This window comes from Anomaloglossus baeobatrachus, chromosome 8 (assembly GCF_048569485.1).
Source record: "Anomaloglossus baeobatrachus isolate aAnoBae1 chromosome 8, aAnoBae1.hap1, whole genome shotgun sequence".
Lineage (NCBI taxonomy): Eukaryota > Metazoa > Chordata > Amphibia > Anura > Aromobatidae > Anomaloglossus > Anomaloglossus baeobatrachus.
The window spans coordinates 125,856,577-126,000,755 of NC_134360.1; the positions used below are offsets into that span (position 1 = coordinate 125,856,577).

At 45.7% G+C, this 144,179-nt stretch overlaps 1 protein-coding gene across 1 annotated transcript; it reads right to left on the minus strand.

The window, feature by feature from the left end:
- Positions 1-7,100: 7,100 nt before the first annotated feature.
- On the minus strand, positions 7,101-103,448 carry DUSP12 (dual specificity phosphatase 12). The gene is made up of 7 exons (XM_075320925.1): positions 103,315-103,448; positions 96,573-96,862; positions 69,806-69,919; positions 65,623-65,741; positions 46,712-46,802; positions 23,408-23,585; positions 7,101-7,661 (listed from the first exon to the last, which is right to left on the minus strand). The coding sequence occupies exons 2-7, from the start codon at positions 96,827-96,829 to the stop codon at positions 7,521-7,523; spliced, it is 900 nt and encodes a 299-aa protein (XP_075177040.1). The 5' UTR covers positions 96,830-96,862; positions 103,315-103,448; the 3' UTR covers positions 7,101-7,520.
- Between the last annotated feature and the right edge of the window lie 40,731 nt (positions 103,449-144,179).

A 144,179-nucleotide genomic window follows, 5' to 3' on the forward strand; every position in this document is an offset into this window, starting at 1 on the left:
ATTACCCTTAGACATAGCCGCACTGAGATAGGGTGCACAGCAGTCGCACTAAAAAATAGGGAATTCAGGCAGTCCACAGTATCCACGATGACATAAGGACATTCAAAGGGCAGCATATACAGATTTTCTTTATATGACAGTTATTATGATCGGGATCCCACAATTACATTAATGCACATACCCGGCCATAATGATAAAAGTATTCACCAATTGTGCATATACAGTCAGTGGTCCCCAGTACATACTGACTACATGCATATTACATACATGCAATCAGTGGGTCCACAACTGACAGAATCGCTATAATCCAAACCCAGATACCACAATGATCAAAGGTTGAGGATCCCCCCATCAATTCATTGAATCAGGATATCAGAACCTATCCAACAAATGAAATATAATATCTCAGATAATTCCAATAATATAGATAATCCCCAAAAGGGGATATATTCTCCCTAGACATGAAACCTAACTTCTAAACCAAAAGGACCTATCGACAATTACGTGGGGAGGAAGCAATTAAAGGAGAGCTGCTCATTGAGCCCCCCCGGACTTAGTGATCCCAATCTAAATATCCAAGCCGATTCCCTCTGTAGCAAAACCCTGTCAAAATCACCACCCCTCGGACTACGTTTGACAAGCTCCAATGCTGAGAAACACACGAGTTTAGTGTCACCTTGGTGCACATCATTCATGTGACGAGCAATAGGGGTGTCACGTTTGTTTCGTATATCCGACAAGTGCTCTCCCACGCGTCTTCGAAGCTCACGCAGGGTTTTCCCCACGTAGTCAAGAGGACACGTGCAGGTAGCCCTATATACAACCCCCGTTGTCTTACAATTAAAGAAATCCCGCAAATAGAATTTTTTTCCGTTTGCAGAACTTCTCACCATCTTACAGTGTTCCATCGAATCGCAAAAACTACAGTTACCGCATCGATACATACCTACCACTCGTCTATCTAACCACGTGCCTTCTGGGCGTGGTCCCTGGTACATACTATGTACAAGCTTATCCCCTATAGACCGACCCCTCCTGTATGTAATACAAGGGGCCTTTGATACAAATTTGGTCAAACCGGGGTCCGCCCTTAGCACATTCCAATGTTTTTTAATTACGCTAAAGACACGTTCAGCTTGAAGATCATAAGTACCGATAATGCGCAAGATATTATCATCTTCTTTCCTACTTCTTGGCGTCATCAGAGAGTGTCTATTGGTATTCCTAGCAAAGGCATATGATTGCTGTAGGACACGTTTAGGATACCCTCTATCCAGGAACCTCCCAAACATATCCGACGCCTGCATCCTAAAATCTGATTCCCTGGAGCAGTTCCTGCGAATTCGCAGAAACTGCCCTTTAGGAATCCCTCTCCTAAGGGGAAGGGGATGATGACTCTCCCATTTTAGCAAGGAGTTAGTAGCCGTTGGCTTTCTGTAAGTAGCAGTCTGTATTTTGCCACTCTCATCCTTCGATATAGTCAGATCAAGGAAGGTTATACAATTCTGATCACAGAGCAAAGAGAAGAAAAAAAACCAGCTCACCCTTTCAGGAGATTAGAGTATCAGCCAAGAACGGTGCACGGACTTTTGGTAGTTAGACCTTACTACCACGAATTGCAGGGAGGAGGAGATAATCCAGCATCCAGTTCCAGAAATTTAAAACATTAGATTTTATTCAAAATTTCATTAAAATTCCATGTTCCATGGTTGCATTAAAAACGCATCATAGCAGGTGTAAAAAGGGAGGACGCGTTTCGGACATATATGTCCTTAGTCTAGATAACACTAAGCAAGAATGACATGTTACTATAAAGGTTTAGAACAGGAAGTAGGAAAACAATCAAGTCGAGTGAAATACACATGTTTCACAGGTTTCACACAGAGAGGCAAGGGGAGAGTGAAAAAAAAAAAAAATTAAAGTTAGAGGACATTGGCAATCTCATTTTTCACATTCATGCCATGCGGCATTCTTGTTTTTAGTAAATACATCCATTTAGCCTCTCTACGCAATAAAGTTTCCCCCATATCGCCACCTCTCTTTACTAAAAACAAGAATGCCGCATGGCATGAATGTGAAAAATGAAATTGCCAATGTCCTCTAACTTTAATTTTTTTTTTTTTTTTTTTTTTTAAGACTAAGGACATATACGTCCGAAACGCGTCCTCCCTTTTTACACCTGCTATGATGCGTTTTTAATGCAACCATGGAACATGGAATTTTAATGAAATTTTGAATAAAATCTGATGTTTTAAATTTCTGGAACTGGATGCTGGATTATCTCCTCCTCCCTGCAATTCTGATCACAGGTATAGGTGAATCTCAACCCTAAGGTATTGTTGTTGAGAGACCCTACAAAAAGTTCAAAATCATAAACAGACCCAGTCCAAAGGATGAGGATATCATCAATGTACCGGACCCACAGTCCGATACATTGATGAAAATCCTCATCCTCCCCCCCCAAAAACCACCGTTTCCTCCCACCAGCCCAGGAATAAATTAGCATAACTGGGGGCACATGGGCTCCCCATTGCTGTACCCCTGAGCTGGTGGAAGTACTTGGTGTTAAACAAAAAATAATTATGGTGGAGGGTAAAGGACAGAAGCTCTATAATAAGAGCATTGTGCCTCATACACTCAATGGATCTCGTTTTTAGAAAAAAATTGACTGCCTGGATCCCTAGATCGTGGGGGATAGAACTGTATAAGGCCTCAACATCAATGGAGGCCAGAATAGTATCCGGGCCCACACTGATGTCCTCCAAGATCTGGAGAAGGTGTGGAGTATCCCGTACGTAAGAGGGTAAAGATGTTACAAAGGGCCTAAGTACCCTATCAATGTAAATACCGACATTCTGAGACAATGAATTGATTCCTGCTACAATTAGCCTGCCTTTTAGAGGGTCCAAGCCCTTATGCACCTTCGGCAAGGCATAAAACACAGCTGTAACAGGGAAGTGAGGAGTCAAAAATTCCAATTCATTGGATGATATTAGATTATTTTGCTTAGCACAATCCAGAATAGATAGTAGAATATCAGTAAATATTTTGGTTGGATCAGAGGGTATTTGTTCATAGGTGTTCCGATCACCGAGAAGGGTCTGGCACATATTTAAATATCTGGAGTGGTTCAGGATAACGAGGTTCCCCCCTTATCGGATTTCTTGATCACCAAATTAGTATTTTTTGATAAAGAATCCAAAGCCTTCAATTCTTCTCTAGTTAGATTATGATCATAATCATTGTGGCCCCGGGGACCCTTGTGGAATCTTCATTAGATCTTCCTGTACTAATTTCAAAAAGATATCCACACTTGTACAGTTCTGCACTGGGGGGGATCTTTTACTCGGCCTTTTCAAAGTGGTAAAGGGTCCCTCCCCACTCTTTTTAGAGCCATCTTTCAGTAAATCCGTAAGGATCTGGAAACACTCGTAATCCTCTTCTGCAATACCCAAGGCCTTACGTTGTTCCTGGCAATTGTGTTCAAAGAACAGCTTCCATCTTAACCTTCTTCCAAACAATTCTAAATCTCTGATCCAACCAAAACAATCAAAATAATTCGAGGGTATAAAATTCAGCCCCTTAGACAGAACCGCATAGTCAAAGCTATTGAGTGAATAGTCGGATAAATTTAATATCCGCCCCTGGCCTGGTGTGCTCTTGTATGTGGATACAATCCCCCTGTTTGTCTCTGATCCTTTTTGTAGGGTCTCTTAACAACAATACCTTAGGGTTGAGATTCACCTATACCTGTGATCAGAATTGTATAACCTTCCTTGATCTGACTATATCGAAGGATGAGAGTGGCAAAATACAGACTGCTACTTACAGAAAGCCAACGGCTACTAACTCCTTGCTAAAATGGGAGAGTCATCATCCCCTTCCCCTTAGGAGAGGGATTCCTAAAGGGCAGTTTCTGCGAATTCGCAGGAACTGCTCCAGGGAATCAGATTTTAGGATGCAGGCGTCGGATATGTTTGGGAGGTTCCTGGATAGAGGGTATCCTAAACGTGTCCTACAGCAATCATATGCCTTTGCTAGGAATACCAATAGACACTCTCTGATGACGCCAAGAAGTAGGAAAGAAGATGATAATATCTTGCGCATTATCGGTACTTATGATCTTCAAGCTGAACGTGTCTTTAGCGTAATTAAAAAACATTGGAATGTGCTAAGGGCGGACCCCGGTTTGACCAAATTTGTATCAAAGGCCCCTTGTATTACATACAGGAGGGGTCGGTCTATAGGGGATAAGCTTGTACATAGTATGTACCAGGGACCACGCCCAGAAGGCACGTGGTTAGATAGACGAGTGGTAGGTATGTATCGATGCGGTAACTGTAGTTTTTGCGATTCGATGGAACACTAAGATGGTGAGAAGTTCTGCAAACGGAAAAAAATTCTATTTGCGGGATTTCTTTAATTGTAAGACAACGGGGGTTGTATATAGGGCTACCTGCACGTGTCCTCTTGACTACGTGGGGAAAACCCTGCGTGAGCTTCGAAGACGCGTGGGAGAGCACTTGTCGGATATACGAAACAAACGTGACACCCCTATTGCTCGTCACATGAATGATGTGCACCAAGGTGACACTAAACTCGTGTGTTTCTCAGCATTGGAGCTTGTCAAACGTAGTCCGAGGGGTGGTGATTTTGGCAGGGTTTTGCTACAGAGGGAATCGGCTTGGATATTTAGATTGGGATCACTAAGTCCGGGGGGGCTCAATAAGCAGCTCTCCTTTAATTGCTTCCTCCCCACGTAATTGTCGATAGGTCCTTTTGGTTTAGAAGTTAGGTTTCATGTCTAGGGAGAATATATCCCCTTTTGGGGATTATCCATATTATTGGAATTATCTGAGATATTATATTTCATTTGTTGGATAGGTTCTGATATCCTGATTCAATGAATTGATGGGGGGATCCTCAACCTTTGATCATTGTGGTATCTGGGTTTGGATTATAGCGATTCTGTCAGTTGTGGACCCACTGATTGCATGTATGTAATATGCATGTAGTCAGTATGTACTGGGGACCACTGACTGTATATGCACAATTGGTGAATACTTTTATCATTATGGCCGGGTATGTGCATTAATGTAAGTGTGGGATCCCGATCATAATAACTGTCATATAAAGAAAATCTGTATATGCTGCCCTTTGAATGTCCTTATGTCATCGTGGATACTGTGGACTGCCTGAATTCCCTATTTTCCCAGCCTCCTGATGAACCACATGCCTGTGTGGGGAAACGTGTCGAGGTGGAGACGTCTTAAACTAATGTGAAACGGTTGGCGGTTCACCATATTGATTAAAGGACTGATTTGCCAAACATCTTGTGTGGATACTCCTGGATGAATATAATGGACTGTGACCACAGAATCAGCACTATTGTGCCAGCATAGTCACAGTGGGAGCTACCAAGTTAAGTTTGGTTTATACATTTAATGTCCTGTTGTGAACCAGCTCTTGGTTATGTATATGTAAATTGTATCAATTTGTCTTCTATTTTCATTGTAAACCCTGTTCTTGATATTCAAGATCAGGGGTTGCCATAGACAATTAATTAAGGCTTAAGACAATTGATCAGTGTATTGTTAATGTGCACATAATGGTGTGGTGTTAATTTTTTACCTGAATAAAAATAAATATTTCATACGATTGGGGATCAGTATGTGTAAAATAGACTACTATTATCCCCGGGGCCCTAGAAGTATTTAAATTTGTTACGCTGTACATGTTCTGGGTGTTGTCTGGGTGTGGCGGGGGGTGAGAGCGGTGTTGTATGTGTGTTGCGTTGTTTGTGGAGCGCTGTGTGTCTGTCGCGTTGTGTGTGTGTGTGTGTTGCGCGGTTTGTGTGGGTGTGGTGTGTTTTGGGGGGAGGTATGTTTTGTGCAATGTGTGTGTTGTGCGGTATGTGCGTATATTTATGTATGCCGCGGTGTTTGTGTGTTGGGTGTTGTGTGTGTGGGTGTCTGTGTATGGCAGTGTTTGTGGTTCCCTGTGTGTGTGTGTGTGTTGGGGGGAGGTGTGCACCTCCCATCGTGCTCCATCCCCCATGCTGCGCACCCCCCATCGTGCCCCATCCCCTATGCTGCGCATTCCCCATCGTGCTCCATCCCCCATGCTATAATAGTTCTCCTATTATACTCAGAGAGGAGTATAATAGGAGGACTGTAATAGGAGGAGTAGTCCTGGGGTGAGAGGAGTATAATGCCGGCTCCCTGCACATGTGTACCGGGAGCCGGTGTACGCTGGTAACTATGATACACATCGGGTAACTAAGGGACCTTAGTTACCCGATGTGCATAATGGTTACCAGCGTTCACGGGCTCCGTCAAGATCCCAGCATCGCAAGGTTATGTCTGGCGCTGCTGGGATCGTGACGGAGCCGGTGTACACTGGTAACTATGATACACATCGGGTAACCAAGGGACCTTAGTTACCCGATGTGTATAATGGTTACCAGCGTTCACGGCCTCCGTCAAGATCCCAGCATCGCAAGGTTATGTCTGGCGCTGCTGGGATCGTGACGGAGCCGGTGTACACTGGTAACTATGATACACATCGGGTAACCAAGGGACCTTAGTTACCCGATGTGTATAATGGTTACCAGCGTTCACGGGCTCCGTCAAGATCCCAGCATCGCAAGGGTATGTCTGGCGCTGCTGGGATCGTGACGGAGCCGGTGTAGAAGCAAGCGATATCCTAGGATGTTGTGAGTGTGTGGATGTGATGTGTGAGGTGTGTGTGAGAGTGAGTGTGATCTGATGTGTGTGTGTGTACTCACCTGGGAGTCGGAGCTCCGTGTCAGTTGGGCCAGAGCGAGCGTGCATTGCGTGAGGGGGGCGGGGCCTGCAGAGAGCTGGGGCGAGAGGCCAATCCGTGGGGGGGGCGGGGCCATGGCGAGCCCAGCGGCCAATCAGCTTTGTGTTACCGTAAGGACACAATTTTGGAGCATGACTGACAGACAGACAGACAGACAGAATAAGGCAATTATATATATAGATGAGGTAACGTGTGTCTGAGGTAAGAACCATACAGGGTATAGAGGCTTTCAGTTTAATGGCATCTGCAAAATATAAAGCACCTCGAACTCCACATTTCTCAAGGTTTTTACTTTAATGTTTTTTTTTGTTGCAGATTTTCTCTCCCAAAATTTCAATGTGCAGACGTTGTGGGTTTGCTGCAGTTATTTTTTATTTATTTTTTTAATAAAGGTAGCATAGTTCTGTCACATTTCTTTATAGTCTTCTCTGAAGAACTTCACCCATGTATAAGGTCACACAAAAAAAAAAATAAAAAAAAAACAACAACAAAAAAACTACTGGTGTCTTGATTAATGGTGGTCATAGTCTTCAGGCTTCTTGTGGCTCTCCAATTTGGTTTGTTGACAGTACACAGTCATATGTGTAACTACCAGCAGAATGTGCTGCATTTTACAATAAAAAGTTATAAATAACATGATATAAACAAGTGATTTATTCCGTCATATACATCAGCGTTGATCTGTGTCGGCATTCTCATCTTCCATGGACTGGCTTGACTTCATCCACCCTGTTCTTATGCACCTGGAATGCCGGCGTGACCCATCGACCGCATGAACACTGTTCTCCGTACCAGTTGAAGGAACCCAGTTTGGCATTACACTTGGGACAGAGAAGCTGCAAGTATTACAAAGACGTGTGAATCAGATACATGTGGACTTTGTATGAGCACAGTGATATTTACTTCTTAAAGAGGACATTTAAAAAAAAAAAAAAAACACAAAACGCCATTTTGTGTCAATATTTTCTGAGACCTAAAGCTTTTTTTCCCCTTCTGTTGACGGAGCTGGTGCATGATGTGCTAACATTTTGTTGTATATCTTTCGATCATTCTATACCGCATATTTTGAGGCATCGCAAACAAACATCAGTTCTGTATAACAATCACCATCAAAGTTAATTACTTTTTTATTTTGTTAGACAAGACTTTTTTTTTACATTTCTTTATTTCTAAACTGGGAAATGCTGAGTAATTTATTTTTATTTAAAAGCACTTTTTTATTTTTTTACTGTACTTATTAGTCCCCTTAGGAGAAGTAAAGGACCACTCCAGCATTTGTTTGTTTTTTGTTTTTTTAGCACTGGCTTGTGCTTTAATTTAAGTCCCCTGTCTTATACTCTTTCTCCGGCATCATCACCTTTTCCCAACAATGCTCTGATCCTGCAGCACCATCTTGTGACAGCAACTTCTGACTTGCAGTAAGTGAGAAGTTACATCACAAGCTCCCCATGCAACTCTGCGACAGCCAGAGCAAGGCCAAAATGAAGCTCTCGTAGACTTGTATTGAATTGTGACCTCCAGCGCGCTCCATGAAACACTGGAGTAGCCTGCAGGTAAAAAAAAATCACCAGAGACCGGCGCTGATAAAAGAGGAAGATGGCGGCAGGTGAGTGTAAGACAAGGGGCAGGGGACTTGCATTTAAAGAACCACTCTCGTGGGGAAATAAAAAAAAAACAAAAAAACGCTGGAGTAGTGCTTTAAACCTCTCCTCCTTTGATCACATGTACTATATACTGCAATATACCAATATTGTACAATATAATTAAAATGGGCTTCAGAGGAGGAGCAAGGTGCCAGTGTCGAGGGTCTTATACATGCCCCCAGAAAATTGTCAATTTAAATGTTAGCCTTCATAGATTAACAGCGGCATTTCAATTGCTAAGCTCAACCTGATTGCTGCAGTTATAGGCAGATGCTGGCTGTACAACACAGCCAGGTACAATGTGGACTCAGTTCCTGAGCCGGCTTCTAACACCCACACCTGACATAGGATGTACCATTACATCCTACATGGGGAAGGGGTTAATGTTTTATTTTTTTACTGTACATGTATGTGTGACAAGAGAGACATCAAGAACACTCTTATGTATACAACTATGTGTAAAGGACACCGGCATAGAACAAACCTGCAGTCTATACATCCAGGATCCATATACTGAGAGGTGAGGAGCTTCTATTTAATGGGGAATACCCACTCAGAATATGGCACTTAACATTTTTTTTGTAGTGTGCATACTGGAGAAAGCTTAGTAAAACACAAACTGTACTCCTGCCTTCTGATCCTACACTACACCCAGAAAGCCATCTGAGAGCGTCACCCATACAGGCCTCCACCACTATACAGTAATACGATGTAAGCGTCGCTCACACAGCTATAATTTCACCCGCTTCTCCAGGATCTCTAATGGCTATGGCACATCTAATAGAATCGGGCTGACAGATTCATGGTGTTTTTTTCTGAATGTAAGGGTTGTGGCTCACTGATTTTGTCCACGTTTTTCATTTTGGCTCACTGTGTATTTGAGTATGACATATCTGGTTTGAGGCTATAAAATTCTAACATATAGCAGCAAAAGAGAATTATTAAAATGTAACTTTTAATCCTTATGTATAAACTCACATACAACCAATAAGTGAACAAAGTGCAAATAGTTTATTAAAAATCACCGACAATACATATGGCTCTAGGTGAAAGCATCATGGGTCTGAGCATGGGTCTAAACTAGAGTTGAGCGAGTACCTAACTATTTGTACTCACTATACTCATAAAGAGTACCGTCTAATATACTCTTATTCATTCTGCATAGCGTGTGCAATGCAAATCAATGAAGAATACGCGCAATTTAACGAGTAACCCAAAGTCCGCACTAGTTTTCCCCATTACTTGCATTGCACACACTATTCGGAATGAATACGTGAATATTAGGCTATGTGTGCACTGGGAAATGGAATTTTCTTGAGAAAATTCCGCATGCTCTCAAAGATTACCGCACCCGCGGTAAAAAACCGCGGCAAACCGCACCCAAAAACCGCATGCGGTTTGCCGCGGTTTGACCGCGGTATTGTTCGCGGTTTTGCCGCGTGCGGGTTGGGATGTGCTTTATTGCATTCAATGCAATAAAGCACATTGAAGAAAAAAAAAAAAGTCATTTAATTCTGAGATAGTAGATAGATAGACAGAAGAATAGATAGAGGGATAGATAGACAGACAGACAGACAGACAGACAGACAGACAGATAGATAGATAGATAGATAGAGGACAGATCGCTACATTTCCCACGGTCGGCAGTGAGTTCACATTACCGGCCGTGGGAAATGACCGGTAATTACCTCTGCTGTCTGCTGCATTCATTCAGCGCTGTGTCTGTGACAGTCGCGGCTGGATGTAAGCAGCGCAGGACGTCAGAGCTGTGGATTACGCCGGAGCTTTGGTGCGGGAGGGGTTAATAAAATGGTGAACGAGGCTTGTTTGTTTTATTTAAAATAAAGGATTTTTCGGTGTCTGTGTTTTATTCACTTTACTTACGGGTTGATCATGTCAGCTGTCACATAGACGCTGCCATGATCAAGCCTGGAGTTAATGGCGGTGATCCACCACCATTAACCCCTTGTATTACCCTGACCGCCACTGCTACACGGCGGCAGGAAGAGCCGGGGACACGCCGATGCTGCCGCATAATGCATGCGACAGTACCGGGGCAGCTGCGGCTGATATTCTCGGCTGCGGGAGGAGGGAGGGAGGCGGGGAACATTAACCCTGCCCCTCTCCCTCCCCAGCCTGAGAATACCGGGCCGCCACTGTGTGTTTACCTCGGCTGGACGGTAAATATACAGCGGAGCCCACGTTCTTTGTTTTCTATATTTCCGTTTTCTTTCTATGTGTGTTCCATGTGTCTGTGTCCTGTGTCTGTGATGTCTGTGAGTGTGTGTGTGTGTGTGTGTGTGTGTGTGTGTTTACTCTCTGCACGGCTTCCTCTTCCTGTAATGACATCACTTCCCTGCAAAACCGCAGACAGGCGATGTACATTACCGGAGGTAAACCGCGAAATACCGCAGGGAATAACGCAGGAAAACGCAGTGAACCGCACAGAATTTGCTTCCTGCGTTATTCCCTGCGGGATTTCACGATTAACATTGGAGTCAATGTAGTGAAATCCCGCAGCGACGTGCGGAAAAGAATTGACATGCAATTGTTTTTGCTGCGGGAATCCCGCAGCAAAACATGCAGCTGTCAAATTCCGCCTAGTGCGCACAGGATTTTTTTTGCCCATAGGTTTTGCTGGTGATTCACTGCAGAGATGTTATGAACATTTTCTGCAGCGAAACATGCAGCAAAACCGCAAAAAATCCGCGGTAAAATCCGGTAAGTGCGCACATAGCCTTAGACAGTATTCGTTATGAGTATAGTGAGTACAAATAGTTAAGTACTCACTCAACTCTAGCCTAAACATCCTATGGATGTCTTTGAGCCTATGAAGCAATTCTCCTAATGAATCGTGGTGGAGGAAACGCGTTAGAAAGTGAACAGGGCTCAATATGGCCATAGGTGTTGTAGTATCAGATGTGTACTGCCCTTGGGAGGCTAGAGTCTTGGGAATTTTAAGACCAGATGATTAGCGATCATAGGGAGTGTTCAGCATACAGATGAAGTGTGACCCTGCTGCCCTCCTTCATGACTCCATCACCTCTGAATCCTTTGACTGGGTGAGACCACCCCAAATGTTATATTGATCTATACATAATCAGCATAAGGATTACATATTGATCTATTGTCCGATTCTGATCAGTAAGAGTACGATATTGATTGTCTTTTTAAAAATTACATGGACAACAATCAATGTTGACTGAAGAGATTAGATGATGCTACTAGAGTAGAGCGATGTTCAAGGTTCGCCAATTTCATGTTCGAGTGATTTTGGAGGGTGCTCGAGATCGAACGCGAACGCGAGCTTTATGCTAAAAGCTCGATAGCTCGAGTTACGTTCGAGAACAGTTCGATCAGCAAAAAGCCAGGCTATTTACTAGCTGGCTTTTCACTTTAATAGTGTGAGTCACTGTGTGCTTCACACTATTATCTAATTTCAGCGTATAGTGTGCAGGGGCTGCGCGTTTAGATCAGTGCTGCTGGGATAATGGCGATCGCCATTTTTTTTTTCACTAAGCGCGCGTGCAGTGGGGCGGGCCAGCATGTCAGCCAATCCCAGACACACACACAGCTAAGTGGTCTTTTTTGCCAGACAAGCAAGGGCATGTGTCATAGGCTGTCCATGTCACATGTCCTTGCATTATAAATACGGACATTTTCTCTCACGGCGCCATTATCTGCTTTCTGCGTGTAGGTGTCAGTCACCGCTCACGCAGCTCCTGGCGCCGCTCCGGATGTGTACGCTACACACACAGCGCTCTACAGATTAGGGACAGAAGTTTATTTCAGTCCTTTTCAGGGCTCATTTTCCCGGGCTCAGAGCCATAGGTGACAGTCAGGTCCGTGGAAACGCTGTATACAGCTTCAGATAACAGCGTCTGTGTACCTAAGCTTAGGGAATTCCTTGCTGCATTTCACCATTAGGAGGGATAGAAAGTGAGGCTTCCTTTCCTGTCCACTGACCCAGAGAACACGGCCACTGTACCCACCTGCCCACTTTTGCCACGCTATTTTTATAGCAAACAGTGCTGGACATAAGTGTCATCCAAAAAAATGGCTGCTCTACTAATTTTGTGTCCCACTGGTGACAAGCATTTACCAGCCCCTCTGCATTAAACCCTGATGCACATTTTGCTACGCTATTTTTTATAGCAAACAGTGCTGAATATAAATGGCATCCAAACAGTGGCTGCTCTACTAATTTTGTGTCCTACTGGTGACAAGCATTTACCAGCCCCTCTGCATTAAACCCTCATGCACATTTTGCTACGCTATTTTTATAGCAAACAGTGCTGCCAGTATTAGGGCCATAGTTGCATTGTCAGGGATAGTCAGTGTTGGTTGTTAAGCTGCCAATAAAGCTAGATGACCTCTGCAATCTACACCACCTCTCAATTTTTGCTACCACATTTTAAGGGACTAATCTTGTCGCTAACAAAATGTGTGGCAAAAGGACAGATGCTGGTGGAAAGGGGAACAGGCGTGTTGGAAAAGGAAAAAAGTTTGTGTCCGTGGGGAAGGTGGCAAAGCTACAATAACATCTGCTGAAGATAGGCCATCTTACAGCAAAAGTAAGATGTCTACTACTTTCTGTGGACAATCCGATGTGCTCCCATTTTGAAGGATCCGAACAACTGTAAGAAAGGTAGATGATGCACAAAAAAAAGAACATGCTTGAATGGATCTCAAGTGCTCCAACAAGTGCCCTCTCCTCCACCTCAACTACCACATAAAAAAAAAAAACCTGTCCTCTGAGTTGTCATCCCAATCACAATTGCTTTCTCCCAGCTATCAAGTCTCCACCCGCCCTGCACAGTATGGTGGAACAGAGATGGCTGAGTCTGCAGAGCTGTTCAGTCACACTATAGCCTGGGAATCAGAGGTCTGCTCCCAAGCTACAGTGAATACAGACCAGGAAATGGTCTGCAGTGATGCCCAGAACCTTTGTGACTATGATTCAGGCCGTGAGGACCAAGTTTGTGAGCATAATGTAGACCCTCATTCCCAAACTGTAACTCCTGTTGGTGGAGACAATGAGGAACATACTGATGACGATGAGACGCAGATACCAGATTGGGATGACAACTTAAATATTCGGTCAGGGCAGGAAGAGGCTAGGTCTGAGGGCGAGGGAAGTGCAAACACAACGCTTGATAATGAAGTTCCAGATCCCACTTACTGTCAACCCACAGTCAGGCACTTGAGGAGGTCAACAGAGGCGGTGGAGGAGGATGCAACTGACGACGAAGTTACCTTGCGCCTTCCTGGACAGAGTCGGAGTACTGGTAGCACGTCTACAACTGCATCCTCAGCCACCACTCTGCCTCTGAGCACAAGTCGGGGTGGCTCAGCAGGTCGCATAATCTCTAAGCCTTGCCTTGCCTGGTCCTTTTTTGACCTTGCAAAGGATCTCCCAAATCATGTGATCTGTAAAATTTGTCGGGAATCTATAAGTAGAGGCAAAAAGCTCACCAGTTTGACAACTTCTTCCATGAATCGTCACATGAATACCAAGCATAATTCCCAGTGGGAAGCTCACTGTGCTGCAATGCGGCCTAGCGTAGCGGGCCAACCACCGCCTGCCCCTTCCAGTGCATCCGCGTGCTCTTCATCTTCTATTACTGGGGGGACAGCTGTCACACATGGTTTTCCAGCACAACTTCCACCACTGTAACCGCAACAGGCAGTCTGCTTGTTAGATCGTCAGTTGGTTTGGAAGGGGAAACAAGTGCGTGTGTACAGCTCTCTCAGACATCAATAGCACCAACATTGGTTGAAGGCAACATCATGTCTACGCCTGCACTTTCCTCACAAACCTGCATTTTTCCAGGGACACCCTACTCACCACCATCTACACACAGCAGCCAGATCTCTGTCCCTCAGATGTGGACAAATAAAAGGCCATTTCCTCCGACCCTTGACAAAGCTAAGAGGTTGACTTTATCCCTCTGTAAGCTCTTGACTACGGAAATGCTGCCTTTCCGCCTGGTGGACGCAGAGGATTTTCGAGACCTTATGTCCGTTGCTGTGCCCCAGTACCAGATGCCCAGTCGCCACTACTTCTCCAAGAAAGGTGTGCCTGGGCTACACCAGCATGTCGCACACAACATCACCGCTTCCTTGAGAAACTCTGTGTGTGAACGGGTGCATTTCACCACCGATACTTGGATCAGTAAGCATAGAGAGGGGCGTTACATGTCGCTGACTGGGCACTGGTAACTATGGTGATAGATGGAGAAGGGTCTGCTGAACAAGTCTTGCCGTACCCACGACTTCTGCGTCAATCCTCTGTATGTATAAGTTCCTCCAACGCTTCTGCCTCCTCAACCTCCTCTGGGTCCTCCACCTCCGCCCCAAGCCTGCCTGGTCAGGCCACCAGCGTTGTAACTGCGCACAAGGAATCACGCACACCTCCTTACTATGCTGGCAGCAGAGCGCAACGGCATCAGACGGTCTTTAGCTTGAAATGTTGTGGAAATAAGAGTCACACAGTTGACAGCTGTCCGAGTTTCATAAATGGTTGTCTCCACTCAACCTGCAGCCAGGTAAGGCCGTGTGCGACAATGCTGCAAACCTGGGTGCGGCCCTTCGCCTGGGCAAGGTGACACACGTGCCTTGTATGGCTCACGTGTTGAACCTTGTTGTCCAGCAATTTTTAACACATTATCCCGGCCTAGATGGCCTTCTGCACAGGGCACGAAAACTGTATGCTCACTTCCGCCGTTCAACCGCCGCAGCTGAGCAACTTGCATCGCTCCAGAAGTCTTTCGGCCTGCCGTTTCATCGCCTGAAATGCGATGTGCCAACACGCTGGAATTCGACTCTCCACATGTTACAGCGACTGTGGCAGCATCGCCGAGCACTGGTGCAATACGTCATGACGTATAGCCTGGGCCAACGAGATGCAGAGGTGGGGCAGATCACCCTGATGGAGTGGTCTCAGATCAAGGAGCTATGCACCCTTCTGCACAGTTTCGACATGGCGACGAATATGTTTAGCGCTGACAATGCCATTATCAGCATGACAATTCCAGTCATTTTCATGCTGGAGCACACGCTAAACACTATTCGGAGTCAGGGGGTGGTTCAACAGGAAGGGGAGGAAGTACATGAGGATTCATATCCGCAAGGGATAACAACATCACCAAGGTCCAGACGTTCATCATCACCAAGGCGGCAGGCATGGGACGGTGGGGGAGAGGGATTAACAAGGGCACATGGTAGCAGGCGAAATGTTGAGGAAGGTGCAGGAGAACATGAAGAAATGGAGGACGAACTGTCCATGGACATGGAAGACTCAGCAGATGAGGGAGACCTTGGTCAAATTTCAGTTGAAAGAGGTTGGGGGGAGATGTCAGAGGAAGAAAGAACGGTTAGCACCTCAATGCCACAAACACAGCAAGGACTTGGTCCGCATGGATGCGCAAGACACGTGAGCGCCTTCTTGCTGCACTACCTCCAACATGACCCTCGTATTGTCAAAATTAGAAGTGATGATGACTACTGGGTTGCCACACTATTAGATCTCCGGTACAAGTCCACATTTTGTGAAATAATTCCAGCCATAGAAAGGTACGCACGTATGCAGGAGTATCAGCAACAGCTGTTACTCAATCTTAGCTCGGCTTTTCCACCAAACCCCAGTGGTGCACGGAGTGAATCTCCCAGTTGTAACTTGACAAACATGGGATTGTCTCGTCATCAACAGTCTACCCATACCAGCAGCACCGTATCTGGTGCTCGTAACAGCAATTTTATTGAATCCTTTCATAATTTTTTTAGACCATCCTTTGAAAGGCCAACAGAGACTAGAAGTCTGACACATAGTCAACGGCTTCAGAGGATGATACAGGAGTATCTCCAAATGAACATCGATGCCATGACTTTGCAACTGGAGCCTTGCTCATTTTGGGCATCAAATCTTGAAAAATGGCCTGAGCTCGCCACTTACGCCTTGGAGATCTTGTCGTGTCCAGCTGCCAGCGTTGTCTCTGAACGTGTCTTCAGTGCTGCTGGGTGTGTGCTGACAGATAAGCACACGCGTCTGTCCAGTGACTGTCCAGTGACAAAATGAACAAGTCATGGATCCGCAAGGACTTTACTACCCCTGTGTCATCCTGGGGAGAGTAAATGCTTGTGTATTTGGAATGTGCTTGATGCAAATGTACTTGTCAAGTTTGCAACTGGGGCACAAGTGCTGCCACTGAAGTGGTGTCTATGGCCCAATTTTTGGAAAAAGAGAGACTCCGCTTGGAGTAACCCTTGCTGTGTTTTTAAAAATGAGCCAAGATGAACAAGTCATGGTTCAGCAAAGACTTTGCTACCTATCCCGGTGTCATCCTGGGGACGGTTAAGGCTGGCGTATTTTTACATGTGCTTGATGCAAATCTACCTGTGAAGTGTACAACTAGGGCACAAGTGCTGCCACTGAAGTGGTGTCTGTGGGGCCCAATTTTTGGAAAAAAGTGAGAGTCTGCTTGGAGCTCCTTGCTGTGTTTTACATGACTTTAGAAGGGCAAGCCATGCCTATATCTGTCTCTCCTCTTTTTCCTCGTCCAGCTGTTTAGTGTTCGCATGAGTATTTGTCCTTATCCCTTTCCCATGTGTTTGTGTTGTCTTGGGAGTTGTTTGCACCTTTTGGACAACTTTGAGGGTGTTTTCTAGGTGTTTTTATGTGTTTGTGATTGCCTCCCATTGTTTCCTATGGGGTTCGAGAGTTCGACGAATGGCTCGTTGAACGGGGCACCATTCGATGAACCGAACTCTAGGGGGGGTGGCTCATCTCTAGATGCTCCATTTGAATTTGAATTTATGTGATACGTACTATTCTGGACATCCTGAAAAGAGGTTGCCATGTTATATGATTTTTAATAAGAATGAAAAGAAGAGTAGAAAACGCCAGCTTACCGCTAGTAGTAATTGCTCCAGACCAAGATGGGAGTCCACCGCACAGACCAGCATAAAAAAAAAAGGAGGGGGGGGGGGGGGAGGTCCAGCAAGACAGGCAAAAGTATGTAATAAACTTTTTACTGAAAAATATTTAGTAGTCTGACAGTGTCAAAAATGTTATTTAAAGGAGTTATCCGACATACACTCCAAAAAAAATTGTAAGCTAATCTGTGCTGTATTGTCATATAAATCACCCCTACATTGTTATTTTTTGTTTTTTAACTTTTGTTCCTCTTGAATTCACCCTTTATTCTCTGCAGCACCTTGTTTACATTCAGCTCCAACAAACATGACAATTTCCTGTATTCTTGGTTGCCAAACCTCAGTCAGAGCTGGCACCACCCAGCCTCAGTGTCCAGAAACGCCCCCTGCCCTCCCTCTGCACATTCAATGGCTGTCAGTATTCTGCCCAGCACCTGACCTCTCAGCATGTGACAGAGCAGAGATCCAGCTTCTCTCATCTGTGACACAGCAATTAGCTCACATCCCATCCACAATGGTAACAGAAAGAGTTGTTACATGTTCCTCACCCCTTATAGATAAATGAATACTGTGTAAGGCTATGTGCGCACGTTGTGTACTAGCCCTGCAGAAATTTCTGCAGCGATCTGAAGAGCACACGTGCGCTTCAAATCGCTGCAGAAAATGTCCGTAGAGAAAAAAAAAAAGCCGATTCCATGCGCTCTGCCTGCAGCTCCTGCCATAGACAGAGCAGGAGCTGCCGGCAGAGCGCACGGAAGAAGTGACATGTCACTTCTTAGAACACGCGCTTTGGGCAGCAGCCGAAGCGCTGCGCTCTAATATGCCACGTGCGCACGGCCCCTGCACAATCTCCATAGACTGTGCAGGGGACGCAGGACGCATGCAGTTACGCTGCGCTACAAAGCGCAGCGTAACTGCATGTATTTACGCAACGTGCGCACATAGCCTAAGGCAGACTATATATAGCACCCAATGTGAGTCTATAGTAGATATATACGCCATGTATGTATGGTACATGTGTGCGTGCATGGTTTGTGTCATATAGTTATGTGTATACATATACATATATATATATATACATACACATACATACATATACATACATATATATATATATATATATATATATATATATATATATATATATATATATATATATATATATATATGCACATAGATTCTCCAGGCTTATCCCTCTATGTGTCACTATATGAATTGACACATTGGGCTCCGAATGTGGAGTGTGCAGATTGCATACGACTGGTCACATGACCATTCATTCTGACTGTCGACAACTGTGTCTGCTGCATGTGATGTGAGGATTCACATATCTACACTGTGTAGCAGCAAGCAAGAAATAGTGCGATAATAATAATAATCATCATCTACAATAAAATATAGTTACTGCAGATTTTTGTGAAAAATCTTGACCACTATTTTTTCCTTGGTCTCCATGATATTTTGGTCATGCTGTCATACATCACAGCATGGCTATGTCACTACTAGCATGATGCAGGTCTGTAAGGTGGCTTTCATTTCCGCACTGTCTCGTTCACCGTCTGTCTCTGTCTGTCTCTAGCTTTCCGTCTCTTTTCTTTCCCTGTCTGTCTCTCTCCATCCATCTCCCCACTGACATCTTATTACCTCTTATACTAACACTGTCCTTTGTTACTATAGTAACCAATCACAGCTGAGATTAATAAACTGTAGTTCCAGGCTCCATTCACTCATTCCTCCGTCCTGTATTGCACGTTCAACTGAACGATAAATGCCAATATAATTGAAAGCAATGATCTGACGGCTCACTCCTCCATTATTCTCCCTGTGCTTATGAGCTTTGATGTCTCAGTGCAGAGGGCACAATGATGTCACTTCAACGCACCCTCTGCAGACCAGTGCCAAACATTCAGGACACCTGCTGCGAAGATTGGAGCAGCGGGAGAATGGGGAGAGATGAGTAATTTTTTTAATCATTAGGTGGAGCAGCCATTATACTGTTTTGATCTGTGTAGGGGCCAAAATATAGTTTGCTGGGCTGTATGAGGGGGACATTATAGTATTTGGATGTCTATGTGAAGCGCATTATACTGTGTGTGAGCCATTATAAAATGTGGTGGGTTGTGTCGGGGCTATCATACTGTGTTGATGAAACTGTACTTTGTGGGTTGTTGAAAATGGAGGTTCACGAAACTTTGCGTCATCTTTTCAGAGTAGCTACTGAAAAAACTCGTTCAGAGTATCAGAGGCTATTGTTGGGCAGAACCAGGCCCTGGATTCCGGATGTGTGATCAGGATCAGGCACTTGTGAAATTAAAAATTAATAGTAAAGTAAAAAAAAAAAAAAAGAAGAAAGCGCTTCATACTGACCGAGGCTCCGTTGCAGCTGTACACTACTCCTGTGGCTTCTCCTTCACTTGCTGGGCCGCTAATTACTGCTCATTCATATGCACTCCTTTCCCCGTCCTCCGGCTGTCCTGTCTCCTGTGATTGGTTGCAGTCAGACGCACCCTTAGCGTATGTGACAGCATCTGCCTACAACCAATCACGGGCGCCAAGACGGTTGATGAGCGGGAAAGCAATTCAACTCTGCGGATCAATATTGTGGTATAAAACGCATACAATTTTTCACTGTGTTTTTCTCCCCTATTATGACACCAAGAACAGAAAAAGCATATGGCTACAGTATGCAGCCCCAAGCCGTGCGCTTATCTTGGCTGTGTATCCAAATAAGCGGAACTGCATGCGGCTTTTTTCTTGATTTACAAAAATAATTTAAAAATAAACGAAATTCAGTCCCCCCGAATTTTGGTACCCAGGCATGATAAACTACAAAAGCTGGGGGCTGGTATTGTCAGGCTGGGGAGACCCCTATTTATTGAGCCGCCCCGTGCCTAAAAATAGCAGCCTGCAGCCACTCAGGATTGTCACATCCATTAGATGTGACAATCCCAGCAATTTACCTGGCTCTTCCTGGTTGCTCTGGGGCAGTGGCAATCAGGCTAATATGAAGTTAATCACAGCCCACAGCTGCCTCTAAGCCAGATATTAATCGTCAGGGTCTATGAGACACCCCCCCCCCCTTAGTAATCTGTGACAGTAAATAAACACATACACCAAGAAAAAACAGTTTTTTGTAATTAAATACATCACCCACATAAGCCTCTTGATTAGGCTACATTCACAGGACTACCCAGTTTTTGCGGTCCGCAAAAAAATGGTCATGTTTTTTCACGGATGCAACTGTGTAGCATCCGTTCCGTATATGGTCCGTGTGTCATCTGCATACCTTCCTATTTTTTTCATACTGCAAAAAAACGGAAGCAGCTAGATAGATAGAGGGATAGATAGAGACAGATAGCTAGAGGGATAAATAGAGGGATGGATGAATGAATCAAGGGATAGATAGAGGGATAGATAATAGATGAGAAAGACCAATATAATGTTCTATCCCCCCGCATATTCTAAGCTGGCACCCTGTAGTGCCTTTCATGTGGCACTAAAGGGTGCTTAGCCTTGTATTTAGTCAATAAATAAATAATTAAAAAAAAAACGACGTGAGGTCCCCCTATCTTTTGTAGCCAGCTAGGGTAAAGCAGACGGCTGCAGCCTGCAGACCACAGCTGGCAGCTTCACCTTGGCTGGTAATCCAAAACAGAGGGCACCCCACGCTGTTATTTAAAATTAAATAAATAATTTAAAACAAAAAACGTGGGGTCCCCCCCCAAATTGCATCACCAGCCAAGGTAAAGCGGACAGCTGTGGTCTGGTATTCTCAGACTAGGGAGGTCCACCGTTATTGGACACTCCCCAGCCTAAAAATAGCAGGCTACAGCTGCCCCAGAAGTGGCGCATCCATTGGATGTGCCAATCCTGGCGCTTTGCCCCAACTCATCCCGTTGCCCTGGTGCGTTGGCAAACGGGGTAATATATGGGGTTGATGCCAGATGTGTAATGTCACCTGGCATCAAGCCCTGGGGTTGGTGAGGTCAGACGTCTATCAGATACCCGACATCACCAACCCAGTCAGTAAGAAATAAAAAATAGACAACAAAAAAAGTTTTATTTGAAAAAACACTCCCCACATTCCCTCTTTCAACAATTTATTGACAAGAACAATCAAATCCGGGTCCGGCGTAATCCAATAAGGGGGGGTCCCACGGCGATCCATACCATAGTCAATGAGACTCCCAGTCAATGAAGAACAAAATGTTCCCCATTGGCTGGGAGAGCCGTGCAGTGACCTGAGCTAACATCAATAGGTCAGCCCAGGTTACTGCAGGGGATGCCGAGCGCTGCCGTCAGGAGGTTAGATGAGATCATTACCTGCAGTAACGATCTCCTGCTCTGCTGACGTCAGCGCTGTCACTGACTTCTATGCCCGCCGCGTTCTACGCAGTATCGCGAGAGCCCGTGACGTCACTGCTAGTGACAGTCTCGGGCCGCCCGCGAGACAGGCAGAGAAGGCAGTGACCGTGGTGACGTCAGGAGGCAGGAGATCGTCACAGCAGGTAATTATCTCATCTAATCTAACCTGCAGCTACATGTGCAGAGAGCAGGGAGCCGCGCACACTGGGCGCTGGCTCCCTGCTCTCCTAGCTACAGTACACATCGGGTTAATTACACGATGTGTACTGCAGCTACATGTGCACAGAGCAGGGAGCCGCGCACACTGCTTAGCGCTGGCTCCTTGCTCTCCTAGCTACAGTACACATTGGGTTAATTAACCCGATGTGTACTGCAGCTACATGTGCAGAGAGCAGGAGCCGGCGCTGGCAGCGAGAGAGCTGCGGAGGCTGGTAACGAAGGTAAATATCGGGTAACCACCTTGGTTACCCGATGTTTACCTTGGTTACAGCTTACCGCAGCTGCCAGATGCCGGCTCCTGCTCCCTGCTCGCTTTATTTCGCACTGCAGGGTGAGAAGCAGCACTGCAGAGGGGGGCAAACACTGACACGCTGCAGTGCGGGCATCCGCGGGGCTGGCGCGGGACACAGACTGATGCACATACACAGATGACCCATGATGACAGACAGCGCGCACGGGGGAGGGGGGCAGGGGGGGGTGAAACAGTTCCCAGGGCGTCAGGCAGTAAACATGATAAAGCGCTGGGGACACAGCGCTGACAGTGTATCTGACAGCAAGTGTTCCTTGCCTTATTGAACTGGACACTGAATCGGCTGGAATTCAGGGCGCACGTAGCTGGACACAGGAGGCGGGGGAGGGAGACTACGGAGTGTGTGGGAGGTTGTGGACAGAGTACGGGGTACTGGGCAATGTGTGGGAGGGTACAGGGAACAGGGGCGGTTACTCCACGCACTGTACAGCCCAGCAGGGCGGTAACATGCTGTTCCAGATTTGCATGTCAACATGGCCCTGCCCATGTAGACATGAAATGACCGGAAGCAGCAAAATCGCGGCAGGAGCGGTCACATGACCACTCTGAGCCGGGGGAGAGGGGCTGACAGCAGGGCAGGTAACTGGTCTCTATCTACTTACCTGCCCAATGTAGCCCAATAGTGTAATGATGAAAAAAAGTCAAAAGAAGCCGGATAACCCCTTTAAAGGTCTACACATTTCGGCTGTAAAGTACTTTGTAAGACCCAAAAGCAGGCTTCACAGCTGAAATGCATAGTCCTTTAAAAAAACATTTTTAACACTGTCAGATTACTGCTCACTATAGCTTCACTTCTATTTTTAAATAAAAACTTTTTTTTCTTACATACTTCTGCCTGTCTCACTGGACCTTTTTTTCCTCCTTTTTTGATTTATAATAAGGATCACAACATCCCCGGCTGTATTTGATAAAAGGGATGCAACATAGTTACTTGCACTTTGTTCACTTATTTGTTGTATGTGATTGTAACGTAAAGATTTAAAGTTATGTTTTAGTCATTCCCTTTTTTGCAGCTATAGATTGGATACTAATTTATGAGAAACTGAGACATAATTTGATGACAATCATTTATTAATTTGCTATATTTGATTGTATAAAATTCTAACTTTACCTGTCCATCCAGTACTCCCAAAAGTGAATCCCCCATCCACTGCACTGGCTCTACAAAAAATGAGGTGCACTTTGTAGGGTCTGAAACGGTTAATGGTGCCAGTCTTTTATGAGCAAACGCTGCAGGTCCATCACCTAAGGCATGATTCAGGATACTTCCTGCTCTGAACAAGGAACGCCTGAAAGAACAGAAAAAAATGTGTTACAGAAAGACACAGATAATGTTGTAACTACTTCTAAATAGAGAAAACAAGGATTTTCAGCTCACCCCTCTTCACTCCCAGATCTCACCCCCGACGCACGGAAACACCCTGGCCCGGGTGTGTAATCACAAAGGCAAATAGAAAAAAATTCCAGCGTCTTCCAGAAGATAAAATGACAATTCTTTATTCATATAAAAGAAGGGAATTTTGTTTACTTACCGTAAATTCCTTTTCTTCTAGCTCCAATTGGGAGACCCAGACAATTGGGTGTATAGCTACTGCCTCCGGAGGCCGCACAAAGTACTACACTTAAAAGTGTAAGGCCCCTCCCCTTCTGGCTATACACCCCCCCGTGGGAGCACGGGTCCCTCAGTTTTAGTGCAAAAGCAAGAAGGAGGAAAGCCAATAACTGTTTCAAAAACAAATTCAATCCGATAAACAATATCGGAGAACGTAACTTATCAACATGAACCACATTGTGCACCCGAAAAACAAATACCCTAAGAAAAAACAGGGCGGGTGCTGGGTCTCCCAATTGGAGCTAGAAGAAAAGGAATTTACGGTAAGTAAACAAAATTCCCTTCTTCTTTTTCGCTCCTAATTGGGAGACCCAGACAATTGGGACGTCCAAAAGCAGTCCCTGGGTGGGTAAAAGAATACCTCGTGATCGGGCTGTCAGGCAGCCCTTTCTTACAGGTGGGCCACCGCCGCCTGCAGGACTTGTCTACCTAGGCTGGCATCCGCCGAAGCGTAGGTATGCACCTGATAATGCTTGGTAAAAGTGTGCAGACTCGACCAGGTAGCCGCCTGGCACACCTGCTGAGCCGTAGCCTGATGCCGTAATGCCCAGGACGCACCCGCGGCTCTGGTAGAATGGGCCTTCAGTCCAGAAGGAGTCGGAAGCCCAGCAGAACGGTAGGCGTGAAGAATTGGTTCCTTGATCCACCGCGCAAGGGTGGATTTGGAAGCTTGCGACCCTTTATGCTGACCAGCGACCAGGATAAAGAGTGCATCCGAACGGCGCAGAGGCGCCGTGCGGGAAATGTAGATCCTGAGTGCTCTCACCAGGTCCAACAGATGCAAACCCTTTTCAAATTGGTGAACTGGATGCGGACACAAAGATGGTAAAGTGATATCCTGATTGAGATGAAAGGAAGATACCACCTTGGGAAGAAACTCTGGAATTGGACGCAGTACTACCTTGTCTTGGTGAAACACCAGGAAGGGAGATTTGCAAGATAACGCCGCCAGCTCTGACACTCTCCGAAGAGACGTGACCGCCACCAGAAAAGCCACTTTCTGTGAAAGCCGAGAAAAGGAAATCTCCTTCATAGGCTCGAAAGGTGGCTTCTGGAGAGCAATTAGAACCTTGTTCAGATCCCAGGGTTCCAATGGCCGCTTGTAAGGGGGAACGATATGACAAACCCCTTGCAGGAACGTGCGTACCTTAGGAAGTCGCGCCAGGCACTTCTGAAAGAATACGGATAGCGCAGAGACTTGTCCTTTAAGGGAGCTAAGCGACAAACCTTTTTCCAACCCAGACTGCAGGAAGGAAAGAAAAATAGGCAATGCAAATGGCCAGGGAGAAACTCCCTGAGCAGAGCACCAAGATAAGAATATCTTCCACGTTCTGTGGTAGATCTTGGCGGAGGATGGTTTCCTAGCCTGTCTCATGGTGGCAACAACATCATGAGATAAACCTGAGGACCCTAGGATCCAGGACTCAATGGCCACACAGTCAGGTTCAGGGCCGCAGAATTCAGATGGAAAAACGGCCCTTGAGACAGCAAGTCTGGACGGCCTGGTAGCGCCCACGGTTGTCCTACCGTGAGATGCCACAGATCCGGGTACCACGACCTCCTTGGCCAGTCTGGAGCGACGAGAATGGCGCAACGGCAATCGGACCTGATTTTGCGGAGCACTCTGGGCAACAATGCCAGAGGTGGGAACACATAAGGTAGTCGGAACTGCGACCAATCCTGAACTAAGGCGTCTGCCGCCAGAGCTCGGTGATCGTGAGACCGTGCCATGAAAACCGGGACCTTGTTGTTGTGCCGTGACGCCATCAGGTCGACGTCCGGCATCCCCCAGCGGCGACAGATCTCCTGAAACACGTCCGGGTGAAGGGACCATTCCCCTGCGTCCATGCCCTGGCGACTGAGAAAGTCTGCTTCCCAGTTTTCCACGCCTGGGATGTGAACTGCGGATATGGTGGATGCTGTGTTTTCCACCCACGTCAGAATCCGCCGGACTTCTTGAAAGGCTTGTCGACTGCGTGTTCCCCCTTGGTGGTTGATGTACGCCACCGCTGTGGAATTGTCCGACTGAATCCGGATCTGCTTGCCCTCCAGCCACTGTTGGAAGGCTCGCAGAGCAAGATAGACTGCTCTGATTTCCAGAACATTGATCTGAAGGGTGGACTCTCTCTGAGTCCACGTACCCTGAGCCCTGTGGTGAAGAAACACTGCTCCCCACCCTGATAGGCTCGCATCTGTCGTGACCACCGCCCAGGATGGGGGTAGGAACGACTTTCCTTTTGACAATGAGGTGGGAAGAAGCCACCATCGGAGAGAGTCCTTGGCTGCCTGAGAGAGGGAGACATCCCTGTCGAGGGACGTCGACTTCCCGTCCCATTGGCGGAGAATGTCCCATTGTAGAGGGCGCAGATGAAACTGCGCGAAAGGGACTGCTTCCATTGCTGCCACCATCTTCCCTAGGAAATGCATGAGGCGCCTCAAGGAGTGGGACTGGTTCTGCAGGAGAGATTGCACCCCTGTCTGCAGAGAGCACTGCTTGTCCAGTGGAAGCTTCACTATCGCTGAGAGAGTATGAAACTCCATGCCAAGATATGTTAGTGATTGGGTCGGGGTTAGATTTGACTTTGAAAAGTTGATAATCCACCCGAAACTCTGGAGAGTCTTCAGTGCCACGTTCAGACTGTGTTGGCATGCCTCTTGAGAGGGTGCCTTTATAAGTAGATCGTCCAAATACGGGATCACGGAGTGACCCTGCGAGTGCAGGACAGCTACTACTGCTGCCATGACCTTGGTGAAGACCCGAGGGGCTGTTGCCAGCCCGAAAGGTAACGCTACGAACTGCAGGTGTTCGCTTTCTATAACGAAGCGTAGAAAACGCTGATGCTCTGGCGCAATCGGCACGAGAAGATAAGCATCTTTGATGTCTATTGATGCTAAGAAATCTCCTTGAGACATTGAGGCTATGACGGAGCGTAGAGATTCCATCCGGAACCTCCTGGTTTTTACGTGTTTGTTGAGCAACTTTAGATCCAGGACGGGCCGAAAGGACCCGTCCTTCTTTGGCACCACAAACAGATTGGAGTAAAAACCGTGACCTTGTTCCTGAAGAGGAACGGAAGTCACCACTCCTTCCGCCTTTAGAGCGGCCACCGCCTGCAGCAGAGCATCGGCTCGGTCGGGCGGTGGGGAAGTTCTGAAGAAACGAGTTGGAGGACGAGAGCTGAACTCTATCCTGTACCCGTGAGACAGAATGTCCCTCACCCAACGGTCTTTGACCTGTGACAGCCAAATGTCGCCAAAGCGGGAGAGCCTGCCACCGACCGAGGATGCGGAGAGAGGAGGCTGAAAGTCATGAGGAAGCCGTCTTGGTAACGGTTCTTCCTGCTGTCTTTTTTGGGCGTGACTGAGTCCGCCAAGAATCTGAGCCTCTCTGATCCTTTTGAGTCCTTTTGGACGAGGAGAATTGGGACCTGCCTGAGCCTCGAAAGGACCGAAAACCAGACTGACCCCTCCTTTGTTGGGGCTTGTTTTGTCTGTGTTGAGGTAAGGATGAGTCCTTACCCTTGGAGTGTTTAATGATTTCATCCAAACGCTCCCCAAACAATCGGTCACGAGAAAAAGGCAAACTGGTTAAGCACTTCTTGGAAGCAGAATCTGCCTTCCATTCTCTCAACCACAGGGCTCTGCGCAAAACCACGGAGTTGGCTGACGCCACCGCCGTACGGCTCGTAGAGTCCAGGACAGCATTAATCGCGTAAGACGCGAATGCAGACATTTGAGAGGTCAATGGTGCCACCTGCGGGGCAGATGTACGTGTGACCGAGTCGACTTGTATAAGCCCAGCTGAAATAGCTTGGAGTGCCCATACGGCTGCGAAAGCTGGCGCCAACGACGCTCCAATAGCTTCATAGATGGATTTCAGCCAGAGCTCCATCTGCCTGTCAGTGGCATCTTTAAGTGCCGCTCCATCTTCTACTGCAACTAAAGATCTAGCTGCAAGCCTGGAGATTGGAGGGTCCACCTTGGGACACTGGGTCCAACCCTTGACCACATCAGGGGGAAAAGGATAGCGTGTATCATTAAGCCGTTTAGAAAACCGCTTCTCAGGATAAGCGTGGTGTTTCTGGATTGCATCTCTAAAGTCAGAGTGGTCCAGAAAAGTGCTTAATTTACGCTTGGGATATCTGAAATGGAATTTCTCCTGCTGTGAAGCTGCCTCCTCCGCAGGAGGAGCTGGCGGAGAAATATCTAACATCCTATTGATGGACGCTATAAGATCATTCACTATGGCGTCACCATCCGGTGTATCCAGATTGAGAGCGGTCCCAGGATCAGAATCCTGGTCAGTTACATCCGCCTCATCACCCATAGATTCATCCCGCTGGGATCCTGACCAGTGAGACGAAGTTGAGGGCCCCTCATAACGAGCGCGCTTAGGTTGTCTGGGACTGTCGTCCGAGTAGAATCGTCACCCTAGGGTGCATGTGACACCCCCGGAGCTTGGAAGTGTTCCAGCTGAGGGGGACCAGGGAGCAATGATGCCACAGTGTCCATGGTCTGAGTTACTGGTCTAGACTGCAATGTTTCAAGAATCTTTGACATGGTCATAGACAATCTGTCAGCAAAAGCTGCAAACTCCGTTCCTGTCACCTGGACAGCATTCACAGGTGGTACACCCTGGGTCACGTCCAGCAGAGGCCCCGGCTGTGCAAGTTGCACAGGGGCCGAGCACTGCACACAATGGGGGTCAGTGGAACCTGCCGGTAGAGCAGCCCCACATGCGGTACAGGCAGCATATAATGTCTGTGCCTTGGCACCCTTGCGTTTTGCGGACGACATGCTGTTGCCTCCTTGTAATCTAGGAGGGTATATAGCCGAGAATCACCAGCGACCGTACAGTACAAAGTATTTGCAAACACAAAATACTCAGTATACAAACGGCACAAGTGGGGGTGAGCCCTTGAGGCTGCTTACCGCCCGCTGAACAGCGGGTATGAGGCCGTAGAATCCCGTGTCTGGGTCTCCCCGTCTCCCCTCTGCAGCTCAGCGTGCAGGCAGGAATGGCTGCCGGCGTTCTGTGAAGAGGGGCGGACCGTGGGCGTGCCACAGACAAAGTGCGGGAAACTGCGTCCTACTGTGCCTGGTGTGAGGGCTGGAGTATGTAAAAAAGACTCCAGCCCTCAGCGCTGATGCTCTGTACAGCGTCCCGCCCTCCTCCTGACTGGCAGGTGCGGAGGCGGGAACGAACGAACTAGGCCGCAAAAGCCGGGGACTGTAGTAATAAGCGCGGCCGTGATATATGCACGGTCAGCGCGGAAGTCCCCGGCGCACCACAAGTCCCAGCCGCGTCGCAGTCCCAGCGGCCGGCGCGACCGTTCTCCCTGAGTCTACCCACTCAGCTAAGCTGAAGTGAGGAAATGGCACAAGCGCAGCAGCGCTGTTGTCCCCGGCGCACTAACACACCCAGCAATGCTGCGGTGTGCGCGCGTATGCACGGGGACACAGAGTACCTTGACGGAGCAGGGCCATGTCCCTGACGATACTCAGCTCCATATCCAGCGGCTTCTCCAGGGGCTGCGGATGGAGCACGGTCTCAGTGCCTGGAGACCGGTAAAATCCCACTTCGCCCAGAGCCCTAATGGGGATGGGGAAGGAATCAGCATGTGGGCTCCAGCCTCCGTACCCGCAATGGGTACCTCAACCTTAACAAGCACCACCGACAGAAAGTGGGGTGAGAAGGGAGCATGCTGGGGGCCCTGTATGGGCCCTCTTTTCTTCCATCCGACATAGTCAGCAGCTGCTGCTGACTAAACAGTGGAGCTATGCGTGCGTGTCTGACCTCCTTCGCACAAAGCAAAAACTGAGGGACCCGTGCTCCCACGGGGGGGTGTATAGCCAGAAGGGGAGGGGCCTTACACTTTTAAGTGTAGTACTTTGTGCGGCCTCCGGAGGCAGTAGCTATACACCCAATTGTCTGGGTCTCCCAATTAGGAGCGAAAAAGAAATCTTCTTACCATCAAATAAAATAGTACATTGAGACATGAGGACAGAGGAGCTCTTTCCTACGCGTTTCACCCTGTAGAGAGCTTAATCATGGAATGCGTAAAAAGGTCTCTAAGCAAATATTTAAATGCAATGCACATCGAAAAACAGATGGTTCAATTACATAGAACGCACCCATCACATTTGGTATGAGCAGCATTAGATTTAAAACAATACAAGAAAACAAGGAAAAAAGGAAAAGATTTTTTTGAAAATACAGAGACCAATACACAAGAAGAGAAATAGTTCTCTCCCCCTGTGTGTAAGTACAAACAGATCAAAACAAATAATAAGAATAATAAGAAAAAACATGCAATACAGTTAAAAACAAACTCTTGGTGCTAAAGAAGGCAATAATATATTAGCGCAAGACATGAAAAAGTATTTTATGTTGTTATATTAATGTATATAAACAGTGAAAATCGCATCTACGATATAAAATTAACGCAGGGAAAAAAAAAAAGGTGGGACTCCACCTCTTTGCGTTCATACATTGATAAAAGTATGATACTTCGTGGACTGAGGCTATGTGTCCACGCTGCGGATTTTGCGCGGATTTTGCCGCGGATTTACCGCAGATTTTCCGAAAATCTGCAGCAGCGGCACTTCCAAGCCATTTCAATGGCATTTTGGAAATGCTGTGTCCATGCTGCGGATTTTTCCACGGCGGATTTGCCGTGGATTTTGATCCGGAAAAATCTGCAGCATGTCAATTATTGTTGCGGATTTTGGTGCGGATTTTGGGTATAGAATGGGGAAAAAAAAAAAAAATCCGCATCAAAATCTGCGGCAATTTCGCGGTAATCCGCGGTAAATCCGCGGCAAATCCGCGGCAAAAATAAGGCCGCGGATTTTCATGCAGAAAAATCCGCAGGTACATTCTACCGTGGACACATAGCCTAAGGATTATAAAAACTCCCACTTTTTCCTCCTTTCCTGAGACTTTTTTGAGTGATTGGAACACTGTACTTTCTAAGTGCTCGATACAGCTTATGGAGCTTATTGTAAAATATGAAGAACTAGAACTGGAAACCTGCAAGAAAGATATTGTCACAACGGAATCTGCTTTGGATAAATTTAAAGATTTTCCTGAATTGACTACACTTAAAGAAAATTTGGATAAGCATCTCACTACATTAGATGATAAAATTGCAGAAAGAAAAAAACGCAAATTTGATAGAGACATTAATGACTACCAAACAAATAAAGTCTATTCTTGGAGAAATCTTCCCCTTCAAAGCTCCATTTTGAGAAAACAGGACACCAACAAAAGATTTTTCCAAGGAAATTATAGACGCAGGGTCAGCTTTGGCGACACCAGTGCGTCTTCAGTTACAACTAGCTACTCAGTGGAAAATTCTTCGGACTCTTCATTTGAAGAAAGTAATACTTCTGTTTCTTCAAACAAAAAACATAAGCGAAAAAATGCTGCCTCAAAAAACGCACCAGGAGAGGAGGCAGGAAACATTGGAAACACAAGGTATCCAGACCGCAGGAAGCGGAGGGTATTAACTTGCCCTGTTTGGAATCTTTCTGCCCAAATCCTCTCTCAACACCATCTTTCTGTTCTCTCCAAAGGATTGAGTTTCTGCCCCACTAATAAATTTAATGTTTTCAGGACATTACTGGATGTCAATAAACTGGCCAGAAATTTAACCGTAAAATGTCGTTTCCACGATGATAATGATGTGCAAGAAAATGTGTGTTCCTCCCCTCTCTCCATGTATCATGATCCTAATTTAAATACCTGGATTTCAGGAATTAAAAAAACTTTCTGATCTGCGACAACTGGAGTCAGAAAGTAGATCTTATGATTTTCTTCCTGATAAATTTGTAACTACTAACCCATTTTTTTATCCTGTTCAATCCAGGCCATCTATCCTGGATATTTTCCAGGAAAAAGTGGAAGCAGATCTTGTGGCTCTGGATAGAACTACGAGTATAATTAATAACAATCTTGATCCACAAGAAACTCTAGCGTTACAGGATCTGCAGTCCAATACTGGGTTAATTATTAGAGAAGCTGATAAGGGGGGGGGGTTGTAATTTTGGATTCGTCACTTTACTTCAAAATAAATCATGCCATATTATCTGATAACACCTATTTACATCTCCAAGGGGATCCCACCAGTTTTTACAAAAAAAGATTGATAAAATACTTCAGGATGGTTTTGAGGGGGGCATTTTTTTCACAAAAAATATATGATCATCTTAAAGTGGACCATCCCATCATTCCTATTTACCATGCCCTCCCAAAACTACACAAAAATATTTTTCCACCGCCTTTCAGGCCCATTATATCGGGCATTGGCTCCCTAGGAGAAAAACTGGGTGCTTGGATAGACCATTTTTTGCAACCTCTTGTCAGGGATTTACCTGGTTTTCTGAGAGACACTAAATCTTTAATAAATAATCTTAATTCTATTTCATGGCGCAATGGCTACATGTGGTTAACCTGTGACATCGTTCGCTTGTATCCGTCTATACCACATCATGTGGCCATTGATTGCCTACAAGTGTTCCTCAGAAAACATAGCTCTTATCCCTTACACATTCAAAATTTCATTACTACGGCCATAAATTTTTTGTTGACTCACAATTATTTTTCTTTTGATGGGAATTTTTTTTTTTACAAAAGTGCGGCGTTAGCATGGGAGGGAAATTCTCTCCCTCCCTTGCTAACATTGTGGTTGCCATTTTTGAGGAGCTTTATATTTTTGATGATGATAATAATTTTTCTGAAAATATTATTTTTTATACACGTTAGATAGATGATTTATTGTTTATTTGGAAAGGAGATTTAAATACAGCACACTCCTTTATTAATCATCTCAATCAAAATTCCTTCAATCTTAAATTTACTTTTCATATACATCCGGTTTTTATTAATTATCTAGATGTAACGTTGATTGGCAATCATAATAAAATTGACATTCTCCCTTATCAAAAGGAAACTGATTCCAATTCAATACTATTAGCCAGTTCTTGCCATCCTCCACATACAGTAAAAAATATTCCTGTTGGGGAGTTGATAAGACTGAAGCGGAATTGCTCCAGATCTGATCTCCTCCCACATGAAACTAACAAAGCTTTAGCAAAGTTAAAAGATAGGGGATACCCTGACTGGAGTTTAACAGAGCCCAAAAAATAGTAAATCAAATTGACAGATCTGATCTTTTTAAAAATCACCACAAAAATAAATACAAAACCAACCATCAGGTGACCTTCACTACTAGTTTCTCCCCACAATTTCGTGATATTGTAAAAATAATACAAAAACATCTTCCCATTCTTTCACAAGATGATTTACTGAATCATATCCTTGAAAAAAATAAAATTAATTTTGTGGCCAAGAGAGCGCCCAGTTTAGCCAACATTTTGTCACCTAGTCTTGTAATTAGTAACAATGGTTCAGGTAATTCAAAAAATTGGTTAGCTTGTACCGGGTTTTATAGATGTGGACACAATTTCTGCATTTCCTGCAAACATGTCAGGAGGTGCAGATCTTTCACTTCCACACACACGGGTATATCTTACAGCATTAGGGATTATATTAATTGTAATACCCCTAATGTTGTATATTTAGTTGAATGTACCCTGTGTTTAATTCAATATGTGGGTTGCACGAGTTGTCCTTTAAAGCAACGGATACGCAGACATATGTCTGACACATTAAATCCTTCTGCAGTGAATGTTTCAGCAGTCTCCAGGCACTTTATTACGGCCCATAATAGGTGCCTGGATTCTCTCACATTCGCTGGCATTGAATAGGTCTATAAACCTGTCAGGGGAGGGGACCACCGCAGAAAGATTCTCAACAGAGAGTCTTTTTGGATATATAAATTAGGTACTAGAATACCGCATGGTATGAACAAGAGGAGAGATTTGATCATGCAGTATTCATAGCGATCTCTCTCCCCATTACCAATCTTGAGTTTTTCCTGTTTCCTATCAATGGAGGGTTTCTGAAGTTATCAACTCTTTAGTGGGAACCCTCCATTACTATGCACAGAGAAAGTCTGAATAATTTTTTTTTTTTTATATATAAATTAGGCACTAGAATACTGCATAGTATGAACAAGAGGAGATATTTGAACATGCAGCATTCACAGCGATCTCTCTCCCCATTACCATGCTAATCTTAAGAGCTCCCCCTGACTCCAGGTGTTTGGAAGAAAAGGAAAAGAAAAAAAAAAAAAAGGAAATTTTATATCGCAGATGCGATTTTCACTGTTTGTATACATTAATATAACAACATAAAATACTTTTTTATGTCTTGCGCTAATATATTATTGCCTTCTTTAGCACCAAGAGTTTGTTTTTAACTGTATTGCATGTTTTTTCTTATTATTCTTATTATTTGTTTTGATCTGTTTGTACTTACACACAGGGGGAGAGAACTATTTCTCTTCTTGTGTATTGGTCTCTGTATTTTAAAAAAAATCTTTTCCTTTTTTCCTTGTTTTCTTGTATTGTTTTAAATCTAATGCTGCTCATACCAAATGTGATGGGTGTGTTCTATGTAATTGAACCATCTGTTTTTCGATGTGCATTGCATTTAAATATTTGCTTAGAGACCTTTTTACGCATTCCATGATTAAGCCCTCTACAGGGTGAAACGCGTAGGAAGGAGCTCCTCTGTCCTCATGTCTCCATGTACTATTTTATTTGATGGTAAGAAGATTTTTATATGAATAAAGAATTGTCATTTTATCTTCTGGAAAATGCTGGAATTTTTTTCTATCTACTTCTAAAATAGGACCTAAGAAAAAAATGCCAATGATAACCAATGAATTGGAAACGCAAATTAAAGCTAAACATATCTGTTCATTATCGCGGCGCCAATGTCCATTCTGGTTCACTCCACTTCTGGGATCTCCCCCTCCCACTGTGCCGTTACGCTCGTCTCTGTCCGAGAGCTAAACCAGCCCCTTACCCATTTCTGAATTGGCAATCATGAAGAAGGAGGCTGAGAGATCTTCTGAAAGAGGTCACATTTTTGAGCAGTGCAGAAATTGCAGAATGTCAAATGATTAATCCATAGGTATGTGGCACAGCACCACTTATACACTGCTGCATCACTAATCACTTAGCACCTCTCCTGGGAATACAGCCCAGACCCAACATCCACCCCAATACTGAGCACTGCTGCTGTGTAAATGGCTGTACTTGGAAAGAAAACAAAAGCAGCCGCCGCACACAGACCCCACACACAACATCCTAGTCTTCGTACACACACTACTGAAAGATAAACACATGCAACGAGCTGCAAACTTAGCATTTTTTGCTAAAGGAGTTGTTCATTAAAACAAATCCCCTCCAATGAGATGGACCCCCAACAGAAACCCTGAATAAAGTGGCAGACTACACGTTTGTGCCGCTTAAAAAGATGGACACAGAACCGAATTCAAATTGCCCGTGTGTGCTCCATTTCAATCAATGTCATTGTTGGGGATTTTATCTTAATCATGTTTTTTTGGAGGATTTATAATGCCTTGAAAAATGTTCATACCCATGAACTTCATTTTTTTCTTATACCCACAATGTATTTTATTGGGAGTTTATGTGATAGACCTACACTAAGTAGCAAGTATTTGTGAAGTGTAAACTACCTATGGAATTACTGCTGAAATTTTTTGGGATATGTCTGTACCAGCTTTGCACACCTAGAGGCTGAAAATGTCACTCTGGCGGTGTGTTTAGGGTGTTTGTCCTGCTGGAAGGTGATCCTACGCCCCAGTACGAGGGTCAGTGGTAGGTTTGCGGTTGTGCCATACTCCATCTATTATTGGATGATGGATTCAACAGTGCTCTGTGAGAGGTTCAGAGCTTGGGCTTTTTAAAATTAAAAAAAGATATATCCCTGGATATATATCCATATATTATCCATGACCTGTCTGATGTGTTCCTTAGGAGGGATGGGATGCTGGACTGTGACAAGCAGCAAAGTATACATGTGAACCTTGGCTAAAGCCAGCTCAAGTGGCTGCAACATGAACGTGCAATCATCACTGGCACCTTGTCACTGCTGTTCATTGTGTTGATAATCAATTCATGCCCCTGCCTAAATATTCACTGCCCACCTACTTCACAGGAACTCATGCAATCACACCAGTATTTTCCCAGCAGCAGTAGGCATCTAATATGAGGCAGAATGGTAGGACTTTTTTCAGCATTCTATAACCTGTATGCCCATATTAACATATTACTTAACTAAAAAATGGTGAAGATTCATTTTAAAAACCAACAGGCAGGTTTTGCCAACCACCTGTCTGCTCTAACCGGTGCCATGTGAGAGAGGGCACAAACCGCTTCTGACGCGATTCTGCTGCTTCACGTCAAAAGAGCAGCTCTTCCTCTTCCGGGCTGCTCTGTCGGTGGAAAGACTACATTCCTCATAGTTAGGCAGCTGCTAGCCGGCTATAAAGCAGTATGACATCAGAAGTCACGCCCCTTCAATAGAGCAGAACGGAAGAGAAGCTGCTGCTCTGTCCACGTGACATCAGTTGAAGCCAAAAAATCAGCAACAGGACCAGTCTATGACCACTTTGTGTCAGCCTAGATTTGCCCCAGCCAGATCAGGCAGGTAAGTTATCAACTACCTGCCTGTTAGTTCTTAGGCCCCTAGCAAAAAAATGTACTAAATTGCAGACACCACCTTTAACTGATACATTGTTGAAAGTTAATGGCTAAAAAAAGTTCACATAGCCTACCTGCTTCAGTAATAAAAAAAATAAAAAATAAAAAAAATAAGCAACTATCATGACATTTGAGAAAATAAATTAGTCTCTCTTAGGCTACTTTCACACATGAGTTTTTTTGCAATTAGGCACAATCCGGTTTGTGCCTGATGCAACGGATCCGTGTCATAGTGTGTAAAAACTGATGCGACGGATCCGGTAAAAAACAGATCCGTTTTTTTTTGTTTTTTTTTTAAGCTGAGAGAGAGGGGGAGACCCTGTCATCAACGCACATGCAGGCTCTCCCGCACACATCATCACCACACACACCCCGGCACTCCTGAACGCACCATCCCCGCACACGCCCCGGCACTCCTGCACGCATCATCACCGCACACACCCCGGCACTCCCGCACGCATCATCCCCGCACGCACCATCCCCGCACACACCCCGGCACTCCCGCACGCATCATCACCGCACACACCCCGGCACTCCCGCACGCATCATCCCCGCACACACCCCGGCACTGCCGCACGCATCATCACTGCACACACACCGGCACTCCCGCACGCATCATCACTGCACACAACCCGGCACTCATCATCCCCACACACACCCTGGCACTCCCGCACGCATCATCATCACCGCACACCCCGACACTACCTCAGTGACGTCACCGCTGACAGCGCGACTCCCTCAGTTGCTGCGTGGAGCTGATAGAGAGGGCGGTGTTCCACAGCAGCTCCTGTCAGCTTCATGTAGCAGATAACAGAGAACAATAGAGATAGGTGATAATGCCGCGCCACAGATCACTTCAGGAACAGTAAGATTAACGTATCTTTATTGGCATAGGTCTACGCGTTTCAGGAGTCAAGCTCCCTTCCTCAGGACCGTAAGGAACCAAGAGACATCAAATCTGATTTGATGTCTCTTGGTTCCTTACGGTCCTGAGGAAGGGAGCTTGACTCCTGAAACGCGTAGACCTATGCCAATAAAGATACGTTAATCTTACTGTTCCTGAAGTGATCTGTGGCGCGGCATTATCACCTATCTCTATTGTTCTCTGTTATCTGCCGGCGGGTGGCTGCTGCCTGGATTAACGATTTACATGCTGTCAAAGGGGTTGTGACTTGCACAACTCCATCTGGTGAGTATTCACTCCCCTTCCCTCACCCCATTTTATTGGGGTAATACCCTATTTGCGCTTTTTGTCCACAGCTTTATACAGCTTCATGTAGCAGAGCTGAAAGCGTCGCAGGACCTCTGTGGATTACGTCGGACCAGGAGGGGTATTTGGGGATTTTAATAAAATAGTGAAAGAGGGTGTTTTTTTGTCCTTTATTCCAAATAAAGGATTTTTTTGGGTGTATGTGTTTATTTACTTTCACTTACAGGTTAATCATTGGGGGTGTCTCAGACGCCTCCCATGATTAACCCCTTATTACCCCGATTGCCACTGCACCAGGGCAAGTCGGGATGAGCCGGGTAGAGTCCCGGGACTGTCGCATCTAATGCATGCGGCAATTCCAGGCGGCTGCTGGCTGATATTGTTAGGCTGCCCATACCGGGGAGCTCCCCATCCTGAGAATACCAGCCTTCAGCCGTGTGGCTTTACCCTGGCTGGTATCAAAATTGGGGGGGACCGCACGCCGTTTTTTTTTTAATTATTTATTTTACTGCAAGATGTAGACCCGCCCACTGGCGGCTGTGATTGGTTGCAGTGAGACAGCTGTCACTCAGCGTTGGGGCGTGTGACTGCAACCAATCATAGTAGCCGGTGGGCGGGGAAAGCAGGGAATACGAGATTGTATAATGGGCGGCCGGCATTTTCAAATCAGGAGAAGCCGCCAGCAGTGTGACAGCCGTGCAGCACCGCGCCCGTGATCGGTGCATGGGTGAGAGTGAGTGAATGAGTCAGTGAGTGTGAGAGAGAGAGAGAGAGAGAGAGAGAGAAGCTGGGGCCACACAGGGCACTACTGTGATGCTCGCATGACACTCGGCTCGTGCTGGCAGCACAGCAGGAGCAGAGTGTCATGCTAGTGTCCCTACGTCTGCGGTCAGCCTGTGCGAGCGGACCACAGCTGCGGGGGGTGGGCCGGCACAGAGGAGGGGAAGGTGGTATTTATCTCCCTCTCTCCTCCGTAGCCGGCTATTGCGATTCTCGCTCTGCATGCATGGTACACCGGTGTACCACAAGTGCAGTGCGATTTTTCTCTCGCCCCATTCACTTGAATAGGTGCGAGAGAAAAGAGTCTCGCATTACAGTCGCAGCATTCTGCGATTGTTTTCTCGGTCCGATTAGGACTGAGAAAATAATCGCTCATGTGTGCTGACACACAGGCTAGAATTGGTCTGAGTGGAATGCGATGTTTTATCACACTCCACTCGCACCGATTTTCTTAGGCCAGAGAATCACTTCTGGGCTTGCTCAGAAGTAAAAACTGAATCCGGTACATGCTTCCGGCGTTTGATGCATGCCACTAGATTCGGCATTACTTTTATTATGCACCATGCCGCACAGCGCCGCACCCGGCGCTGTGCGGGTTTTTTTATGAGTCAAAAAACGTTGCATGAAACGTTCCATGTGGCCACCGCATTAATTAATTAATTAATTAATTAATTAATTAATTAAGCCGCATCCGGAAAAAGCCGGATGCAACACAAGGTCATCAGGCACAATCCGGCGACAATACAAATCAATGGGGATAAACCGGATGCGGTACCGGATCCGTTTTAACCGTTTTTTTCCAGATTGTGCCTGATGGAAAAACCTCATGTGTGAAAGTAGTCTTAGATGGCAAAACTAACATGGATATGCAACAGTAGCCTTATGTTCACCTACTCTGCAGAGCAGGACTGGTTTGCATTTAGGAGAACATACTACTTAGTGAATTATTTAATAGGACTTTTCACCATTTTTACATGCTGACTAAATCATGATACAATGGTTAAAGAGCTGAATAAAATATATTACTATGATTTTATCATCCCCATTGTGGAGATATTAGCCTGGTGGTAATTTCCCCTGCAACAAGAGTGTGTTAGCAAAGATTCTATTCTGGGGGATTTAGTTTTTCCCCTGCATGAAATTGCTTAATCATAAGCAGGCAGTGCCGTACAGGGTTAAAAAAATGCACTCCAGTGAAGCTTAGAACTGTTCTTTTCACAGTGATTTGATAAGAAAGACTGGTGTGTCTCACCAGGTCACACAGATCTCACTGCCAGAGCCAGAGAAGAACTGCGCTGTATGCCATTACATACACCACCTTACATCTCGTATCACTGGCACCAAGAAATAATGTCCTGATCACTGGACCTGATGCAGAGCGATGTAAGTAACAAGCAGCTCTCACACTGCAGCTCTCCTCTGTCATGTCATTACGTTATGAATGACATGACAGCGCAGAGATGCCCAGCACGGGTGCCGAGTACTGTATGTAATAACTGTGCAGCTGTACTCCTCCCCACGCTTTTAATCATTGTAAGCGCCGGCAGCAGGATCTCAGTGTGACCTGGTTAGACATCAGTTTTGCCTGATCATGGGGAAATAGCCAGTAATAAGCTTCTTTGGGGGAAAAGAGAGCTTTTTTTCCTCCTTTACAACGCTGCCTGTTATGAATGAGTAACATCACACAGATGAGAAGATGCACAATTCCAGAGAAGAATAGATAACCATGTCCTACAAGAATGCTTGGTGTTTTTGTATACCCAATATTTAACCCCTTAGTGACGGAGCTAATTTTCACCTTAATGACCAGACCAAATTTTGCACTTCTGACCAGTGTCACTTCATGACGTTATAACTCTGGAACGCTTCAACGGATCCTGGTGATTTTGAGATTGTTTTTTCGTCACATATTGGACTTCATGTTAGTACCAAATTTAGGACAATATTTTTTGCGTTTATTTATGAAAAAAATTGAATTTTGGCAAAAATTTTGAAAATTTAGCAATTTTCAACTTTTGAATTTTTATACCGTTAAACCAGAGATTTCTGTGACACAAAATAGTTAATAAATAACATTTCCCACATGTCTACTTCACATCAGCACAATTTTGGAAACAAATTTTTTTTTTGTTAGGAAGTTAGAGGGGTTCAAAGTTTATCAGCGATTTCTCATTTTTACATCAAAATTCACAAAACCATTATATTAGGGACCACATCACATTTGAAGTGACTTCAATAGGCCTAGATGACAGAAAATACCCAAAAGTGACACCATTCTAAAAACTGCACCCCCCAAAGTACTCAAAACCACATTCAAGAAGTTTATTAACCCTTCAGGTGCTTCACATGAACAAAAGCAATGTGGAATGAAAAAAAGCAAAAATTAAATTTTACCTAAAAATGTTGCTCTAACCCAAATTTATTCACTTTTAGAAGAAATAACACAACAAAATGGACCCCAAAACTTGTTCCCCACTTTCTTATGAGCACACCGATACCCCACATGTGGTCAGAAACCTCTGTTTGGACAAATGGGAGGGCTCGGAACAGAAGGAGCAATATTTGAATTTTGGAAAGCAAATTTGGCTGAAATAGATTGCGGGCACCATGTTGCATTTACAGGTCCGCTAAGGTACCTAAACAGAAGAAACCCCTCACAAGTGACGCCATTTTGGAAACTAGACCCCTCAAGGCTTCTATCTCAGGGTATAGTGAGCATTTTGGATCCACAGGTACTTCACAGATTTTGTTAACGTTACGTTGTCATATTGAAAATTTTAATAATTTTCTCAAAAATGTTGCTTTAGCATCAATTTCTCACTTTTTCAAGAGGTAATTCCAAAAATTTTACCTCAAGGTTTGTTAACCACTTTTTTATAAGCGCGGTGATACCTCACATGTGGTCTGAAACCTTTGTTTGGAGAAATGTGAGGGCTTGGAACGAAAGGAGCAATATTTGAATTTTGGAAAGGAAATTTGGCTGAAAAAGATTGCGGGCACCATGTCGCATTTGGAGGTCCCCTAAGGTACCTAAACAGCAGAAACCCCGCACAAGTGACCCCATTTTGGAAACTAGGCCCCTCAAGGAATTTATCTAGATGTTTGGTGAGTACCCTGAACCCCCAGGTGCTTCACAGAATTTTATAACGTTGAGCCATGAAAATAAAAAAATTAAATTTTACCACAAAATTGTTATTTCAACCAGGTAGCTTTTTTTTCACAAGGGTACCAGGAAAAAAATCACCATGAAATTTATTGTGCAATTTCTCCTGAGTTTGGCGATACCTTATATGTGGTGGAAATCAACTGTTTGGGCGCATGACAGGGCTCGGAAGGGAAGGAGCGCCATTTGACTGCAAAATTGGCTGGAATCAATAGCGGACGCTATGTTGCATTAGGAGAGCCCCTGAGGTGTCTATACAGTGAAGCTCCCCAACATGTGGCCCCATTTTGGAAAATAGACCCCTGAAGGAATTTATTTAGATGTTTGGTGAGTACCCTGAACCCTCAGGTGCTTCACAGAAGTTTATAATGTTGAGCTGTGAAAATAAAAAAATACATTTTTACCACAAAATTGTTACTTCAACCAGGTAGCTTTTTTTTTTACAAGTGTAAAAGGAAAAAATTCAGCATAAAATGTATTGTGCAATTTCTCCTGAGTATGCTGATACCTTATGTGTGATGAAAATCAACTGTTTGGGTGCACAGCAGGGCTCGGAAGGGAAGGAGCGCCATTTGACTGCACAATTGGCTGGAATCATTAGCGGACGCTATGTTGCATTTGGAAAGCCCCTAAGGTGCCTAAACAGTGGAGGTCCCCCACAAGTGACCCCATTCTGGAAACAAGACACCTCAAGGCTTTTATCTAGGTGTATATTGAGCATTTTGAATCCAAGAGTACTTCACAGAATTTGATAAGCTTAGGTTGCCATATTGAAAATTTTCATTTTTTTCACAAAAATGTTGCTTTAGCATCATATTTCTTACTTTTTCAAGAGGCAACAACAAACCGTGGACCCCACAGGTTGTTATCCAATGTCATATGAGCACAGGGATACCCCACATGTGGCCAAAAACCTCTGTTTGGATAAATGGGAGGGCTTGGAATGGAAGGAGCACCATTTGAATTCTGGAAAAGTTGAAATAAATTGCGGGCACCATGTCACATTAACAGGGCCCCTTGGGTACCTATAAAGCAGAAACCCCCCACAAGTGACCCCATTTTGGAAACTGGATTTTATTCAGGAGTATAGTAAGCATTTTGAATCCACAGGTACTTCACAAAAATGTTGCTGTAGCTACAAATTTCTCACTTTTAGGCTATGATCCAGCGACACGGCGTCTAGTAGTCTAGTGTCAGCCTTCCTGCAGAGATGTGAGTGTTGTCCACGGGAGAATGCAGCTGCCCATGACCACGATTTGGGTTCAGGCTGCTGTGGAGCTCTATGCTACCTGCAGAGAACACTCTTGTCTCCACAGCATAAATTGACATGCTGAGGCTCGGGAAGCTGCACCACAGGTCGGTTTATGCTGCGGAGAAAAGAAGCACATTGGGCATAGGATTTCTAAAAATCCTTCCACTGTGCTTCTACTGCACAATGCAGCGCTATGGATGCAGGGAAAACACTCTGCTCCCAAAACGCTGCAAACCCTGATTGTGGGCACACAGCCTAAAATGCTACAATGGATGAATGGATAAATGTCAAACATATATAACGTCCCACCCCCCTGCATATTCTAATCTGGTGCCCTTTAGTGCCTTTCATGTGGCACTAAAGGGCACCTAGCCTTGTATTTAGCCCCCCAAAAAATTAATAATTAAAATAAACGACGTGGGGTCCCCCCTATTTTTGATAGCCAGCTAGGGTAAAGCAGACAGCTGTAGCCTGCAAACCACAGCTGACAGCTTCACCTTGGCTGGTGATCATTTTGGAGGGCTCCCCAGGGGTTTTTTTTAAAAACAAAACAAAACGTGGGGTCCCCCCAAATTAGATCACCAGCCAAGGTGAAGCGGACAGCTGGGGTCTGGTATTCTCAGGGTGGGAAGAGCCATGGTTATTGGACTCTTCCCAGCCTAAAAATAGCAGGCCGCAGCCGCCCCAGAAGTGGCGCATCCATTAGATGCGCCAATCCTGGCGCTTCGCTCCAGCTCATCCCGCGCCCTGGTGCGGTGGCAAACGGGGTAATATACGGGGTTGATACCAGCTGTAATGTCACCTGGCATCAAGCCCTAGGGTTAGTGATGTCACGGCATCTAAACAGATACCCGACATCACTAACCCAGTCAGTAAAAGAAAAAAATAAACACAAAAAAAAAATTTATTTGAAAAAAAACCTTCCCGAAACATTCCTTTTTCACCAATTTATTGAAAATAAATAAATTTCGGTCGCTGTAATCCATTTTGGAGGTCCCTCGGCGACTCTGGACCTTCTAGAATATGGGGGGCACGTTCAGGGAACGTATCCCCCATTTTCTGGAAGAGCAAGCTCTCCATGAGCAGTGTGGGTGCAGTAATCTGAGAATACTGCACTCACACTGCCCCGGTCCAACCTAGGGCAGAGTGACCTGCAGTAACCTCATTCCAGAATATGAGGGGCACGCTCACAGAACGTACCCCCCATATTCTAGAACAGCAGGCTCTCCGTGTGAGGAGTGTGGCTGCAGATTACTGCACTCACTCTCCCCCGGTCCACAGCGCAGCAGCGAGGTCAGCGTCCCAAGGATCCAGCTGACAGCCGCTGTCTGCGCATGCGCCGCCAGCTTTCTAGGAGGTGGAGTGATCGCGGGGACGGAGCAGCAGCCAGGTAACGGGGCTGACCGGGGGCTGACCGGGGGACGACTTTTCTGCCGCATGTGACGTGTCACATGCGGCAGAAAGAGCAGGATGAATGCGGCTGCGCGCTGCAATCTTGCATGCTCCGGAGGGGGGGAGGGGGGGCGCTCTAGAGAACCGGAGGGGCTCCGGTGGACCAGAGAGCTCCGGTGGACCGGAGGGGGGGTCAGGGGGAGGACATTTCCCTCCGATCTGAAATGTTTGATCATTTCAGATCGGAGGGAAATGAATGCAGAGCCGGCGGCGGCTGCAGTTTTCTGTGCGCTTCGGCGCCATTTTGACTGCTCCGGAGGGGGGGGTAGGGGTGGTGGGGGGACTCTCCGGTACCGGGGGCCTTGGGGGTTTATATTTCTTTCTCATCTGACATGTTTGATCATGTCAGATAAAAAAGAAATCAGTTTTACCGGCCATTTATTTTTTTTTCATGTGTTCGTCGGTATATGGTGTATACCGCCGATCACATGATCGGGGTCCAAAAAAAACACCCCGATTCATAATCTGGGGGGTCTCAGCTACCCCCGGTAGCTGAAACCCCCGAGATTTTCGGTCGCTGGGGGGCGCTACAGGGCTTTAAAGCGGCGGAACAGAATAAGTACCCTGTTTTGCCGCCGCTTTAAGTCGTACGACCGTCGTTATGAGGTTAAAGCTCAGTGTATGTATGTGTGTATGTACAGTATGTATGCATTTCCGCTAAAGGAATCCGCACCGTCGCATTTACAATCACGAAATTTTGCCCAGACGCCCCATGTGACTCAGGGAACATCAGACTATATTTGTACGGGAAAATTTAACCCCGCGCTTTACAGTTACTCTCCAAAAACCCTGCCGCCATTAAGCTATGTGCCCATGGGACTATGTACCCGCGGATTTTGCTGCGGAAAACCTGCGGATTTATCTGGATTTTCTAGATAAATCCGCAGGTTTTAGCAAGTACAGACACTCCCCATGTTATCCTGTGGGACATGGGGAGTGCTGTGTCTATGCTGAGGTATGTGCAGCTGCAAAAAATGCTACGGATGTCCCCCAGCCGCACATAAATGCATGTCAATTATTCCTGCGGAAATACCTGCAGAAATCCCACCTCTCCACTATGTAGATAGAAGCCAGGACTTCCGCAGGTAAGTCTCGCATGAATGTACGCAGGTTTTCCGCAGATATTTCGCTGGAATCCCACAGCTATGGATAGCTGCGGATTCCGGGGAACTGCTGCGGGAAGCCTGCGGATGCACCTGCAGATATATAAAAAAAACTGACCCGCACATCCAACAAATGTGAACAGGTGCTAACTAAAAAAACATAGTAACTATAAATGCATACAGTTGCACACTGAAAAAGCCAAAAATGTACAAGGGAAAATATGGCACTGCATTACTGCAAAAGAGAGATATTTAGTTTATGTATTGGCCAATGCATGTAAGCCCGGAAACCAACGGCAAGGTATATCTCTGTAATCCGAGAACCTAACATAAATGCCACTATCTAGGTTAAAAACATCCGTATCTGGGCAAAATGCCACTATTTGGACTACAAACCTCCATGTATGGGCAGCTGGCACCTGTTCACATTTGTTGGATGTGCGGGTCAGTTTTTTGATATTTCTAGTGAGTCTTTTTCTGACTGAGCACTCCGCCCTAAGACCTGGCTGTGTTCATAACCATTGTAGCAGGAGCCTAGCTGCCCATACATGGAGGTTTGTAGTCCAAATAGTGGCATTTTGCCCAGATACAGATGTTTTTAACCTAGATAGTGGCATTTAAGTTAGGTTCCCGGATTACCGAGATATACCTTGCCGTTGGTTTCCGGGCTTACATGCATTGGCCAATACATAAACTAAATATCTCTCTTTTGCAGTAATGCAGTGCCATATTTTCTCTTGTACATTTTTGGCTTTTTCCATGTGCAACTGTACCTGCAGATATATCCGCAGGTACATAGTCCCGTGGGCACATAGCCTTAAAGTCAATGGAGCTGGGAGGTCTTAGGTTATTAATAGCAGCTGCTATTGGTTGCTATAGGAACAAAATAAATTGTTAGTATAAGAAGCTTATGTGTGAGGTAATAAGATGTCGGTGGGGAGACGGATAGAGAGAGACAGAAAGAGACAGACAGACGGGGAATGAGAGACAGACAGACGGAGAACGAGAGACAGACAGACGGAGAACGAGACTGACAGACAGATAGAAACAGATAGACACAGATAGAGAGACACAGAGATAGAGAGACAGAGACGAATACAGAGACAGACAGAGAAAGACAGAGACTGGGAGAGAGACAGAGAGACAGTTACTATCCCGGGCAACGCCTGGGTACTACAGCTAGTATAATATATATAAAAATTACCTGCATTTTCTGCATCTGAATAAGATCTCTTTACTTTGACCCATAGAAGCAGGATCTGAGGCAAACACTTCACGTGGAACTTTATGTAATTCTAAAAACAGATAAGAGAATTGCTGTTACCAAAGTTGCAAAATAAAAATCGAATTAAACATTTTCCAAATTTTGACCCCTTAATGCCCACAAGTTCACCATTTTACAACAGTCATGAATAGGTCTTAATCCTCGGCGCCACCTTTTTGAGTGTTTTTGTACCACCCGAAGGGTAAAAATACAGAGGGCATGAGCTGTGCACTATAGCCGACACCATGCTGCATCAGCCACAATTGGTGTTACCACCGATCGTGGTGGTATAACCCTGCAGATGTCACGCCAACTGTCCGTGTAGCACTGACAAGTCTGATGCACTACAATACAAGTAAACGAAAAGTTCAAGAACCTTTCTAAAAATCTAAGAAAAAAAATATAGAAAAAAAAATGAAACGCACAGTTTTTATGCAGGAAAAAAAATAAACAAAAAAACTTGCATAACTGGTATCACTGAACGGGAGGATCCAAAGGATAAAACGATCATGAATTTGTGTACAAGATAAGTAAAAACAAGACAAAAATGTAACTTTCATTATACAGATACACAAAAAAGAAGTATAAAAAGTGATCAGTCATTTGTAAAAAATAAAGAAAGAATAAAATGTATTTGTTGTAAAGTCAACTTTTCCTGCAAAAAGGACGCAAGGCGGGAGGAGGATGGATAGTCTGTATGTGCTCACTCCTGGCTCAGGGGCCCACTGGAAGGATTTATCTATTCCCTGTGATTTACTTGCTCCCCAAACCTGTTGTTGCCTTTGTTAATCTGTGCTGCTCAGGGCAGTCTTTTCATACTGTATTCTTTGCTAAATCCAAGAAAGTAGGATTTTTGTGTATTCACCGTAAAATCTCTTTCTCTGAGTCTTCAATGGGGGACACAGGACCATGGGTTATACTGCTGTCACTAGGAGGCTGACACTAAGTAGACAAAAAAAGTTAGCTCCTCCCTAGCAGTATACACCCCGAGCCGGAGGCGGACTCAGATCAGTTTGGTGCACAAGCAGTAGGAGTACTACCAGAACCACCATACATAAGACAAGGTCATAACTAAAATAATGTAGCCGTGCGAACAAATGGTCTAGGAACAGAAGACCACTGAAAATGGCAGGCAAAATGCAATTAAACAACCAAAAACAAGCAGGGTGGGTGCTGTGTCCCCCAATGAAGACTCAGAGAAAGAGATTTTATGGGGAGTACACAAAAATCCTACTTTCTCTATCGTTTCATTGGGGGACACAAAACCATGGGACGTCCAACAGCAGTCCCTGGGTGGGAATACGTAAGCACCGCAGATAGGAAGAAAACGGCCTCCCTCGGCGGGCTTGTACAATATCCGAATGCTCTCACCCTATTACAGGTGTGCAAGTGCCGCCTGCAAAACCTTTCTCCCAAGACTGGCATCTGCCGATGCTTGGGTGTGAATATGGTAGAACCTAGTAAAGGTATGCAGGCTAGACCAGGTGGCGGCCTTGCAGACCTGATCGGCCGACGCCTGATGCCTAATCGCCCAAGAGCCTACTACTGCCCGGGTAGAGTGCGCCCTTACTCCCCGCGGCGGAGACCTGTCCCGAATCCGATAGGCCTCAGATATGGCGGAACGGATCCATCTGGCAATCGTGGCCCTGGACGCCGACTTACCCCTCTTGGGACCAGAAGGAAGGACGAACAGACCGTCCGACTTATGGAAAGGCGCGGTCCTGGAGACGTAAATTCTGAGGGCACGCACCAGGTCCAGGGTGTGCAAGGACTTCTCCAGGCTGTGAGAGGGACCAGGACAGAAGGATGGAAGGACAATTTCTTCGTTTAGATGGAACGGTGAGACCACTTTTGGCAGAAAGGAGGGGTCTGGCCGGAGAACCGCTTTGTCCTGGTGAAAAACCACGTGTGGTAGTATATTCTTGATGAAGATGGCTTTCTGGCCCTAATCATTGTCTGTATCACCCTAGAAGAAAAACCGAACCAAAAAAACTCTGGGTGCACAGCCAAGTGACTATTAATTATAATGAGGATCACTGTGATATGGTTTTATCCTTTTGATTGCGCGTCCCTTATTCATGAGCTTTCCTCTCCCCAATTGGCCTTGAAGAAAAACCAGCCTGAGCTAGAACCCAGGATTCAATAGCCAGGCCGTCAAATTTAGGACCTTTAGGACCTTTGAGTTCTGGTGGAAGAGAGGTCCCTGCCACAGAAGATCTGGATGGTCTGGAAGGCGCCACGGAGCGTCTGCGAGGAGCTGAGTGAGTTCTGCGAACCATGCTCGCCTGGGCCAGTCCGGAGCCACCAGAATGACTGGTATTCCTTCTGCCTTGATCTTCTTGAGAACCCTCGGGATCAGAGGAAGCGGAGGGAAGATGTACGGGAGACTGAACTGGCTCCACGATAGCGTGAGGGCGTCGACTCCTAGTGCCAGGCGGTCGCGGCACCGCGCGACGAATTGTGGAACCTGACAGTTGAACCAGGAGGCCATTAGGTCCATATCCGGAGTTCCCCATCTGCCGCAGATCTGGTTGAAGACTTCCCTGTTGAGAGACCATTCGCCTGAGGTGAGGCCTTCCCTGCTGAGGAAGTCCGCCGCCCAATTGTCCACGCCGGGGATGTGTACCGCCGAGATCAGGGAGTGATGAGACTCGGCCCAGTGCAAGATCTTCTTGACTTCCCGCATCGCCCCGACACTCCTTGTGCCTCCCTGGTGGTTGATGTACGCCACCGCCGTGGCACTGTCCGACTGGAACCTGACTGGGAAACCCTGTACTAGGTGCTGAAACTGCTGCAAGGCTAGCCGGATGGCTCTGATCTCCAGAATGTTGATCGGGAGACAACTCTCTCGAGGTGTCCATCGGCCTTGCGCTGTGTGATGCCGGAACACTGCCCCCCAGCCTTGGAGACTGGCGTCGGTGGTCACTATCCTCCAGTGGAGCGGAAGGAATGACCTTCCTATCGCGAGGTTGCGGCGATTGATCCACCAACAAAGTGAGTCGTGGGTCTCCGGTGAAAGATGAAACCTGCGGTCCAGAGAAAAGGGAGATCTGTCCCACTTCCTCAGCAAGGCCAGCTGGAGAGGCCGGAGATGGAACTGGGCAAAGGGTACCGCTTCCATCGTCGCCACCATACGACCGAGGACTCGCATACCGAACCTGATGGAAACCTGGCGCTGACGCCGGAGAATGCGGAGGCCTTGTTGCAGGGAAGACATCTTCTCCTGTGTGAGGAACACCCGCCCTTGGGTGGTATCGAATACCATGCCTAAAAAGGTGATCCGTCGGGCCGGGGTCAGAGAGGACTTCTTCCGATTGATCAGCCATCCTAACCGTGAAAGGGTGTCGATCGAAAGAAGAACCTTTGATTAACATATCGTCCAAGTACGGAATGACCATAACACCTCTGGAATGTAGGACTGCCATGGCAGCCGCCATGATCTTTGTGAAGACTCTGGGGGCAGATGCGAGGCCGAAGGGAAGAGCCGTGAACTGGAAGTGGTCCTCTGCTATCGCAAAGCGGAGGAACTGTTGGTGGGAGAGGGCTATCGGGACGTGAAGATAGGAGTCTTGAATATCCAGCGATGCCAGGAATTCGCCGACCTCCATGGACGCGATCACGGAGCGGAGGGACTCCATGCGAAATGGCCGAGGTCTCAATGACCTGTTGAGAAGCTTTAGGTCGAGGACGGGGCGGACAGAGCCGTCCTTCTTGGGGACCACAAAAAGGTTGGAATAGAACCCCTTGAAACGTTCTGAGGGAGGGACTGGTACCACGACTCCGGCTTGGAGAAGGGATTCTATGGAGTGAAAGAACGCGCGAGCCCGCGCGGGGGACTCGGGAGGGCGAGATTGGAAAAAACGTCTCGGTGGCTTTGAATCGAATTCTATTTTGTAGCCTGAGACGATGATCTCTCTGACCCAGGCATCCGCGGTCAAGGGGAGCCACACATGCTGGAACTGAGACAGACGCCCTCTTACAAGTCTGGCGCTGTTGCGCGCCGACCGCGAGTCACTTGGAGGAGCGACGACTGTAAACGGAGGAGGACTTCGTGGACTGGCGGGGACGTGAACGCCAGGCGGGATTGGTCTTGAATGACGGGGTCTTCCTGTCCCTCGGAGGGGAGCGGGATTTCCGAGGTTGAGGTGGGGAGTTGAAGCTGCGAAAGGACTGGAAACGAGCGGTGGGGCGCCGATTCTGGACTCGCTTAGGGCGAAATTGGGGGAGGGATGTACTTTTTCCTCCCGTCGCCTCGGAAATCAACTGGTCTAGCCTATCTCCGAAAAGACGTTCCCCCAAAAAGGGCAGGGAAGTCAATGATTTCTTAGAGGCCGCGTCCGCACTCCAGGACCGGAGCCAGAGGGCTCGACGGATAGCCACACTGTTGCTAGAGGCCTGGGCCGCGCAATTAGCCGACGCCAGGGCTGCGTTGAGAAGGTACTCACCCACGAGTGAAATCTGCGAAGAGATGTGGACCAGATCCGGATTGACGGAAATGGCACGGAGTCCGCTGCGTAGAGTGTCCGCCCAGGACATTAGTGACTTCGCAACCCAAACAGAGGCAAAGGCCGGGGAGAGAGATGTGCCCGCTGCCTCGAAGGCGGAACGGGCCAACCTGTCAATAGTACGGTCCGTGGGGTCCTTGAGAGACGTACCGTTAGGGAGCGGAAGGACTGTGTGAGAAGACAGGCGGGAGACTGGGAGGTCGACCACAGGGGAGCCTGCCCATTCCTTTCGGAGCCCTTCAGGAAAGGGATAATGTAAATCAATGGACTTACCGCTGGTAAACACCTTGTCCGGCTGTTGCCTGTGGTTGCGCAGTAACTCAGCGAATACTGGATGTCCACTGAATGCGCTATGGGCCCGCTTCATCCGCTTAAAGGAGACCTGGGTGCTCTGAGAGGAGACTGGGTCAGCCTGTACCTTTAGGGTCTGGTTTACTGCTTCTACCAGGCTATTCACCATGCGCCGAACATCAGCCGCCTGCTCTGAATCCAGCAGAGGTGCCGCATCTGAATCGTCATCGGAGCGGTCGGAAGACTCACGGGAGGAGTGGTAGTCTGGACCTGGGGATGAAGGTGAAACCTGGGAGGATGCTGAAGACGAGACCTGGCGGGTCCGCTTCTGAGCAGCAGAGGAGGTCCCTGCGACGGGGCGCACCTCCTCCTGAGGAGATTGCGTCAGGTCTGCGGGAGTATGGGCGAGCGACGGCAGCAGGCGCAGCGCTTGCGCAATGGTCCGAGAAGCCTCAGAGAGGGAATCTACGGACTGGGACAGGGACGCCAGCCAGTCGGGAGGGGCAGGACGCAGGACCCTGCAGCATCTGACGCTGCGGCAGCTGCGGTATCTGAGGCGTCGGCAGAGGAGCATGCAAAAAATAAGGCAAATGGGGCCTGCTTGGGTCGGGCGGACCTAGAATTAGGCATGGTGCAATGGTACTCTCACTGGGGCTGCTAGGAAGGAGACAGGAGAGGACTAAATAGTCACTAAACCAAGTGAAAACTACCTAGTGAGGGCTACTCCGTAGAAGCAGAGCTTACCCGGGTACTGTGTGCTGCCCACCAGTCCAGGAAGAGGGAGTTTAGGAGCGAGCGTGGCCAGGGAGAAAACGCCGGCGCACTGCAGCCTCAGGAGACCAGGAGCAGGCTAAGATGTCGAGGGGACGCTGGAGGAGGAGCCGCGTTAGAGCGCAAAAAAAATGGGGCATCCACTGCACACACAGTAAGCCAGGAGGCTGAGCGGTGGGAGGAGACTGGGCCTGACGTTCGGCGGCCAATAGCGCTGCAGCGGGGGGCGTGGCTAGGACGCAGGGGCGACTAGGCCGAGACCGGGGCCTAAATTTTGCAGCAGCCGAGGGAAGAAGGTAGGAGGTCGGTCGGTCCTACCTGATCTCGGCGGCGCTGGGCCCAGCGATGAATGCGGTGCAGGCAGGGCGCTCTGCCCCTGCCTGTGTGCAGCGCCCACCTCATGGAAGACTGCGGGCTCCAGGGAAGCAGCGTGGAGAGGCAGGGAAGTGGACGTCAGGAGGGGGGGAAAGGAGCCCCCCTGCAGGAGAAGGGAGCGATGCGGACCCCATCAGACTCCAGACGCGCTGCGGAGGTCCAGTCCCTGCTGCATGTCCCTGTGCACCCTTTGGGGTAATACCGCAGGGTGGATCAGGGGTGCCCATGAAGGATCTGCGCCACACGCAAACCCGGGAGTGGTACCACGGGGATGGACGGGGGAGAGAGCCCGACGTCTCAAGCCTCTGCGACCCTGGGGAGTGGTATCCACAGGGCTGCAGAGGATGAGTGATGAAGAAGATACCTTCAGAAACGAGAAGACAGGTATGAGAGCGATGAGCGGCGCCGAAAAAAAGGAAAAAACGCAAAAATCAAATGGCTGAGGGGGGCCGACACGGCCCATATCAGCCTCCTACGACACTAAGTTTAAGTAGCTGGACCAATAGCTGAGCCAATAGAATAATCAGACATAAAACATAACTTTTACTATTCCATATATAAAAATGAACTGTAGTTCATAGATGAGTTAAAACCAAGGTTCACAGTCGTCACAGTAATTAGACGATTAACCAGACCAAAATATAGGGATATTGAGATCCTACACAACACGGACTGCCTCAGCTGGTTTAAATTCTAATGGACAAACATGCCAACAAGCGCTCCATCCAGCTGAAGTATATATAGAAATGGTTAATCACATTTAAGATCCCCAATCATGGGAACCTGTCTCTGTTTGTATTATAGGCAGATTTTTATACACTGAGGAATTAAAAATAAAATATTCCTCTCTGATAAGGAATGGTCTTACCAAATCCCAAGATAATAGGCAGGCATTAATTGCAGGTTACCGGCTCAGTCACAGGGGGGCTGTTTCTCAGCACATCAAATCCCATACAGCCAGATAACCTCAGTCAGGCAATTTCAGTGGTTCCCACTCCCAACGTTTCAAACTGGATCATCAGGGGAGTACAAGTGGGATATCAGCAGTGGACGTCACTAAGCATCGCTTTTACATGACCCTCCACAGGTGCCCGATTCACTACAATAGCAATAAATACATATCAGAAAGACGCCCAGGGAACTGCCGTTCAGGCCGCGTTTGTCATGCCCCATGGTTGTATTAACTCACCGCATCCAGGCGTGTGTCGAACCTGATTCAAGCTTGCCGCGCTTAGCATTTGGAGCAACGCTCCAAATATAGCACGGCGCATGCGCGGATTCGTTGGAATGATGACGCGCACTCCCAGAATGCCTCCGGGCCGGAAGTTACGCATCATCCAAAGCAGCGTCGCTTAGAAAGCGTCATCCTCCTCACCCGATGACATCACATCCGGGTGAGTGGAACGCAAGCAACCCCATTGAATGGGTACATATGTTAGCGCTGCCTAGCAACCTCGGTTCCCGATACCATGGCTGCATTTCTAGTTACAAGGCATTGGGCACAAGTCCACATAGAAATGCCGGTATATATTAGCAATGTCACAGGTCAGGTTTATACTATGAAAAAATAGAATGAAAGCGCACTAGGCTGGTGCAGCCAAAATGATGTAAACAAGAGAAAAATAGAAAAAAGATTTAAAAAAAACGGATTAAAAAACAGAGGGCTTCTTACAGAATAGGCTCCGGCCCATTCCAAAAAACAGTCGGAAACACAGGGTCAAATTGAAAGTCAGTGCCCAGATGGGACCCACAGAGAGAGGGCAAAGGCCACCAGAGACGGCCAGGGGGACTATAAGGGCACTTAAATGTATGTTGTTTGTTGTTTTAAGGGGAGTGGATAAGATCATCTAAATGTGTTTCCCTTAAAGGGGGAGGGTCAAAGAAACTAAGGTGCATACTAGTCACTGACCCTAGGTGTAAATACACACTACCTAGCATGTGGGGGTCGGCACCCTATCATAACCCACGCCCGTGGTGCCCCCACTCGGGCGTCGACTTTCCCTCCTAATAGGGCCCTAGTTCTAAGGTGCTCCTAAAAAAGGGGAGAAAGAAAGGGATTCATTTAATCCCACTGGTACCATAGTACCAAGGGTATAGATCCAGAAGCATTCCTTCTGGAGGATGATCTTGTCCCAGTTTCCACCACGTAAAGGAGGGTGGATCAAATCAATGCCCATTACTCTAAAGCTTCCCAAATCGCCATTGTGGGAAGCATTGAAGTGTCTTGCCACTGGTGTGTCATTTTTATTTAAGATGTCATTTTTATGTTCCCCCACTCTGCGCCTCAGCTCCCTGATGGTCTTGCCTACAAACAGCTTACCGCAACCACAGCTCACCTTGTACACCACCCCCTTTGATTTACAAGTTATAAACGACCTCAAAGAGTATATTTTACTGCCTGTTTTGAGTTTTTAAATTCCTTTCCTTCTTCTATATACTTGCAATTGATGCAGTCATAGCACTTAAAACAGCCTTTCACATCACTTTTTTTGGCTGTTTTTTTCTCTTGGAAGTGGCTATGGACCAATCTGTCACTTAAGGATCTCGCCTTTCTGTAAGTAACAGATGGGTGATCCGAAAGATATTTGTCAATGGCAGGGTCCGTATGTAATATGGGCCAGTGCTTCGATAGTATTTTCCTTAGGTCCACTGCACCGTTGTTAAATGTTGTAATGAACCTTAAGGTGTCCGTGGTGGTGGCATTTTGATTGTTGGGATGTAGTAAACCACTCCGATCCAAACCGCATGTGGACTTGTAGGCCTTCATAATGACCTGCTCAGGTTAGCCCCTCTCTCTCAGGCGTCCCATCAGGTCAACTGACTGTGTTTCAAAAGCCGCATCATCTGAACAGTTTCTCCGCATCCTTGTAAACTGTCCCTTAGGAATCCCCCTCTTAAGGGAGCCAGGGTGAGCGCTCTCCCATTTTAACAAGGAGTTTGAGGAGGTGGCCTTTCTATACGTTGTTGTTCTAAGGCGACCCTCTGGTCCTCTCTCGACCAAAACATCGAGGAACGCCAGCTTATCTCCACCTACTTCACAAGTGAAGCGTAGGCCAATGTTATTATTATTCAATTTGGCCATAAAAGTGTGGAACTCCACCTCCGAGCCCTTCCAGACAAGGAAGACGTCGTCTATGTACCTAGTCCACAAGACGACGTCCTCCGTGTCTATCAGGCCACCAAAAACCACCTTCTCCTCCCACCAGCCCAGGAGGAGGTTGGCATACGATGGGGCACAGCACGTCCCCATCGCAGTCCCCCTGAGCTGATGGAAGAACCTCCCATCGAAGGTGAAGACGTTCTTGGTCAAGCAAAAAGTAAGGGCCTTGATGACAAAGTCGTTGTGCTGCATATATTGATTCCCTCTAGTGCTTAAAAAATACCTCACTGCCTCCACTCCGGCCTCATGGGGGATGGACGAGTACAGAGCCTCCACGTCGATACTACATAGGAGCATGCCTTCCTCAAGATAGATATCGTCAATTCTACGTAGGAAGTCAGTTGTGTCCCTCAAGTACGAATTAAGGGAAATCACAAAAGGTCTTAGAATCCTGTCAACATAGATGCTCAATTTCTCTGTTATACTACCAATACCCGACACAATAGGGCGACCTCTCAAAGGGTTACACCCCTTGTGTATTTTTGGCAAGATATAGAATGTTGCCATTACTGGAAAAATAGGTAATAGGTAGTCAAACTCATTTTTGTCTATAATATTCAAAACAAGAGCTTCGTCTAACATGTTCCTTAGTTCGTTTTTAAATCTCAAGATTGGGCTTGAATCAAGTCTGGTATAACATGCCTCATCATTGAGGATCTCAAGACAAATGTTCTTGTAGTCTTTGGAATCCAGTATCACCACATTGCCCCCCTTGTCAGAGGGCTTGATGGTGATACTGGAGTCCTTTTCCAAGGTTTGTAGACTTAGCATTTCCGTTTTTGACAGGTTGTATTGACCCCTACGTGTTCTTGTGCTATTTTTGATGTCCTCGGTCACCAAGTTGACGAAAACATCTATCGCATCAGTCTCTGCACAGGTAGGCGGTGTTTTCATGCTTCTATTTTTAAGGTGCGTGAATGGCCCTTCACCCAGGTCATTAGGATTGGTATCACTCAGATGAAAGAGTAATCTAACGTCTTCTAGGAGGTCTCCTGGGATTCCTAGTTCGGCTGATGATTTCTCATTTTGTCTGTCAAAAAATGTTTTCCACTTAAGGCATCTAGCAAATAAGTTAAGATCCTTAATTGCTGTAAACTCATTGAAATCAGTGGTAGGGACAAAGGACAAGCCCTTGTTCAAAATTAATAGCTCAGTAATTATTGAGGGGTCTAGAAGACAGATTTATCACCTGAGGAGCTCCCCCCATTACATGGGGTTTGGTACACCCTTGCTCCTCAGGTGATACTGGTTGTCTAAAAAACCCCCCCGGCCCTGATTGTAATTGGCTCCCCTGTAGCTTCCTCTCCCTCTCCCCCTCTGTTTTTTGTATTGTTGTTGAGGTTTGTACCTAATATCCGTATCAGACAGTTCTGCGTCTGTGGACGAAAAGTCAGTCTCACTCTGCCTCGCAGTTCGATTATTAGAAGGGATGTAGACTCTATTATCTTTAAAATCTTGAAGATCCCTAATGTAGAATTTATGTTTTCTCTCTTTTAATCTATATTGGAATTTCTCAATAACACCTTGCAATACAAGTTCTTTATTTGCAAACTCGCCTTCACTGGAGAATTTGCGTGTTACATCAATATGTTCCTTCAGGGAATCTTCAAGAATTAACAGGTTTTTTCTCTCTTCATCCAAAAGAAGCTTCATAAGCCGAAGGGAGCTATCAGTAAACTTACCATTGTGGATCTTGTTTTGTATATTGCTAACTATCTTGAATTTTCAGCTGTCTATGGCAGGTTTTTTATCGACAGATATTGACACTAGGCAATGGGCCTCTGAGGCCAAAGATGTCTTCTCTGAGAAAAATCTTGTATTGAAGAGGTACACACCAACCTTGAGTGGTGCTTTCAAGGACCTCACCAGGGTATATAAGGAGCGGATAATATCCTGGTGGGAGGTCCAATCACTAGAAAGCTACATTAAAGACAGAATAGTCCCTAGACACCTAAGGATAACCCTCCAGCCGGGTTACCGTCAAAAAAATCCTGATTCCATAAGCAGATGGGAGAAGGAAGCTACTGATAGCTCCCTTCGGCTTATGAAGTGGAAAAAATTTTTTGACAGACAAAGAAATCATCAGCCGAACTAGGAATCCCAGGAGACCTCCTAGAAGACGTTAGATTACTCTTTCATCTGAGTGATACCAATCCTAATGACCTGGGTGAAGGGCCATTCACGCACCTTAAAAATAGAAGCATGAAAACACCGCCTACCTGTGCAGAGACTGATGCGATAGATGTTTTCGTCAACTTGGTGACCGAGGACATCAAAAATAGCACAAGAACACGTAGGGGTCAATACAACCTGTCAAAAACGGAAATGCTAAGTCTACAAACCTTGGAAAAGGACTCCAGTATCACCATCAAGCCCTCTGACAAGGGGGGCAATGTGGTGATACTGGATTCCAAAGACTACAAGAACATTTGTCTTGAGATCCTCAATGATGAGGCATGTTATACCAGACTTGATTCAAGCCCAATCTTGAGATTTAAAAACGAACTAAGGAACATGTTAGACGAAGCTCTTGTTTTGAATATTATAAACAAAAATGAGTTTGACTACCTATTACCTATTTTTCCAGTAATGGCAACATTCTATATCTTGCCAAAAATACACAAGGGGTGTAACCCTTTGAGAGGTCGCCCTATTGTGTCGGGTATTGGTAGTATAACAGAGAAATTGAGCATCTATGTTGACAGGATTCTAAGACCTTTTTTGATTTCCCTTAATTCGTACTTGAGGGACACAAGTGACTTCCTACGTAGAATTGACGATATCTATCTTGAGGAAGGCATGCTCCTATGTAGTATCGACAAGGAGGCTCTGTACTCGTCCATCCCCCATGAGGCCGGAGTGGAGGCAGTGAGGTATTTTTTAAGCACTAGAGGGAATCAATATATGCAGCACAACGACTTTGTCATCAAGGCCCTTACTTTTTGCTTGACCAAGAACGTCTTCACCTTCGATGGGAGGTTCTTCCATCAGCTCAGGGGGACTGCGATGGGGACGTGATGTGCCCCATCGTATGCCAACCTCCTCCTGGGCTGGTGGGAGGAGAAGGTGGTTTTTGGTGGCCTGATAGACACGGAGGACGTCGTCTTGTGGACTAGGTACATAGCCGACATCTTCCTTGTCTGGAAGGGCTCGGAGGTGGAGTTCCACACTTTTATGGCCAAATTGAATAATAATAACATTGGCCTACGCTTCACTTGTGAAGTAGGTGGAGATAAGCTGGCGTTCCTCGATGTTTTGGTCGAGAGAGGACCAGAGGGTCGCCTTAGAACAACAACGTATAGAAAGGCCACCTCCTCAAACTCCTTGTTAAAATGGGAGAGCGCTCACCCTGGCTCCCTTAAGAGGGGGATTCCTAAGGGACAGTTTACAAGGATGCGGAGAAACTGTTCAGATGATGCGGGTTTTGAAACACAGTCAGTTGACCTGATGGGACGCCTGAGAGAGAGGGGCTACCCTGAGCAGGTCATTATGAAGGCCTACAAGTCCACATGCGGTTTGGATCGGAGTGATTTACTACATCCCAACAATCAAAATGCCACCACCACGGACACCTTAAGGTTCATTACAACATTTAACAACGGTGCAGTGGACCTAAGGAAAATACTATCGAAACACTGGCCCATATTACATATGGACCCTGCGATTGACAAATATCTTTCGGATCACCCATCTGTTACTTACAGAAAGGCGAGATCCTTAAGTGACAGATTGGTCCATAGCCACTTCCAAGAGAAAAAAACAGCCAAAAAAAGTGATGTGAAAGGCTGTTTTAAGTGCTATGACTGCATCAATTGCAAGTATATAGAAGAAGGAAAGGAATTTAAAAACTCAAAACAGGCAGTAAAATATACTCTTTGAGGTCGTTTATAACTTGTAAATCAAAGGGGGTGGTTTACAAGGTGAGCTGTGGTTGCGGTAAGCTGTATGTAGGCAAGACCATCAGGGAGCTGAGGCGCAGAGTGGGGGAACATAAAAATGACATCTTAAATAAAAATGACACACCAGTGGCAAGACACTTCAATGCTTCCCACAATGGCGATTTGGGAAGCTTTAGAGTAATGGGCATTGATTTGATCCACCCTCCTTTACGTGGTGGAAACTGGGACAAGATCATCCTCCAGAAGGACTGCTTCTGGATCTATACCCTTGGTACTATGGTACCAGTGGGATTAAATGAATCCCTTTCTTTCTCCCCTTTTTTAGGAGCACCTTAGAACTAGGGCCCTATTAGGAGGGAAAGTCGACGCCCGAGTGGGGGCACCACGGGCGTGGGTTATGATAGGGTGCCGACCCCCACATGCTAGGTAGTGTGTATTTACACCTAGGGTCAGTGACTAGTATGCACCTTAGTTTCTTTGACCCTCCCCCTTTAAGGGAAACACATTTAGATGATCTTATCCACTCCCCTTAAAACAACAAACAACATACATTTAAGTGCCCTTATAGTCCCCCTGGCCGTCTCTGGTGGCCTTTGCCCTCTCTCTGTGGGTCCCATCTGGGCACTGACTTTCAATTTGACCCTGTGTTTCCGACTGTTTTTTGGAATGGGCCGGAGCCTATTCTGTAAGAAGCCCTCTGTTTTTTAATCCGTTTTTTTTAAATCTTTTTTCTATTTTTCTCTTGTTTACATCATTTTGGCTGCACCAGCCTAGTGCGCTTTCATTCTATTTTTTCATAGTATAAACCTGACCTGTGACATTGCTAATATATACCGGCATTTCTATGTGGACTTGTGCCCAATGCCTTGTAACTAGAAATGCAGCCATGGTATCGGGAACCGAGGTTGCTAGGCAGCGCTAACATATGTACCCATTCAATGGGGTTGCTTGCGTTCCACTCACCCGGATGTGATGTCATCGGGTGAGGAGGATGACGCTTTCTAAGCGACGCTGCTTTGGATGATGCGTAACTTCCGGCCCGGAGGCATTCTGGGAGTGCGCGTCATCATTCCAACGAATCCGCGCATGCGCCGTGCTATATTTGGAGCGTTGCTCCAAATGCTAAGCGCGGCAAGCTTGAATCAGGTTCGACACACGCCTGGATGCGGTGAGTTAATACAACCATGGGGCATGACAAACGCGGCCTGAACGGCAGTTCCCTGGGCGTCTTTCTGATATGTATTTATTGCTATTGTAGTGAATCGGGCACCTGTGGAGGGTCATGTAAAAGCGATGCTTAGTGACGTCCACTGCTGATATCCCACTTGTACTCCCCTGATGATCCAGTTTGAAACGTTGGGAGTGGGAACCACTGAAATTGCCTGACTCAGGTTATCTGGCTGTATGGGATTTGATGTGCTGAGAAACAGCCCCCCTGTGACTGAGCCGGTAACCTGCAATTAATGCCTGCCTATTATCTTGGGATTTGGTAAGACCATTCCTTATCAGAGAGGAATATTTTATTTTTAATTCCTCAGTGTATAAAAATCTGCCTATAATACACACAGAGACAGGTTCCCATGATTGGGGATCTTAAATGTGATTAACCATTTCTATATATACTTCAGCTGGATGGAGCGCTTGTTGGCATGTTTGTCCATTAGAATTTAAACCAGCTGAGGCAGCCCGTGTTGTGTAGGATCTCCATATACCTATATTTTGGTCTGGTTAATCGTCTAATTACTGTGACGACTGTGAACCTTGGTTTTAACTCATCTATGAACTACAGTTCATTTTTATATATGGAATAGTAAAAGTTATGTTTTATGTCTGATTATTCTATTGGCTCAGCTATTGGTCCAGCTACTTAAACTTACCATTGTGGATCTTGTTTTGTATATTGCTAACTATCTCCTACGACACTAAGCAAAAACTGATCTGAGTCCGCCTCCGGTTCGGGGTGTATACTGCTAGGGAGGAGCTAACTTTTTTTTTATCTACTTAGTGTCAGCCTCCTAGTGACAGCAGTATAACCCATGGTCCTGTGTCCCCCAATGAAACGATAGAGAAATGTTCTTTTATGAGGTTGGCCACTACTTTGTATATTTTGCATATCAACAATAATAAATAAATTAATTGTATCGTCAACTACCTTTTTGTACCAACTTTTGCACTGAGCGGTGCTATGTAGCTTAGTGCCAATCCCATGACACCCAAGCTGCGGTGGCCGCTGGTATCCGGTGATGTCACGTCTCAACTTCCGGGCTTTAGAAATTGACGTGACATCACCCTATCGTGCAGCCATTCACCCCGATTGACTGCGCTGTGGACAGTGTTTCACCGCACAGCATATAGAACTCACAATTATTCCCAAAATTATTTATTATATCAAAAATAAGAAAGTGCAAAACACACATACAGTGCTGGCCAAAAGTATTGGCACCCGTGCAATTCTGTCAGATAATACTGATTGATTGCAATCACAAATTATTTGTTATTATCTTCATTTATTTTGCTTGCAATGAAAAAACACAAAAGAGAATGAAACAAAAATCAAATCATTAATCATTTCACACAAAACTCCAAAAATGAGCCAGACAAAAGTATTGGCACCCTTAGCCTAATACTTGGTTGCACAACCTTTAGCCAAAATAACTGCGAACAACCGCTTCCGGTAACCATCAATGAGTTTCTTACAATGCTCTGCTGGAATTTTCGACCATTCTTCTTTGGCAAACTGCTCCAGGTCCCTGAGATTTGAAGGGTGCCTTCTCCAAACTGCCATTTTGAGAGCTCTCCACAGGTGTTCTATGGGATTCAGGTCTGGACTCATTGCTGGCCACTTTAGTAGTCTCCAGTGCTTTCTCTCAAACCATTTTCTAGTGCTTTTTGAAGTGTGTTTTGGGTCATTGTCCTGCTGGAAGACCCATGACCTCTGAGGGAGACCCAGCTTTCTCACACTGGGCCCTACATTATGCTGCAAAATTTGTTGGTAGTCTTCAGACTTCATAATGCCATGCACACGGTCAAGCAGTCCAGTGCCAGAGGCAGCAAAGCAACCCCAAAACATCAGGAACCTCAGCCATGTTTGACTGTAGGGACAGTGTTCTTTTCTTTGAATGCCTCTTTTTTTTCCTGTAAACTCTATGTTGATGGCTTTTCCCCAAAAGCTCTACTTTTGTCTCACCTGACTAGAGAACAGTCTTTCAAAACGTTTTAGGCTTTCTCAGGTAAGTTTTGGCAAACTCCAGCCTGGCTTTTTTATGTCTCAGGGTAAGAAGTGGAGTCTTCCTGGGTATCCTACCATACAGTCCCTTTTCATTCAGATGCTGACGGATAGTACGGGTTGACACTGTTGTACCCTCGGACTGCAGGGCAGCTTGAACTTGTTTGGATGTTAGTCGAGGTTCTTTATCCACCATCCGCACAATCTTGCGTTGAAATCTCTCGTCAATTTTTCTTTTCCTTCCACATCTAGGGAGGTTAGCCACAGTGCCATGGGCTTTAAACTTCTTGATGACACTACGCACCGTAGACACAGGAATTTTCAGGTCTTTGGAGATGGACTTGTAGCCTTGAGATTGCTCATGCTTCATCACAATTTGGATTCTCAAGTCCTCAGACAGTTCTTTGGTCTTCTTTCTTTTCTCCATGTTCAATGTGGTACACACAAGGACACAGGACAGAGGTTGAGTCAACTTTAATCCATGTCAACTGGCTGCAAGTGTGATTTAGTTATTGCCAACACCTGTTAGGTGCCACAGGTAAGTTACAGGTGCTGTTAATTACACAAATTAGAGAAGCATCACATGATTTTTCAAACAGTGCCAATACTTTTGTCCACCACCTTTTTTATGTTTGGTGTGGAATTATATCCAATTTGGCTTTATGACAATTTTTTTTCATTGAAGACAAATTAAATGAAGATAATAATACCAAAGAATTTGTGATTGCAATAATTTTCAAGAAGAAACTGAGTATTATCTGACAGAATTGCAGGGGTGCCAATACTTTTGGCCAGCATTGTAAAACCACACCATCAACAAGGTGTATAACCGTATAATACCTCCAATAAGTATAGAATATTAGCACAAGATTCCTTCGATTTGCCCCTGGATACCAGGAGCAAAAATGAAAGAAGCAATTTCCAATATAGCAAAAAATCAAATAAATGGCTAAATACAAGTATAACACAGGGTCATCACATGGTATCAAACAGTATTTCAATACAGATAAAAGAAGTTTCTCAAAATTAACCACAAAGTGGAGAAAAACAGTTATGTCGATGGTGGAACAAAATGGATGATCAGTCCCCTGCGTGTCCTGTTTTGCCACAGATTATTGGTGGTTCTTGCAAAAAAAGTGTGGGTGATATTGCCTCGACACGTTTCTCCGCAAGCACGGTTCATCAGGAGGCCAATTTGAGGTAAATATGATGAACAAGAGATCTAAGGCATGCAGTTACATAGCACAATTCCCTCAGGTAATCCAGTGATGTTGCAGACAATCCTGAAATGATTCACCAAATAGCAGGAGAAGGAGCCTCTGACCTTTTGGTCTATTTTGAGAGTTCACCGCACAGCATAGCCTAAGAATGGAGAGCGTGGTACAGGGGCCCACTGACCCCAGAGACTGTTTCAGCTGGATATACGTCCAAGAGCGCACATCCAGCTGAAAAGCATTGCAGCACAGAAACCCGTCAGGTCCCTGCGCAGTAAATTGCGGTGACAAGGGGTCACAGGAGGCAGGAGCTGGTGCTGAGGAGAACACGTGTGCCCACTGTTTAAGAGAATGAATGTTCACTGCTCTCCATGCCTATAATCCCGCCCACCTCTCTGCACTGAAGCTGGCGCCAAGGAGTGGGCAGGATTATGGCCATGTAGAGCAGTGAATATTAATTTCCTTAAACAGCGGGCACACGTGATTACCCTTCCGCTGGATTACTGCTATTAAACAGAATGAATATTCCCTGCTCCCCATGTCCATAATCCTGTGCATAGGCAGCAGCAAAAAGATGCAGGAGCTTGAAGATAGAAGGGGAGGGTTTTTTAGTGGAGTTTTGAGTGGGTGTGATAGGTGCTGGCTTACAAGCCATTGCAATGCATGATGGAACGTGTAATAATAGAACACAGAAAGTCAGGAGAGAGGAAGTTGTCGATTAACCCCAGAGCTATATCCAATAATGAGGATGTGCTGATAGAGCATGATAAAAGGCAATATTGGAAAAACAAGATGTTGAATGTTTTGAGAGGCACATAATAGCAAGATTTATGCAGAGAAAAAAAAAAAAAAAAAAAAACCAGTAATGTTGTGTGCGCACACTACACTTTGGTTGTGATTTTTTTTGGTGCAGTTGTCACAAATCTGCATGTATATCCTTATGCCAGCAAAGTGAATGAGAACTCTGAAATGCTGTGCGCACGTTGCTTATTTGCCCTTGCAGATTTGGTGCAGAAAATAATCTGCAGCATGTAGATTCTTTTTTGCCTGCGTTTTTCATCCCTTCCACCCACTGACTTCATTATGAAAAATATGGCAAAACTGCACCAAAAATGCGGCAAATAAAAAAACAAAACAAAAAACAAACCACGCATGTGTTTTTTGTTGTGTTTTTCTGCCACAAGGTGCAGATTTGTTGGAGAAAATTCCTGCACCAAATACTCAGCGTGCACACATAGACTTTTGGTAGTGGACGACCTCTAAGTATGGCATGGAGGCAGAATGTAACTAACTATTTTCACCCTGTAGCTTTACTTCCACTAAGCCAGACATTATTTAAATGCCACGTCTCTGAAGTGGTTTATATAATTTACAGAGAAATATGTCAAGACCTTTCTTTCTGTTCTTTACCTGGGTATTTATGTGTGAGTTTCTGCAATCTGTACTGTTTGTAGCTTGCACTGCTGAAATCCACATCACAACCCATGTCTTCAAATATCGCCAGCTGGTTCACAAACTCATCATTGATTCTGAAAGAAACATATACAGGTAATGAGTCAGAGGAGCTGCTCTGTGTACACCATTAAACTCAAAACTTCTTTTTTCGGTTGTGGGTTTGAGTTTAAAATGCCAGAATAGAAAAAAACAAGAAAAAGTACAGGAAAGCATTATTAAGCCGTAAATACAATTTACGGAAAAGATTAAAAAGAGATTGAAAACAAACACAAAAAGAAACTTCTGCAGACAATTCTAAGCAGATCACAATTATAAAGATATGTGATCCTCCAGACCTCCAGATCTGCATTTCTGGCCAATCTGAAAACAGGGAAAGGGTCGGGGTGTCTCAGGGGACTGAAGTAAGGCGTTCAAAGACAAGTGTGAGAAGCTGACAGCTATTGTAGATTAAAGGAGCTGTCCGCTCCACCTGTGGCTGTTAAGGTACATGATGGCTGATTACATCAGCCATCATCTGCTAGGCTCGGTGCGCAAGCCCGCATCAAAGGCAGGAACAAAGCTGATGACGTACATGTATGTCAAAGGTCGTGAAGGGGTTAACATTGATGGCCTATGCAGAGAATAGGTCATCAATGTCTGATCAGTGGGGGTGCGACACCCCCAGCAAACAACTGGTCTTTGCAGGCGGAATTGCACAGCTCAGTCTACTGTATAGTGGCCGTGGTTGAGTATTGCACTTCCATCCCCTATTGATTTGAATAGGGCGCAGATATGTAGTACCCTGTGCGGCTCCATAATTGTGCAGTTCTGGCCGCCACTGACACCAAAAACAGCTGACTGGTGCGGCACTTCTGACAGACATCGATGACCTCTCCTAAAGATCGGACAAATTTTATAGTAGTATAATATGTCAATCATTCTTTTTATTGGCTAATCCTGTGTAACTTTGTGTAGCGTGTCAGGGTTCAGACGTCAGTGTTTATACAAGTAAGCAATGAAAAAACTGGTCTGAGTTTGTCTTACCTATTCAGAAATGTTACTGCAACTCGCTCACTAACATACAAGTTAGGCCCAACTGAGAACAGTTTTTAAGGTAAAACAAGTATCAAAGTTTATTTAGCTAGACTAATAATCTAGTACATGTGCATTTATATAGGAAATAACTATAATCATCGAGTAGGCATCAATACATCACCGGATTTTGTAGCCTAACTCTGTGATCGGGGGACTTCCAGACAATCTCATCAGGAGGAAAACCGGGAACAATTTGTCAGCACGTCTGCTAGACCTCAAAAAAAAAAAAAGTCCCACCTTCCCCTGGAGAGTATCAAGTCCATATCCCACTTGAAAACAAATTGCTTGTATAACCAAATGTTACACAAACTCTAATAGGTTCCATTTATCCAATATAGTATCCCTTTTCTGAGTGGCCAACTCTTCAGATGTCAGTCTACACTGGACAAATGTGTCATCGGATGAGACATGCCAAAAAGCTCCTGGTTTCAGATATTTTACCATACAATAAACATGCACACATTTCTCAGCCGCACAGAGAGGCAGCCAACTGCTGGCAGAGAGTCAGCCGCCCGCACGCATTGACAGGCACCTAGCTGCCTGCACAGACAGGCACCCGGCTGGCTGCCCGCACAGACAGCCCCCTGCCAATTCTCTACCTCCCGGTAAGCTATATTCTGATTTTAAGACGCACCCCTCATTTTCCTCCCAAATTTTTGGGACGAAAACTGCGTCTTATAATCCGAAAAATACCGTCCTACCTACTGTAGCTGGCAAGCTGCGTTACTTGATGAGTTGGATGGGCAGTGATACCCTAGTTAATGCAGAAACTCATTTTAAGCATTTTTTAAATGGAATTATAAGTAGATACTGGGGAGATTTAGTGTCTACACTATTAAACAGTTTAAAAAAACTGGTGAATGATATAATTCCATACGAGAATGTAGTGTATAGAAACAGAGGCTGCCCCAAGAGGTGTGATTTATCGCCCAGTGCTATAGTTTCCTCAATCTCGCACTATGCGTCCTGATGTATTGCAAGATTCTAAATTTGTAGAGTGGAATTCCTGATCTAGCTAGACTACAGGGTGTATACTAATACAGCATTAATACAGTACGTGACCTTCACTATGGATATTTTGCTACTGCTAGAGTGTAATGTGTTATAAAATAACATTTCCTACTATATTATAATTATCATCATTGCAAGTACGACATGGCATTGTGTTAAATGGATATCTTTGTTATGAATTAAAATTAACCCCATGCCACTGTATATTTGTAATCTTTATTCTGAAGAATTTTTCCTTAAAAAGTTAAAAAAAAAAAAATATAAATAAAAATGCATGTAATTCACACATAATGGTATGAAAGTTGTGTCAAAGCCAAATAACAGGGAGTATAAAAAAAAACAGCATTATTTAAAACAATATACCAAAAAATAAAATCTGCAGCATCAGGCATAAAGGCATGTGATAAAAACACATGTAAAAACTCCACTCAAACCCAATTAAAAAATGCAAATAACCTAATTTACATAATAAGTGCAGAAATGCTATAACAAAAACTCACCAAATAATCGAGAAGTTCTAAGAGAACTGGGACAAAACATCTCCAAAGTGAAAGTTCTTGTGTAGGGTTCCTGGTATACTACTGTGTATGTTTAGTACCTACCAAAATTAGTCCAAGGAAGAACAATTGGTGAGATGAATTCAGGATCATGTAGGACTAAAGGCCGCTTTACACGCTGCGCCATCACTAGCGATAGCACCCGCCCCCGTCGTTTGTGCGTCATGGGCAAATCGCTGCCCGTGGCGAACAATATTGCCGGTACGCGTCACACATACTTACCTTCCTAACGACGTCGCAGTGGCCGGCGAACAACCTCTTTTTAAAGGGGGCGGTTCGTGCGGCGTCACAGCGACATCAATCAGCGGGCCACCAATAGAAGCGGAGGGGCAGAGAGCAGCCGCATTCACATCACTCCCACCTTGTTGCTGGAGGACGCAGGAACGCTGTTGTTCGTCGTTCCCGGGGTGTCACACGTAGCGATGTGTGCTGCCTCTTGAACGAAGAACAACCTGTGTCCCAAACGAGCAACGATATTTGGGAAATGAACAACGTGTCAACGATTAGGTGAGTATTTCTGATAGTTAGCGGTCGCTCGTAGGTGTGACACGCAACGACGTCGCTAACGAGGCCGGATGTGCGTCACAAATTCCGTGACCAAAGCGATATCTCGTTAGCGATGTCGCTGCGTGTAAAGCGGCCTTTAAGCTCATTCATGCATATCTGATCCATGTCCTTAACCCTTAGTGACGGAGCCAATTTTAACCTTAAAGAGAATCTTGTGACCAGATTTGTCCCCTATAAACTGCGGCCACCAGTAAGTTCTTATACAAGTACACCTCAATAATCATTAAGATTACCAGAAATAAGAACGTGAAATAGATCCCTCTGTGTGTAATGACTCTATATAATATATGCGTTTCACTTTTTGTATTGAATTACTGAAATAAATTAACTTTTTGAGGATATTCTAATTTATTGAGATGCACCTGTATATAGCGCTGATACCTCCCGAGCCCTCCTGTTTGGGGTAAGAAACAATATTTGAATTTTGGAAAGCAAATTTGGCTGAAATAGATTGCAGGCCCACGTCAATTTGCAGAACCCGAAATGTACCAAAACATCAGAAACTCCCTCAAGTGACCCAATTTTGGAAACTAAACACAAAGGAATTTATATAGGGGTGTGTTGAGCATTTTGAGGTGCTTCACAGAACTTTTAAAATGTGAATGTGAAAATGATAGTTATGTTTTTTTCCGCTAAAATATTTAAGTCCAAAATGTATAATTTTGACAATGAATAATAAAATAAAAAACAGACCTCATAAGTTGTTATGCAATTTCTGCCGAACACCGGGATACCCCATACATGGTCAAAAATAAATGTTTTGAGCACATGGCAGGGCTTGGAAAGCAAACAGCGCCATTTCATTTTTGGAACGCAAATTTGGACAACGTGTTGCCTTTGTAGAGCCCCTGAGGTACCAATAGCAGTCATAGCCTTCGAGTGATCTAATCTTCCTTGTATAATGTCATCAAATCTTCTACAGAACCTACTTAATATCAGATTTCTTCTCTTGCAGCCTCTGGTAAGCCTCTTCAAACGTGCACCTCGTGGTGTTCATCATGTAAGCGGCGACCACAGCAGCACTTCGGCTTACTCCAGCGTGGCTATTAAAGAAAAAGTATCAGGTGAAATACAAAATGTCTAATTCATGAGAGAAATTGATACACACAAGATTATTTTTTTGCAACTAAGTAATGTGACCTATGTAATGTGTTTTTAGAGCTAGAGGGAACCTCTCATGTCCCTAAACACTATTAACCTGTATATATGGGGTTAATCTGCTGTCAGGGTCCGCACTGAAAGGCCAGCCAACGGGAGAATATCAACTTTTATGCCCCTGGAGCCGCAGGTTTTCAGTCATAGAAGCGGTGTAAGGCAGAGGCACTGGAAGCAGCGGCTGTAGGCACGCCCCGCCACCTTGATTTACAATCCAAGTGCCAAGGCGTGCTTACTGCTGCAGATCATTGTGTACCGAGCGGTGACTAAAGCTGTCCCTCTATCACTGAGAGACGGAGGCTGCTGGAGGAATAAAGGTAATTTCCTCCCTGGAGCTGGGCTTTCACTATAGCAACTTGACAGCACTGTAATACTATTAACCTGCAGATTAAGGTAACTCTAAATCTGCAGGATAGCCCCTTTACCACCCGCCGGCAATTTTCCGTTTTCTTTTTTTCTCTTCCTTTATTTCAAGAGCCTTAACTTTTTTATTTTTCTGGCAATATAACCATATGAGGGATTGTTTTTTGCAGGACAAGTTCTACTTCTGAATGACACCATTCATTCTGCCCTATATTGTACTGGAAAACGGGAAATAAAATCTAGGTGAAGTGAAACTGCAAAAAAAGTGCAATAGCACAAGTGTGTTGTTGTTTTTTCTTTTTATTATTTATCATTTTCACTATATGGTAAAACTGATCTGGGAATATGATTCCCCAGGTCAGTACGAGTTCGTAGATACCAAACATGTATAGTTTTACCTTTATTTAATTGCTAAGCCCACATTAAAGGGAGGGAGGCACCTAGGACAGAATATATACACTATATATATGTGTATGTATGTATGTATGTATGTATGCGTAGATATACACACATATATACATATATATACATACATATATATATACATATACACACACACACACACACACACACACACATACAGTATTTTTCGCTTTATAAGACACACTTTTGTTCCCCCAAATTTTGGGGGAAAGTAGGGGGTGCGTCTTGTAAGCCGAATATACGGGGGGGGGGGAATATAATATAATATATATATATATATATATATATATATATATATATATATATGTGTATGTATGTATGTATACATACATACTGCAGGGTCCAGGGGAGGTGGGGGCGCTGCTGGGGGCAGGTGTTGCAACGACAAGGTGAACCTAGAAGTCATCTATATATATAATTGCCTTATTCATTCTGTCTGTCTGTCTTGCTCCAAAATTCTGTCGTTACCGTGACAAGCGTCTCATTGGCCGCTCGCCTCGGCTCCGCCCCCAGGCTCCGCCCCCCACAGATTGGCCTCTCGCCCCGGCCCCCTGCACGCATTGGCAACTTTGCCATGCCCCGCCCCACTCACGAATTGCACACTCGCTCTGGCCCCGCCCCCCCGCACGCATTCCCTGAACCGACACGGAGCCCCGACTCCCAGGTGAGTGCTGTACCCCCGGGAGCCCACACCAGCGTACGCCGGCAACCCAGCCGACACATACCCTCGCATTGCTGGGGTTGCCGGCGTACGCTGGTGTGGGCTCCCGTGCGTGCGGGGGGCGGGGTACGCTGGTAACCATGGTACACATCGGGTAATATTGTGTAGCATGGTTACCAGCGTATGCCGGCTCCCTGCCCATTCACATCATTGGTCTCCCGCTGTCACACGCTGATGCGTGCTGCACAGCAGGAGACCAACAAGTGACCCAGCACTGTCGCTTTGAATACTTACCTGATGTGTACCATGCTTATCCTCCTTTCTCCCCAGGACTACTCTTCCTATTATCCTCCTCTCTCCCCAGGACTACTCCTCCTATTATCCTCCTCTCCCCCCAGGACTACTCCTCCTATTAGACTCCTCACCTCCAGGACTACTCCTCCTATTATCCTCCTCTCCCCCCAGGACTACTCCTCCTATTATCCTCCTTTCTCCCCAGGACTAATTCTCCTATTATCCTGCTCTCCCCACAGGACTACTCCTCCTATTATCCTCCTCTCCCCCCAGGACTCCTCCTCCTATTATACTCCTCTCTCCCCAGGACTACTCCTCCTATTATTCTCCCCCCCCTCCAGGAATACTCCTCCTATTATCCTCCTCTCCCCCAGGACTACTCCTCCTATTATTCTTCCCCCCCCCTCCAGGAATAATACTCCTATTATCCTCCTCTCCCCCCAAGACTACTCCTCCTATTATCCTCCTCTCCCCCAGGGCTACTCCTCCTATTATACTCCTCACCTACAGAACTACTCCACCTATATATATATATATATATATATATAAACAAAAATCATACAGTAACAGTAACTACACATACAGTAACTACACAATACAGTAACAATACAGTAACAGTATCATACAGTAACTACACAATAAATTCTAGAATACCCGATGCGTTAGAATCGGGCCACCTTCTAGTGGGTAATAAAAGCCTTGAAACACGTATCATATCTCTCGCTGAGAAAGAAATCTATGGGTAAGTTCACACAGTGCGTTTTTCGCGCCGTTTTTGCGCAGTTTTCGGGTGCGTTTTTGCTCAGAAAACTGCATGACTTTGCTTCCCCAGCAAAGTCTATGAGTTTTCATTTTAGCTGTCTGCACACAGCTTTTTTTTTCCAGCTGCGTTTTTGTGGTGCCACAAAAACGCAGCATGTCAATTATTCCCGCGTTTTTCACTGCGCTTTTCATCCATTGAGTGCAATGGGATGTTTAAAGACACAATGAGAAACGCAAATAGCTGCGTTTTGGTGCGTTTCTAAGACCAAAAATGCAGCTATAAACGCAGGAGGTGGGTAGTAAAGTGACGTGTACAGGAAGAGGATTCCTTCTGTCAGTAAACACAGAAGCGTGAATCCTCCCGGTACCGTCACCGCCGCTTCCACCTCCCGTCCTGTGCATGTATGCTGCCGTGCGGCGTCATGTACGGGCAGGAGGTGGAAGCGGCAATCAAAAGTGAACAGTAGAAAAAAAAAAAGTTATACTCACCTGTCTGCAGACTCCCGGTGCCATGCCCGCTCCCAGATCCTCTCACGGTATCGCCGCTCCGGCAGTGTGCAGTCTCCCCGGGTACGTATGCCTGCAGGATGCAGGACCTGGCGATGGATCACCTGATGCAGTCACCTGACGCATCAGCTGATCGTAAGTCTCGGGCTGACGCCAGCGGCCGGCCGGCTTAACCTGTCAGCGGATGCGTCAGGAGACTTCATCCCTGATTACCGGCAGCTCCTGCAGCGATCAGATGGGATCAGACTCCACTGCAGGAGCTGCCGGTAATCAGCACATAAGTATTTTTTTTTTATTTTTTTTTTTTGCACCGATGCATCTGCTGATTGTATAAACGGCTTTTATACAATCAGCTGATGTGTCGTGTGATTCAGGCACTTGATCCTGACACATCATCTGATCGCTTTGCCTTCCAGCAAACCGATCAGATGATATTGGATCCGGATTGGACGGCGTGGGACCCTTGACCCAGGATTACTGCGGAGGGGAGTTTTTTATTTCAATAAAGATGGAGTCACTAATTGTGTTGTGTTTTATTTCTAATAAAAATATTTTTCTGTGTGTTGTGTTTTTTTTATCTTTACTAGAAATTCATGGTGGCCATGTCTAATATTGGCTTGACACCATGAATTTCGGGCTTAGGGCTAGCTGATAATACACACCTAGCCCTAACCCCATTATTACCCAGTGAGCCACCGGGCATCAGGGCAGCTGGAAGAGTTGGATACAGCGCCAGAAGATGGCGCTTCTATGAAAGCGCCATTTTCTGGGGTGGCTGCGGACTGCAGTTCACAGCGGGGGTGCCCAGAAAGCATGGGCACCCTGCACTGTGGATTCCAATCCCCAGCTGCCTAGTTGTACCCGGCTGGACACAAAAATTAGGCGAAGCTCACGTCATTTTTTTTTTTTTTTTAATTGTTTCATGAAATTCATGAAATAATTAAAAAAAAAAGGGCTTCTCTATATTTTTGGTTCCCAGCCGGGTACAAATAGGCAGCTGGGGGTTGTGGGCAGCCCGTACCTGCCTGCTGTACCCGGCTAGCATACAAAAATATGGCGAAGCCCACGTCATTTTTTTTGTTTGGGGGGGCAAAGAAATCCTGCATACAGTCCTGGAAGGAGGATGCTGAGCCTTGTAATTCGACAGCTGCTGTTTGATCTCCTGCATAAACTATTGGATGGAGGATGCTGAGCCTTGTAGTTCGACAGCTGCTGTCTGCTCTCCTGCATACACTATTGAATGGAGGATGCTGAGCCTTGTAGGTCTGCTCCCCCTGACTCTCTGCCTCCAGCATACAGTCCTGGATGGAGCATGCTGAGCCTTGTAGTTCTGCAGCTGCTGTCTGCTCTCCTGCATGCACTATTGGATGGAGTATGCTGAGCCTTGTAGTTCTGCAGCTGTCTGCTCTCCTGCATACACTAGTGGAGAATGAAGAACATATTGAAGAAGGAAATGACATCAGACCTTTTTTTTTTGTTCACTGATAAATGCATAAAGACGCAGTGAGCAAAAACACAGCAAAACGCAGCAAAAAACGCACCAAATCGCGGCAAAACGCGCGCGTTTTTGCCGCGTTTTTTTGCACGGTTTTTGCCGCAAAAAACGCACAAAAACGCAGCGTCAAAAAAACGCAGTGTGTGAACCTAGCCTATTTTGGACAGTGCAGTCTCTAAGGTCATATCAAGACAGCCAGCGTGTGCCTCGAGGCTTAAGAATTGTTAAACAGATTTCTTTTTATCAGGATGATATCTTCAAAAAGGAATGGGACAATGTACAGCAAGAGTGTTCTATGAGATTCCTGCAGATAGTATTAGCCAAAAATGAGGAAGAGCATGAGAAAGTTACTATTGAACTTTTGAATCTAAGGAAGGAACTGGAAAATCGCATCACAGAGGAGGCTTGGAAAACCTTCTTGATTAAACTGGACAAGAAATTGTTACCACTACAGGCAAAAATAAAAGAAAGGAAGAGAGAAAAATATATCAGAGATAAGATGGACTATGATAACCAGCAAGTTTTTTCTTGGAATAAAATCCGATCTTCAACTAATAATTTTAGGAGGTCATACCATAAACATCTTAATAGAAATGTAAATAAGAAAAAGAGTGCATGGACCACGGACTCCGACTCCAGTGGGGGTGAGGAGTTCATGGTTAGGCACAAGAAATTATTACCTGCGACCGCTTCTCAGGCTCCCTCTCCGTCTGCCGCCCCTTTAGGAGGCGGGTTAGGATGGGTGGCAGACGGAGACGGAGAGGGGATCCCCAATCCTGGGAAGCGAAAGCAGGTATCTTGGAGGACGTAAATAATTATGGGTCATCTGACAGGGCTGATGTCCTGCCGGATCAATCTATGTATTCTAAAAGGAATGTAAAAAATGAAGAAATAAATGCTGAATATGTGAATACAGTGCTTAACTTAACATCATTTCCTCTTACAGCTGATATGTATTCTGTGCTCAGGAAGGGGTTGAATTTTTTCCTTCCTGAGAAGTTTAATCTCACAGATTTTCGAATAGACCTATATAAAGGTTGTAGGAAGCTACATCTTAAGAAATATTACAGTACTCAGAAAAAAAGTGCTCAGCCAGTTGTTATAGGAGAGCGGCAATGTAGGGTGGGCCCTCTTGGTTTCTTTGGAGGCCAGGAGAGCACACCCTCCTTGGAGAAGGATGTACGCTGACTCCTTAGTTTAGAAACTCCTGTGACCGCCTTTGCGGACCTTGCGGAAAAAAATCCTGTTTGCACTTTATCTAATCCCTTTAAAAAAGGTCTAAAATCCACGTTCTTTCCTCCATTAACCCCAGGCAATAGTGTGGATTTATTTCAGGAATTGGTAATTAGAGATCTGAAAGCCCTCAGGTACTCGCCACCCGTAGACAATTTAACCCAAAAAGAGCTTAGGGCCCTTAAACTTTTACAGAGCAATCGGGATATAGTAATCAGAAGGGCTGATAAGGGGTGCGCTATAGTCCTATTGACAAAAAATGCGTATCAAAAAGAATCTGAAAGGCAATTAAATGATACCAATGTGTATAAAAAACTACCCAGTGATCCGACCTGGGTATACGTAAAACAACTGAGAAGTTTTTTATTTAAATGGGTGAACAATAACATCTTAACAAAGAGCACTGCAGAAAAACTGCTACCTCTTTACCCAAAAAAAGCACATTGGTGTTATTTACCAAAAGTACATAAGGACCTAGCTTCCCCCCCTGGCCGCCCAATAATCTCGGGCATAGGATCTGTGACTGAACCCCTTTCACAATATCTGGAATGGCTTCTGAAGCCCTTATCTAAAATGATTCCCTCCTACATAAAGGACACGGGTGATTTCGTGGAAATGCTGGGTGATTTCGTGGAAATGCTGGATGATTTTCAGTGGCAGGACGGGTTCCAGTTGGCATCTCTGGACATTGAGAGTCTGTACACCCGGATCCCACAAGATCTGGGTGGGCGGACTATCAAAAAAGTCCTGGCCAATTTTGGACAAGATCCCTCTCTTGTGACCTTTGTGGCAGAGGCATTTGATTTTGTACTAAGCCACAATGCTTACACTTTTGGAGAGCAATGGTATTTGCAATGCGGGGGTACTGCAATGGGTACCCCCGCAGCTTGCATTTTTGCAAACCTGTTTTTAGTGGCCCTAGAGGATGAATTGATCTATGGTCTCAGTAACCCATTTCTCAAGCATATAAAGACATACGCAAGATACGTGGACGACGTGTTTCTGGTGTGGGATGGCACTGAAAAAGATTTTGAGCAATTTTTGATCTATTTAAATGACAATAATACATTTAATATGCTCTTTACTAGTCCGTGTGGCGTCCAGGAACTTATCTTCCTGGACGTGAAACTGACAGTAAATGACGGGACTATCCTTAGAGAAGTCCATAGAAAACCCACAGCGGTATCTGCTACACTATAGCAGTGCTCACCCATCCCACACCAGAACCTCACTCCCATATAGCAAATTCTTGCGTTTGAAAAGGGTAAATAATGATCCCCTTAGGTTTAAAGAACAGGCCTCTGAATTGAAGGCACGATTATTTGAACGGGGTTACCCACCCAGGATCATAGAGGCCGCTTTAGATAGGACCACAGCTGGGACCGCTGAATATGACAGGTCTCTCAAAAAGGTACCTAAAAAATGCCTGATAAGGGCTCTGGAGAGAGATGCGCTTTCAATTTTAAGTACAATTCCATGTTTGACACCGTGAGATCTAGCATAAAAAAACATTGGCACCTAATAAAGAGTGATAGAGATCTTAGGGATCTAGCAAAAGAAGGTCCTTTAGTATCCTACAGAAGATGCCAGAATTTGGGTGACCTGTTGGTTAATAATAGATTTATTTATACCAAAGAAAAAACCTGGCTAGATCGAAAAAGATTGAAGGGTAATTTTAGATGCGGGAATTGTCCCTATTGCTCTGCCCACAGAACAGGGGATGTTGTAAAAGTGGGGTGCGAGTACCTCAGAGTCAATGCTTTCATATCATGTAAATCCACATATATAGTGTATGTTATATTTTGCCCTTGTAACTTTTACTATATTGGAAAAACGATTCGACCCCTGTATGTTCGGTTCAGAGAACACTCTAAATCTATAATATCAGGGGTTGGCTCAGTACGCCTTAGTAAACATATGCAGGAATGTCATAACAGCAACTCTCGTCTGATGTCTTTTGCAGGATTATTTAAAGTTAACCCTCGTAGCAGAGGTGGTGATACGCACCGTATGCTACTGCAAAAAGAATCCAGACTAATTTTGGATTTAAACGCAATGGGACCGCTAGGTCTGAATGACAGGAACGATCTTTCTTTCTTCCTTTGATTATTTCCCTGATTAAATGTGACTATTATATGGCGTATTGACTATTGCCTTTCGTGAACGGTATTACATGATCAGGATCTGTCTTTAATGACATGTTGATAATTTATCATTCATGAATGTGTGTATGCGATATACTCCTCAAAAAGGAGATACGTATGCTATATTATCTTAAAATTGATTTTTGTGTAGTATATGATCTTGATCTGTTTCTGAATGACATTTAAGAATTCAAGATGTATGTATATGTTATACCCCCTAAAAAGGAGATACGTATGTTATATTATCTTAAAATAGATTGTTGTATATTAACATTCCCAGCGAATTCACTTGTTTTGCTGCAGCAATTAATTGTATACCTGCATTTTAATCACTTGCTGACGTAGTATCCGTTAAGAGGGCGGTACTGCATAGCAATTTGCACTGGACCCGTGGAAGCTAAGCATTAGCAAAACGGCATGCCGTCGTCCAGCGTTGTATGGCTTGTCTCACCCTCCCCACCGCCTTTACCTGTATGTCTTCAAAAAATAAAGATGGAAAAACATTGAGATCTTCGTGGAGTGCGACTCTCCTTCTCCTTTGGATTATTCGTGGCCTTTGTACTGAGCCTGCACCCGGATCTCATCCATGCCTGTTGGGGACTGAATTTGCGGTAAATACGGCAACACGTGGAGCAAGTGGTGCACAGGGATTTCTTATACCTTAATAATATATTATATATATAAATATATATACACACATACTGCAGGGTCCAGGGGAGGTGGGGGCGCTGCTGGGGGCAGGTGAACGCTGCGGGCTGCAGCCTTTAATCTCCTGCTCCCGCTCATATAATATGCACAGCCGCTGTCCATCTCCGGTGGTGCTGAAATCGCACCGCAGTGACGGGCTGGGGGAGCGGTGCATATTATTTGTCCCTGCGCCCCCCTGTGATGGCACATGCCCCCCGTGTTAGATATCTGCTGCTCATTCTAAAATAAAAAAAGCTTTACTTACCTCCTCCAGCGTTTCTCCCCGGTGTCCCTGCTTCCACTGTGATCAGGCACGCAGCGATGATCTCACTCTGCTGTGCTGATCACTAGAGTTGAGCGCGGTTCGTGGTTCGAGGCTCGAGTGATTTTGGGGGCTGTTATAGATCGAACTAGAACTCGAGCTTTTTGCTAAAGCTCGATAGTTCTAGATACGTTCGAGAACGGTTCTAGCGGCAAAAAGACCAGCTAATTCCTACCTGGCTTTCCGCTGTAATAGTGTAAGTAACTCTGTGACTCACACTATTATGACATTTCAGTGTATAGTGTGCGGGAACAGCGCATTCAGATCACTGCTGTATGTATAATGGCGATCGCCATATTTTTTTTTTTTCCCTTGTCTTCCTTCCCTAAGCGCGCGCATGTAGTGGGGCGGGCCAGCATGTCAGCCAATCCCAGACACACACACAGCTAAGTGGACTTTTAGCCAGAGAAGCAACGGCATGTGTGATAGGATGTCCATGTCACATGTCCCTGCATTATAAAACCGGACATTTTCCTCCAGCACGCCATTATCTGCCTTCTGCGTCCTTGGTGTCAGTCATCACTGGCGCAGCTCCTATCTCCGATACTGCTGTGTACGCTCCATACACAGCGCTGTACAGAATAGGGATAGAAGTTTCTATCAGTCCTTTTAAGGGCTCATACCGGCAGGGTCAGAGCCATAGGTGACAGGTCCGTGAAAACAGAGTTTAACAGCTACACAAGATGACAGCGTCTGTGTAGCTAAGGTCAGGGATTTCCTCGCTGCATTTCCCCATTAGGAGGGATAGAAAGGCAGGCTTCCTTTCCTCTACCCAGAGACCCACAACCCTGCAACTGTACCCTCTTGCCTTTTGCACACTCAAACTCATTGTTACTAAGCCATTATACTAGCAAACACTGAGTGAACTTAGTGGCATCCTAAACGTGGCTGTTGGACTTCCATTAGTGCCCCACTGGTGCCAAGCTATTTCTAGCACCTCTGCATGACACCCTCATGCACATTTTGCTACGCTAATGTTATAGCAAACTCAGGGAATTCATTGCTGCATTTGATAATTCGGAGGGATAGAAAGTGAGGCTTCCTTTAGCTTTTCCTTCTGTTCATAGACAGCATCTCCAAGTCCACACCCGAAGAGCAATTTCTCCTCCACGTCTAAGTGTGGAGAGGCAGCTAGTGCGCATGCGTGTGCCGATTTACACCAGCTGCAGCCTAACTCCAGTGTTTCGCCTAGTGAGTATGCTCAGCCTGACTGTGCCATTCCTGAGGCTAAGTCTTCATTTCGAGATACAGCGCATGCTCCCACACTTAGTGCGAAAAGCCTCTTTGCACAGGTACTTGCATTCCGTGCTGGGTCTAAGTCCTGTTTTGTGCCTAGACACCATGCTAAAGCTGATAGTCTTTTTTCAGAGACTGTATTTCATGCAACTGACCATGCTCAGGCACTTACTGCATCAGAGACTAGGTCCGGTAATGAACTCTTTGGCCCTGCCCCTGATGTGGGGGGCCCATTTAGACCACAGGGCATCAGGTGTCCTGACGATGTGGCCAGGCCACTCCCAAATGGCTTGCAGAGGCCCGCCCCTATGACTTGTCACCTCATTATTGATGGTCAGACGATGACTGGTGAGGTGTTTGTGTCGTGGCAGCCATGAGGTCATTATTGAAGTTGCGGTTCAAAATAGGACGGTAGTTATGCCACTCATGACGTATCACTCTGCTTTTGTCTCCAGGAGGTGCATTGTGGTCCACCCTGGTTTAGGGCAGACCCAGGTTATAAAACGGGCTGGAGCCTACAAGGAGGTGCGCAGTCTTCTATTATGCTTCGAAAGAGCACACCTCCATGTGTTGAACCCATTGCGGCTTTAGGCCAGAGGTAGGCAGGGATAGGGCGTCGATGCAGGCCGCCACCACAGTTGGTAACGCAGAACGGTTAAGACCAGCTCCTGTCCTACAAGTCCTGCTTGTGCAGCCCAGTGGCATTAACAGGCCTGCTGCTGCTGATGCGCCTGCTGTCCGCAGGTGTGGCCCCAATGCACATGGTCAGCGTACTGAATGGCCCCTGTGATGTTAACAGGGAGTTCCTGGGCTGGGTGGGCGTGTGGACCCTGTGACGCTAACAGGGCTCACAGTCTCAAGATCCGAGTGGCGTCTAACTCGGTTCAGGCAACTATTAGTTTCATAGCCACACAGATCTGTATCCTCCACCTAACCTTCCAGTTGCCAACCTCTCCTTTTCCATCTGGGAGCACGGTGGACATTGACTGCTGATGGGGATATATACCTTTCTCTTTCTTTTCTTATTAATTTTCGTTATATAGCGGTAACATAGTATATACCACCTTATCCAAATCTGCCAGTCCCACCGTAACAGATGGTGTTTCTTCATCAAATGTTACTTTTGCTTAACCAACAAACCCACGGACAAAAACTTTTTTCCCCTTTCCAACACACCTGTTCCCCTTTCCACCAGCATCTGTCCTTTTTCAACTCATTTGGTATATGACCAAAAGTGCAATTCTGCAGGGACACCGTACTCAATGCCATCTCAGCACAGCAGCCAGCCCTCGGTCCCTCAGATGTGGACAAGTAAAAGACCATTTCCTCCTATCCATGGCAAAGCGTTGAGATTCACTCTGTGCAGCACTGGTGTTTACTGGAAAAGCAGATCTAAGAATCCGTACCACCTTCTGCAGATACTCCTGTATATGTGCGTCCCTTTCTATGACAGGAATTATTTCGCCAAATTTTGTCTTGTACCGGGGATCTAACAGTGTGGCAACCCAGTAGTTAGCATTATTTCGAATTCGTACAATCCGAGGGTCATATTGTAGGTAGTGCAGCAAGAAGGCGCTCATGTGTCTTGTGCATCCAGGAGGACCAAGTCCTTGGTGTGTTGGTGGCAGAGAGGTGAGAATCGTGCCTCCTTCCTCTGCCCTCTCCCCCCAACCTCGCACAACCGAAATGTGAGCAAGCTCTCACTCATCTGCTGAGTCTTCCATGCCCATCACAAGTTCGTCCTCCATTTCTTCATGGGCTCCTGCACCTTCCTCAACAATTTTTGCTGATACTATGCGCCCTTGTTAATCCCTATCCCCACCATAACTGCCGCCTAGGTGCCGCTCACCGTATGGACCTTGTAGATCTTATTATCCCTTCTGCATATGACTCCTCCTGTACCTCCTCACCTTCCTCTTGGACCAACACCTGACTCCGAATAATGCTTACAGTGTGCTCCATCTTGTAGATGACCAGAATTGTCACGCTGAGAATGGCATCGCCAGTGCTAAACATCTTCGTCGACATTTGTAAACTGTGTCGAAGGGTGCATAGGTCCTTGATCTGACAACCACTCCAGCAGCGTGATCTGCACCACCTCTGGATCAAGTTAGCCCTGGGTATACGTCATACCGTATTTCAGCAGGGCTCTGCGGTGCTGCCACACACGCTGCAACATGTGCAGATTCCAATTCCTGCGTGTCGGAACATCGCATTTCCGGCGTTTAACCGCCAGACCCTAAGACTTAAGGAGCGATGAAAGTTGTTGAGCTGCTGGGTGCAAAGGATGAAAGTGAGCACATAGCAGCGTGCCCGCTGCACAAGGCCGTGTAGGCCGGGATGGTATTTTAAAAAATGCTGGAGAATCAGATTCAACACGTGAGCCATACAAGGCACGTGTGTCACATTGCCCTGACGAAGGGCCGCAGACAGGTTTGCATCATTGCCGCACACGGCTGTTAAGTCACCAACGTAGTCCACTCAATCAATTTGTACTCCGGTCGCCAGGTGACAACGTGTTCCTTTCGTGCATAGTGCTGATGATGGGAAAGGAGTCGATGCCTGCGGCGCAGGTGGGCGCAGGTTATGGTCACCCACTTGGTTGCCTTACCTTGACAGATACCCACCACCTACATTCAGCCTGTGGTTCTGTATCTCACAGATGAAGTACCATCATTCAGCTACAACCAATGGGAAGACACCACACCCTTTTTTAGGCCCCTCCTGTCTGCAGACCACTGCCAGACAAAGCTATGAACCTCTTGTTACGGTTACCCCCAGTTCAGTTTTATGAGTTTGTGTGCTTGTTACCTGACTACGTTTCCTGCTTGCTGTTTATGTACCTCGTTGGCCGATCCGCATTTCACCTCTGCTTGTTTTCTGATTAAGTCCTGGCCATCCCATTCTGTTCCTCTTCCTCAATTAATGTTTTTGACCCTGCATGACTACTATTCTCTGGAACTGCAGCCTTCCACAGGTATTGATCAACTTGGGCCCTGTGTAATTCCAAATCACTGTATAGGGGTTAAAGGGTTTCAGGGTTCTGGGTGTCCAGCTTGGTGAGTGGCTTGCCTCTAGCCTATCCTTTACAGCCCATCTGAGTGTGTCGATTCAGGCAGGCGTTACACCGTGCCCTCTGCAGAAGGCCATGTAGGCCGGGATAGTGTTTTAAAAATTGCTGGACAACCAGGTTCAACACGTGAGCCATACAAGGCACGTGTGTCACAATTCCCTGAAGAAGGGTCGCAGACTGGTTTGCATTATTGTCGCACCCGACCTTCCCTGGCTGCTGGTTGAGTGGAGACAACCATTGATGAAACTCGGTCTCACTCTCCAGAGCTAACCGTCCACAATTCCTCAGCGGTGTCTCACATTTCCCCTACATTTCAAAGTAAACATTTGACCGCCTGATGGCCTTGAGCTCTGCTGCCAGCATAGTAAGGAGGTGTGTGGGATTCCTTGGGCGCAGTTACAAGGAAGGGTGGACTGACCACACAGGGTTTGGGCCGAGGTGGAGGACCCACACGAGGTTGAGGAGGCAGAAGCAGTGGAGGAACTTGTACATACAAAGGAAGGATTGACACACAAGTCATGGGGACGGCAAGACTTGTACAGCAAACCCTTCTCCATCTCTCACCATAGTTACCCAGTGCCCAGTCAGCAACATGTAACTCCCCTGTCCATGCTTACTGGTCCAAGTATCTGTGGTGAAATGCACCCTGTCACACACAGAGTTTCTCAAGGAATCGGTGAGGTTGTGTGCGAGCTGCTGTGGTAGCGCGGGCACGCCTTTCTTCGAGAAGGAGTGACGACTGGCCATCGGCTCTTGGGGCACTGCAATGGGCATAATGTCTCGAAAATCCTCGGTCTCAAAAGGGTGTAAAGGCAGCCTTTCTGTTGCCAACAAGTTGCAGATGATGAAACTCAACCTCTTAGGCATGTCATGCCCTTCGAAAATCATGTAAAACACAGCGAGGTGACTCCAACTACAGTCTCCCTCGTTTCCACTAATTGGGCCACACACACCCCACTTGACTGGCATCACTTGATCCCCCTTTTCAAATTGAAACAGATGCTTTGCATGAAGCACTCTCAAAAACACGCGTGCCTTTCACGTCCCCTGGATGACCCAGGGGAAGAAAAGTCCTCTGAGAGCCATGAATTGTTCATCTTGGTTCTTTTTTCAAAAGCGACGGGACTCCAACCACAGTCTCCCTCATTTCCACTAATTGGGCCACACACACCCCACTTGACTGGCATCAGTTGACCCCCATTTTCAAGATGAAAAAGATGCTTTGCATGAAGCACTCTCAAAAATACGCGTGCCTTTCGCCTCCCCTGGCTGACCCAGGGGAAGAAAAGTCCTCTGAGAGCCATGTCCACATTGTCAGTGGACAGACACGTGTGCTTATCTGCCAGCAGACCCCCAGCAGCACTGAAGACAGGTTCCGAGAGAACGCTGGCTGCAGGACACGACAAGATCCCCAAGGCGTACGTGGCAAGCTCAGGCAATTTATCCAGATTGGAAGCCTAAAATGAGCAGGGCTGAAGTTGCACAATAATGGCATCGAAGTTTCCTTGCATATACTCATATATCTGTGTGTCCTCCTCTTTTTCCTTGTCCAGCTCTTTTGTTTTCGCATGAGTATATGTCCTTGTCACTTTCCCATGTGTTTGTGTTGTGTTGTGAGTTGTCTGTCACCTTTTGGACACCTTTGAGGGTGTTTTCTAGGTGTTTTTATGTGTTTGTGATTGCCTGCCATAGTTTCCTATGCAGTTCGAGTTCGGTTCGTCGAACGTTCGATGAACCGAACTCGAACAGGACCTCCGTTCGGCGAACCGAACTCGAGCCGAACCACGACCGGTTCGCTCATCTCTACTGATCACATGACCGCATGAAGAACCAGGAAGTGGAGGAAGAGAAGCACAGAGGGAGACAGGAGGGAGATCAGCGCTGGAGGAGGTAAGGAAAGAGTGTTTTATTTTACTATGGGCAGCAGCAGGGGGGCAATATCTAACACAGGGGGACTTGTGCGATCTATAGGGGCCATGGGCAGCAGCATGGGGGTGCTAACACAGGGGGACGTGTGCAATCCATAGGGGACCATAGGCAGCACAGGGGAACGTATGCAATCCATAGGGGACCATAGGCAACACAGGGGAACGTGTGCAATCCATAGGGGGCCATAGGCAGCACAGGGGAACGTATGCAATCCATAGGGGACCATAGGCAACACAGTCGAACGTGTGTAATCCATAGGAGACCATAGGCAGCACAGGGGAATGTATGCAATCCATAGGGGACCATAGGCAGCACAGGGCACCGTATGCAATCCATAGGGGGCCATAGGCAGCACAGGGCACCATATGCAATCCATAGGGGGCCATAGGCAGCACAGGGCACCGTATGCAATCCATAGGGGGCCATAAGCAGCACAGGGGAATGCATGCAATCCATAGGAGGCCATAGGCAGCACAGGGGAACGTGTGCCATCACAAGGGGGCTATATTCAATATAAAAGGGCCATATCCAAATTAATGGGGCTAATTTTAGGATGGGGGGCTATGAGGGACATATACCCTATATGATTTGTTAGAGGGACACTGGCATTATAAGATGGACCCCATTTAACATAAAAAAAAAATTCTCTTTTCCTTCACCAAATTTGGGGGTGTGTCTTATAATCAGGCGACTCTTATAAAGCAAAAAATACGGTATATATATATATATATATATATATATATATATATATATATATATATATATATATATATATATATATATATATATATATATATATATATATATATATATATACATATACATACATACATACACACACATGTATATATGGATATATATACATATACTAGCTGTAGTACCCAGTCTCTGTCTGTGTGTCGCTGTCTGTCTGTCTCGCTGTAGGTCTCTTTCCAGGGCTGTCTCTTTGCCCGCTCTGTCTCTGTCTGTGTCTCTGTCTGTCTCTCTCTATCCGTCGCACCACCGACATCTTTTTACCTCACACATAAGGTTATACTAATAGTTTATTTTGTTCCTATAGCAACCACTGACAGTTGCTATTTATAGTCTGCAGCTCCCAGCTTCATTCAGATTAATGGAGGCAGGATTTTTGTAGAGTAACTTGAAAGCACGGGGTTAAATTTTCCCGCCCAAACATAGTCTATGACGTTCCCTGGGTCGCATGGAGTATCTGTGCAAAATTTCGTGATTGTACATGCGACGGTGCGGATTCCTTTAGCGGACATACACACACATACACTCAGCTTTATATATTAGATAGAGATATATACATATATATTCACACACACACACACACACACACACAGTAATATATATACTAGAAGGTGGCCCGATTCTAACGCATCGAGTATTCTAGAATTTACGTATTGTGTAGTTACTGTATGATTTTTGTTTTATATATATATATATGTTGTGTGTAGTTGCCAAGTGTTTGTGTAGGGCGATGTTCTGGGTGTTGTCTGGGTGGGTGGGTGTGAGAGCGGTGTTGTTTGTGTGTTGTGTTGTGTGTTGCATTGTTTGTGGAGCGCTGTGTGTCTGTAGCGTTGTGTGTGGTGCTGTGTGTTGAGCGGTTTGTGTGGGTGTGTGTGTGTTTTGGCGGGAGGTATGTTTTGTGCAATGTGTGTGTTGCGCGGTATGAGCATATATTTGTGTGTGCCGCGGTGTTTGTGTATTGTGTGTGTGCAGCATTGTCTGTGTGTGTGGGTGTCTGTGTAGGACGGTGTTTGTGGTTCAAAGTGTGTGTGTGGTGTGTGTGGCGGTGTGTGTGTTTTGGGGGGGTGTGCACCCCCCATCGTGGTGCACCCCCCATCGTGGTCCACCCCCCATTGTGCTCCTTCCACCCATGCTGCGCACCCCCCATTGTGTTTCATCCCCCCATTCTGGGCACCCCCCATCGTGGTCCACCCCCCATGCTGCACCCCCCATCATGCTCCATCCCCATCGTGCTCCATCCCCCATGCTGCGCACCCCCCATCGTGCTCCATCCCCCATGCTACGCACCCCCCATCGTGTTTCATCCCCCCATTCTGGGCACCCCTTATCGTGGTCCACTCCCCATCGTGCTCCATCCCCCATGCTGCACCCCCCATCGTGCTCCATCCCCCATGCTGCACCCCCCATCGTGCTCCATCCCCCATGCTGCACCCCACATCGTGCTCCATCCCCCATGCTGCGCACCCCCATCGTGCTCCATCCCCCATGCTGCGCACCCCCATCGTGCTCCATCCCCCATGCTACGCACCCCCCATCGTGTTTCATCCCCCCATTCTGGTCACCCCCCATCGTGGTCCACCCCCCATCGTGCTCCATCCCCTATGCTGCACCCCCCATCGTGCTCCATACCCCATGCTGCGCACCCCCATCGTGCTCCATCACCCATGCTGCGCACCCCCATCGTGCTCCATCCCCCATGCTGCGCACCCCCCATCGTGCTCCATCCCCCATGCTGCGCACCCCCCATCGTGCTCCATCCCCCATGCTACGCACCCCCCATCGTGTTTCATCCCCCCATTCTGGGCACCCATCGTGGTCCACCCCCCCATCGTGCTCCACCCCCCATCGTGCTCCACCCCCCATGCTGCACTCCCATCGTGCTCCATCCCCCATGCTGCGCACCCCCCATCGTGTTTCATCCCCCCATTCTGGGCAACCCCCCCATTGTGCTCCATTCCCCATGCTGCACCCCCCATCGTGCTCCATCCCCCATCGTGTTTCATCCCCCCATTCTGGGCACCCATCGTGGTCCACCCCCCCATCGTGCTCCACCCCCCATCGTGCTCCACCCCCCATGCTGCACTCCCATCGTGCTCCAGCCCCCATGCTGCGCACCCCCCATCGTGTTTCATCCCCCCATTCTGGGCAACCCCCCATTGTGCTCCATTCCCCATGCTGCACCCCCCATCGTGCTCCATCCCCCATCGTGTTTCATCCCCCCATTCTGGGCACCCCCCATCGTGGTCCACCCCCCATCGTGCTCCATCCCCCATGCTGCACTCCCCATCGTGCTCCATCCCCCATGCTGCACTCCCCATCGTGCTCCATGCCCCATGCTGAGAACCCCTCAGAGAGGAGTATAATGGGAGGAGTAGTCCTGGGGAGAGGTGTACAGGTGCCCAACGTGTGAGGGGGCGTGGCCGAGCGGGCAGCGCGTGCGGGGGCGTGGCCAAGCGGGCAGCGCGTGCGGGGGCGTGGCCAAGCGGGCAGCGCGCGCGGGGGCGTGGCCAAGCGGGCAGCGTGTGCGGGGGCGTGGCCAAGCGGGCAGCGCATGCGGGGGCGTGGCCTAGCAGGCAGCGCGTGCGGGGGGCGTGGCCAAACTGTTAATCCATGCGGGGGAAGCCAGGCCGAGCGACCAATCCGTGTGGAGGGGCAGGGCCAATCCGACGGTTGTCACTGTAAGGACACTGTCACTGTAACGACAACGTATTTTTGAGCAAGACAGACAGACAGACAGAGGCAATTATATATATATATATATATATATAGAGAGAGAGAGAGATTACATTATATACACATCCTAGGTCATATAGAGGTTAGTGTTTGGGGACATGACAGGTTCTCAAAAAGTCCCAGAATAAAGAAAAAAAACAATTTTGCCAGCTGTGAAACAATTCAGGTAAACTGATAAATAATATGAAGGAAAATTGTTCTACATTGGAGTAAAAAACAAGCGATGCTGAACAAAACATACATCCACTGAAAACGATGCCACATAGTAGCAACCTGAGGCCTCATTCAGACGTCTGTCTGTTAGTCATATGTCCAATCCATGTTTTTCATTTATAGGACATGTACCCATTATAGTCTATGGGGATGTGGTTTTGTTTTTTTTGCAGTGCCTGTTTTTGATTCCGGTCAATGGTGAATTTTACTATAAACAACACTATGGATGGCGTCAATGTACAGTCCGTCTGCTGTCCGTGATTAACATGTAATGTATAGAAGCTTTGTCATTTATTAGTTTTCATTGGAAAATCACTGGTGAAGCCTCTCCGTGTGAAATGTCCTAGGGCTGCCAGATCCTATTATTGGACAGCACAGACACACATTGAGCTTATCGGATCTATGCATTTAGGCTGCTTTCACACTACGTTTTTTTAGCATGCGTCATGAACGTTTTTTTGCTGCAAAAGCGGATCCTGTTTTTGCAAAGAAAAACGCATGTGTTATTTTGCAGGATCCTGTCACTTTAAGTTTATGGGCGGGCATTGGAGTCATGTGATCGCGAGTGAGGGGAACTGAACTTGAAAGACTGGGAGCCGACATCTGACAGCTGCGGAGGCTCGTAACCAAGGTAAACATCGGGTGACTTGCTTGGATACCCGATATTTACATTGGTTACGAGCGTCTGCAGCTGCTAGGAGCAGGGCTGCCTGCACACGTAACCAACGTAAACATCGGGTAACTAAGAGAAGCGCTTTGCTTGGTTACCCGATATTTATCTTGGTTACGAGTGTCCGCAGCTCTCAGGCGGGGAAGAGAGAGAGAGGAGAGGAGGGGGAAGAGAGAGCGAGAGGAGAGGAGAGGGAGAGAGAGACTGATCACGCGAGGCTGGTTTCTGGGCATGCTCAGTAGAGCAAGCAGGATCCTGTCTATCAGCATGCCAGCGTTCACATGTGTTTGCATTAAGTATAGTCAGGATCCAGCAATTTCCAGTATTTGGACGCAGCTCAAAAAACGTTACAAGTAGCGTTTTTGAAAAATGTTAAAAAACTGCAAGTCGCTGGATCCTCACTATAATGCACGCAAACGCATGTGAACGCATGTTGACGCGAGTCCATTGCAAATGCATTGAAATGACAACGCATTTGCACTGGATCTATTTTTGCGTTAAAAAAACGATCAGGACGCATGTTAAAAAAACGTAGTGTGAAAGCAGCCTAAAATGACGGATGAGACTCGTCCAGTAAGCATTCAAGTGTATATAGTTGGAAAATCTGCGTAAAAATGATGATCCGGTCAAAATACTCACTTCTAATAATTGTGCACAAAGTTATACAGTAGAATTACAGAGAATCCAGTGTCCCATCACATAATATCAGTGAGTAGTCATACCATCACATAACTGCTGAGTAAACACCCCAATGCACTTTAATCTACCTCCTTTTATTGCTGTTTTTCATTGTCACATTTCTTGGAGACATAACATTTTTTGTAGTCTTAGGCTAAGTTCACATTTCCGTTGTTTTGTATCAGTCACATGCGTCGCTTGACGCATGTGACTGATGCGCTGTTCAACGCTGTACAACGGATGACAAAGAACAGAATTCTTTGTCGGATTCCGTTGTGTGCGGGGGGCGGAGTTCAGGGGCGGAGTTCGGGGGGGGAGCCGAGCGGGGCCGTGGCACTGAGGACGTCAGTGCCCAGTGCCGCAGGGACTGCAGGACAGGTGAGTGTGTGTGTGTGTATACACATGCTGAATGCGGGAGGGGGCGGAGCCGAGCGGGGGGCGGGCCAGGCGCTGAGGATGTCAGTGGCAGTGCTGCGGTCTGCATGGCTGGGGACAGGTGAGTGTATGTGTGAGTGAGTGTGTGTGTGCATGTATGTATGTATGTGTGTGTGCACATGCAAAGTGCGGGAGCGGGCGGAGCCGAGCGGGGGGCGGGGCCAGGCGCTGAGGATGTCAGTGGCAGTGCTGCGGTCTGCATGGATGGGGACAGGTGAGTGTATGTGTGTGTGAGTGAGTGTGTGTACACACATGTGCGGGAGGGGGCGGGGCCGAGCGGGGAAGTGTCGGCCTCCCTGCACATGTAACCAGACTAAATATCGGGTAGCAAAGCACCCGATGTTTACCTTGGTTACCCGATATTTACCTTGGTTACGGGCCTACTCCGCTTAGCACTGGCTCCTTGCACCGTAACCAGGGTAAATATCGGGTAACCAACCAAAGCTGGTGACGTGTGCAGGGAGCCAGAGAGCATGCGCAGCGAAATCCGACGGATCTCGCTGCTCAAAAAACGTTACATGCTGCGTTCCTCCCGCCCGGCGGTCAGTCGTTCCACGACTGATCAGTCGGGCGGAGGGTGCAACGCAGCATCATCAGTCACAATCCGCTGCTCATACAAGTCTATGGGAGCAACGGAATCCGCTAAACGGATTCCGTTGTTTACAAGAGCAGCGGATTGTGACATACATTTTAGCGGAAATGTGAACTTAGCCTAAGTTCTACAGTTAGTTTTTTTGCTGGAGAAGTTTTGTCAGTGTCACCATTATGTACATAATACTTTAGTTAAAGGGATAGTCCACTACTCAGACAACCCCTTCTCAATTCCTAAGTTTCCCTTCAGTGAAATAACATCTATACACACCTCCGATACAGGCAACGTCTCACTCATGTTGGCAATGGCTCTCCTGGGGTTTGCCTGACACTGCTATATCATGCAATACATGTGACCAATCAGAATGGTCCTCTCCTTCAAACAAATCAGATATCTAAAGGAAGAGAGGTGTGATTGATCTCTCAGTTCCTTCAGATGTCAAGTACTTCTGAAGGATATAATGTCACGGGATCCCCGAGAGAGCCAGTGTTTACAAAGGAGGAGTATAGGGCTGGAGTCACACGAGAGTTTTGAGGACAAGTGAAGTCTGTTTGGTATTCCATGTCATGCGAGTGCTGTGTGAGTGCGATTGTTTTCTCCTAGTACCCGTATGCCATACGTATACAATGTGGGGTTTTTTCCAGCAACTATTATTCTACAATCATTTACATTATCACTTACAATTTCTGTGCTATAGACTAGTAATTTATCCATAAAAAATGATGGCATATGGATGGCCCGTGGCGTCCGTTTTTTTTCCACACCCATTGACTTGTATTGGTGAGTCTTGCATGATTTATGCTTGCACTCGCAGCAACTTTTTTTCCCATTCAGAATCTGGATGACAAAAAAAACCTGATCATCTGTTCTCCCTCACTGAATAACATTGGTCCAAGTGCTATGCCAGCTATTCTCTCATTGTACTCGTCTAATTAAAACGCTCATGTGAGTGAGGACTTAAGGCTGCTTTACATGCAGCAATATCGCTAGCGATCTCGCTGGTGAAAGCACCTGCCCTCGTCGGTTGTGTGTCACGGGCAAATCGCTGCCCGTAGCGCACAACATCGCTAACACCCTTCACACGTACTTACCTGCCTAGCGATGTCGCTGTGGCCGGCGAATTGCCTCCTTTCTAAGGGGGTGGTTCGTGCGGCGTCACTAAGCGGCCGCCTAATAGAAGCGGAGGGGCGGGGATGAGCGGCCATAACATCCCGCCCACCTCCTTCCTTATTGCCTCTTTGAGCAATCAGCTGTTCGCCCGGCGGCCGGCTGTGAAAGATCAGCCGATTGCTCACAAAACCCGGCGCCCGGGCGATCAGCTGATCGCTCAGAAAAGCCGCCAGTGAAACAGTAAAAATAAAAAAAACAAAAAAAAAAATAAAAACAAACACGGATCTTTGTTTTGCAGCATCAGTCACATCAGTTGTGTCACTATCTGCAACACATCCGTTGCATCAGTCACACAACTGATTGTGACTGATGCAAAATAACGGAAATGTGAACATAGCCTAACGTTTTTTGTAGCGTAAAAGAAAAAAAAACGCACCGCGCAGGATTCCGTCGGCATCTGTCATGGTTATAATGGAAGCCTATGGGCGCTGAAATCCGTCTGAATCCATCTGAATCCATTAAATGACCGATTTCTGTGATGGATCAGTTTTTAACAACAGAGCATGCTCAGAAGTGGAAATTCCTTTCTGGTTAGTACAAAATTCTCTCTCTCTCTGTCGATATGGTCTCTCTCTCTCTGTCGGTCTCTCTATGTCGGTCTGTCTGTCGGTCTCTTCCTCTGTCGGTTGGTCTCTCTCTCTCTCTCTCTGTCGATCTCGGTCTGTCCCTCTCTCTTCTTCATACTACTCACCGATCACCAGCGCGGCACTGCACGGCTGTCACACTGCTCCAGCGGTTTCCCCTGATTTTGAAGATGCCGGACGCTTATTATTCCATCTCGTATTCACTGCTTCCCCTGCCCACCGGCACCTATGATTGGTTGCAGTCAGACACACCCCATGCTGAGTGACAGCTGTCTCACTGCAACCAATCACAGCTGCCGGTGGGCGGGTCTATATCGTGCAGCAAAAATAAATAAATTAATTAATTTAAAAAAAACTACGTGCGGTCCCCCCCCAATTTTGATACCAGCCAAGATAAAGCCACATGGCTGAGGGCTGGTATTCTCAAGATGGGGAGCACCACGTTATGGGGAGCCCCACAGCCTAAAAATATCATCCAGCAGCCGCCTGGAATTGCCGCATCAATTAGATGCGACAGTCCTGGGACTCTATCCGGCTCATCCTGAATTGCTCTGGTGCGGTGGCAATCGGGGTAATAAGGAGTTAATGGCAGCCTTTATTTCAAATAAAAGACAAAAAACACACTCTTTCACCACTTTTTAATCCCCAAATACCTCTCCAGGTCAGACGTAATCCACATGAGGTCCCACGATGCTTCCAGCTCTGCTACATCGGAAGCTGACAGGAGCGGCAGTAGAACACCGCCGCTCGCTGTGAGCTCCACGGAGCAACTGAAGTGAGTCTAGCTGTCAGCGGAGACGCCACTCAGGTAGTGTCTGCGTGTGTGCAGTGATGATGGGGGCGGTAGTGTCGGTGTACGTGCGGTGATGATGGGGGCTCTCTCTCTCTCCACTTTGCCAGGTAACGGATCTGTTTTTTTAACGGATCCGTCCCATCAGCTGTACCACAATCTGCAACACATCAGTCACATTAGCCACAAAACTGATCGTGACTGATGCAAAACAATACAACTGTGAATGTAGCCTAGCATCTTTCTCTCACAGGGTTTTTTTAGGGGTGAGTAGGTGCAGTTTTAATGGTCCTATCTTCAGATAAATATTACTTTTTTGGGAGGTGGAATGAACAAAAAAGCAGTAATTCTAATTTTAACCCCTTCACAACATCCACCGTACATGTACGGTGCATTTCTGAGGAGGGTGTATGGCGTGGGGTCACCGAGTGTTGCTAACAATTGAGAGTGGATGGGAGTACACCCATGATTGTTAATCCATTAAAGCCCACTGTCAAACTCTCACAGCAGGATTTAACACGTGCTGGCATGGGGGTGCACCATTTTAAGCTGTGATCTGTAAGACAACAGGTGGTCTGCTGCAGACCTAGTTCCATGCTTGTCAAAGCAGCGTTCCTTTGAAACCTGAATGTGGCTGGGCTTCAATGGAGACTGTGATTTCTGCAATGGCATTCTGTATATATAGCACAAGCAAACAATCTATCTCAAGTTATAGTCCAAGAGGATTATTAAAAACAGTAAAGATAAAAAAAAATGTTTTTATAAATATGAAAAAAAGAAGTTCAAATAACCCCTCATTTCACCCCATTAACCCATTCAGCCCAGGGCCATTTCCCGCTTTTGTTTTTTTCATCCCCTTCTTCCAAGAGCCAGAAGGTTTTATTTTTCCATCTTTACAGCCATAAAGGGCTTGCTTTTTTGCAGGATGAGTTGTACTTTGAAATTAAACCATTAATTTCACCATATAGTGCACTAGAAAGTGGGAAAAAAATCCAAGTGCAGTGACATTGCAAGTTCCACCATTGTTTATTTTTTTCCCACCATGTTCACTCTCCAATAAAATTGAGCTAGCAGTATGATTCTCCAGGTCAGTACGAGTACATAGATACCAAACATGTATAGATTTATGTCCATTAGGTAGTAAGTAGGGAAAAAAATATAGTGGATGCTTTTACTGATACCATTTTTGGGTAGATATAATGTTTTGATTGTCTGTTATTGCATTTTATTGCAATGTTGCAGCAGCCAAAAAAAACCCAAAAACATAATTTTTGAGTTTTGAATTTTTTCATTACACTGTTTACCTATCGTATTAATTTATTTTATATTTTGCTAGATTTCTGAATGCAGGGAAACCATATATATGCATTTCTTTTTACAGTTTTATTTTCAATGGGGCAAAAGGGGTGATTTGAACATGTGTTATTTTTTTCACATTTTTAAGAAAAATCAAAAACTTTTTTTCCCCACTTTTTACCAGTCCCTTTTAATGACATGAAGCTGCGATCTTCTGATAACTTGTGCTGTACAGACCAGGGCATTAGCCCTGCTCTGTACAGCAGAAATCACCATCTCCTGTGACCGAGGGATCGCAGCCGATGTTCAGCAGATGAGCAGTGCAGAAATACAGTAGAATAGTTATGTGCATTTAAAGGGAATCTGTCAGCAGGTTATTGCTACCTCACCTGAAAGCAGCATAATGTAGGCAGAGAGGGCTTGAATCCAATTATGTATTACTTAGATTACTGGATGCAGACACAATCAAAGTTTGTTGAAAAAGAGCTTAAAAGCTTCCCTCGCCCAGTCCAGGCTCACTATGTACAATGGAACATTGACAGTGAGATGTCAGAGGAGGGGGCGGAGTCAGGCAACTTGGTAGAGCCAGCAAATCACACCAATGATAAGGTCCTGCTGCTAAAACAAACATTGCAAATAAACAACACCATGACAAGAGACATATTGCTGAACTGAATTATCTGTGTTAAACCTTGCAGTATGCTATCTTTTACCTAGTAAAAACCTACTCACAGATTCCCTTTAAGGCTTATGGCTAGAAAAAGAAAAATTAGCTACCCGGAAAATGCCAATTAAAGTGTTAAAAGGGAACCTGTCACCTAAAATATGCGTTCTGACCCATCAGCAGATGCATGTGTGCCCTAATTACACCTCTCTACCCATCCCTGTGTTATAAAATTGTATAATATGAAAGTAATAAAAAACGTTTTATTACCTTCATATTTCCTATGTAAATAGCAGGGAATATGGTCACAGGGGCGGCGCCTTGCCCTGCATACTTTCTTTCCGTGGTATCACGCCCCTGTGGGCGTGATACCATGGAGTCACATGAGCAACGTCACCGTCGCTCATTCTATCCTGCGTGCATTGTGGCAGGCTTTGTTTCTGGGTGTTCACGCGCCGGCTTCAGACGCGCATTGCGCATGCGCGTCTGAAACTGACAAGGAGAACCCGGAAGAGAAGGCTGCCGTAATAGTAAGTGTAAACGCCCGCAGGGTAAAATGAGCAACGGTGACGTTGCTCATGTGACTCCATGGTATCACGCCCCAAAGTATGCAGGGCAAGGCGCCGCACCTGTGACCACATTCCCTGCTATTTACATAGGAAATATGAAGGTAATAAAAGTTTATTACTTTCATATTATACAATTTTATAACACAGGGATAGGTAGGGAGGTGTAATTAGGGCACACATGCGTCTGCTGATAGGTCAGAACACATATTCTAGGTTCCCTTTAATATGTATTACTGTAGGTTATTTGCACATTTTCACAGCTTACCAATGCACCAGCGCACATGATCCTGGATATGTAAGAGCGCCTTTTAGAAACTCTAAACATTCAGGCAAATGGCTTAGAAGATCGGCACTGGAATCATCCAAAAGATGAATAAACTTCTTCTGAAATGAGTCTTGTTGGGCACCTTGTTCTGTGCTGTCTACGGTCAGTATGTGAGAAATGCCAGCAGCATTCAATGACTGTACATCTGTGGCATCACAAACACTGCCAATGTACAGGCCTGGCAGAACACAAATCATCTTGTATTTTTATCTCCGATGTAAAAGAATATTCTGAAAATAAAAAAAAATAAAATGTTAATGAAAAATGTGTATAAGTAATAAGAAGAGACACATTCGATTCAAACACAATATTTGCTCCGAGATCTATGAAGAGATATGTACAAAGCAGGACATGCGTAGTCCATCATGACCCCTCAGGGGTGATCCCCTCTTCAGTTTGCAAGCGACTCAGTACTTTCCTTAGCAGCGATGCTTGGTATGACAGCACCGTCCATTTATTGAGTTGGGTAACCAAATACCTACTAAGTGTTAAGAATCTGGATTGCTCTCCCACTATCCTCGAAGGCTGGGGCATCATACTGTGAGGGCTGAGAAATAGGTATCGTACTATAAAGGGGCACTTTAATGGGCTTCAAAAAGGAGCAATATTTTTGTATGGGCACATACTCTATTAGAGACTGAGCGAGGTTAGGGAAGTGGCTTAGAATAAAAGAAAACTTTGCCTCGGTGCCCTAAGAGTAGTGTCCCCCTTCCTAACTTTCAAGATTAGTAGACATGTGTAACGCTGCCACTACAAATGGTTACATTGCAAGCAACTATAAAGCAAGGCGATGTAAACACTAAAGACACATGACTGGTATCATCTTGTCCCTAAAGATCTGAGCTACAGTGCCTTAAGAAACTTATCCTGCAAATATTTCCAATTTTTTTTTTTCATGTTACACTCGCGTGTTTTAACTGAGATTTGATGTCATATACAAATGAAACCAGAGGTTTACATACACTATCTATAAATACACATCTGCAGGTTTTTCCCTCCGCTCTCTATAAAGGCACATCTGCGGGTTTTTCCCTCCGCTCTATATAAAGACACATCTGCAGGTTTTTCCCTCCATTCTCTATAAAGACACATCTGCAGGTTTTTCCCTCCGCTCTCTATAAAGACACATCTGCGGGTTTCTCTCACTATCTGACATGACATCAGGAAAAAGCCTTTCTCATTGATAGAGAGAATATGTTTCAAATGCATTTTTATTACTTTCTGCACAGTGAAGTTTCCTCCATGTCATTAGTATTTGGTTCCATTGCCCTTAAACTGTATGACTTAGGTGAAACATTCTGGATATCCTTCCACAAGCTGCTCACCATAGTTGGTGGAATTTGTGCCCATTCCTCCTACAGAACTGGTGTACCTGAGCCATGTCTGTAGGTCGTCTTGCTCGCACCAGCCTTTTCAGCTTTGCCCATAAATTTTCAATAGGATTGAGACCAGGGCCTTCTGATGGCCACTCCAAAACAAACTTGTGTGCACTGCCCTCTACAGCCCGGGCCCCACACTCTATGGTATCTGCTGCAGACAGTGTGCACTGCCTCCTACAGCCCAGGCACCACCCTCTATGGCAGGGGTCTCAAACATGCGGGCCGCATGCGGCCCCTCAGGGTAGTTCGTGCGGCCCCCAGGCCCGTGCCCCTGTTCAATATCGCGGCAGGTGCAGGGGCCGCAGCCACTGTCTGCACTTTATGTCAGATGAATGTGTTGCTGGTGCTGCGCTCTCGCGCCGGCAAGACGATCATCTCACATAAATCACTGACAGTGACACTGCAGCGATAGAGACCGGGGGCACGGGCCTGGGGCCGCACGAAGCAGGGATGAGGCAGCGGAGGGAGCGCGGGACAGGTGAGAAGAATGGTATGGTGTGTGTGTGTGTGTGTGTGTGTGTGTGTGTGTGTGTGTGTGTGTGTGTGTGTGTGTGTGTGTGTGTGTGTGTGTGTGTGTGTGTGTGTGTGCGTGTGTGTGTGCGTGCGTGCGTGCGTGCGTGCGTGCAGCCCTTAGCGACCTATGACGTACTGGGTACGTTATGGCTCCCTGGTGCTTAAGGACCCATGACGTACCCAGTATGTCATGGCGAAATCACAGCCCCGGTGACTACGATCGCTGCAAATACCTAGATTCAGGGAGGAGGGGACCTCAGAAGGGGTGGTGTCTCCTCCCCGGACCTACGGAGGCTGTGATTGGCTGACGAACGCCGCTCTGCCAATCACAGCCACTAATGTTTCAGCCATTGAAAAATCGCTGAAACATTGAAATCCAGCCAAGATCATTGGCTGGAGCTGGGTGACCTGTGTTTCACCCGCCCCCAGCTCTGATTGGAGAGACCGGCCTTGTGACCGATCTCTCCAATCACTGTGGATCTGGGGCCGCAGACCACTCCTCTCAGCTTCACTCCGGCGTCTGTGGAAGGTGAGGGGAGCTGCTGACCCATTACTACAGGATGGGGACAAAGTGCACACATTACTATGGGATGGGGATAAGGCTGGGACATTACAAGGATGGGCACAATACTATTGGATGGGGGACATTATTACTATAGTATGGGGACATTGCTACAAGGGGACAAGGATGGGGGACATTACTATAAGATGGGGGACAAGGATGAACACATTACTGTAACATGGGGCAAGGATGGGGAACATTACTTTAGGATAGGGACAAGGATGAGCACATTACTGTGGGATGGGGACAAGGATGAGCACATTACTGTAGAATGGGGCACAATGCTACAAGGGGACAAGGATGGGCACGTTACAACAATATGGAGAACTGGTCAAAATTTCTATATAGTGCTAATTGTAAGACTATTAGTTACAAGAAAGGGATAAAATGTAAAAAAAAAAAAAAATGTTTATTATATTTAAACAAAGAATGTGCACGTTTGCTATAATGAACAAGTGAAAATGTTCAAAATCAGTGATCCCAAGGTGTGTAAAAAAAAAAAAAAATATATATATATATATATATATATTTATTATATATGGTACCAATAAAAATGTCACTTTGTCCTGCAAAGAGTGCGGCCCCCCTAAATAATTTTTTTTCCTCTGTGCGGCCCATACACCCAGCCGAGTTTGAGACCCCTGCTCTATGGTATCTGCTGCAGACAGTGTGTACTGCCCCCTATAAACCAGGCACCACGCTCTCCGGTATCGGCTGCAGACAGTGTGCACTGCCACCTACAGCCCAGGCACCACCCTCTATGGCAGACCTGGGCAAGGGGCGGCCCGCGGGCCACATCTGGCCCGCCTACTCTCTGTGACCGGCCCGCCTGGCTCAGGGCGTCCTTGCTGGCCGGTCACTGATGAGGGCAATCTGACCTGTTGTCCGGAGCTCCAGGCTCCGGGAGGCCCGTGGTCAGATTGCCCTCATCACACGCTGCGTGCCAGGTAGGAAACAGAGGACAGATCCTGCAGCTCCGCACAGTCAGTGGAACGCAGGAATCTCTCCTCTGTTCCCTGCGGCAGCCTTTCTCTGTGACACACGCGCGCCCTGATATCGTCAGTACGGCACGCGTGTGTCATTTGAAAATTTCCCGCCCGGCAGCAGAAGACGCTGCAGCAGCCGGGGCCGCACGGAGAGAAGCAGCGGCTCCTAGGAATACAGCATCGGCGCAGCCTGGGCATGTGAAAGAGAAGCCGCTCAGCGGGGGGCTCGTACGGAGGTGCCTGAGGAGGGGACAATGAGAAGACAGGTGAGTGGTTACTAGTAACCTGCAGGGGCAATGGGGTGGGGGGCGGGGGTTAACTGTTGATAAATATTTGGGGTGTAGGGGTGCAGTATATGGGAATGTAGTTTTATAGGTGTGGTATATGGGGGGGTGTAGTGGTGTACTATATAGTGGTGTAGTATATTACAGGTGTATATAGTGGTGTAGTATATTACAGGTGTATATGGTGGTGTAGTATAATACAGGTGTATATAGTGGTGTAGTAGAATACAGGTGTATATAGTAGTGTAGTAGAATACAGGCGTATATAGTAGTGTAGTATGATACAGGTGTATATAGTGGTGTAGTAGAATACAGGCGTATATAGTAGTGTAGTATGATACAGGTGTATATAGTAGTGTAGTAGAATACAGGTGTATATAGTAGTGTAGTATGATACAGGTGTATATAGTGGTGTAGTAGAATACAGGTGTATATAGTGGTGTAGTATAATACAGGTATTTATAGTGGTGTAGGGGTGTAGTATAATACAGGTGTATATAGTGGTGTAGTATAATACAGGTATATGTAGTGGTGTAGTATATTACAGGTGTATATAGTGGTGTAGTATAATACAGGTATATGTAGTGGTGTAGTATATTACAGGTGTATATAGTGGTGTAGTATAATACAGGTATATGTAGTGGTGTAGTATATTACAGGTGTATATAGTGGTGTAGTATAATACAGGTATATGTAGTGGTGTAGTATATTACAGGTGTATATAGTGGTGTAGTATAATACAGGTATATGTAGTGGTGTAGTATAATACAGGTGTATATAGTGGTGTAGTATAATACAGGTGTATGTAGTGGTGTAGTATATTACAGGTGTATATAGTGGTGTAGTATAATACAGGTGTATGTAGTGGTGTAGTATATTACAGGTGTATATAGTGGTGTAGTATAATACAGGTATATGTAGTGGTGTAGTATATTACAGGTGTATATAGTGGTGTAGTATAATACAGGTATATGTAGTGGTGTAGTATAATACAGGTGTATATAGGGGTGTAGTGGTGTAGTATATAGTGGTGTAGTATATAGAGGTGTAGTTTATTACAGGTGTAGTGAATAGGGATGTATATTACAGGTGTAGTATGTAGCGGGTGTAGTGATGTAGTATATGGGGATTGTGTGTGTGTATGTATAAGCGAGTTAATTATATTAGTCCGGCCCTGTAAAACCATCCCAACTTCTCATGTGGCCCCATGGGAAAATTAATTGCCCACCCCTGCTCTATGGTATCTGCTGCAGACAGTGTGCACTGCCACTGCCCCCTACAGCCCGGGCACTCTGCTCTGCGGTATCTGCTGCAGACAGTGTGCACTGCCCCCTACAGCCCGGGCACCACCCTCTATGGTATCTGCTCCATACAGTGTGCACTGCCCCCTACAGCCCGGGCACCACCCTCTATGGTATCTGCTCCATACAGTGTGCACTGCCCCCTACAGCCCGGGCACCACCCTCTATGGTATCTGCTCCATACAGTGTGCACTGCCCCCTACAGCCCGGGCACTCTGCTCTGCGGTATCTGCTCCATACAGTGTGCACTGCCCCCTACAGCCCGGGCACCACCCTCTATGGTATCTGCTCCATACAGTGTGCACTGCCCCCTACAGCTCGGGCACCACCCTCTATGGTATCTGCCCCATACAGTGTGCACTGCCCCCTACAGCTCAGGCACCACCCTCTATGGTATCTGCTCCATACAGTGTGCACTGCCCCCTACAGCTCGGGCACCACCCTCTATGGTATCTGCTCCATACAGTGTGCACTGCCCCCTACAGCTCGGGCACCACCCTCTATGGTATCTGCTCCATACAGTGTGCACTGCCCTCTATGGTATCTGCTCCATACAGTGTGCACTGCCCCCTACAGCTCGGGCACCACCCTCTATGGTATCTGCTCCATACTGTGTGCACTGCCCCCTACAGCCCGGGCACCACCCTCTATGGTATCTGCTCCAAACAGTGTGCACTGCCCCCTACAGCCCGGGCACCACCCTCTATGGTATCTGCTCCATACAGTGTGCACTGCCCCCTACAGCTCAGGCACCACCCTCTATGGTATCTGCTCCATACAGTGTGCACTGCCCCCTACAGCCCGGGCACCACCCTCTATGGTATCTGCTCCATACAGTGTGCATTGCCCCCTACAGCCCGGGCACCACCCTCTATGGTATCTGCTTCATACAGTGTGCACTGCCCCCTACAGCCCGGGCACCACCCTCTATGGTATCTGCTCCATACAGTGTGCACTGCCCCCTACAGCTCGGGCACCACCCTCTATGGTATCTGCTTCATACAGTGTGCACTGCCCCCTACAGCCCGGGCACCACCCTCTATGGTATCTGCTCCATACAGTGTGCACTGCCCCCTACAGCTCGGGCACCACCCTCTATGGTATCTGCTCCATACAGTGTGCACTGCCCCCTACAGCCCGGGCACCACCCTCTATGGTATCTGCTCCATACAGTGTGCACTGCCCCCTACAGCCCGGGCACCACCCTCTATGGTATCTGCTCCATACAGTGTGCACTGCCCCCTACAGCTCGGGCACCACCCTCTATGGTATCTGCTCCATACAGTGTGCACTGCCCTCTATGGTATCTGCTCCATACAGTGTGCACTGCCCCCTACAGCCCGGGCACCACCCTCGAGTCTATGGTATCTGCTCCATACTGTGTGCACTGCCCTCTATGGTATCTGCTCCATACAGTGTGCACTGCCCCCTACAGCCCGGGCACCACCCTCGAGTCTATGGTATCTGCTCCATACACTGTGTGCACTGCCCCCTACAGTCCAGGAACCACGCTCTGCGGTATCTGCTCTATATATCATGTGCACTACAGCCTAGGCACCACGCTCTCCGGTATCTGCTGCAGACAGTGTGCACTGCCCCTTACAGCCCGGGCACCACGCTGTGCGGTATCAGCAGCCGCCGGCCCCGTGTGACTCACCTGCGGGGACCAGCCTCCTGCACGGTTCCGGCAGCAGCGCGGAAGGAGGCTGTCATGTGATCAGTCACGTGGGTGGAAGCGGTCAGGCTCCTGCCGGTGGGATGTATTTTCCACTCGCTGTGACAATGTCTGTCCTCCTGAGCAGGCAGCGGCAGGTCCGTGCACTCCGCACAGCACGTCAGAGCAGTGCTCACGGCTGAGCCTACAATGTACGGCCTCCTAACTGCAGCCCATACATTCTGGACGTCTCACTAGAGAAGACGCTGCAATGTATGGGCTCCTGCCAGGTATACAATGGAAATCAGACGAGGAACAACACACAGTATCTTAAATGCGGTCATTGTGTCGTCCTATGTGATTATATCCTCACATGAGTAAACGCACAGGATTTTAAGCTTATTTCATCGATTGAATTTATTGTAAAGCAAATAATAAAAATGTAAATGAGATAAATGAAAAAAAAATATTGATCACAATTAGGCTGGCTTCACATCAGCGTTTTACTGCCGGTCGGCAGAAAAACGCAAAACGAATGTTGCCGGATCCATTGTCAGCTCAATGCAATGTCAATGGACTTGCGGCAACATGCGTTTGAATCCGTTTTCATGCAGCAGTGTCTGGATCCGGTGAGTTGCAGTTTTTTACCATGTTGCAAAAACGCAACATGTAGCGTTTTTTGCCTCCATCCAAAAACTGCAGCTCACCGGATCCTGTACATTGCAGCAGTAGCTGCAATGTATTTCAATGGGTACCGGTTCCGTTTTTTAACACTTGCGGTTTTATGCGGCTGGATGGTTCCTTTTTGCCGTAATAAACATGGTCTGAAACACATAGTTATCTTTTAAAATCTTTAAAATCTTTATTTTCAATTAAATTCTATAATATATAATATCTATTTATATATTTATTAAGAAATATATACATTTTTCTAAATAGATACATAAATGTGTATATATATATATATATATATGTATTCTAATATCTCTATATATCTATATTTATATTTCACAATATATCTATCAATAGTCATCTATATCTATCTATAGCAAGCTAACAATGTCGGTCAATCTCTATCTCTGTCAGTCGGTCTCTCCCTCTCGGTCTCTATTCTCTCTCTGTCGGTCGGTCTCTCTTTCTCTCTCTGTCTCTATCTCTCTCTCTGTCCATGTCGATCAGTCTCTCCCCCTCTCTCATACTCACCAATCCCCGGTCACCGAAGCGGCGCTGCACGGCGTTCACACTGTTGCGGCTTCTCTTTTGAAAAAGCCGTCCGCTCATTATTCAATCTCGTATTCCCTGCTTTCCCCGCCCACCGGCACCTATCATTGGTTGCAGTCAGACACACCCCCACGATGAGTGACAGCTGTCTCACTGCAACCAATCACAGCTGCCGGTGGGCGGGTCTATATCATGAAGTAAAATATATAATTAATTTAAAAAAAACGGTGTGCGGTCCCCCCAATTTTGATACCAGCCAGGGTAAAGCCACACGGCTGAAGGCTGGTATTCTCAGGATGGGGAGCTCCACGTTATGGGGAGCCCACCCCACCCTAAAAATATCAGCCTGCAGCCGCCCGGAATAGCCGCATCCATGAGATGCGACAGTCCCGAGACTGTACCCAGCTCATCTCGAATTGCCCTGGTGCAGTGGCAATCGAGGTAATATGGAGTTAGTGGCAGCAGCCCATAGCTGCCACTAAGTCCTAGGTTAATCATGGCAGATGTCTCCCCGAGATACCTTCCATGATTAACCTGTAAGTTACAGTAAATAAACACACACATCCAAAAAATCCTTTAATAAATAAAAGACAAAAAACAGCAACCTCTTTCACCATTTTAATAAAGTCCCTAAATACCCCTCCATGTCCGAAGTAATCCACAGCGGTCCCACGACGCTTTCAGCTCTGCTACATCGGAAGCTGACAGAGAGCGGCACAGACCACGACCACTTTCTGTGAGCTCCCCGCAGTGACTGAAGTGAGTCGCGCTATCAGCGATGACGTCACTCAGGTTACCCGCGGCCACAGATCTCAGCGGGAGGACTTCAGCTGTGGCCGCGGGTAACCTCAGTGACGGCACCACTGTGGTTACTCAGGGGATTTGCGGTCACCAATGAGAGCTTCACCGGTGACCGAAAATCAGGCCATGCCACACAGACAGAGCCGCGGGATGACAATGAAGTCGGGTGACGTTCATCCGACTTCATTCTGATCGCGTGGCTCTGTCTGTGTCTGCTGTCAGCGGCCATGTAGCAAAGCTGAATGGCAGATGACATACAGTGCTGGCCAAAAATATTGGCACCCCCGCAATTCTGTCAGATAATACTCAGTTTCTTCCTGAAAATGATTGCAATCACAAATTCTTTGGTATTATTATCTTCATTTATTTTGCTTGCAATGAAAAAACACAAAAGAGAATGAAACAAAAATCAAATCATTGATCATTTCACACAAAACTCCAAAAATGGGCCAGACAAAAGGATTGACACCCTTAGGCTAATACTTGGTTTCACAACCTTTAGCCAAAATAACTGCGAACAACTGCTTCCGGTAACCATCAATGAGTTTCTTACAATGCTCTGCTGGAATTTTCAACCATTCCTCTTTGGCAAACTGCTCCAGGTCCCTGAGATTTGAAGGGTGCCTTCTCCAAACTGCTATTTTGAGATCTCTCCACAGGTGTTCTATGGGATTCAGGTCTGGACTCATTGCTCGCCACTTTAGTAGTCTCCAGTGCTTTCTCTCAAACCATTTTCTAGTGCTTTTTGAAGTGTGTTTTGGGTCATTGTCCTGCTGGAAGACCCATGACCTCTGAGGGAGACCCAGCTTTCTCACACTGGGCCCTACATTATGCTGCAAAATTTGTTGGTAGTCTTCAGACTTCATAATGCCATGCACACGGTCAGGCAGTCCAGTGCCAGAGGCAGCAAAGCAACCCCAAAACATCAGGGAACCTCCGCCATGTTTGACTGTAGGGACCGTATTCTTTTCTTTGAATGCCTCTTTTTTTTCCTGTAAACTCTATGTTGATGGCTTTTCCCAAAAAGCTCTACTTTTGTCTCATCTGACCAGAGAACATTCTTCCAAAACGTTTTAGGCTTTCTCAAGTAAGTTAGTTTTGGCAAACTCCAGCCTGGCTTTTTTATGTCTCAGGGTAAGAAGTGGAGTCTTCCTGGGTATCCTACCATACAGTCCCTTTTCATTCATATGCTGACGGATAGTACGGGTTGACACTGTTGTACCCTCGGACTGCAGGGCAGCTTGAACTTGATTGGATGTTAGTCGAGGTTCTTTATCCACCATCCGCACAATCTTGCGTTGAAATCTCTCGTCAATTTTTCTTGTCCTTCCACATCTAGGGAGGTTAGCCACAGTGCCATGGGCTTTACAATTCTTGATGACACTGATAAAAAAATTGTTTAAAAGAACTGAAGTCCTCAGTGGTGGATACCTTTTAATGGCTAACTGAAAAGATGGTAATAATTGCAAGCTTTCGAGACTACTCAGGTCTCTTCATCAGGCATGGTATAACACAAAATCTGAAGAGTCACATATTTATACACAACAGGACTTAGAATAGTGCAGTAAAAAAAAACAAAAAAAAAAACAACAAGTTATATGAAACAGAACTATCACTATGGCAGGGGGGCAAACTGTTGTGGGGCCATAAATACTGCTGCAGTTCAGTGTGAAAGTTTTATTGTCCTTTGATAAGGGTCTGGTTCGGGCTGTGACACGCTCGGATGGTCAGAGGAGCACATCTTTTAACTGATGTAAAAAGACATGAATCCATGAGACCCATTCATTCCTGCTCTGAATGTGTCAAAGGTCATCATAAGTTTGTACTCCCAAAGTCTCCTATCTCTCTGGGACTTGAAATTTCCTTTCAATACCAGCAATTTCACGTCCATGATGCTGTGGTCTGAGTTACAAAAATGTTTGGCCACAGGTAGATCCATCCTTTTTTCTCTAATTGTGTGGCGGTGAGAATTCATCCTTGTCCTGAGCTGTTGTCCTGTCTCCCCTACATACAGACCCCCAGTTGGACATTTGGTACATATAATTAAGTACACCACATTGGTTGTGGTGCAGCTGAAGGTACCTGGGATCTTGTAGTCCTGATGTGATCTGGGAATCTTTATCTTGTCCGTTGTCAATATTAATGGACAGGTCTTACATTTTTTCTGGTTGCAGGGAAATGTTCCTGTTGGTGTTGGAGAGGACAGGGAGCTTCTGACAATGATGCTTCTTAGATTTGGGGGCTGTCTAAAACACAGAAGTGGGGGGTCTGGAAAAATAGATTTTAACCGGGCATCTTTTTGCAGTAATGGTTGTAGTTTCCGTGCAGCTCCTCTAAACACCTCCAGATGTGGATTGTAGGTGACTACAAGAGGGACCCGGTTGTTTTCTTCTTTAGTTTTATAATGTAGGAGATGGTTTCTTGATATTCTGGTGGCTCTTGTAATCTGGTTTTCAATTGTTCTTGGGTGGTAGCCTTGATTCAGAAAGGTCTTTCTGAGGCCCTCAAGGTGATGGTCTCTATCTGTACTGTTGGAACATATCCGATTGTACCTGATAGCCTGGCTGTATACAATAGAGTTTTTTATGTGTTTTGGATGAAAACTGTCCCATTTCAGGTATGGTGGACGGTCAATTGGCTTCTTGTACAGGGATGTCTGTATTTCATTGTTCCGTAGTTTAATGATGGTGTCCAAGAAGTTGATAAACAAGTTGATATACAATAAAAAAAGAGGCTTTTTTCACACACAAATTGCACGATTTTTATTTTTTATTTTTCATTTTTTAAGTTCACCTTCCATTCCTTGGGATAGAGAAAAATGGTTATAAGTGATTTATCCTTGAAACTTGGTGAATACAACATACTACGTCATTGTATTTTTCTTGATGACACTGCGCACCGTAGACACAGGAACTTTCAGGTCTTTGGAGATGGACTTGTAGCCTTGAGATTGCTCATGCTTCCTCAGAATTTGGATTCTCAAGTCCTCAGACAGTTCTTTGGTCTTCTTTCTTTTCTCCATGCTCAATGTGGTACACACAAGAAAAACTGTGGAGGAGAGAAGCGCAAAATAGGGTCTTATCTGGTAGACAAGAGAACGTATATAAAGAGGCAGGTACTCACCTGATTTAGTTGTGACAGGCACAACTCCTCTGCAAGCGTTAAAGCAGAAAATGCATATAGTGGTCAGCCGCAGCCCCGACAAAAAGTGGATTACAAGATATATGAGGGAAAACGGGTTTGATGCTGCGCTAGAAACCACAGATCCAGGAGGTGCAATGAAATCCTTTCCTTTATTTACACAGGTCAACGCGTTTCGAAGGCATAGCAGCCTTCTTCATCAGGACAGAAACAGATCAAGAAAGAACATCAACCTCTTTCTTGATCTGTTTCTGTCCTGATGAAGAAGGCGGCTATGCCTTCGAAACGCGTTGACCTGTGTAAATAAAGGAAATTATTTCATTGCACCTCCTGGATCTGTGGTTTCTAGCGCAGCATCAAACCCGTTTTCCCTCATATATCTTGTGGTACACACAAGGACAGGACAGAGGTTGAGTCAACTTTAATCCATGTCAACTGGCTGCAAGTGTGATTTAGTTATTGCCAATACCTGTTAGGTGCCACAGGTAAGTTACAGGTGCTGGTAATTACACAAATTACAGAAGCATCACAGGATTTTTCAAACAGAGCCAATACTTTTGTCAACCCCCTTTTTTTATGTTTGGTGTGGAATTATATCCAATTTGGCTTTATGACAATTTTTTTTTATATTTTCATAGAAGACAAATTAAATGAAGATAATAATACCAAAGAATTTGTGATTGCAATCAATTTCAGGAAGAAACTGAGTATTCTCTGACACAATTGCACAGGTGCCAATACTTTTGGCCAGCACTGTAGAAAAAACGGATCCGTCAAAACTAAGCAAAAAAAACAGCACCCAAACGCATGCAAACGCAAGTGAATGGTCCGTTTTTATGCTGGATCCGGTAGACGGATCCAGTTAAAAACGTTCAGGTCACTTGCGGTGGCATGCGTTGTACTCCAAAAAAAACGGATCCAGTAACATGCAGTTTGCGTTTTTTTGCCTTAAGGCAGAAAAACGCTGATGTAAAGCCAGCCTCAGAGAACACTTTCAGATTCCTGCGAGTTATTGGTGTTAACCTGACACCTGGTGCTAATTTCCTTAATTATCTGACAAACCCTATGTAACTTGCAGCCTAACTTTCCAGATTGCACTGATTTTGTAAAAATGGTGTGCCATTCCAAAGTGACTGAGAGTAGTAGATTAAGGGTTTCCAAGCCACGCCAATGACTAGCCGATCATAGAATAGTAGATTAATGTTGCTTTTATTCCATACACAGGTCAACGCGTTTTGGAAGACACAGCTTCCTTCTTCAGGACACAAAAAGAGTTAAGACCTAGCGTCACCTAGGGTAGTTGCTCTGGAGTAATAAGGCAATACTGAGAAAGGAGAACTCCGGCACACTTATAACTTTCCCAAAGAAAAAGGTTCACACTGGTTCATGTATTTCTTAATCTGTTTTTCTTTATTGAAAAAGGTGAAAATGGTGCTTTACAAAATTAGAAAGTCCGCCAGGACGTTTCGGCCTTAGGCCTTCATCAGGTCGGACGATCTGACTGGAATATTTTTACATGTGAAGAAAATAACAAAAAGCAGATATCAACAAGTATATATACACAATAGTGGTACAAACAAATTACAACAAACTTGTACATGTTTGAGGAGAAACAACATAGAGAGCAAGTTCACACTCATGTCATACGATATTGTGGAATAATATAACAATATGATAGAACTATAGTAGCGAAGTGCTGTCACTTTAACGAAGGGAAAATAGCCATTAATGTTGGTGTGATATATGAAAAAGAGGATAAGTGGCTCACCCATATCAAGCAGAGATCCAAGATTAGAAGAAAATGTAAGTAGTCGTTTAGTATATGTATATATACGTATATATACACACACCTCTATACAAGGTCAAGCATGTAATCAGGCCCTATGAAAAGTAGGAAGAATCAGTCAGAGAAGACCATATAGTAAAGAGATGAGATAGAGTGAATATAAGCGCATACCTGTGGAGAAACAGGGGCATTGAAGTAGTACCAAGGAGGGACTATGTGGACTAGGTGGACTAATCTAGTTCGCCTAAATGAAAATAAGAACATCCATGTCAAACGGATAGTTGATCTTTGAAAAAAGAATGTACAAGCAGGAAGAGATTGATAAATACCTAGATAGGTGGGGATTGGCTTATCCTTATCGGACTGGATCCATATAGTACCGATATTGGTTAATAAGTGCAATTAACACATTAAATAGCACTGTTGTTACTGGTACTAGAATATGTCTGTGAACAATAAAGGACCAATGTTATGTCATGTTTATTGACACCAGAGAATAAAGTATAATGTGAAAGGTATATTACCAGTGGAGTAGTTTCTATTCCACACACTCTCCTTATAAATAGGGAGCATGTGTATGCTGATAGCGGTAATAAATCTAAAAGAGTACATAACATGTAAGTGCCATGGTTAACTGAATAAATCAATAGAATAGTGAAATAAGTGCATATTACCGGTAACAGCAGGAGGCTAGAACAGGTCCTGCTAGAAGTTTAGTGTGTCTGGCAAATTGAGGAAATTCCAGTGGAATTGGCTGACAACAGAGAGCAAGAGAGAAGGGAAAACCAAAGGATTAATAACAGGAATAAAATGTCATGTGAAGAGGTATACTAAAATAAAACATGATGATGGTGTATTACCCATAGGGGGGCTTCTAGTCCAAATAGATACTAGGTAAAGCGCAAGCTTATACTGGTGACAATACTATGTCTGTGAAAGAAATGATAATATTATGCGTGTGCTGAATTAAGTTCAGTAGACCAATGGAGTCAGGGAGGATAGAAACACAGTGTGTTACCAATTGGGGCAGGAGGCTGGATGAGGTCCTGTGGTAGGCTAATGTGTCCAGGAATTGGAGAGACTCCAGTGTGGGCTGGCTGGTAACAGAGAAAAAAAAGTGGGAGAGAAGGGAAGTCACTGAAAGAACAAAGAGATTAATCACAGATAGGAAGAGGATGCCAAGCTGCTGGGCGAGTCACTTACCCTCCATGTGCGGTGGTGGCTGTGCGCGCTGCGCGTCCTGTGCGAGATAAGGCTGTAGACGCCGGTATAAATGGACCCGGAGACAAAGTGTCATATCCGGTGTGTGAAAACCCGGAAGTGGTGTGAGCCAGCGTGAGACGCACGCCGCGCATGCGCACATCATTATAAGTTTCTCTGGGCAGTGAATCACATGAGAGATGTGTCATATCCGGTAGTTGAAACGCGGAAGTGGGGACAATCAGAGTGAAACGCACATTGCGCATGGGCAGTATAGCTCTCGTGCAGGGAAAACTTGTGGGTTCCACGGATTGGTGGATCTGGTGCCATTAGACTCGTTAGCAGGCTATACGTGCAGTGCATCACTGGTGGGTGATTCTAGATGGTGCCCAGGGACGAGATAACTAGTTCTGTAAGAAGAAACAGAGAATTAGGGAAATATATGCATGTATACTATACTATATTATGGCACAATAATGGATTATGTTTATTCACATAAAACCTGGGAGGGAAAAGATGTGACATAAAGCATGCATAAAAACTGTACATTTGCATAATATCATGTATAATAAATATAAGGATAATAGGCTGTTATATGCCTTTAGACGCCTTATGTAAGCAGAGAGATACCATGGGTACTACATGTGACATCAGATAGCCAAAAGAATATAGTAGAATGGAACCTATTGACTACCTATCTCATACTTCCGGTTGAGCCCATGGGGTTCCATGGTACCTAGTGTGTGAATCCACCTAGCTTCAACTTCAAGGAGGCGCTTGACCCTATCACCCCCTCTGCGATTAATACTGACCTGGTCAATAACCTGAAATCGTAGTTGAGACACGTTATGTCCGGCTGTGAGGAAATGATGTGGGATAGGTAATAGTGTGCGTCCGCACCGAATATCAGATTTGTGTTTGTTGATGCGGTCTCGGACATGCTGGGTAGTCTCCCCAACATATCTGAGACCGCACGGACAAATAATGTAGTAAATGACGTATGTACTATCACAGGTGAAAAATCCTTTGATCTGAAATACTTTCCCAGTCCTAGAATGTGTAAATGTGTTGCCCTTATTGACATTCGAGCATTGGGCACAATTTAAACAAGGAAATGTTCCAAATTGGGGATTATTGATGAACCGTTGTCTGGGGGTGATTGTGGAGGGACCTATATCTGCCCGAATAAGTTTATTTTTTAAGTTAGGTGATCTTTTATAGCAGACTAATGGTGGACTCTGGAACTCCTTGATTTGAGGATATGCGAGTCCCAAGAGGGGCCAATGTCGTAGGATGATGTTCTTGAGTAGGGACGAAAAAGGATGATATGTATTGATAAAATGTATTCTTTCATGTGAATCCCGTAGTTTCTCAGATGTGGTTGTGGTCCTTGTGGCTATCTCATGTGGGTAGCCTCTTTGTGTGAATTTATTGCTCATCTCCTGATGTCTGTGGATTTTGGTTTCACTATCACTGACAAGTCTGTTGACACGAGTCCCTGCCCATCTCCCAACACACTCGTGTCAACAGACTTGTCAGTGATAGTGAAACCAAAATCCACAGACATCAGGAGATGAGCAATAAATTCACACAAAGAGGCTACCCACATGAGATAGCCACAAGGACCACAACCACATCTGAGAAACTACGGGATTCACATGAAAGAATGCATTTTATCAATACATATCATCCTTTTTCGTCCCTACTCAAGAACATCATCCTACGACATTGGCCCCTCTTGGGACTCGCATATCCTCAAATCAAGGAGTTCCAGAGTCCACCATTAGTCTGCTATAAAAGATCACCTAACTTAAAAAATAAACTTATTCGGGCAGATATAGGTCCCTCCACAATCACCCCCAGACAACGGTTCATCAATAATCCCCAATTTGGAACATTTCCTTGTTTAAATTGTGCCCAATGCTCGAATGTCAATAAGGGCAACACATTTACACATTCTAGGACTGGGAAAGTATTTCAGATCAAAGGATTTTTCACCTGTGATAGTACATACGTCATTTACTACATTAAATGTCCGTGCGGTCTCGGATATGTTGGGGAGACTACCCAGCATGTCCGAGACCGCATCAACAAACACAAATCTGATATTCGGTGCGGACGCACACTATTACCTATCCCACATCATTTCCTCACAGCCGGACATAACGTGTCTCAACTACGATTTCAGGTTATTGACCAGGTCAGTATTAATCGCAGAGGGGGTGATAGGGTCAAGCGCCTCCTTGAAGTTGAAGCTAGGTGGATTCACACACTAGGTACCATGGAACCCCATGGGCTCAACCGGAAGTATGAGATAGGTAGTCAATAGGTTCCATTCTACTATATTCTTTTGGCTATCTGATGTCACATGTAGTACCCATGGTATCTCTCTGCTTACATAAGGCGTCTAAAGGCATATAACAGCCTATTATCCTTATATTTATTATACATGATATTATGCAAATGTACAGTTTTTATGCATGCTTTATGTCACATCTTTTCCCTCCCAGGTTTTATGTGAATAAACATAATCCATTATTGTGCCATAATATAGTATAGTATACATGCATATATTTCCCTAATTCTCTGTTTCTTCTTACAGAACTAGTTATCTCGTCCCTGGCCACCATCTAGAATCACCCACCAGTGATGCACTGCACGTATAGCCTGCTAACGAGTCTAATGGCACCAGATCCACCAATCCGTGGAACCCACAAGTTTTCCCTGCACGAGAGCTATACTGCCCATGCGCAATGTGCGTTTCACTCTGATTGTCCCCACTTCCGCGTTTCAACTACCGGATATGACACATCTCTCATGTGATTCACTGCCCAGAGAAACTTATAATGATGTGCGCATGCGCGGCGTGCGTCTCACGCTGGCTCACACCACTTCCGGGTTTTCACACACCGGATATGACACTTTGTCTCCGGGTCCATTTATACCGGCGTCTACAGCCTTATCTCGCACAGGACGCGCAGCGCGCACAGCCACCACCGCACATGGAGGGTAAGTGACTCGCCCAGCAGCTTGGCATCCTCTTCCTATCTGTGATTAATCTCTTTGTTCTTTCAGTGACTTCCCTTCTCTCCCACTTTTTTTTCTCTGTTACCAGCCAGCCCACACTGGAGTCTCTCCAATTCCTGGACACATTAGCCTACCACAGGACCTCATCCAGCCTCCTGCCCCAATTGGTAACACACTGTGTTTCTATCCTCCCTGACTCCATTGGTCTACTGAACTTAATTCAGCACACGCATAATATTATCATTTCTTTCACAGACATAGTATTGTCACCAGTATAAGCTTGCGCTTTACCTAGTATCTATTTGGACTAGAAGCCCCCCTATGGGTAATACACCATCATCATGTTTTATTTTAGTATACCTCTTCACATGACATTTTATTCCTGTTATTAATCCTTTGGTTTTCCCTTCTCTCTTGCTCTCTGTTGTCAGCCAATTCCACTGGAATTTCCTCAATTTGCCAGACACACTAAACTTCTAGCAGGACCTGTTCTAGCCTCCTGCTGTTACCGGTAATATGCACTTATTTCACTATTCTATTGATTTATTCAGTTAACCATGGCACTTACATGTTATGTACTCTTTTAGATTTATTACCGCTATCAGCATACACATGCTCCCTATTTATAAGGAGAGTGTGTGGAATAGAAACTACTCCACTGGTAATATACCTTTCACATTATACTTTATTCTCTGGTGTCAATAAACATGACATAACATTGGTCCTTTATTGTTCACAGACATATTCTAGTACCAGTAACAACAGTGCTATTTAATGTGTTAATTGCACTTATTAACCAATATCGGTACTATATGGATCCAGTCCGATAAGGATAAGCCAATCCCCACCTATCTAGGTATTTATCAATCTCTTCCTGCTTGTACATTCTTTTTTCAAAGATCAACTATCCGTTTGACATGGATGTTCTTATTTTCATTTAGGCGAACTAGATTAGTCCACCTAGTCCACATAGTCCCTCCTTGGTACTACTTCAATGCCCCTGTTTCTCCACAGGTATGCGCTTATATTCACTCTATCTCATCTCTTTACTATATGGTCTTCTCTGACTGATTCTTCCTACTTTTCATAGGGCCTGATTACATGCTTGACCTTGTATAGAGGTGTGTGTATATATACGTATATATACATATACTAAACGACTACTTACATTTTCTTCTAATCTTGGATCTCTGCTTGATATGGGTGAGCCACTTATCCTCTTTTTCATATATCACACCAACATTAATGGCTATTTTCCCTTCGTTAAAGTGACAGCACTTCGCTACTATAGTTCTATCATATTGTTATATTATTCCACAATATCGCATGACATGAGTGTGAACTTGCTCTCTATGTTGTTTCTCCTCAAACATGTACAAGTTTGTTGTAATTTGTTTGTACCACTATTGTGTATATATACTTGTTGATATCTGCTTTTTGTTATTTTCTTCACATGTAAAAATATTCCAGTCAGATCGTCCGACCTGATGAAGGCCTAAGGCCGAAACGTCCTGGCGGACTTTCTAATTTTGTAAAGCACCATTTTCACCTTTTTCAATAAAGAAAAACAGATTAAGAAATACATGAACCAGTGTGAACCTTTTTCTTTGGGAAAGTTATAAGTGTGCCGGAGTTCTCCTTCTTCAGGACAGACTGGCAAGAAAACATCAAATCTGCTGTACAGGGAATCCTTACAGCACTATATACCCCACTGATGACGTCATGATCCACCCACTTTTAGAAAAAATCGGCGGGAATCTATAGATTAGAAAAATACAATGACGTAGTATGTTGTATTCACCAAGTTTCAAGGATAAATCACTTATAACCATTTTCCTCTATCCCAAGGAATGGAAGGTGAACTTAAAAAATGAAAAATAAAAAATAAAAATCGTGCAATTTGTGTGTGAAAAAAGCCTCTTTCTTTATTGTATATGTCTTGACACATCCCACATTGGTGGCTCGGCGTTCTAAAAATCTCTGCGATTTTCTGGTACACAACCATTATGCATCTCAAAGGTCTAAGACTAAGGGGCACTTTGCACACTGCGACATCGCAGGCCGATGCTGCGATGCCGAGTGCGATAATCCCCGCCCCCATCGCAGCAGCGATATGTGGTGATAGCTGGTGTAGCGAAAATTATCGCTACGCCAGCTTCACACACACACTCACCTGCCGTGCGACGTCCTTGTGGCAGGCGATCCGCCTCCTTGTTAAGGGGGCGGGTCGTGCGGCGTCACTGCGACGTCACACGGCAGGCGGCCAATCGGAGTGGAGGGGCGGAGATGAGCAGGATGTAAACATCCTGCCTACCTCTTTTCTTCCGCATAACCTACGGAAGCCGCGGTGACGCCGGTAGGAGATGTTCCTCGCTCCTGCGGCTTCACACACAGCGATGTGTGCTGCCGCAGGAGCGAGGAACAACATCGGACCGTTGCGTCAGCGTAATTATGAATTACGCCGACGCTGCACCGATGATACGATTACGACGCTTTTGCGCTCGTTAATCGTATCATCTAGGCTTTACACACTGCGATGTCGCATGCGATGCCGGAAGTGCGTCATTTTCAATTTGACCCCACCGACATCGCACGTGCGATGTCGCAGTGTGCAAAGCCCGCCTAAGTATAGACAGGGGTTTTACCCCTGTGGTTTCTGCAAGGCCTGTGGCAACCTGGAAAAATAAACAAAATATAACAACCATGATGGGTCCAAAAAATTTGAAATCAGGAAACTTTTGAATTGTTCCTCCAAGGGCGTGATTTATCACACAGAATGTCCCTGTAAGAAGAAGGTGTATGTACGTTGGGCTCCCCACACATAAGCTCAAGGTAAGAGTTAGGCTATGTGCGCACTTTCCGTCATCCTACATGCAGTTGTAAACGCACGTTTTGGGCTTAATTGATTTAGCCAAAGTTGCCTTTTTAAGAAATTTAGCGCTGAAAACGCATGCGTATTTACCGCGTTTCAGATGCGTTTTCAGCGCTTTTTGCATGCTTTTTCACCTGCGTTTTGACAGATGCGTTTTGAACATCAAGACACTACTAAATAAAGTTGAAACATTCAGACGGAATGAAAAAGTAGAAAAAAAAGGGACAAATTTATATTAATGGGAAAAATAATGGAAAAAGATATATTTAATAAAATTATAGCGTTAAGATACATTTTATCGGTAAAATAACAATAAATGCATATTTTTCTTAAATTTAATTGTCGGATTATGTGTGTGTGTAAAGGAACATATCAATTCATTATTTTGATGTCCAAAAAGCATGCGTTTTGGTAGTCCAAAACGCATGTTTTCTGCAATGAAAAAGCAGGTAAAACGCAGGAATTTTGATATTTCTTGCTTTTTGCAACTTCTCATTGACTTCAATGTTAACAAAACGCACCACAAATGGCAAAAACAATTGACAGGGTCCTTTTCTGAACGCATGGTTTTTGACCAAACTTATGCAAATTTTGTGATGCGTTTGTAAACGCAAAGTGTGTACAAGAATTCATGATTTCTCATTGACTTTAATGGAAAATCAAAACGCATGCATTTGGGCACAAAAACGCTGCAGTTCAAAACTGACTCTAAAAGCAGCGGAAACGCAGGTGAAAACGCAAAGTGTGAACATAGCCTTAGGCTATGTCCGCACGTTGCTTTTTACCTGCTTTTTACCTGCTTTTTTGCTGCTTTTTCAACTGCAGCGTTTATTGCCAAAATGGTTCTGTTCTGCTTTTCAAGCATAGTCTATGGGAATTTGGGTTTCTTGTTCGCATTATGCAGTTCAAACTGCAGCCTTTTTGTTGCAGAACTTTGGTCAAAAACTCAGCTTTGCAGTGCAAAACCCAAATGGCAAAAACAATTCACATGTCAATTGTTTTTGCCATTTGGGTTTTGCACTGCAAAGCTGAGTTTTTGACCAAAGTTCTGCAACAAAAAGGCTGCAGTTTGAACTGCATAATGCGAACAAGAAACCCAAATTCCCATAGACTATGCTTGAAAAGCAGAACAGAACCATTTTGGCAATAAACGCTGCAGTTGAAAAAGCAGCAAAAAATCAGGTAAAAAGCAGGTAAAAAGCAACGTGCGCACATACCCTAAAACTATAGAAGACAATTCACAGTTAAAGACCATTCCACATCATTTCAAGATGTTCCATGGTTGTAACCCCCGTAGTTTAAAAATTTAAGCTATTGACCAGGTGTCACTGGGCCCAGGGGTGGGGGGGGGGTGTCAATTTGGGAAGGATTTTAGCACAAACAGAGAGTAGGTGGAATTATAGGTTGGGTACTCTTACTCCACAGGGGTTAAATGAAAATGTTGGGTTAAGGTCTTTTTAATAGTAAAATCTAGTAGGGTAGACTTCGTTTGGAGGTGTTTGGGGTATTTTTGCTACCATCTTGCCCTTGTTATTATGTTTAATCATTGTTAATCATTATATTTTTTTGTGTATTTTTAGGTGGTGTCCAATGCATGATCTTCATATTCTGATTATTTTTTTCATTATTGAAGATGGATATCCTTGGCTCTTTGCATACAGACTCATGGATGAAAGATCAACGTGTGCTGTTTTTGCATATATTGATAATGTTGTTTTCTGATTTTTGCATGATATGGAATTAGTTTACACACATTCGTGGCTTAACATTTCACTATGCATTCATATTTTCACCCTTTATTCTCTTTTGCACATTCATTATTCCTATTTTCAGTATGCGTTTTTATATTTTGATATTATATACATTTCACACACTCACTCACACCATCCCACACTCACATTTAGACTCATCACTTCATTTTATATATTTATTTATTTTTATCAATTTTTCACACACACCATATATATAGATCTAATGGTCGCACATTTGATAGGGTATATTAATTGGAGCTTTTCACTTTAGGTTGATTTTTTTATTAATGTGATTGTGTACTTTATTACACAGGATAATTTTAATATAGGTAATATTATCTGTGTGGTTTCCATTTATGTATTTAATCTATATGTATGTATGTTTATCCAATTCACAATGCATGTGTATGTAGATGTGTATTACCTGTAATTTATTAATGTATGTATTTTTTAGTAATTCCTATCTATTTATATTCATTTACATATGTGCATGTATTGTATGCAACTGGTACATATTATAGTATTATTGCAATACATCAATACTTATTTATCTTTATTACATACTCTTTGAGATTCATGCATTGACACCAGTATTGTTTGTGGCCTTGCTAAGGCTATGTGCGCACGTTGCGTCGGAGTACCTGCAGTTTATTCTGCACATTTTCCTTCCCTTGGTTTTTGACCAAATGGCTTTTGACCATTTTTTAGCGCTAAAAACGCATGCGTTTTTACCGCGTTTTTAGTGCGTTTTTAGCGCTTTTTACCTGCGTTTTCACCTGCGTTTCTGCAGATGCGTTTTTGAGATCAAGACACTGATAAATAAAGTTGAATTAGTCAAAAAGAATGAAAAAAGAGAAAAAAAGTATAAAATTAACTTTTAATAAAATTATATGGGAAATTATCAATTTTAATGTAATAATAGTGGTTATGCACATTTTAACAGAAAAATAGCTAAAGTTTATTATTTTTTTACAATTATATTTTCGGTTATTGTGTGTGTGTAAAGGAACATTAGAACCAATTTATTTTTGCCCAGAAAAGCATGCGTTTTTGGAGCCAAAAACGCAGTTGAAAAGCAGGTAAAAAGCATGAAAAACGCAGGAATTGTGATTTTGGTTGCTTTTTGCCATTTCTCATTGACTCCAATGTTAAGGAAACGCTGCAGAAATGGCAAAAACAACTGACATGCTGCTTCTTTTTCAGCATGGTTTTTGACCACAAATATGCAAATTAAACGCTGCTGAACAAAAAGCAAAGTGCAGACAGGATTTCTGCTTTTCCCATAGACTTTGCTGGAAATCAAAAATGCATTCATTTTTGCCCAAAAACGCTGCTGCCAAAAACGCTGCAGAAACGCGGTAAAAAACGCAACGTGCGAACATAGCCTAAGAGGGCGTAGTCTTTCCATTATCCTCCGGTCTTTGGTGTGCGCATGCGCTGCTAAGGTCTCTCGGATTTCCGGAAGTACATCACAGGAATTAGCTTGCGCTCCACGCTTGCGTTCCACTTGCACATTCCGGAAGTCACTTTTCACTCATACAGGATGACTGCTCAAATGCGTTATGCACCACACTAACTCAGGTGCAGACGATTACACGCAATATTCATCCAGGCTATTTAAAGTACCCCTCTCAAATGTGTGAACGCCTTGTTGATGAAGCCAGCGCGAAACGCGCGTAAGGCATAGAGGATAGGGCACTTTTGGGATTTCTGCTACATACTGCTTAATACATTCCAGGTAATTGAATTTTTAAGTGTATCCTGGCATGCCTTAACCCCTTCAGCCCCCGGGCACTTTCCGTTTTTGCGTTTTTGTTTTTTGCTCCTTTTCTTCCGAGAGCCGTAACTTTTTTATTATTCCGTCAATCCTGCCATATGAGGGCTTGTTTTTTGCGGGATGAGTTGTACTTTTAAACGAAATCATAAGTTTTACCATATAGTGTACTGGAAAACGGCAAAAAAATTCCAAGTGCGGAAAAATTGCAAAAAAAGTGGGATTGTACAATAGTTTTTGGGATATTTTATTCACCGTGTTCACTATATGATAAAACTGATGTATCTATGTGATGCCTCAGGTCGGTGCGAGTTTGTAGACACCAAACATGTATAGGTTTACTTGTATCTAAGGGGTTAAAAAAATTCACAAGTTTGTCCAATAAAAGTGGCGCACGTTTTGCGCCATTTTCCGAAACACGTAGCGTTCTTATTTTTTGGGATCTATGGCTCAGTGATGGCTTATTTTTTGCGTCTCGAGATGACGTTTATAATGGTACCATTTTTGCGCAGATGCTACGTTTTGATCGCCTGTTATTGCATTTTGCGTAAAACTTGCGGCGACCAAAAAACGTAATTTTGGCGTTTGGAATTTTTTTGCCACTACGCCGTTTACCAATCAGATTAATTGATTTTATATTTTGATAGATCGGGCATTTCTGAACGCGGCGATACCAAATATGTGTATATTTATTTATTTTTTAACCCTTTAATTTTCAATGGGGGGAAAGGGGGGTGATTTGAACTTTTAGGTTTTTTGGTTTTTTTTTTTATTTTCTAAAACTTTTTTTTTTACTTTTTTTTTTTTATTTTACTAGTACCCCTAGGGGGCTATAGCAATCAGCAATCCGATCGCTGATCGCTATCTGCTGATCACAGCAATACAGCTGTAAACAGTAGATTTAGTCACTTGGGTTTTCCCTCTGCTCTCGGCCGAGGGAAAACGAAAGTGAAACATCATAGCAGCAGGCGTCATCACATGACCCTGTGCTATGATGGCAACCACCGATAGTCACGTGATAACACACGTGACTTCCGGTGGCGGCGGCAGTAAGTAACAAACATGGCCGCGCGCATTTAAATCTTGCTGCCATACTTTAGCAGCAAGATTTAAGGGGTTAATGGCCGCGGGTGGAAGCGATTCCACCCGTGGCTAGCAGGCACACATGTCAGCTGTTGAAAACAGCTGATATGTGTGCCGATCCACGCCGCCTGCCCGCGGCAGGGGGCGGGGCTTAACGGGACACGATCCTGGACGGATGGATCCGTCCAAGGTCGTGAAAAGGTTAAGTAGAGATGAGCCACCCCCCTAGAGTTCAAGTTCGGTTCGGTTCGTCGAACGGGGCCCCGTTCGACGAACCTCTCGAACCCCATTGAAAACAATGGGAGGCAATCACAAACACCTAAAAACACCTGGAAAACACCCTCAAAGTTGTCCAAAAGGTGCCAAACAACTTCCAAGAACACACAAACACATAGAAAAGTGACAAGGACAAATACTCATGCGAAAACTAAACAGCTGGACGAGGAAAAAGAGGAGGAGACACAGATACATGAGTATATGCAAGGTAACATCGATGCCATTACTGTGCAACTTGAGCCCTGCTCATTTTAGGCTTCCAATCTGGATAAATTGCCTGAGCTCACCACGTACACCTTGGGGATCTTGTCATGTCCCGCAGCCAGCGTTCTCTCGGAACGTTTCCTCAGTGCTGCTGGGGGTGTGCTGACAGATAAGCACACGCGTCTGTCCACTGACAATGTGGACATACTAACGTTCACCAAGATGAGGAACTCATGCTTCTCAGAGGACTTTTCTTCCCCTGGCTCATCCAGGGGAGGCGAAAAGCACGTGTAAGTTTGAGAGTGCTCCATGCAATGCATCTTTTCATCTTAAAAATGGGGGTCAACTGATGCCAGTCAAGTGGAGTGTGTGTGGCCCAATTAGTGGAAACGAGGGAGACTGTGGTCGGAGTCCCCTCGCTTTTGAAAAAAGAACCAAGATGAACAAGTCATGGCTCTCAAAGGACTTTTCTTCCCCTGGGTCATCCAGGGGAGGCGAAAGGCACGTGTATTTTTGAGAGTGCTTCATGCAAAGCATCTTTTTCATCTTGAAAATGGGGGTCAACTGATGCCAGTCAAGTGGGGTGTGTGTAGCCCAATTAGTGGAAACGAGGGAGACTGTGGTCGGAGTCCCCTCGCTTTTGAAAAAAGAACCAAGATGAAGAAGTCATGGCTCTCATAGGACTTTTCTTTCCCTGGGTCATCCACGGGAGGCGAAAGGCACGTGTATTTTTGAGAGTGCTTCATGCAAAGCATCTTTTTCATCTTGAAAATGGGGGTCAACTGATGCCAGTCAAGTGGGGTGGGTATGGCCCAATTAGTGGAAACGAGGGAGACTGTGGTTGGAGTCCCCTCGCTTTTGAAAAAAGAACCAAGATGAACAAGTCATGGATCTCAGAGGACTTTTCTTCCCCTGGGTCATCCAGGGGAGGCGAAAGGCACGTGTATTTTTGAGAGTGCTTCATGCAAAGCATCTTTTTCATCTTGAAAATGGGGGTCAACTGATGTCAGTCAAGTGGGGTGTGTGTGGCCCAATTAATGGAAACGAGGGAGACTGTGGTTGGAGTCCCCTCGCTTTTGAAAAAAGAACCAAGATGAACAAGTCATGGCTCTCAGAGGACTTTTCTTCCCCTGGTTCATCCAGGGGAGGCGAAAGGCACGTGTATTTTTGAGAGTGCTTCATGCAAATCATCTTTTTCATCTTGAAAATGGGGATCAACTGATGCCAGTCAATTGGGGTGTGTGGGGCCCAATTAGTGGACACAAGGGAGACTGTGGTTGGAGTCCCCTCGCTTTTGAAAAAAGAACTAAGATGAACAAGTCATGGCTCTCAGAGGAATTTTCTTCCCCTGGGTCATCCAGCGGAGGCGAAAGGCACGTGTATTTTTGAGAGTGCTTCATGCAAAGCATCTTTTTCATCTTGAAAAAAGGGGTCAACTGATGCCAGACAAGTGGGGTGTGTGTGGCCTAATTAGTGGAAACGAGGGAGACTGTGGTTGGAGTCCCCTCCCTTTTGAAAAAAGAACCAAGATGAACAAGTCATGGCTCTCAGAGGACTTTTCTTCCCCTGGGTCATCCAGGGGAGGCGAAAGGCACAAGTATTTTTGAGAGTGCTTCATGCAAAGCATTTTTTTCATCTTGAATATAGGGGTCAACTGATGCCAGTCAAGTGGGGTGTGTGTGGCCAAATTAGTGGAAACGAGGGAGACTGTGGTTGGAGTCCCCTCGCTTTTGAAAAAAGAACCAAGATGAACAAGTCATGGCTCTCAGAGGACTTTTCTTCCCCTGGTTCATCCAGGGGAGGTGAAAGGCACGTGTATTTTTGAGAGTGCTTCATGCAAAGCATCTTTCTTATCTTGAAAATTGGGGTCAACTGATGCCAGTCAAGTGGGGGGTGTGTGGCCCAATTAGTGGAAACGAGGGAGACTGTGGTTGGTGTCCCCTCGATTTTGAAATAAGAACAAAGATGAACAAGTCATGGCTCTCAGAGGACTTTTCTTCCCCTGGTTCATCCAGGGGAGGCGAAAGGCACGTGTATTTTTGAGAGTGCTTCATACAAGTCATCTTTTTCATCTTGAAAATGCGGATTAATTGATGCCAGTCAAATGGGGTGTGTGGGACCCAATTAGTGGAAACAAGGGAGACTGTGGTTGGAGTCCCCTCGCTTTTGAAAAAAGAACTAAGATGAACAAGTCATGGCTCTCAGCGGACTTTTCTTCCCATGAATCATCCAGGAGAGGCGAAAGGCACGTGTATTTTTGAGAGTGCTTCATGCAAAGCATCTTTTTCATCTTGAAAATGGGGGTCAACTGATGCCAGTCAAGTGGGGTGTGTGTGGCCCAATTAGTGGAAACGAGGGAGACTGTGGTTGGAGTCCCCTCACTTTTGAAAAAAGAACCAAGATGAACAAGTCATGGCTCTCAAAGGACTTTTCTTCCCCTGGGTCATCCAGGGGAGGCGAAAGGCACGTGTATTTTTGAGAGTGCTTCATGCAAAGCATCTTTTTCATCTTGAAAATGGGGGTCAACTGATGCCAGTCAAGTGGGGTGTGTGTAGCCAAATTAGTGGAAACGAGGGAGACTGTGGTCGGAGTCCCCTCGCTTTTGAAAAAAGAACCAAGATGAAGAAGTCATGGCTCTCATAGGACTTTTCTTTCCCTGGGTCATCCACGGGAGGCGAAAGGCACGTGTATTTTTGAGAGTGCTTCATGCAAAGCATCTTTTTCATCTGGAAAATGGGGGTCAACTGATGCCAGTCAAGTGGGGTGGGTATGGCCCAATTAGTGGAAACGAGGGAGACTGTGGTTGGATTCCCCTCGCTTTTGAAAAAAGAACCAAGATGAACAAGTCATGGATCTCAGAGGACTTTTCTTCCCCTGGGTCATCCAGGGGAGGCGAAAGGCACGTGTATTTTTGAGAGTGCTTCATGCAAAGCATCTTTTTCATCTTGAAAATGGGGATCAACTGATGCCAGTCAATTGGGGTGTGTGGGGCCCAATTAGTGGACACAAGGGAGACTGTGGTTGGAGTCCCCTCGCTTTTGAAAAAAGAACTAAGATGAACAAGTCATGGCTCTCAGAGGAATTTTCTTCCCCTGGGTCATCCAGCGGAGGCGAAAGGCACGTGCATTTTTGAGAGTGCTTCATGCAAAGCATCTTTTTCATCTTGAAAAAAGGGGTCAACTGATGCCAGACAAGTGGGGTGTGTGTGGCCTAATTAGTGGAAACGAGGGAGACTGTGGTTGGAGTCCCCTCCCTTTTGAAAAAAGAACCAAGATGAACAAGTCATGGCTCTCAGAGGACTTTTCTTCCCCTGGGTCATCCAGGGGAGGCGAAAGGCACAAGTATTTTTGAGAGTGCTTCATGCAAAGCATTTTTTTCATCTTGAATATAGGGGTCAACTGATGCCAGTCAAGTGGGGTGTGTGTGGCCAAATTAGTGGAAACGAGGGAGACTGTGGTTGGAGTCCCCTCGCTTTTGAAAAAAGAACCAAGATGAACAAGTCATGGCTCTCAGAGGACTTTTCTTCCCCTGGTTCATCCAGGGGAGGTGAAAGGCACGTGTATTTTTGAGAGTGCTTCATGCAAAGCATCTTTCTTATCTTGAAAATTGGGGTCAACTGATGCCAGTCAAGTGGGGGGTGTGTGGCCCAATTAGTGGAAACGAGGGAGACTGTGGTTGGTGTCCCCTCGATTTTGAAATAAGAACAAAGATGAACAAGTCATGGCTCTCAGAGGACTTTTCTTCCCCTGGTTCATCCAGGGGAGGCGAAAGGCACGTGTATTTTTGAGAGTGCTTCATACAAGTCATCTTTTTCATCTTGAAAATGCGGATTAATTGATGCCAGTCAAATGGGGTGTGTGGGACCCAATTAGTGGAAACAAGGGAGACTGTGGTTGGAGTCCCCTCGCTTTTGAAAAAAGAACTAAGATGAACAAGTCATGGCTCTCAGCGGACTTTTCTTCCCATGAATCATCCAGGAGAGGCGAAAGGCACGTGTATTTTTGAGAGTGCTTCATGCAAAGCATCTTTTTCATCTTGAAAATGGGAGTCAACTGATGCCAGTCAAATGGGGTGTGTGTGGCCTAATTAGTGGAAACGAGGGAGACTGTGGTTGGAGTCCCCTCGCTTTTGAAAAAAGAACCAAGATGAACAAGTCATGGCTCTCAGAGGACTTTTCTTCCCCTGGGTCATCCAGGGGAGGCGAAAAGGCACGTGTATTTTTGAGAGTGCTTCATGCAAAGAATCTTTTTCATCTTGAAAATGGGAGTCAACTGATGCCAGTCAAATGGGGTGTGTGTGGCCTAATTAGTGGAAACGAGGGAGACTGTGGTTGGAGTCCCCTCGCTTTTGAAAAAAGAACCAAGATGAACAAGTCATGGCTCTCAGAGGACTTTTCTTCCCCTGGGTCATCCAGGGGAGGCGAAAAGGCACGTGTATTTTTGAGAGTGCTTCATGCAAAGAATCTTTTTCATCTTGAAAATGGGGGTCAACTGATGCCAGTCAAGTGGGGTGTGTGTGGCCTAATTAGTGGAAACGAGAGAGACTGTGGTTGGAGTCCCCTCGCTTTTGTAAAAAGAACCAAGATGAACAGGTCATGGCTCTCAGAGGACTTTTCTTCCCCTGGGTCATCCAGGGGAGGCGAAAGGCACGTGTATTTTTGAGAGTGCTTCATGCAAAGCATCTTTTTCATCTTGAAAATGGGGGTCAACTGATGTCAGTCAAGTGGGGTGTGTGTGGCCCAATTAATGGAAACGAGGGAGACTGTGGTTGGAGTCCCCTCGCTTTTGAAAAAAGAACCAAGATGAACAAGTCATGGCTCTCAGAGGACTTTTCTTCCCCTGGTTCATCCAGGGGAGGCGAAAGGCACGTGTATTTTTGAGAGTGCTTCATGCAAATCATCTTTTTCATCTTGAAAATGGGGATCAACTGATGCCAGTCAATTGGGGTGTGTGGGGCCCAATTAGTGGAAACAAGGGAGACTGTGGTTGGAGTCCCCTCGCTTTTGAAAAAAGAACTAAGATGAACAAGTCATGGCTCTCAGAGGACTTTGCTTCCCATGGGTCATCCAGGAGAGGCGAAAGGCACGTGTATATTTGAGAGTGCTTCATGCAAAGCATCTTTTTCATCTTGAAAATGGGGGTCAACTGATGCCAGTCAAGTGGGGTGTGTGTGGCCCACTTAGTGGAAACGAAGGAAACTGTGGTTGGAGTCCCCTCGCTTTTGAAAAAAAAACCAAGATGAACAAGTCATGGCTCTCAGAGGAATTTTCTTCCCCTGGGTCATGCAGTGAGGCGAAAGGCACGTGTATTTTTGAGAGTGCTTCATGCAAAGCATCTTTTTCATCTTGAAAAAGGGGGTCAACTGATGTCAGTCAAGTGGGGTGTGTGTGGCCCAATTAATGGAAACGAGGGAGACTGTGGTTGGAGTCTACTCGCTTTTGAAAAAAGAACCAAGATGAACAAGTCATGGCTCTGAGAGGACTTTTCTTCCCCTGGGTTATCCAGGGGAGGCGAAAGGCACGTGTATTTTTGAGAGTGCTTCATGCAAAGCATCTTTCTTATCTTGAAAATTGGGGTCAACTGATGCCAGTCAAGTGGGGGGTGTGTGGCCCAATTAGTGGAAACGAGGGAGACTGGGGTTGGTGTCCCCTCGATTTTGAAATAACAACAAAGATGAACAAGTCATGGCTCTCAGAGGACTTTTCTTCCCCTGGTTCATCCAGGGGAGGCGAAAGGCACGTGTATTTTTGAGAGTGCTTCATACAAGTCATCTTTTTCATCTTTAAAATGCGGATTAATTGATGCCAGTCAAATGGGGTGTGTGGGACCCAATTAGTGGAAACAAGGGAGACTGTGGTTGGAGTCCCCTCGCTTTTGAAAAAAGAACTAAGATGAACAAGTCATGGCTCTCAGCGGACTTTTCTTCCCATGAATCATCCATGAGAGGCGAAAGGCACGTGTATTTTTGAGAGTGCTTCATGCAAAGCATCTTTTTCATCTTGAAAATGGGAGTCAACTGATGCCAGTCAAGTGGGGTGTGTGTGGCCTAATTAGTGGAAACGAGGGAGACTGTGGTTGGAGTCCCCTCGCTTTTGAAAAAAGAACCAAGATGAACAAGTCAGGGCTCTCAGAGGACTTTTCTTCCCCTGGGTCATCCAGGGGAGGCGAAAAGGCACGTGTATTTTTGAGAGTGCTTCATGCAAAGAATCTTTTTCATCTTGAAAATGGGGGTCAACTGATGCCAGTCAAGTGGGGTGTGTGTGGCCTAATTAGTGGAAACGAGAGAGACTGTGGTTGGAGTCCCCTCGCTTTTGTAAAAAGAACCAAGATGAACAAGTCATGGCTCTCAGAGGACTTTTCTTCCCCTGGGTCATCCAGGGGAGGCGAAAGGCACGTGTATTTTTGAGAGTGCTTCATGCAAAGCATCTTTTTCATCTTGAAAATGGGGGTCAACTGATGTCAGTCAAGTGGGGTGTGTGTGGCCCAATTAATGGAAACGAGGGAGACTGTGGTTGGAGTCCCCTCGCTTTTGAAAAAAGAACCAAGATGAACAAGTCATGGCTCTCAGAGGACTTTTCTTCCCCTGGTTCATCCAGGGGAGGCGAAAGGCACGTGTATTTTTGAGAGTGCTTCATGCAAATCATCTTTTTCATCTTGAAAATGGGGATCAACTGATGCCAGTCAATTGGGGTGTGTGGGGCCAAATTAGTGGAAACAAGGGAGACTGTGGTTGGAGTCCCCTCGCTTTTGAAAAAAGAACTAAGATGAACAAGTCATGGCTCTCAGAGGACTTTGCTTCCCATGGGTCATCCAGGAGAGGCGAAAGGCACGTGTATATTTGAGAGTGCTTCATGCAAAGCATCTTTTTCATCTTGAAAATGGGGGTCAACTGATGCCAGTCAAGTGGGGTGTGTGTGGCCCAATTAGTGGAAACGAAGGAGACTGTGGTCAGAGTCCCCTCGCTTTTGAAACAAAAACCAAGATGAACAAGTCATGGCTCTCAGAGGAATTTTCTTCCCCTGGGTCATGCAGTGAGGCGAAAGGCACGTGTATTTTTGAGAGTGCTTCATGCAAAGCATCTTTTTCATCTTGAAAAAGGGGGTCAACTGATGTCAGTCAAGTGGGGTGTGTGTGGCCCAATTAATGGAAACGAGGGAGACTGTGGTTGGAGTCTACTCGCTTTTGAAAAAAGAACCAAGATGAACAAGTCATGGCTCTGAGAGGACTTTTCTTCCCCTGGGTCATCCAGGGGAGGCGAAAGGCACGTGTATTTTTGAGAGTGCTTCATGCAAAGCATCTTTTTCATCTTGAAAAAGGGGGTCAACTGATGTCAGTCAAGTGGGGTGTGTGTGGCCCAATTAATGGAAACGAGGGAGACTGTGGTTGGAGTCCCCTCGCTTTTGAAAAAAGAACCAAGATGAACAAGTCATGGCTCTCAGAGGACTTTTCTTCCCCTGGTTCATCGAGGGGAGGCGAAAGGCACGTGTATTTTTGAGAGTGCTTCATGCAAATCATCTTTTTCATCTTGAAAATGGGGATCAACTGATGCCAGTCAAGTGGGGTGTGTGTGGCCCAATTAGTGGAAACGTAGGAGACTGTGGTTGGAGACCCCTCGCTTTTGAAAAAAAACCAAGATGAACAAGTCATGGCTCTCAGAGGAATTTTCTTCCCCTGGGTCATGCAGTGAGGTGAAAGGCACGTGTATTTTTGAGAGTGCTTCATGCAAAGCATCTTTTTCATCTTGAAAAAGGGGGTCAACTGATGCCAGTCAAGTGGGGTGTGTGTGGCCCAATTAATGGAAACGAGGGAGACTGTGGTTGGAGTCCCCTCGCTTTTGAAAAAAGAACCAAGATGAACAAGTCATGGCTCTCAGAGGACTTTTCTTCCCCTGGTTCATCCAGGGGAGGCGAAAGGCACGTGTATTTTTGAGAGTCCTTCATGCAAATCATCTTTTTCATCTTGAAAATGGGGATCAACTGATGCCAGTCAATTGGGGTGTGTGGGTCCCAATTAGTGGAAACAAGGGAGACTGTGGTTGGAGTCCCCTCGCTTTTGAAAAAAGTACTAAGATGAACAAGTCATGGCTCTCAGCGGACTTTTCTTCCCATGGGTCATCCAGGAGAGGCGAAAGGCACGTGTATTTTTGAGAGTGCTTCATGCAAAGAATCTTTTTCATCTTGAAAATGGGGGTCAACTGATGCCAGTCAAGTGGGGTGTGTGTGGCCTAATTAGTGGAAACGAGAGAGACTGTGGTTGGAGTCCCCTCGCTTTTGTAAAAAGAACCAAGATGAACAAGTCATGGCTCTCAGAGGACTTTTCTTCCCCTGGGTCATCCAGGGGAGGCGAAAGGCACGTGTATTTTTGAGAGTGCTTCATGCAAATCATCTTTTTCATCTTGAAAATGGGGGTCAACTGATGTCAGTCAAGTGGGGTGTGTGTGGCCCAATTAATGGAAACGAGGGAGACTGTGGTTGGAGTCCCCTCGCTTTTGAAAAAACAACCAAGATGAACAAGTCATGGCTCTCAGAGGACTTTTCTTCCCCTGTTTCATCCAGGGGAGGCAAAAGGCACGTGTATTTTTGAGAGTGCTTCATGCAAATCATCTTTTTCATCTTCAAAATGGGGATCAACTGATGCCAGTCAATTGGGGTGTGTGCGGCCCAGTTAGTGGAAACAAGGGAGACTGTAGTTGGAGTCCCCTCGCTTTTGAACAAAGAACTAAGATGAACAAGTCATGGCTCTCAGAGGACTTTGCTTCCCATGGGTCATCCAGGAGAGGCGAAAGGCACGTGTATATTTGAGAGTGCTTCATGCAAAGCATCTTTTTCATCTTGAAAATGGGGGACAACTGATGCCAGTCAAGTGGGGTGTGTGTGGCCCAATTAGTGGAAACGAAGGAGACTGTGGTTGGAGTCTACTCGCTTTTGAAAAAAGAACCAAGATGAACAAGTCATGGCTCTGAGAGAACTTTTCTTCCCCTGTGTCATCCAGGGGAGGCGAAAGGCACGTGTATTTTTGAGAGTGCTTCATGCAAATCATCTTTTTCATCTTGAAAATGGGGATCAACTGATGCCAGTCAATTGGGGTGTGTGGGGCCCAATTAGTGGAAACAAGGGAGACTGTGGATGGAGTCCCCTCGCTTTTGAAAAAAGAACTAAGATGAACAAGTCCTGGCTCTCAGAGGACTTTGCTTCCCATGGGTCATCCAGGAGAGGCGAAAGGCACGTGTATTTTTGAGAGTGCTTCATGCAAAGCATCTTTTTCATCTTGAAAATGGGGGTCAACTGATGCCAGTCAAATGGGGTGTGTGTGGCCCAATTAGTGGAAACGTAGGAGACTGTGGTTGGAGACCCCTCGCTTTTGAAAAAAAACACCAAGATGAACAAGTCATGGCTGTCAGAGAAATTTTCTTCCCCTGGGTCATGCAGTGAGGCGAAAGGCACGTGTATTTTTGAGAGTGCTTCATGCAAAGCATCTTTTTCATCTTGAAAAAGGGGGTCAACTGATGCCAGTCAAGTGGGGTGTGTGTGGCCTAATTAGTGGAAACGAGGGAGACTGTGGTTGGAGTCCCCTCGCTTTTGAAAAAAGAACCAAGATGAACAAGTCATGGCTCTCAGAGGACTTTTCTTCCCCTGGGTCATCCAGGGGAGGCGAAAGGCACATGTATTTTTGAGAGTGCTTCATGCAAAGCATCTTTTTCATCTTGAATATGGGGGTCAACTGATGCCAGTCAAGTGGGGTGTGTGTGGCCCAATTAGTAGAAACGAAGGAGACTGTGGTTGCAGTCCCCTCGCTTTTGAAAAAAGAACCAAGATGAACAAGTCATGGCTCTCAGAGGACTTTACTTCCCCTGGGTCATCCAGGGGAGGCGAAAGGCACGTGTATTTTTGAGAGTGCTTCATGCAAAGCATCTTTTTCATCTTGAAAAATGGGGGTCAACTGATGCCAGTCAAGTGGGGTGTGTGGGGCCCAATTAGTGGAAACGAGGGAGACTGTGGTTGGAGTCCCCTCGCTTTTGAAAAAAGAACCAAGATGAACAAGTCATGGCTCTCAGTGGACTTTTCTTCCCCTGGGTTATCCAGGGGAGGCGATAGGCACGTGTATTTTTGAGAGTGCTTCATGCAAAGCATCTTTTTCATCTTGAAAATTGGGGTCAACTGATGCCAGTCAAGTGGGGGGGGTGTGACCCAATTAGTGGAAACGAGGGAGACTGTGGTTGGTGTCCCCTCGATTTTGAAAAAAGAACCAAGATGAACAAGTCATGGCTCTCAGAGGACTTTTCTTCCCCTGGTTCATCCAGGGGAGGCGAAAGGCACGTGTATTTTTGAGAGTGGTTCATATAAGTCATCTTTTTCATCTTGAAAATGCGGATTAACTGATGACATTTAAATGGGGTCTGTGGGGCCCAATTAGTGGAAACAAGGGAGACTGTGGATGGAGTCCCGCCGCTTTTGAAAAAAGAACTAAGATGAACAAGTCATGGCTCTCAGCGGACTTTTCTTCCTATGGGTCATCCAGGAGAGGCGAAAGGCACGTGTATTTTTGAGAGTGCTTCATGCAAAGCATCTTTTTCATCTTGAAAAAGGGGGTCAACTGATGTCAGTCAAGTGGGGTGTGTGTGGCCCAATTAATGGAAACGAGGGAGACTGTGGTTGGAGTCTACTCGCTTTTGAAAAAAGAACCAAGATGAACAAGTCATGGCTCTGAGAGGACTTTTCTTCCCCTGGGTCATCCAGGGGAGGCGAAAGGCACGTGTATTTTTGAGAGTGCTTCATGCAAAGCATCTTTTTCATCTTGAAAATGGGGGTCAACTGATGGCAGTCAAGTGGGGTGTGTGTGGCCCAATTAATGGAAACTAGGGAGACTGTCTTTGGAGTCCCCTCGCTTTTGAAAAAAGAACCAAGATGAACAAGTCATGGCTTTCAGAGGACTTTTCTTCCCCTGGTTCATCGAGGGGAGGCGAAAGGCACGTGTATTTTTGAGAGTGCTTCATGCAAATCATCTTTTTCATCTTGAAAATGGGGATCAACTGATGCCAGTCAATTGGGGTGTGTGGGGCCCAATTAGTGGAAACAAGGGAGACTGTGGATGGAGTCCCCTCGCTTTTGAAAAAAGAACTAAGATGAACAAGTCCTGGCTCTCAGAGGACTTTGCTTCCCATGGGTCATCCAGGAGAGGCGAAAGGCACGTGTATTTTTGAGAGTGCTTCATGCAAAGCATCTTTTTCATCTTGAAAAAGGGGGTCAACTGATGCCAGTCAAGTGGGGTGTGTGTGGCCCAATTAGTGGAAACGTAGGAGACTGTGGTTGGAGACCCCTCGCTTTTGAAAAAAAAAACAAGATGAACAAGTCATGGCTCTCAGAGGAATTTTCTTCCCCTGGGTCATGCAGTGAGGCGAAAGGCACGTGTATTTTTGAGAGTGCTTCATGCAAAGCATCTTTTTCATCTTGAAAAAGGGGGTCAACTGATGCCAGTGAAGTAAGGTGTGTGTGGCCTAATTAGTGGAAACGAGGGAGACTGTGGTTGGAGTCCCCTCGCTTTTGAAAAAAGAACCAAGATGAACAAGTCATGGCTCTCAGAGGACTTTTCTTCCCCTGGGTCATCCAGGGGAGGCGAAAGGCACATGTATTTTTGAGAGTGCTTCATGCAAAGCATCTTTTTCATCTTGAAAATGGGGGTCAACTGATGTCAGTCAAGTGGGGTGTGTGTGGCCCAATTAATGGAAACGAGGGAGACTGTGGTTGGAGTCCCCTCGCTTTTGAAAAAAGAACCAAGATGAACAAGTCATGGCTCTCAGAGGACTTTTCTTCCCCTGGTTCATCCAGGGGAGGCGAAAGGCACGTGTATTTTTGAGAGTGCTTCATGCAAATCATCTTTTTCATCTTGAAAATGGGGATCAACTGATGCCAGTCAATTGGGGTGTGTGGGGCCCAATTAGTGGACACAAGGGAGACTGTGGTTGGAGTCCCCTCGCTTTTGAAAAAAGAACTAAGATGAACAAGTCATGGCTCTCAGAGGACTTTTCTTCCCATGGGTCAACCAGGAGTGGCAAAAGGCACGTGTATTTTTGATAGTGCTTCATGCAAAGCATCTTTTTCATCTTGAAAATGGGGGTCAACTGATGCCAGTCAAGTGGGGTGTGTGTGGCCTAATTAGTGGAAACGAGAGAGACTGTGGTTGGAGTCCCCTCGCTTTTGTAAAAAGAACCAAGATGAACAAGTCATGGCTCTCAGAGGACTTTTCTTCCCCTGGGTCATCCAGGGGTGGCGAAAGGCACGTGTATTTTTGAGAGTGCTTCATGCAAAGCATCTTTTTCATCTTGAAAATGGGGGTCAACTGATGTCAGTCAAGTGGGGTGTGTGTGGCCCAATTAATGGAAACGAGGGAGACTGTGGTTGGAGTCCCCTCGCTTTTGAAAAAAGAACCAAGATGAACAAGTCATGGCTCTCAGAGGACTTTTCCTCCCCTGGTTCATCCAGGGGAGGCGAAAGGCACGTGTATTTTTGAGAGTGCTTCATGCAAATCATCTTTTTCATCTTGAAAATGGGGATCAACTGATGCCAGTCAATTGGGGTGTGTGGTGCCCAATTAGTGGAAACAAGGGAGACTGTGGTTGGAGTCCCCTCGCTTTTGAAAAAAGAACTAAGATGAACAAGTCATGGCTCTCAGCGGACTTTTCTTTCCCTGGGTCATCCAGGAGAGGCGAAAGGCACGTGTATTTTTGAGAGTGCTTCATGCAAATCATCTTTTTCATCGTGAAAATGGGGATCAACTGATGCCAGTCAATTGGGGTGTGTGGGGCCCAATTAGTGGAAACAAGGGAGACTGTGGTTGGAGTCCCCTCGCTTTTGAAAAAAGAACTAAGATGAACAAGTCATGGCTCTCAGAGGACTTTGCTTCCCATGGGTCATCCAGGAGAGGCGAAAGGCACGTGTATATTTGAGAGTGCTTCATGCAAAGCATCTTTTTCATCTTGAAAATGTGGGTCAACTGATGCCAGTCAAGTGGGGTGTGTGTGGCCCAATTAGTGGAAACGAAGGAGACTGTGGTGGGAGTCCCCTCGCTTTTGAAAAAAAAACCAAGATGAACAAGTCATGGCTCTCAGAGGAATTTTCTTCCCCTGGGTCATGCAGTGAGGCGAAAGGCACGTGTATTTTTGAGAGTGCTTCATGCAAAGCATCTTTTTCATCTTGAAAAAGGGGGTCAACTGATGTCAGTCAAGTTGGGTGTGTGTGGCCCAATTAATGGAAACGAGGGAGACTGTGGTTGGAGTCTACTCGCTTTTGAAAAAAGAACCAAGATGAACAAGTCATGGCTCTGAGAGGACTTTTCTTCCCCTGGGTCATCCAGGGGAGGCGAAAGGCACGTGTATTTTTGAGAGTGCTTCATGCAAAGCATCTTTTTCATCTTGAAAATGGGGGACAACTGATGTCAGTCAAGTGGGGTGTGTGTGGCCCAATTAATGGAAACTAGGGAGACTGTGGTTGGAGTCCCCTCGCTTTTGAAAAAAGAACCAAGATGAACAAGTCATGGCTCTCAGAGGACTTTTCTTCCCCTGGGTCATCCAGGGGAGGCGAAAGGCACGTGTATTTTTGAGAGTGCTTCATGCAAATCATCTTTTTCATCTTGAAAATGGGGATCAACTGATGCCAGTCAATTGGGGTGTGTGTGGCCCAATTAGTGGAAACAAGGGAGACTGTGGATGGAGTCCCCTCCCTTTTGAAAAAAGAACTAAGATGAACAAGTCCTGGCTCTCAGAGGACTTTGCTTCCCATGGGTCATCCAGGAGAGGCGAAAGGCACGTGTATTTTTGAGAGTGCTTCATGCAAAGCATCTTTTTCATCTTGAAAATGGGGGTCAACTGATGCCAGTCAAGTGGGGTGTGTGCGGCCCAATTAGTGGAAACGTAGGAGACTGTGGTTGGAGACCTCTCGCTTTTGAAAAAAAAACCAAGATGAACAAGTCATGGCTCTCAGACGAATTTTCTTCCCCTGGGTCATGCAGTGAGGCGAAAGGCACGTGTATTTTTGAGAGTGCTTCATGCAAAGCATCTTTTTCATCTTGAAAAAGGGGGTCAACTGATGCCAGTCAAGTGGGGTGTGTGTGGCCTAATTAGTGGAAACGAGGGAGACTGTGGTTGGAGTCCCCTAGCTTTTGAAAAAAGAACCAAGATGAACAAGTCATGGCTCTCAGAGGACTTTTCTTCCCCTGGGTCATCCAGGGGAGGCAAAAGGCACATGTATTTTTGAGAGTGCTTCATGCAAAGAATCTTTTTCATCTTGAAAAATGGGGGTCAACTGATGCCAGTCAAGTGGGGTGTGTGGGGCCCAATTAGTGGAAACGAGGGAGACTGTGGTTAGAGTCCCCTCGCTTTTGAAAAAAGAACCAAGATGAACAAGTCATGGCTCTCAGAGGACTTTTCTTCCCCTGGGTTATCCAGGGGAGGCGAAAGGCACGTGTATTTTTGAGAGTGCTTCATGCAAAGCATCTTTTTCATCTTGAAAATTGAGGTCAACTGATGCCAGTCAAGTGGGGGGGGTGTGACCCAATTAGTGGAAACGAGGGAGACTGTGGTTGGTGTCCCCTTGATTTTGAAAAAAGAATCAAGATGAACAAGTCATGGCTCTCAGAGGACTTTTCTTCCCCTGGTTCATCCAGGGGAGGCGAAAGGCACGTGTATTTTTGAGAGTGCTTCATACAAGTCATCTTTTTCATCTTGAAAATGCGGATTAACTGATGCCAGTCAAATGGGGTGTGTGGGGCCCAATTAGTGGAAACAAGGGAGACTGTTGTTGGAGTCCCCTCGCTTTTGAAAAAAGAACTAAGATGAACAAGTCATGGCTCTCAGCGGACTTTTCTTCCCATGGGTCATCCAGGAGAGGCGAAAGGCACGTGTATTTTTGAGAGTGCTTCATGCAAAGCATCTTTTTCATCTTGAAAATGGGGGTCAACTGATGCCAGTCAAGTGGGGTGTGTGTGGCCTAATTAGTGGAAACGAGGGAGACTGTGGTTGGAGTCCCCTCGCTTTTGAAAAAAAAACCAAGATGAACAAGTCATGGCTCTCAGAGGACTTTTCTTCCCCTGGGTCATCCAGGGTAGGCGAAAGGCACGTGTATTTTTGAGAGTGCTTCATGCAAAGCATCTTTTTCATCTTGAAAAAGGGGGTCAACTGATGTCAGTCAAGTGGGGTGTGTGTGGCCCAATTAATGGAAACGAGGGAGACTGTGGTTGGAGTCTACTCGCTTTTGAAAAAAGAACCAAGATGAACAAGTCATGGCTCTGAGAGGACTTTTCTTCCCCTGGGTCATCCAGGGGAGGCGAAAGGCACGTGTATTTTTGAGAGTGCTTCATGCAAAGCATCTTTTTCATCTTGAAAATGGGGATCAACTGATGCCAGTCAATTGGGGTGTGTGGGGCCCAATTAGTGGAAACAAGGGAGACTGTGGATGGAGTCCCCTCGCTTTTGAAAAAAGAACTAAGATGAACAAGTCCTGGCTCTCAGAGGACTTTGCTTCCCATGGGTCATCCAGTAGAGGCGAAAGGCACGTGTATTTTTGAGAGTGCTTCATGCAAAGCATCTTTTTCATCTTGAAAATGGGGGTCAACTGATGCCAGTCAAGTGGGGTGTGTGTGGCCCAATTAGTGGAAACGTAGGAGACTGTGGTTGGAGACCCCTCGCTTTTGAAAAAAAACCAAGATGAACAAGTCATGGCTCTCAGAGGAATTTTTTTCCCTGGGTCATGCAGTGAGGCGAAAGGCACGTGTATTTTTGAGAGTGCTTCATGCAAAGCATCTTTTTCATCTTGAAAAAAGGGGTCAACTGATGCCAGTCAAGTGGGGTGTGTGTGGCCTAATTAGTGGAAACGAGGGAGACTGTGGATGGAGTCCCCTCGCTTTTGAAAAAAGAACTAAGATGAACAAGTCCTGGCTCTCAGAGGACTTTGCTTCCCATGGGTCATCCAGGAGAGGCGAAAGGCACGTGTATTTTTGAGAGTGCTTCATGCAAAGCATCTTTTTCATCTTGAAAATGGGGGTCAACTGATCCCAGTCAAGTGGGGTGTGTGTCGCCCAATTAGTGGAAACGTAGGAGACTGTGGTTGGAGACCCCTCGCTTTTGAAAAAAAAACCAAGATGAACAAGTCATGGCTCTCAGAGGAATTTTCTTCCCCTGGGTCATGCAGTGAGGCGAAAGGCACGTGTATTTTTCAGAGTGCTTCATGCAAAGCATCTTTTTCATCTTGAAAAAGGGGGTCAACTGATGCCAGTCAAGTGGGGTGTGTGTGGCCTAATTAGTGGAAACGAGGGAGATTGTGGTTGGAGTCCCCTCGCTTTTGAAAAAAGAACCAAGATGAACAAGTCATGGCTCTCAGAGGACTTTTCTTCCCCTGGGTCATCCAGGGGAGGCAAAAGGCACATGTATTTTTGAGAGTGCTTCATGCAAAGCATCTTTTTCATCTTGAAAAATGGGGGTCAACTGATGCCAGTCAAGTGGGGTGTGTGGGGCCCAATTAGTGGAAACGAGGGAGACTGTGGTTGGAGTCCCCTCGCTTTTGAAAAAAGAACCAAGATGAACAAGTCATGGCTCTCAGAGGACTTTTCTTCCCCTGGGTTATCCAGGGGAGGCGAAAGGCACGTGTATTTTTGAGAGTGCTTCATGCAAAGCATCTTTTTCATCTTGAAAATTGAGGTCAACTGATGCCAGTCAAGTGGGGGGGGTGTGACCCAATTAGTGGAAACGAGGGAGACTGTGGTTGGTGTCCCCTCGATTTTGAAAAAAGAACCAAGATGAACAAGTCATGGCTCTCAGAGGACTTTTCTTCCCCTGGTTCATCCAGGGGAGGCGAAAGGCACGTGTATTTTTGAGAGTGCTTCATACAAGTCATCTTTTTCATCTTGAAAATGCGAATTAACTGATGCCAGTCAAATGGGGTGTGTGGGGCCCAATTAGTGGAAACAAGGGAGACTGTTGTTGGAGTCCCCTCGCTTTTGAAAAAAGAACTAAGATGAACAAGTCATGGCTCTCAGCGGACTTTTCTTCCCATGGGTCATCCAGGAAAGGCGAAAGGCACTTGTATTTTTGAGAGTGCTTCATGCAAAGCATTTTTTTCATCTTGAAAATGGGGGTCAACTGATGCCAGTCAAGTGGGGTGTGTGTGGCCTAATTAGTGGAAACGAGGGAGACTGTGGTTGGAGTCCCCTCGCTTTTGAAAAAAGAACCAAGATGAACAAGTCATGGCTCTCAGAGGACTTTTCTTCCCCTGGGTCATCCAGGGTAGGCGAAAGGCACGTGTATTTTTGAGAGTGCTTCATGCAAAGCATCTTTTTCATCTTGAAAAAGGGGGTCAACTGATGTCAGTCAAGTGGGGTGTGTGTGGCCCAATTAATGGAAACGAGGGAGACTGTGGTTGGAGTCTACTCGCTTTTGAAAAAAGAACCAAGATGAACAAGTCATGGCTCTGAGAGGACTTTTCTTCCCCTGGGTCATCCAGGGGAGGCGAAAGGCACGTGTATTTTTGAGAGTGCTTCATGCAAAGCATCTTTTTCATCTTGAAAATGGGGGTCAACTGATGCCAGTCAAGTGGGGTGTGTGTGGCCTAATTAGTGGAAACGAGAGAGACTGTGGTTGGAGTCCCCTCGCTATTGAAAAAAGAACCAAGATGAACAAGTCATGGCTCTCAGAGGAATTTTCTTCCCCATGGTCATCCAGGGGAGGCGAAAGGCACGTGTATTTTTGAGAGTGCTTCATGCAAAGCATCTTTTTCATCTTGAAAATGGGGGTCAACTGATGTCAGTCAAGTGGGGTGTGTGTGGCCCAATTAATGGAAACGAGGGAGACTGTGGTTGGAGTCCCCTCGCTTTTGAAAAAAGAACCAAGATGAACAAGTCATGGCTCTCAGAGGACTTTTCTTCCCCTGGTTCATCCAGGGGAGGCGAAAGGCACGTGTATTTTTGAGAGTGCTTCATGCAAAGCATCTTTTTCATCTTGAAAATGGGGATCAACTGATGTCAGTCAAGTGGGGTGTGTGTGGCCCAATTAATGGAAACGAGGGAGACTGTGGTTGGAGTCCCCTCGCTTTTGAAAAAAGAACCAAGATGAACAAGTCATGGCTCTCAGAGGACTTTTCTTCCCCTGGGTTATCCAGGGGAGGCGAAAGGCACGTGTATTTTTGAGAGTGCTTCATGCAAAGCATCTTTTTCATCTTGAAAATTGAGGTCAACTGATGCCAGTCAAGTGGGGGGGGTGTGACCCAGTTAGTGGAAACGAGGGAGACTGTGGTTGGTGTCCCCTCGATTTTGAAAAAAGAACCAAGATGAACAAGTCATGGCTCTCAGAGGACTTTTCTTCCCCTGGTTCATCCAGGGGAGGCGAAAGGCACGTGTATTTTTGAGAGTGCTTCATACAAGTCATCTTTTTCATCTTGAAAATGCGGATTAACTGATGCCAGTCAAATGGGGTGTGTGGGGCCCAATTAGTGGAAACAAGGGAGACTGTTGTTGGAGTCCCCTCGCTTTTGAAAAAAGAACTAAGATGAACAAGTCATGGCTCTCAGCGGACTTTTCTTCCCATGGGTCATCCAGGAAAGGCGAAAGGCACGTGTATTTTTGAGAGTGCTTCATGCAAAGCATTTTTTTCATCTTGAAAATGGGGGTCAACTGATGCCAGTCAAGTGGGGTGTGTGTGGCCTAATTAGTGGAAACGAGGGAGACTGTGGTTGGAGTCCCCTCGCTTTTGAAAAAAGAACCAAGATGAACAAGTCATGGCTCTCAGAGGACTTTTCTTCCCCTGGGTCATCCAGGGTAGGCGAAAGGCACGTGTATTTTTGAGAGTGCTTCATGCAAAGCATCTTTTTCATCTTGATAAAGGGGGTCAACTGATGTCAGTCAAGTGGGGTGTGTGTGGCCCAATTAATGGAAACGAGGGAGACTGTGGTTGGAGTCTACTCGCTTTTGAAAAAAGAACCAAGATGAACAAGTCATGGCTCTGAGAGGACTTTTCTTCCCCTGGGTCATCCAGGGGAGGCGAAAGGCACGTGTATTTTTGAGAGTGCTTCATGCAAAGCATCTTTTTCATCTTGAAAATGGGGGTCAACTGATGCCAGTCAAGTGGGGTGTGTGTGGCCTAATTAGTGGAAACGAGAGAGACTGTGGTTGGAGTCCCCTCACTTTTGTAAAAAGAACAAAGATGAACAAGTCATGGCTCTCAGAGGACTTTTCTTCCCCTGGGTCATCCAGGGGAGGCGAAAGGCACGTGTATTTTTGAGAGTGCTTCATGCAAAGCATCTTTTTCATCTTGAAAATGGGGATCAACTGATGCCAGTCAATTGGGGTGTGTGGGGCTCAATTAGTGGAAACAAGGGAGACTATGGATGGAGTCCCCTCGCTTTTGAAAAAAGAACTAAGATGAACAAGTCCTGGCTCTCAGAGGACTTTGCTTCCCATGGGTCATCCAGGAGAGGCGAAAGGCACGTGTATTTTTGAGAGTGCTTCATGCAAAGGATCTTTTTCATCTTGAAAATGGGGGTCAACTGATGCCAGTCAAGTGGGGTGTGTGTGGCCTAATTAGTGGAAACGAGAGAGACTGTGGTTGGAGTCCCCTCGCTTTTGTAAAAAGAACCAAGATGAACAAGTCATGGCTCTCAGAGGACTTTTCTTCCCCTGGGTCATCCAGGCGAGGCGAAAGGCACGTGTATTTTTGAGAGTGCTTCATGCAAAGCATCTTTTTCATCTTGAAAAAAGGGGTCAACTGATGCCAGTCAAGTGGGGTGTGTGTGGCCTAATTAGTGGAAACGAGGAAGACTGTGGTTGGAGTCCCCTCGCTATTGAAAAAAGAACCAAGATGAACAAGTCATGGCTCTCAGAGGACTTTTCTTCCCCATGGTCATCCAGGGGAGGCGAAAGGCACGTGTATTTTTGAGAGTGCTTCATGCAAAGCATCTTTTTCATCTTGAAAATGGGGGTCAACTGATGTCAGTCAAGTGGGGTGTGTGTGGCCCAATTAATGGAAACGAGGGCGACTGTGGTTGGAGTCCCCTCGCTTTTGAAAAAAGAACCAAGATGAACAAGTCATGGCTCTCAGAGGACTTTTCTTCCCCTGGTTCATCCAGGGGAGGCGAAAGGCACGTGTATTTTTGAGAGTGCTTCATGCAAAGCATCTTTTTCATCTTGAAAATGGGGATCAACTGATGTCAGTCAAGTGGGGTGTGTGTGGCCCAATTAATGGAAACGAGGGAGACTGTGGTTGGAGTCCCCTCGCTTTTGAATAAAGAACCAAGATGAACAAGTCATGGCTCTCAGAGGACTTTTCTTCCCCTGGTTCATCCAGGGGAGGCGAAAGGCACGTGTATTTTTGAGAGTGCTTCATGCAAATCATCTTTTTCATCTTGAAAATGGGGATCAACTGATGCCAGTCAATTGGGGTGTGTGGGGCCCAATTAGTGGACACAAGGGAGACTGTGGTTGGAGTCCCCTCGCTTTTGAAAAAAGAACTAAGATGAACAAGTCATGGCTCTCAGAGGACTTTTCTTCCCATGGGTCAACCAGGAGTGGCAAAAGGCACGTGTATTTTTGAGAGTGCTTCATGCAAAGCATCTTTTTCATCTTGAAAATGGGGGTCAACTGATGCCAGTCAAGTGGGGTGTGTGTGGCCTAATTAGTGGAAATGAGGGAGACTCTCGTTGGAGTCCCCTCGCTTTTGAAAAAAGAACCAAGATGAACAAGTCATGGCTCTCAGAGGACTTTTCTTCCCCTGGGTCATCCAGGGGAGGCGAAACGGCATGTGTATTTTTGAGAGTGCTTCATGTAAAGAATCTTTTTCATCTTGAAAATTGGGGTCAACTGATGCCAGTCAAGTGGGGTGTGTGTGGCCTAATTAGTGGAAACGAGAGAGACTGTGGTTGGAGTCCCCTCGCTTTTGAAAAAAGAACCAAGATGAACAAGTCATGGCTCTCAGAGGACTTTTCTTCCCATGGGTCATCCAGGAGAGGCGAAAGGCACGTGTATTTTTGAGAGTGCTTCATGCAAAGAATCTTTTTCATCTTGAAAATGGGGGTCAACTGATGCCAGTCAAGTGGGGTGTGTGTGGCCTAATTAGTGGAAACGAGAGAGATGCGGTTGGAGTCCCCTCGCTTTTGAAAAAAGAACCAAGATGAACAAGTCATGGCTCTCAGAGGACTTTGCTTCCCCTGGGTCAACCAGGAGTGGCAAAAGGCACGTGTATTTTGAGAGTGCTTCATGCAAAGCATCTTTTTCATCTTGAAAATGGGGGTCAACTGATGCCAGTCAAGTGGGGTGTGTGTGGCCCAATTAGTGGAAACGAGGGAGACTGTGGTTGGAGTCCCCTCGCTTTTGAAAAAAGAACCAAGATGAACAAGTCATGGCTCTCAGAGGACTTTTCTTCCCCTGGTTCATCCAGGGGAGGCGGAAGTCACGTGTATTTTTGAGAGTGCTTCATGCAAATCATCTTTTTCATCTTGAAAATGGGGATCAACTAATGCCAGTCAATTGGAGTGTGTGGGGCCCAATTAGTGGAAACAAGGGAGACTGTGGTTGGAGTCCCCTCGCTTTTGAAAAAAGATCTAAGATGAACAAGTCTTGGCTCTCAGCGGACTTTTCTTCCCATGGGTCATCCAGGAGAGGCGAAAGGCACGTGTATTTTTGAGAGTGCTTCAAGCAAAGAATCTTTTTCATCTTGAAAATGGGGGTCAACTGATGCCAGTCAAGTGGGGTGTGTGTG

Excerpts from the sequence above, each read along its gene's own strand:
- DUSP12 (XM_075320925.1), bottom strand. The coding sequence starts at position 96,829 with ATGATTTGTGTTCTGCCAGGCCTGTACATTGGCAGTGTTTGTGATGCC. Across the intron at positions 65,742-69,805 it reads GAGAAGAAATCTGATATTAA|AATCAATGATGAGTTTGTGA; the intron begins GTAGGTTCTGTA and ends TGTTTCTTTCAG. Across the intron at positions 46,803-65,622 it reads ACTCACACATAAATACCCAG|AATTACATAAAGTTCCACGT; the intron begins GTAAAGAACAGA and ends ATCTGTTTTTAG.